Below are 137,849 nucleotides of genomic sequence, written 5' to 3'. Positions count from 1 at the left end.
CATTGATCTCCATATCTAAAAGTGATCTGAAAGGAAAAGCTTTATATTTTTAAAATCAAATCAACATCCTGATGACCTTAATGATGAGGATTTTTTTTGACAGAAATTCAGCATTTACCTTCGGTACAAAAGGCAAATTTCAGAAATGCACAATTAAAACCATTGGCTCTGTTGAACATATTAGCAGCATGCAGTCGTGGTGACCTGTTTCCAAATGTTTGTGCCAGCTGATGAATTCTTTTAGCAATTCCAGCAACAGTCACACCAGTCTGCATTCGGAGGCATGGCCTCCAGCTCTGTGTGGCTCTGCTCACTGTAGGGTGCTTGGAGCACACAAAAGCTTCCCTTCTGACAAAAAACTGAGCTGGTCTTAAAGGCGCACTTGACTCCTATTTTGTTCAGTCACTTCTGCAGAGAGCTCATTTCGCCAACTCCAGCAGGTTAAGACTTTCTAAAGGTCTCCAGTGTCTCAAGAACTTCTTTTGGGTTTGGCAGGGCTGAGGATCCAATCAAACAGTGCCAGAAGAGTTAATTTTTGTGCTGTCATCAGAAATCTTGCACACACACAAAAAGGCAAGGAAAACTAATTTTTAAGTAAATAGAAAACCTTTTTTAAAAAAAACAACAACCTTATTTGGAAAGGGAAGTTCCCCTGTGCAAGCACCAGTTGTTTCTGACTCTGGGGTGACAACGTTTTCATGGCAGACTTTTTACGGGGTGGTTTGCCATTGCCTTCCCGGGACATTACACTTTCCCCCCAGCAAGCTGGGGACTCATTTGACCGACCTCGGAAGGATGGAAGGCTGAGTCAACCTTGGGTGGGCTACCTGAACCAGCTTCTGCTGGGATAGAACTCAGGTTGTGAGCAGAGAGTTCAGATCACAGTACTGCTGTACTGCAGCTTTACCACTCTGCACCACGAGGCCGCTAACCTTATTTGACAATATGCTTAAAACCATTGTGGGAAAAAAGCAAAGGGGCAGGAAAGGGGCCCTGTAATTTCTTTGCAATCCCTCTCAGAGGCCCTTCCTGTTGGCTGCTCCACAGCAGGGGAGACTGGCGCCTGGCACTTTGGTCCCTGGCTCCAGTGACACACCTGGGACGTGTCTACTTTGCACTTTTGAAAAGCCTGGGGGGCCTGGGACAGCAGGGTGTCAGCCCTGTAGGGAGGTGGAAGGGAAGAAGGTGCTGACTGAAGCCCCCCTCCTGTGGCGTCGTAAGGACTCCTTAGCGCCTGAGAGTTTTCACAAGACATGTTTCCAAGCAGCCTGGAATATTTTCTAGAATGCTCTGAAAGCTGAGAGCCTCTGAGCTTGATCTTTCGCTCAAGCAACCCATCCACCCTTCCGGCTTGCGTGGAGTTAATGCAGGCAGCCCAGAGGGGACCTGCAGCTGTTCTTTTCTGTGCTCGAGGATGGCTTGCGGCTTTGAACTTCCTCTTGCCTCATCCTGGCAGGGCAGAGTTGCAAAAGCAGGTGCCTCCCTCCCCCCTAGAAGCCCCCTTCTGCTGCTGCTGCCTCTTTGGGGCAGGTGAGGGATGGCCTTGGAGTTGGGCTGCAGGTCATCACATCTGGCCTGCCCGATCTGGAGGGTCCCTCCTGCAGCCGGTTTCCTTCCTTCCTTCTTCCCCCACAGCCTCCTGGCCTCGGCCCAAAGTGGCCTCCGCTTTGAGAATAAGCCTCTCTGTGCTGCTGCCGGCAGAGCTAATTCCCGCGGATTATTCCCACTGAGTGCAAGTGATACCAGAAAAGGTTCTTAGAGGCACGCAGGGCCTTGGCGGGGGCCCAGGGAGCCAGGATCCCGGCCAAGTCCACCGGGCAGCAGCTGGGGGGGGGGAGGGAAGCAAGAGCCCAAGGGAGGATTTTCCCAGGCCAGCCGCTGGGCCCATTCAGCAGAAGCCTGCCTGCCTGGGGCTCTCACGTGCTCCACTCCAACCGCAGCAGAGGCATGCATGAGCTGGAGAGCACCTGCCGCTGCAGCTGGCGTGCAGGGAAAGAGAGAGGCTGCGGCTGTTCATCGCAGCGCTTGGAAGGTGTAATGGACTGAAGTCGGAGACGTTCCGATGGCAACATACTTTATTAGTGAGTACATCACAAAGACCACATGGCGAGGCCGGGTCCCGTTATATACATTTCCCGGAACCACCTTCTTCCTGGTCAGGTCCAATCCTGGCCAGTTAAACTCCCCGCCACTGGTTGTCATAGGCGGGCTGTGTTCATCCCTTCCAGGCACTGCCCCCAGGTGCCCTGTACTGTACTTTCCGGGCCAAATGCCTGACACAACAGAAGGGAGGGGGGCAGGGAGCTGAGCTGCAAGAGGGCCTTCTTCTGGCCACCCCACACCCCACAGCTGGGGCCCCTGGCCGGGGGCGGGGCTGCCCACACTCCCCCTGGCAGGAAGCAGAACTGCTCTGGGGACAGCAGCAATCTGGGAGCGGCAGAGCCACCTCCACAAGGGTCAGAAAACAGCTCAGATGCCGTGCGCTGGTGCTGCGGCCTGGGGGTGGCTGTTCAAGAGAGGTGGGGGCAGGATCGACCTTCCTTTGGATTGGCCAGTGTTTAAAATGCAGAATGGAGCCTTTCCAAACCTGAGACTGAATGCTAAATTTTGAGTCCCAGTTTGGCTGGGCAGACAGAAAGCTGCTTCTTTGATGCCTGCCAGTAAATTCAGCCTTCCTTTGAAATGCCTGTGAGTGTGTGTGTGTGTGTGTGTGTGCGCGCACGCGTGTGTGCTGGGGAGGTGAGGGGGGGCACTGTCTGTTTGCAGACAACAGATCAACTGCAGACTAGCCAGACCGCAGGGAGAACAAGCGGGGGGGGGGGGGGGGCTGCTGTGAGTGACAGGAGCTTTTGCTGGCTTCAAGGCCCAGCCACATCAGAGTCCCAAAGGCAGGGGGGAGGGGCAGCGCTTCAGTGCGTGAGCCCCCCCCCTCCCTCTCCCGGGCCTTTGCACAGCACTGTGGCTTCTTCTCCTGGCTGCTTCCAGCAGTGCTTTCCTGGGCCGCCTCTTCAGAGAGCAGCAGCTGCAGGTGAGGGGGAGGAAATCTTCGGGCCTCCATTGCAGAGTGAAGGAAATGGCAGTTGCACAAGAGTTCCCTTCTCGGATCTGGCCCAGGCCCAAGGAGGTCTCTGATCCAGGGGTCCCATGCAACACAAAAGGAAGTCTGGCCCAATGGTGCCTGCCCTGAGCCTATGGGAGGGCCAGGAGCGGGCAGGGCCTTGGAGTCTCCATGCCCCCTCCCCTCAGCCCATCCCTTTTCCCTCCTGGCATGAGTGGGGTGCCTCTTGATGTCACTTCTGTAGCCCCCCGGGGAATACCTGGAAGGGGATACAGGCCCCAAGGGGGGGGGGTCTCTCAGAGTCTCCAAGGGGCTCTTTCCCCGCCCCCCTCCCCCAGGCTGGGCTGTGGCTCTTCTGCCTCACCCAGGAGCTAAACATCTTTTGCTTGGGCAGGAAGGGGGGGGAAGGCCCATCGGTCTTGTTTGCAAGGATCAGTTCCTGTTTTATCTTCACACCAACCCTGCAAAGTAGGCCAGGCTGTGAGGCCTGGAGCTATGGCTTCTTCCCAAGCGCCAGGCTGCCCTTCTGGGGGACTGGGCAAAGGGGGCAGCATGGGGGGGGGGTCCACTGCCCCTCTCAGAAACCTCCTGATCAAAGGAGCTGCTGCTGCTGCGCTCTGGGGACTCCGAATCCAGGCAGGGAGGCGGGCGGGCGGTGTGGGGAGGCCAGGGAATCTGGCTGGAGCCGCCGCCAAGCCTGGAGCGCCAGAGGCAGGGAGGGAAGGGCCGGGGGGGGGGTCTCCCCCCTCTGTTTCCCTCCAAGCAGCGCCCCCCCCCGCAAGGCCAGCCCCTCCTGCCTCCCAGCTGCTTTGCCCGCCGCCAAGGCTGGTTTGGGAAGGGGGCTTCTTTCTTTCCCGGGAGGGAGGCTCCACAAGCGCCCCTTCCTTCCCCGGGGGGTGGGCAGAACCCTCTTGGGTGGCTCGGGCGGGCCAGGAGACGGGAGCCTTCAGAAGGGGAGCGCCACTCCGGCCTGGCCCAAGCGGGACACCCTCGGCTCCCCCCCCCCCGCATGCCCAGGCCCGGGGCTCTCCGTCCCCTGGGGGGGCTCTGCAGAGACGGCCTCTGCTGCCTCGGGGGGCAACGGTGCCCCTCCCGTGGGGATCCCGGAGGGTGTGGGGGAGGGAGGCACCCTCCGGTTCTCCGCTGGGGGGGGGCTCTCCCAGAATCACGTCTCCCACCCCCCACTGTCACCGGGTTCTCCTTGACACTGCCCGGAATCAGAGGGGGAAAGGGACTGGATCTGAACTCAGATCTTCGTCTCTCCTGCAGTCCAGCCCTGGAGTTCCTACCCGGCACAGCAGCCGCTCCTCCCTCCAGCTTCCAGAATTTCGGGGCGGGGGGTGGGGTGGCTGGCCTGGCTTGACCAGTGAGAGTGCCCGGCCTGGAGGTGGCATCCGACCGGGACCTGCCCGCTGAGCTGGGGGGGGGGGCAGGGCAGGAAGGCGCCCCCGTCCTTTGGGCTTCTCCTCCAGCGCCTGCGGGTCGCCTGCCGAGTCCGTGGCCAGCGGGGCTGCCTGCCGGGCGAGAAGGGCTCCCCTCCCCTCCCCTCCCCTCCCCTCCTCACCTTGCCCCGGCGGAGCGGCCGCGAGGCGCGCCTGCTGCTGCTGCTGCTGCTGCTGGCCGGGCGGAGGGTGCCGCTCTCGGGGGTGCCTGCTGCGCGCCGCTCTCCCGCCGGCCGGCCGGCCGCTTTAAGGCCGCCAGAGAGGGAGGGGAGGGGAGGGGTGGGGGGGGGCTGGCTGGCAGCCCTCCCGGGCCCGCGGCCGCCCCCTGCCGGACTGCCCCGACGGGACGCCCCAGCAGCCAGCAGCGCCGTTCCGGACAGGCCGTCGAAGGCACCTCCCCGCCGCTGCCTGTGGCGCTCCGCACCCCTGGGGGCCTCCAGACAGCCCCCTTCCTGGCAGCCAGCGCCCACTTCAGGCCCCGGCCTGACAGCACCTCTGCCTGGAGCCCTTGTTTGGCACCCCCCTCCGAGTGCAAGTGGCCCAGAAAAGGCCCCGGGGGCTCTCGGGGATGCCAGGCAGGCGACCCCAAGCGGGAGAAGCTGGCCAGTGGCGGCTTGAGCAGGGCTGCAAGGGGGCCACGGGAGAAGCAAGGAAAGATGCTCAGGGAGAGGGAGGGAGGGAGGGAGAGGTGGCTCCTGGGCCAGGAAGACTTGACTTGCACTTGGAGCCAATGGGCAGGCCGGGGTGGCCAGGTAGGTTCCCTGCAAAGGTGCCCCAAAGGCCAGCCTCAGCAGGAGCGTCCATGCCCTCCTCCTCCTGCCCTTGTGGTGGCAACACAGCTCCCCCCTTCCACAGTCCCATCTATTGCCCGCGAGAAAGCCTGCTGCAGAGTGCCCCCACCCCACCCCTCTCAGCTGCTGCTGCCCCTTCTGCCACCCCGCCCAGAGCCAGCTCCGGCCAGGGGTCCCTCTAAGCTGAGTTGGCGCTCAGATTGTTAGCCTCCAGCTCACACATTTTGCCTTAGCTCAGGAAGGCTGACCCCAGAGCACACTAATCTATGCCATAGCTCACAAGTTCAATGCCAGGAGCTCACAAAATAGAATTTTTACTCACAAAATTCTGCAGCTTCGAGGGAACACTTGCTGCAGCCTGGCGTGGGGGCCCTCCGCTGTGCCACGGGGCTTCATGCTGCAAAACCCACAAATCACCTGGTCATTGTGGTCTCCCGGCTGAAACCCAGGCAGCTGGCGGGCGCAGAGAAGCCTCAGGACATGCCCCTCCCATGGTCCTGTAACACCTGCCCTCAGCTGGCTGGAAGCCTCACAGCACCCCACACAAGGCACAGGCGGCCCACGAGAGCCTCTGGATTCCTCTGGCCTGTCTGGTCTCAGCTCCCTGAGACGGACCTCTGGTCATGTTTGGGGGTCACAAGGACATCGGAGGAGCCCTGCTGGACAAGACCACTGAAGGTCCATCTAGTCCAGCCTCCTGTCTCACACAGTGGGTGACCAGTTCCTCTGGAGGGCCAGCAACAGGGCAGAGAGGCCGAGGCCTTCCCCTGAGAAGAACATCAGAAGAGCCTTGCTGGATCAGACCAGTGAGGATTCATCTAATCCAGCCTCCTGCCTCACACAGGGGCCAACCAGTCCCTCTGGAGGGCCCACCACAGGGCAGAGGCCGAGGTCTTCCCCTGAGAAGAGCATCAGAAGAGCCCTGCTGGCTCAGACCAGGGAGGGTCCATCCAGTCCAGCCTCCTGTCTCAAGCAGTGGCCAGCCAGTTCCTCTGGAGGGCCAACAACAGGGCAGAGAGGCTGAGGCCTTCCCCTGAGAAGAGCATCAGAAGAGCCCTGCTGGGTCAGACCAAGGAGGGTCCATCTAGTCCAGCCTCCTGTCTCACACAGGGGCCAACCAGTTCCTCTGGAGGGCCAACAACAGGGCAGAGAGGCCGAGGCCTTCCCCTTAGAAGAACCTCAGAAGAGCCCTGCTGGGTCAGACCAGGGAGGGTCCATCTAGTCCAGCCTCCTGTCTCACGCAGGGGCCAACCAGTCCCTCTGGAGGGCCCACCACAGGGCAGAGGCCGAGGCCTTCCCCTGAGAAGAGCATCAGAAGAGCCCTGCTGGGTCAGAGCAGAGAGGGGCCATCTAGTCCAGCCTCCTCTCTCACACAGTGGCCAGCCAGTTCCTCTGGAGGGCCAACATCAGGGCAGAGAGGCTGAAGCCTTCTCCTGATAAGAGCATCAGAAGAGCCCTGCTGGATCAGACCAGTGAGGGTCCATCTAGTCCAGCCTCCTGTCTCACACAGTGGCCAGCCAGTTCCTCTGGAGGGTCAACAGCAGGGCAGAGAGGCCGAGGCCTTCCCCGGGGAAGAACATCAGAAGAGCCCTGCTGGGTCAGACCAGGGAGGGTCCATCGAGTCCAGCCTTCTGTCTCACGCAGGGGCCAACCAGTCCCTCTGGAGGGCCCACCACAGGGCAGAGGCCGAGGCCTTCCCCTGAGAAGAGCATCAGAAGAGCCCTGCTGGGTCAGAGCAGGGAGGGGCCATCTAGTCCAGCCTCCTCTCTCACATAGTGGCCATCCAGTTCCTCTGGAGGGCCAACAACAGGGCAGAGAGGCTGAGGCCTTCCCCTGAGAAGAACATCAGAAGAGCCCTGCTGGGTCAGACCAGGGAGGGTCCATCTAGTCCAGCCTCCTGTCTCACACAATGGCCAGCCAGTTCCTCTGGAGGGCCAACAACAGGGCAGAGAGGCTGAGGCCTTCCCCTGAGAAGAGCATCAGAAGAGCCCTGCTGGGTCAGACCAGGGAGGGTCCATCCAGTCCAGCCTCCTGTCTCACACAGTGGCCAGCCAGTTCCTCTGGAGGGCCAACAACAGGGCAGAGAGGCTGAGGCCTTCCCCTGAGAAGAGCATCAGAAGAGCCCTGCTAGGTCAGACTAGTGAGGGTTCATCTAGTCCAGCCTCCTGTCTCACACAGGGGCCAGCCAGTTCCTCTGGAGGGTCAACAGCAGGGCAGAGAGGCCAAGGCCTTCCCCTGAGAAGAACCTCAGAAGAGCCCTGCTGGGTCAGACCATTGAGGGTCCATCTAGTCCAGCCTCCTGTCTCACACAGTGGCCAGCCAGTCCCTCTGGAGGGCCAACAACAGGGCAGAGAGGCCGAGGTTTCCCTGCTGTTGCCTCCTCGCTCTGGGACTGAGAGGCTGAGTGCCTGTGAATGTGGAGTCACCAGGGTGAGTAGCTGTTGAGGGGCTTCTCCTCCATGAATCTGCCTAATCCCCTTTCCAAGCCAACTGTGCCTGTGGCCATCACTGCATCCTCACAGCAGAGTCCACATTTTAAGCACTCTCCATTCAAGGAAGTATTTCCTTTTGCTTGTCCATCCGTTTCATTGGATGCCCTCCAAGTCTAGTAGTTGGGGACAGGGAGAAAGAGTTCTCTTGGTCAACTGTCTCCACCCATGCTGGCTGGGGCTGATGGGAGTTGTAGGCAAAAAACATCTGGAGAGCTACCGTTGGCCACCCCTGATATAAACTATTATGTTCTGCTTAGTTATCTCTTTTCTTTTAAAGCTTGGGAAGTCCAGCTCTGTTCGGTCTTTTTTCATAGGAAAGGTGTTCCAGCTCTTTAACCGTTCCGGTCACCCCTTTTGCGCTTTCCCGGGCTCTGTGATGCCCTTTTTGTGATGCTGCAGGAGCCCAAAGACAGGGTTGCCAAGGCAGGCAGGCAGGCAGGTGTGTCCCACTGGGAGCTGCTCCGTGGCCCGTCCCTTTCCTGATGATCACCCCCAGAACGGAGCTTGCCTTTTTTGCCACCGCTGCCCACGGAGGAGTCCACGTCTTCGTGGGGGGGGGGGTTCTACTGCACCCCAAGGATCTCTTTCCCTCTCCCTCCTGGCCAGGTCAGAACTCTTTCCGGGTCCCAGTATTAGAACATAAGAACATAAGAGAAGCCATGTTGGATCAGGCTAACGGCCCATCCAGTCCAACACTCTGTATCACACAGTGGCAAAAAATTTTATATATACACACACACTGTGGCTAATAGCCACTGATGGACCTCTGCTCCATATTTTTATCTAAACCCCTCTTGAAGGTGGCTATACTTGTGGCTGCCCCCACCTCCTGTGGCAGTGAATTCCACGTGTTAATCACCCTTTGGGTGAAGAAGTACTTCCTTTTATCCATTTTAACCTGACTGCTCAGCAATTTCATCGAATGCCCATGAGTTCTTGTATTGTGAGAAAGGGAGAAAAGTACTTCTTTCTCTACTTTCTCCATCCCATGCATTATCTTGTAAACCTCTATCATGTCACCCCGCAGTCGACGTTTCTCCAAGCTGAAGAGCCCCAAGCGTTTCAACCTTTCTTCATAGGGAAAGTGCTCCAGCCCTTTAATGCTAGGGAGGTGCACTATAATGCCAGGGAGATAGTGCAACAGAGAATATTGGACGTTGTCCGACAAAATGACCTTAATGGCACAACCAAATGGCAGCTCTGACAGAACCAATCAACAGGGTGACCCCCGGGCCCTATCTCTACTGCTCTACAAATACTGAATATAGGAGAACGTTCGCTCTTATGAGGGGAGATACAAAAAGGTGCCATTCCAAGAATGATTCTGTCCCTGCTGCTGCAATGATGGCATCGAATCTTTAGCCTGTGTCATGTTTGACTGTGAGGCTTATAATGATCCCTGAGAGGTACTTCCATTTCCCACGGCCAGACCTTTTACCAGTAGCCACAAACTGCAACTCCTTAAGAATCTTCTTGGCGATAAAAACCCTGAGGTGACATACAAATTGGCAAAATGTGGCTGGCTGGCCACAAGAATAAGGAAAACTGTAATAATTCAGTCAGGAAATGGCTAAACACCTTTGCCAATCTGTTTGCTGTAACTGCCATGTTCTGGTATGTTTGTAGTTTTACAACAGTGTTTTATGCCTTTTTATGTATGATTTTATGGTCATTCAGTTTTAATTTTGTATGATTCTACTGCTTTAAATGCTGGCTGAGGCTGTGGATAAAGAAATCATCAGTATGAAGAGCACCTTCGTGTCCGTCTTGAACAGAGAGGGGTTCCCTCCCACCCCCCACAAGCAGAGGGAGTCGTGGGCATTTCAGTGCCTTCCCAGCCATGTGGGTTGCTGGTGGTTCCCTCATTTGGGGGGTGGGGAGGGGAGGGCGCAGGACGTTCTTCTCCCAGATGGAGAGCCAGCATTGCACACAGCTGTCGTCATGGGGGGTACGTCCAACACAGCTTGTCGTTTGCCACAGAAGAGTTGGGAATGAGCCCCCCCCCCAGCCTCCTCCTTCCCTTTGATGGCAAAAGGCTGCCCCCTGGTGTTCAGCATGGCTTCTAGCAAGGAGGACAGAAACTGTCATCCCCTTGATTGGGTATGCAGCCCCATCAAGACACAGCTGACTTACGGCAGCCCCAGCGAGAGAGTCTTCAAGGCAAGTGAGAAGCAGAGGAGGTTTCCCAGGGCCTTCCTCTGCAGAGTCTTCCTTGGTGGTCTCCCATCTATGCCCCAACTCATCCTGCTTAACTTCCAAGGCTCTACCAGATGTCTTCCCTCCACCCCCCCCCCAGGGCCTTTGATTTGGACCAATCAAATCGACACAAAACATTTAGCAGTCTCTCAAACTCATCAGGACTCTTCCTGAGGCTGATTTTACAAATCTTTAAAAAGTGAGAGGGGTAGGAAGCAGTTTCCCCAGTCTCAAGGTGAGGATTTGATCTTACAAGCATTCTGGAGATCTGCCTTTGGGGGTGGGCTCTGCGAAGAGGCTGCTTCTGGCACTGGCTGCTTTTTGGCCGCTCACTGGAAACGCAAAACCCAATAATAAGTAGTCCGACCAGACAACGCACGAGGGTCTCTCGCAGGCTGAGCACAAAAGGGAGCACCCACTGAGGAAGTCTGTATAGTGTACTAAGGACTGGATGAGTTTAGCCGAATACAGATAGAAGGACTGAGTGAATTCAACATATATGGTGAGATGAGAAACCAATTTCCTTGTTAAGAGTGGTGTGTGTGTGTGTTGTTCTGAGTGTTGCAATAACTTTTAATTAATAGAATCATAAAGTGGAAGTGACCTCCAGGGTAATATAGTCCAACCCAGCAACTTTCCTCCCAGTGTGCTCCTGAAGTTCCTTTGCAATGAAACAGCAAGTTATTACAACACTCAGAACAATCTCCCATGACTTAAGAGGGATATAGCAGTCATTAGGGTTTGTAGAATCTTTCGGGATCAAGTGCCGTGTTCTACTGGAGAAAGTTTTCCTTCCAGACGTTTCAAGGTCAGAGCGCCTCCTCCGGCTGCAACGCCACTGAGGATGTTCTCCGCAGCTGAGAACGAAACGTCTGGAGAAAGTTTTCCTTCCAGACGTTTCGTTCTCTTGTATTTTATCTTTTCTCAAATGCCTGAGTACTCTGTATACCATCACAAATGCTACTGAAACTGATATAAATACAGAGACCATGCATAAAGTTGCCAAATTTTGTTCCCATGCAATTAAATTGCATTTTATGGTTCTTACAAGTTAATGTCAAGGTAACAGATTGTAATTTTAACCAGTGTATTCTAGTTAATATTTCTTCTGGAGCTGTATAATTTTTAATTTTTAATTTTTAAATTTTTTTTATTATATGTACTATATTTATTAAGCTAGAGGATGTTTGACCACTACTGTATTATTTGTCATATCTCATTACTCATACTAATGTCCTATATTTTATTTTCACATTTATTTTTTAAATATCTTATGTTTTACTTATTTAGGTCCATCTTGATTTTTACAATTTTTATGTGGTTGTTGTTGGCCTGCATTGTGCTGTGTATTTGGTCATGTACCGTAATGAAGCAAACTGAACTGAACTAAGAGGGATATTGGTTTCTTATCTCACTGCATGTGCTAAATTCATTCAGTTGTTACATCTGTATTGTCACCAAGAAGGGCTATCTGTCCTCATTATTTTAGTGTATTTTTTATTTGGAATAGTAGATTAGAATAGTTATTGTAATGTAATGCAATGAATATTAGAGTGGAATCTTGGAGAATGCATTTCTCTGCTCTGGTAATAGAGGAGACCCCACTGCTCTACAAATCACCCCACATCAAAGGAAAAGGTGCTAGTCGTGGCCTCCATGCTGGAGAGGAGATGGATGGAGCATAACAAGGTCTCAGTTCATTACTCCTAGCACTCCACAATTTAAAAAGATATCTTTACACACCTATCTCCAATTCTGACATATGTATTTGCTTCACAGTCCCCCCCCCCCTAATTATATCAAAGCAGTGGTGACCTTATAAACTCAGCTTGTTAGTCCTGCTTGCCTCTGTTAAAATATCTTCATTATTCTGCATGCTAATCTGCTGCTCAACGCCTGCCGGATATGTGTGGACTGGCCACTTCCATGCCATTGGATCTGAAGAAGTGTGCGTGCGCAGGAAGACTCCTGCCTTGAATCAAACTTTGGTGGTCTTAAAGGACTCAGACTTTGTTCTGCTGCTTCAGCTCAACACAGCTGCCTGGTTTCCCCAGGGGGAAGGGCCACGAGCCTTGCAGGGGAGCTCCGATGAGTCTGCTTTCTGTTCTTTCTGCTCTTCTGCGGTGGTGGGATCCGGTGTGGCTGGCATTTCTTTGACTGCGATGTCTGCGCTGGCTGCTCTCTGGGATCCTGGAGTCTGGGCCTGCTTTTCATAACTGATGTCTGGAAGCGAAATGTTTCAATATGGAGCTGTGGTTGGCCTCCCGAGAAAGCTGTTCATTGAGCATTTTGGAGTGGGGAAATGGGACTCCCAGTCCCAGCAGGAAAGAGGAGGTCTCCCCTTCCCTGCCCTCCCCCCTTGTCCCACCAGTCTCCCTGGCTCCAGCTGGCTTCCTCCTGCTCCTCATCTCCCCCTCCCCCACTCACTCATTCAGGATGCCACTTTTGCTTTGGCCATTTGGGTTTGCCATGGCAACTAGAGTGTTGCCCAATTCTGTGTGTGTGTGTGTGGGGGTGCCATCTGTGCAGGTGCAGATGTTGCTGTTCACTGGTGGGGAGGGGATTTAGCAGTTTTTAAAGCTCACATTTCCCTGCAAACAGAAAGATTCTCCCAGGCTTACAGACCTCGATTTTAAAAGCTGTGTGTGGGGGGCCCCTTTCCCATCCACTGTGGGGCTTGCTGCTTCTCAGAAGCTTTCTGGGGTAAGAGCAAAAGTTGGAGGTTCTAAAGTGGCCAAGTTGAGGCGGCCAACCCTAAAACTTTGGAGTCAAGAAGGCACTGCAGCTTGCAGGCAAACAGGGGAGGTTTCCTTACACCTCCTTCTCCCCCATCCTGTCACTTTGCAGCCAGCAGCTCCATTCGTTCCCCTACCCCCCCCCCACCCATTGCACACGGCTTCCTTTCTGTAGCAGGAACTCTTTTGCATATTAGGTCACACACCCCTGATGTAGCCAATCCTCCAAGAGCTTACAGGGCTCTCAGTGCAGGGCCTACTGTAAGCTCTTGGAGGATTGGCTACATCAGGGGGTGTGCCCTAATATGCAAAGGAGTTCCTGCTACAAAAAAGCCCTTTGTGTCTGCTTCAACTACCCATCATCTCCTTTGCATAAAGAGGTGTCCAGATCTCTTGCTGTTCCACCGGTCAGCCAGCAGGGAGCAGTGTTTGCCAGCAAGTGCTCCACCTGCAGCCAAATAAAGGAAGGGGCTGGCCCAGGAGAGGCTGTTCTAGGGTTGCCAACCTTCAGGTGGGGCCTGGAGATTCCCCAGAATCCCAAGTGATCTCCACACGTCAGAGATCAGTTCTCCTGGAGAAATGGCTGCTTTGGAAGGTGGACTGCCTGACATTCTACCCCCTCGGAGGCCCCAACCTCCCTCTCCCCAGGACCCACCCCCAAATCTCGGGGGATTTCCCAATCTGGAGTTGGCAACCGCAGGCCATTCCCTCCCTTGCTACCCGCACCCCCACCCCAGTGTCTGCAGCCCAGTTTCCTCTGCTGTCACTGAAGCAAGCAGCACAAACTTCGAGGGACCCCCTCCCACTGGCAGCCCCCAAACGGTTGCATCACTACCCCCAAGGGATTGGGAGGGGGGAGGCCCCAAGTCAGCGGCACCTGCATGTCCCAAAGCCCAGCTCTGACAACACAAGACTGAGCACCTGGTTGGGGGAGGGCCAGAAGGTAGGTAGGCTGCTGCAGCGGTTTAATGATTGAACTCCAGGGAAAGAAAAGAGCAGGTGGCTGGAGCTTTGCTTAGCTGCCCGAGCAGCTGGCCCCCACACTCAAGAGGGGCTGGGCTCCAGTCCAGGGGTGAAAAGCCCCGCAGTGTGGCAGGAGGGCAAGGCTTGAGGCAGCTAGAACTGCTGCTCCCCCAGCTCGCTGCCTCCCCCCCCAGGAAACAGCTGCAGCATTTCCAGCCTGGAATGGAGAAAGCCCCAAGGCAGATCCACCTGGCACGGGGGCAGGGGGTGGGGAGGGCATGACACAAGAGCTCTGCTGGTTAAACATTAGCCTGCCCAGAACACAGCAGCTGCCTCACCCAGTTCAGAGAATCCACGCTCGCTGCGCTGGGGAGTTGCTGCAGCCCCCCCTTTGTGTTGGCCACTGGGCAAATAACATCCAGAAGGGTGACTGGCATTCTGCCCAGCAAAGCCCCTCCATCCACTGGACAGTCTGCCTGCCGCGGGGGGGGGGGAGGGAGGCACCAACGTCCTCTCCCGTGGGCAGCTGTCTCAGAAGCCGGGGGGGGCAGGATGAGGGCTGCTGAGGGTGGGGCCCAGATGGCATCACAGCTGCCCCTGCTCTTGGGAGAAGGAGACGGAAAGGGAGGCAGCTGCCTGACCCCCTCCGCTCTGAAACAAACCTGCAGCAAAATGGGCACCTTCATTTTCCTGGACAAAATTGGTGACTCCCTCTCATCCTGCCCCCTCTTGCCAGACTCTCAGCTGGGCACTCTCTGGATCCCAGCAGGCATGGAGTGGCTCAGGGCATCCCGGGGAGGGACGAGGAGGGCCTGGACTGTGTGTGTGTGTAGCAGTGCCCCTTGCTCAGCTGGCAAAGACCTGCCCTCCTCCTCCTCTCTGCAACTCCTTCCAGCGTGCCAGGCGGGGGGGGGGGGAGCAGGCAGGCACCCTTTGCCCAGGGCACAAGCTGAGGCGGTTGCAGCCAGGAGGCCGGAGCTGCCTTGGCCTCTTCCTTCAGCAGGAGCAAGACCTGGGTGGGGGCAGCCAGCGGGTCCCACAAAGCCCCCCCCCTCAGCCACTGGGCCTTGTTGCCCCAGCCCCCCCATGTTAGCCAATCAGCAGGAGCACCACGACCTCAGGATTTCACCTCCCCCCAGGCACAAGGAGGCCAGGCCGACAAACAGCCCCTCTTGAGGGAGGGCAGCCCCATCACCACGAGTGGCCCCCGGCTCCGTTGGCCAGCAGCCCCCTTCCCCTTGGCCCCTCCTCTGCTGGGTGCAGAGCTTGGGCCCCAGGGCCCCCCCAGAAGTGCCCACCTGGGCAGAGTCTGGACCTCTCTGCTGGGTCTTGCAGCTCTCTGGATGTGCTCTGAAGGGGCCAGATCAGCACCTTGGGCCACAGATCCACCACGAAGGGCAGGCAGCAGGGGGGTCCTTTGCCAGGGGAGGCCACCAAGTAGGAAGGGAGTCGCGGGGGTCCTCAAAGCCCCTCCTCTGCCCCCAACCAGGAGAGGAAAGGAAGTCTTGGGGTGGGGGAAGGAGGAGGCCTCTGGGGATGGAAGCCAAGGTGAGCTGCTGATGCAGGTGGGTGTGATGCTGGGGGCAAAAGACTCATTTGTTATGAGGGCTGGATCTGACATAAATGAGACCTGTTGTGCTGGGCCATGTAGGTGGGTAGCAGAGAGAAACTTTATAAAGGACACAGGCAAACACACTTAAATATATATATTTAAAAACTGAAAACATTAGCACTCAGTTTTAAAGGTGCTTTTTTTGTATTTCTCCCATGGGATCCAGGGAACTGGGCAAAGGAAGCTCTGGCTCTTTCTTTCCTTCCACAGAAGACTGGTGGGGGCAGGAGCCGCAGCCAGTAGAAGAGAGGCTTGGGTCAGTAGCTCTGCTGTGCGATTGAGAGAGCCTGGAAAAACAAGCTCTTCCTTCCCCCCTTCCTCCCCAAGGGAGGAGCCTTAGCCAATGGAGAAAACTGAGGTTTTGCTCTGTAGCTCCTGTGCAATTGAGCAAGCCTTGCAAAGCAAACTGGTATGCAGAAGGAAGCAAGAGAGAGGGAGAAGGAAGCAGATGACAGCCAGTTGCTCGGGAGCCTGATAGGAGCACTCTGGGGGCCTGATTCAGCCCCCGGGCCGCATGTTTGACACCCCTGCTCTCTCTCTCTCTCTCTCTCTTGGCTTGACTTCGCGAATGAAGATTTAAGAAAAGTGCAGTAGTCCACGTCTGCTGCAGGCTCGCTGGTGGCTGACAAGACCAATGCGGGACAGGCAGGTCCGTCCACAGTGGCTGCAGGGAAAAGTCTGATCTGGGGTTGGTGCTGTAGCAGTGTGATTCTTCCTCAATCTCCTTTTGTCCTCAAGACCAGCTATGCGTGCGTTCTCAAAGGAAGAGACAGCCTGGTGGATGGTGTGCCTCCATGCTTTGCGATCTGAGGCTAGGTCAGACCACTGGTGATGGTTGATGCGACAGGTGCCAAGGGATTTCTTCAAGGAGTCCTTGTACCTCTTCTTTGGTGCCCCTCTATTTCGATGGCCGGTGGAAAGTTCGCCATACAGGGCAATTTTGGGCAAAAAAAAAAAATTACCCCTGCTCTAGAGGAGCATGGAATGCCCCTTTTCAAAAGATAAAGGCCAGGACTGGGGGGCGGGGAGATGTGTGGGTCCTGAGAAAAGATTCCGTTAATGAAGCCAGAGATGAAAGTTCCGAGCAGTGTTTGCCCCGCCTGGTGCTGCCTTCTTCTCCTTGGCCTTCGTCTCCTGCCCCAACAACTCTGGCCTTTCATGCCTGCTGCCTCTTGGGACCTCTCCCCGGCCATTTCAGCCCTCCTTCCCTGCCCCTCTCATGGTCTGCAAGACCTCACCTCCACCCCCTCTTGCCCTCTGTCTTGACTGGCCTGCTCCTCCCCACCCCCCAGGAGAAGTGGGGCTTCCTGCTGGCTGTGGGGGGGGGGGCAGAGGCACAAAGGCTCTCTCTGTGCCCACCCTGTGTGTGTGTGTGTGTGTGCTCATGCCCTCCCCTCCACAGTCCCATCACCCCAGCACAGGCCGATGGGGCTTTCCCTGGACCAGCCACAGTGGGTGGGGGTCTTTTATTTGTTCACTGTATGGCAGAGTTACATCCAAGAAGGACAGAAGGCACCCATCCCCCTCAAGGGTGGGGAGGAGAGTGCAAGGAGCTCGCCCACATCCCCCTGGGGAGCACGACGCTCAGAAGGCCGGGCCTCCTGCTGGTTTTTGGCCCCATGGAAGCTGCCGAGGCTGCCTGCCTCCTCTCGCGGGCTTGGGGGCTGCTTTTCTGCACGCGCTCAGAGGCAGGGCTGGCTGGCTGGCGGGCGGGCGGGCGGGCCTGCGCGTGCTCCCCCAAGGCGGCGCCCCTGGGCACGTGGGCAGCGGCGGAGGGCCGGGCGAGGAGAGGAGAGGAGAGGAGAGGAGAGGCCGCCTCCCCGGCGCCGCATCGGCCGCTCGCGGCAGCAGCAGCAGCAAGAGGCGGGAGCGGAGCGGAGCAGAGCAGAGCAACAGGCCGGGCCCGGGCGGGCGAGCGAGCGGTGAGCCAGTCCCCGGCGGTGGGGAAGCTGGGAGAGAAGCGGAGGGAGCCCCGCTGCCGAGAAAGGTCCGCCCTTCCCTCTCCGGCCCGGCCCGACGGGGGGGTCTCGCTCCTCTCCTTCTGCAGGGACCCCCCCCCCCGGCCCGGCCCGGGCTTGCTGCCGCTGCCTCGACGCCCCTCCTGGCCCTTGGGGGGGGGGGGCAGCTCTCGCTGGCTGGAGCCTCTCGGCCGGGCGGGGGGGGGGCGTGCTCGACAGGTCGCGTCTGGCCCGGCTGCTGCCGCCGCGGTTGTGCCTCCCGAGGTGGGGGGGAGGGCGGGGGAGCTGTTCAGCCGCAGTTGCCCCTCCCCCCCTCCCCCCCCTCCCCCCCCCGCGCTGATTTCGACCTCTTGCCGCAGGTGGCCGCCCCCTCTTGTGTGGTCCCACTGGGGGGGTATCTGGGGGGGCGGGGCCAGGAACTTCTGGCCATCCCATTTAAAAGCCTTAAATAATGGACGGGGCACCTTTTGGGGGGGGGGGGAGTCATACCATTGGACCCCCTAGCCCAGTCTTTTTGGAGGAGAGGCACCAGATGCTATGCTGAAGATTTGGTGCCTCCACCTCCAAAAACAGACCCCCCCCCAGCCCCAGATACTCACAGATTGAGTCTCCATTATACCTTATGGGGACCAGTCTCCATAGTAGGGTATAATGGAGGGTACACATTCTAATAACCCTGAAGTGGGAGGGGGAGGGCCTCCAAACCAGGGGCAACCTGCAGTGGTGTGGCTGCGGAGCCAGGGGATTTGGGGAGATGAGGAGGGGGTGGGGTCCTTCTGGGGGCAAGCAGCTTTTGAGCTCCTCGTGGCTCCCCTGCACAAAGGACTGGGCTCAGCGCAGCCCAAGAATTCCCTGGGCCTTGAAGCTCTCTGGTCTACCTTCACCTGCTTTGCGGGAGACGGACTCTGCACACAGCTGCACTCGAGGGCGGCTGGACTTGTGGGGGGGCACCAGGGTTCCCTCTAAGCTGAGTGAGTGTGAGCAAGCTCACCGTTTTTTAGCCTCTGGCTCACACATTTTTGTCTTAGCTCAGGAAAGAGGACCCCAGAGCACACTAATTTATGCAGCAGCTCAAACTTTAGCGCCAGTGGCTCACAAAGTAGAACTTTTGCTTGCAAGACTCCGCAGCTCAGAGGGAGTATTGTTGGGGGGGGGGTCTTTGGAGTGTCCCCCCCTTATTTCTGGGAAACAGGCCAAGTTCCCAAGCATCCCCCTGGCTGGATCTGCAGGCATTCTCCCCCCCATTGGAAGCAGCAGGCCGAAGTTGTGTGTGGAGGGAGGGAGGAGGGGGAGTGTGGCAGGGTGGGGGGGGGTCTGGCTGAGCCTCACCAACTCAACATTCTGTTTTAACTGTTGTAATCATTGCATATCTATTTTATTACTGAATGTGTAATCTTATTAATTTAATTGTTTGTAGGATTTTATGTTGTGAGCCGCCCTGAGCCTGCTTCGGCGGGAGAGAAATCAAATCAGATAAACAAAGAAAGAAAGCTGTGGGTCTTCACGCTCGGTTGTGTTGAGGGTGGTCACCTCCAGGGAGGGAAGCAGGGGGGAGCCGAGTGGGACCACCGTGTGGGGCTGCAGACTCCAGGGCGAGAGTTCCTCCTGTCTGTCACAGAGAAGTTTTGGAGCCTCCGCCCACTCGAGGGGAGGGGGGGCTCACAACACCCACGGTGTATCAGTGACGCGGTTGTGACGTGAGCGGCACTCATGGTTCCTCTCTGGGCTTGCGCTCTTTGCTCTCTCGGAGGGAGTCTCCCGGTTCTGCCTCCTCTTCCCGATTAAAGTCTCTGCCCCTTCCCCCTCCCCCTCCCGGTGGGTGGTGCAAGTAGAGTTGATGGGGTCAGGCGGGAGGGGGGGTTGGGTTTGTTGCCCTGGTGGCCCCCGGGGGTCGCAGCGGACTCTGGACCCAGCAGACGGGGGCTTTTCAAGCAGAGGGCTTCTCAGGGGCTTCTGGCTGGCTTTCCACTGATGGGAGCAGGATGCTGCCCTCATGGACCCATTGGGGCCGGATCCTGTGGGGCTGCTCTGCCCTTTCCTAGAAAGCAGCAGCCGGCCATCCTTGTGAGGCAGAGGCTGCAGGAGGGGGCCTGTTTTGTTCTTTGGCAGCTGGCTGGAAAGAGAGGAGTGCAGGAGCTGGCGTGGGGGGGGGCTGCTTCTTGTGGTGTGTCTGGTCCCCATGAAAGGCTTCTCCTGGGGGGTCAACAGGGCTGCTTCTTTTTCCAAGAGGGCCTGTGGTGGGGGTGGGGGGGTGTGGTGGCCTGACCTCTGCATTCCTCAGCCTGACCTCATCCTTGCCGGCCAAAGCTGCTGCTGCTGCTGCTGCTGCTGGAGGGCCCCAAGGGCAAAGAGAGATGGGGCTGGGTGGAGCTGCTGAGGGAGCTGCCTGGGGCAGGGGCTGCCCTCTCCCCAGAATGGAATCAGGACTGCCGGCAAAAGCTGCCTCCATGTTGGGGGTCTGGCTGCCTTCTCCCAGCTGCGGGTGGCGCTGGGAGGGAGCGGAGTGCCTGGGTGCCATTCCTACGAAGCAGCCAAGCTGGCGGGCCCCGAATCTCTGGCCAGGGGGCACAGCCCTCCCCACAGCTGAGAATCAGCTTCAAGTTCCAGCTTCTGCGTAAGGTTCATTCTGGGAACTTCTGTTGGGAGCCAGAAAAGGGGCCTTCGCTTGCCAGCATGCCCCTGGCTGAGTCCAGGCAGAGGGAAGACTCTGCTCTCAGAGCCGGGTGCAGAGAACGGCCCAGACGGTTGCAGGCTCTGCCCAAAGGAGCCTGATTATGCCACACACACACACTGTGGCTAATAGCCACTGATGGACCTCTGCTCCATATTTTTATCTAAACCCCTCTTGAAAGTGGCTATGCTTGTGGCCGCCGCCACCTCCTGTGGCAGTGAATTCCACATGTTAATCACCCTTTGGGTGAAGAAGTACTTCCTTTTATCCGTTTTAACCTGACTGCTCAGCAATTTCATCGAATGCCCACGAGTTCTTGTATTGTGAGAAAGGGAGAAAAGTACTTCTTTCTCTACTTTCTCCATCCCATGCATTATCTTGTAAACCTCTATCATGTCACCCTGCAGTCGACGTTTCTCCAAGCTAAAGAGCCCCAAGTGTTTCAACCTTTCTTCATAGGGAAAGTGTTCCAGCCCTTTAATCATTCTAGTTGCCCTTCTCTGGACTTTCTCCAATGCTATAATATCCTTTTTGAGGTGCGGCGACCAGAACTGCACACAGTAGTCCAAATGAGACCGCACCATCGATTTATACAGGGGCATTATGATACTCGCTGATTTGTTTTCAATTCCCTTCCTAATAATTCCCAGCATGGCGTTGGCCGTTTTTATTGCAATCGCACACTGTCTTGCCATTTTCAGTGAGTTATCTACCACGACCCCAAGATCTCTCTCTTGGTCAGTCTCTGCCAGTTCACACCCCATCAACTTGTATTTGTAGCTGTGATTCTTGGCCCCAATGTGCATTACTTTGCACTTGGCCACATTGAACCGCATCTGCCACGTTGACGCCCACTCACCCAGCCTCAACAGATCCCTTTGGAGTTCCTCACAATCCTCTTTGGAGTTCCTCACAAAAAGTACTTCTTCACGCAGCACATAGGTGACCTGTGGCGCTCACTGCCTGGGGAGGCTCATGGGAGCAAACCCTTCAGCAGGTGCCCCCCTTGTGGAATGGCATGCCCAAGGAGGAGGTCAGGTGGGCGATGTCTGCTCAGTCCGTCATTGTCTCTATCTCTTGGGGGAGGGGAGTTGCATTCTGAGACGTCATCCCCAGAGGAGTAGAGGTCCCCCCTGGTGACAGTGTGCCTTGGGCTGGTCTGAGGGCATGCACCCCCTCCTTCCCCCCACTTGAGGTGCCCCGCTGGTGGCTGGCTTAGGCCCTCCTGCTGTGGAACTGGGCATCACCTGCTGCTCACCATGCCCTGCGGCTGTGAAGCCAGCACCATTTCTGTGCCCAAGAGAGGCCAGGGTGTGGGAGTGGGGAGAGGGCAGGAGGGAAGGTTGCTGCTGGAGCCCCTGCCACAGCCCGGCTCCTTGCCCTGCCCTGCCCCCCTGGCAGAAGTCGCTCTCCGATGGGCGTGGGCAGAAAGCCAGGGGGACACATCAGGGAGGGAGGCTGGGGGGGGCTCAAGCTGGGGGTTTTCTTTTGGGAAGTCTTGCTTGCCTGGCCTCAGGAGGTGGGGCAAGGGCGCAGTGTGTGTGTGGTGGGGGGAGGGCCCGACATTTCCTTCCCAAGGTCTCTGGTTGGGTTAAAGGCAATCCCAGTGCTGGGGAGCATCCCAGGGAGGCAGGCGGAGGAGTTGGGGGGCTGGCAGGGCTGTGGGTGCCCCCCCTCTCTCACTTTGTCTCCCCTCCTGGCTTTGGCCTTGCAGATGCCAACCTACACACGGGCCACGATGCTGGAAGACGAGGAGGAGCTGGTGGACTCGGCAGCCAGAGCAGAAGGAGGGGAGGGCTACTCCAACGGGCTCCAGGTAAGAAGAGGCTTCTGGGCCGGAGGGAGGAGCCTGCCCCCCCTCTACGCTGGAACCCTCCCCTGACCCCCAGGAGGGTGCCCTCCCTCCTCTGGACGAGTGGGAGGGAGCAGCTTCTGCCCAGGCCAGGCCAGGCCAGCCCTCCAGAGAAACCCGCCCAGCCCTGCAGCAACAGATCCCGGAAGGAAGGGAACCAAAGGCTGAGCAGCTGGGCTGAAGGTCAGAGCAGTTCCCTCCCCTCCCCTCCCCCCTGCCCTCTCTTGCAGCTGGCCAGCCGCTGGCCCTGGATTCTGGAGGGGGGGGGCTCTGTGGAGGCTTGGAGCAGATGTAGTCTGGGGGAGGGGGGAGAGAGAGAAGGCCCCTGCCCTATCAGATGACTTGGGGGGTCCTTGAAAGGGGGTAGCACTGCGCAGAATGGCCTTGGCTGTGCTCTGGGGACTCGCAAAGAAGTTTAAGAGAAAGGGAGGAGGTGGGGGTGGGGGGTGGACTGCTGCCTGGGAGGGAGAGCCCCATTGCTGGGCTCTGCTGGGAGCTCCAGGGTGCCACCTCAGAGCCAGCCAGAGCCCTTGGCCAGAGAAGTCTGGTGGCTACAGCTTGCTTTGCCTGGTGCCACAAGGCCACCAGCCTACTGCCTTCCAGGCCCTCCAAGGACTTCCACACCCACAGCTGGGCTGGGGGGCCCCAAGGGCCAGACCCCCCTCCTGTTGGGCGAAAGGCCCCTGCTCTTGGCTGGGTTTGGGGCACAAAGCCAGAAATGCTCTCTGGTTCTTCAGGGGCCTGGGAGTTGCTGGGCTGTCTTTGCTGCAGAATCTGGAGAGATCAGAGTCCCCTCCCTTTCTGTGCCCTGCCCTGCCCTGCCCCACTCACTCACTCACTCCCCAGTTCTGTCCTTTATCTTGAACTCTCCACCCTGGTTCCTTCCTGTTGTAAAGTTGGTTCAGGCATTGGTTTCACGCGGCATTCAAAGAGCAGGGCTTTGTCTGTGTCCCAAGCCCCTCTGAGGCTCCAGAGATGCTCTTCCAGGGTGGGGAGGAGATTGAGAGCACCATCATGGCCCAGCCAGGCCCTTCAGCCAAAGCGGCTTCTTCCTGCCAAGCATTTTCTGAGCCCCTTGCATTGTTATGCATTGCTAAGCGGTGAGCCTGTGCCAACCAGGAAGGAGGCTGGGTGGGTGGGGGAGGCAGGCAGGTGAGAGGCCTGTTCAGAAATCTTTTCTTCAGCTTGGGTCATTTCCTGGCTGGCCGGCCCCCAAGGTGCCAGAGTGTGGGGTGTGCCCAACTAACTCCTGGGTACACGGGCACTGCTGGGGGGAGGGGAGCCAGGGAGCACAGTTCTTTGAGTGGCTGTGGAGGGGTGGCTCCCTGGGTCTTGAGCAATGTTCCCGTTAAGCTGCAGTCTTGTGAGCTCCTGGCATTAAAGTTGTGAGCTCCTGCATAAATTATTGTGCGCTGAGGCCAGCCTTCCTGAGCAAAGACAAAATCTGTGAGCTGGAGGCTAAAAATCTGTGAGCTAGCTCACACTAACTCAGCTTAGAGGGGACCCTGGTCTTGAGGGTTTCTGCTCAGGAGCCCGCCTTGTGCGCGGCACCCAAAGGACCAGGGCTCGGGTGTGTGGGGGGGGGGGGGAGGGGTGAAAGCCTCCGAAATGAAGAAATGCCTTGCCAGGCTGACTAGCTGGATGTGGGGGCCGTTTCTTCCCATCCGCAGAGGGTCTCCTGACACACATGGATGGATCATGGGAATTTGGAAGAGGAAGAAAGTTAACTTTAAAAAAATAGAAATGTATGTGGTTTGTTGTGTTAACAAGCTTATCATTTATATCTGAGTTAACGTAACATGATACTATCTGGCCAAATGTCTCGGCTTCACAGCAGCCTTCGGATGCCGCTTGTAGATCTTCGTTATAAGGGAGGAGAAATATTTTCTGCTCCCCTCCCCCTTCCTCCCAGATGGCAAAAATGATCTTAAGAGTAAGACAGAGACTGACAAGACAGAACGTTGCCTTCCTGCTTTCCACCCCAGGAACTAGATTGATAAATATTAAACCGTAAACATAGAATACCAGTAACCATCTTCTTCTGTTAAATCCAAATGTTATTGACTCGTATGGCCAGCAGAACAATATTAATAATAAAACATGAGCCATCCACCCGGCCGTGGTGTTAACAACCATCTCTGACGCTTTGGGTGTGAGTCAGAAAGAGTCAGCAGGGGCTCCTGCTCTCCAGGCACCTTCAAGCAGAGCTGCTGGGGGCTGAGTGGGGGGAGGCTCCTGTTTGCGCCACTGAGCTCCCGTCAGGGGGGCCTCCTCCTCCTCCTCCTGGTCTGCAGCCAATAGCATCGGCTCTCCTGCTTCTGGGTCACTGGGTGGCTTCTGCTTCCCTTTGGCATTCTGTGACTGACCCTTCCCCCTGGAGAGTTTGGATGTTGCTAAATGTTCTGTGGCTTAGCCACATTTCTGTGATGATGATTCCTAACCAGGGGTGTGTGTGTGTGTGCTTGTGTCCCTCTCCCTGAGTTGTGTAAGCAGGGCAGGTGATCAGGTTTCCTTGGCTTGCCTCCTTGCTCAAGTATCCCTTCGAGTCTCCCTCTTAATCCTGAAGGCCAGCAAACCTCCTTTCCCATGCTGCTGCTCTTGTGGGGCGGGGGTCTCTGACGGGGGCCCACCCTGCCCTCCCTGGTCAAAGTGAGGGCAAGAGTGGGGGGGCTGTCTGCACCCTCCCACCCAGCTGAGAAGAGGGCTGTTTGGGCCAGATCTGCTGCTACAGCAGGTGGCTTTGGCAAGAGTGGGCCTTCCCAGGAGAAGGCCTGCTGGAGGGCTGAGGGGGGGCTTCCTCTTGCAGTAGCCCCAGATGATGGACAGCCATGGGAGGGAACCCAGCCGGTGGGCCCCTGGGTGGCTTCTCCAAGTGGCAGTGGCGGGCAGGCCGGGCTGACGGGGGGGGGGCTTCTCCCAGCTCCTGTGCAGAGCAGGACTGCGTTGCTTCCCCTGGAGCTGGAGGGGCTGGAGCGGGGCTACTCCTTCTTCGCTGAGAGGCAGGGGGCTCCTGCTCCATTTCCTCTGATTGTCTCTCCTGCCAGGGAATGGAGGGGGAGCCGTCCCGTCCCGTGGGCTGGCTGCTGCTCAGGAAACTTCGGCAGGCACAGGAAGCTGCAGCTGGCACACCCCCTCCTCCGCCCGGCCTGGACCACACTGCAGTCTCTGTTTTCCTTCTGGAAACAATTGTCTTTGTGGGGGGAGGGGGGAGTTCTGGATGCTGCTGCCCCCCCCCCCCCCGCTAGGAGTCTCTGCAGCCGTCTGGAGGGCGGAGGGAGGGAGGGAGGGAGCGTGTGCCTGCCCCGGCCCGTCTTGGGGCCGCCCTCGTTGGGTGGGTTGTGCTGCTGTTTCTGGCTTTGTGCTCTGCTCTGGGGCTCCAGGCCTTCAGCGTGCTGTTCTCCAATGGTGTCATCCTGTTTTATCATCACACGCTGTTCTTGGGGCGTTGTGTTTAATGGAGGAGCCTCAGCAGGAAAGGTGGGCGGCAGATCAAGAGAAGAAATGGGGCATGGCCAGAGTGGGCCTGGGCAAGGGGAAGCTGGTGCCAGCTGCAGCGCAGAACCCAGGAAATGGTCTCTCGCCTTGAGGCGGGGGGCGGGCAGTGCCATGCAGTGCAAGCTCCCCCATTCCTCAGGACCCACCAGGCAGGATGGAGCTCGGTCCTTGTTGCTCCCTCGGTAGAGCGAGGTCAGGGGCGATGGGAGGAGAGGAGTGGGGACCTGCAGGCAACCTGATCTGGGCAGGTGTCCAGAGCTCCAAGAGCCTTTCCTTCCTGCAGACGCTGCCCATGTTGGAGGAGAGGGGGTGTGTGGGAGTTCTCTGGTGTTGTCTTGGCTGCAGGGCCTCTTTGGCTCCCCCCCTTGCCCCTCCCTCCTTCCCCTGGCTCAAATTCCCTCTCTCCTTTCCTTGCCTCTCCTCTCCCTGCTCCCTCCTCCTTCTTTGCCGGCCTCCCTGGGGGGGAATTCCCCCTCCTGGGCCAGCTCCAGAAGGCAAGGGGGCCTCAGCAGCTGCCAGTGTGGAGCCCAAGGCCTCAGTTTCCCCCTCCCTCCCTCCCTTCCCAGGTGAATTTTCCCGGCTCAGGCAGCAGCAGCAGCAGGAAGAGCTGCTGGGTGGAGCGGACGCGTCTGGAGAGGTTCCTGCTGACCCTGGTGGGGGCTCTGGGGGTCAGCCTCCTGCTTTGCATCTCTGTCCTGCTGTTCCGGTACCGAACCCGTGAGTCCCCTGGCCGGCCCCTGGGTTGCTGCGGCCCACCCTGCCCTGCGCCCCTGCCTAACCCGAGCCCCCTCCCCGTTGCAGGACCCTGCCTGACCCAGTCCTGCATCTTGATGACCAGTGCCATCCTGAGCTCGCTGGACCAGACAGTGGACCCCTGTGAGGACTTCTTCCGCTACGCTTGTGGCGGCTGGATCAAGGCCAACCCCCTGCCCGACGGCCACTCCCGCTGGGGCACCTTCAATAAACTCTGGGAGCACAACCAGGCCGTCATGAAGCATCTCCTGGGTGAGCGTCCCCCCCCCCCCCCACCGTGGGCACCAGGAAGCCCCAGAAGGGAGGGGGGGGACAGGCAGGCTCCCCATGGGGGGCACAACAGGTACCTCCTGCACTCCTTGGGGCCTTGTCCTGGGAGGAAGGAGAGCTTGCCGGGATGCTGGGGTGCTCCTGGTTGGCTCCCCCCCCCCCGCTCTTCTGCACTTTCCTTCAGTTCCCCCCTGCAAAAGTTGGCTTGGCTGCCTGGCATCCTGACAATGCCCTTTGGGGCTGGTCAGAGCTCTCCCTGGCACAGCTTTTGGGGCTCCTCGGCTTGCCCCCGCTCACCTCCGTGGAAACGCAGGCCTTCCCCTTCCCTCTTCTTTGGCCAAGGGATGTTTCTGGCTCTTTGTGCCCCCCCCTCCCCGCTGGGCTCCTTGTGAAGTCTTCATGGGGGGCGGGGGAGGCAGGATTCACCTGCGCTTCGTTTCCAGTGGGTAGAATTGCTGAAGGCTGCCACCGACCAGTCGGATGTTTCCGGAAGGGCAGGTCATTTCCAACTCAGGCTGTTTGTCTTGTGAGTTCTGGGGGGGGGGGCTATCCCAAGCAAGATCTGAGGGGTGGGGTGGGGCATAGGGGGCACAGAAGAAGCCTGGCCCCAGGAGCCTGCCTGAGCTGCAGATCCAGCCCCCACCCCGCCCAGCAGAGACTGCGGCCCCTCTGGCTCCACTCCGGAAGCTGCCTGAGATTAGCTTGGCCTGTTGATCTGCCTGCTGGACCCTGAGAGGAGGCGGAGAGAGGGAAGCCGCTGCCTCTGGGTGGGATTCCTCATCTCTGAGGCTGCAGCTGGAGCCTTCTCCTCTCAGAATTCCTGTGACTTCCCGCTTAGCTGGGTGGATCTGGCTGCTGCTGCCTGGCTCTTCTGCGGGGCTGACGTAGTTTGTGCTTCTTTCCTCCCCAGAGGGCCTTCGCCTGGCCAGCACTTTGAGCTCCCTCCACCCCTGGCTGTAAACAATGGGATAATGGCCACTCCCCTCCCCCCAGGCCAAGGAAGTGGGGGGGGCGTCTAACTGAGCAGTGACCAGCCAGTTATACAAACATCAGAAGAGCCCTGCTGAATCAGACCAGTGAGGGTCCATCTAGTCCAGCCTCCTGTCTTCCACAGTGGCCAACCAGTTCCTCTGAAGGGCCAACAACAGGGCAGAGAGGCTGAGGCCTTCATTAGGACATCAGAAAAGCCCTGCTGGGTCAGACCAGGGAGGGTCCATCTAGTCCAGCCTCCTGTCTTCCACACAGTGGCCAACCAGTTCCTCTGGAGAGCCAGCAACAGGGCAGAGAGGCTGAGGCCTTCCCCTGAGAAGAACATCAGAAGAGCCCTGCTGGGTCAGACCAGGGAGGGCCCATCTAGTCCAGCCTCCTGTCTTCCACACAGTGGCCAACCAGTTCCTCTGGAGGGCCAGCAACAGGGCAGAGAGGCTGAGGCCTTCCCCTGAGAAGAAGACCAGGGAGGGCCCATCTAGTCCAGCATCCCGTCTCACACAGTTCCTCAGGAGGGCCAGCAACAGGGCAGAGAGGCCAAGGCCTTCCCTTGAGAAGAACCTCAGAAGAGCCCTGCTGGGTCAGACCAGAGAGAGCCCATCTAGTCCAGCCTCCTGTCTCACCCAGTGGCCAGCCAGTCCACCTGGAGGTCCAGCGACAGCAGAGAAGCCGAGGCCTTCCCCCGATGTCGCCTGTAGTGCCTCTGCATGTGCTGGTTGCCTCTGGGCATGAGAGAGTCCACCGTCCCTGTTCATCCTCTGCGTCTGCTGCAGACAGGTGCAGTGCCTCTGAACATGGAAGTTCCACTGGGCTGTGTGGCTCATGTCCCCCATGAACCTGGCCAGTGCTGCTTTTGTCACGCCCCCTCAGCGAGGGGCAGCCTCCCCTCCCCCATGACACTGAGCCACACGTTCGCCTCGCAGAATGGGCCAAGGGCTTCCGACTCTCCTTCCCCCGGCCCTTCAGCTTGACCTGTTCTTGCACTGCTCTGCTTCCCAGCTGGAGAGAGAGTGGGATTGGGCCCCTCTGTGGTTCTCCCCGTCTTCGGTCTGTGTGGGGAGGGAGGGGGTGGGAGGTGTTGGGGAGGCCACCTGATGGGCGCTCCTCTGCAGAGAACAGGACGGCCGGCCCCCTGAGCGAAGCGGAGCGCAAGGCCCAGCGTTACTACCAGGCCTGCATGAACGAGACCAAGATCGAGGAGCTGAAGGCCGAGCCCCTGGTGGACCTGATCCGGAAGGTATGCCTGCCTTGGGTCTAGAGGAAGGCAAGAGCTACTCTTGTGTTGAGGTGACGGGATGGGGAGTGTGTCCCCCGCTGGAGCTGTGAGGGGAAGAAGGACTTAAACACAGGTTCCGCCCCCCCCCCCCCGCCAGGAGAAGCGGGAGCAACTGAGGGTGACGGGGGAATGTTTTTGATGCACGGCCGGGGGGGGGGGCTGAGCTTATTGGTCTGTGCGGAAGAGGGGGGGCCTTGGTGTTCTTACTGGGGGCCTGTAGCTTTTTTGCTGTCTCTGCAGCTGGGCGGCTGGAATGTCACTGGCCCTTGGGAGGAGGAGAGCTTCAACCAGACCCTGCTGGCTTTGGCTGCCCACCTGCACATCTCCCCCTTCTTCTCCCTCTACATCAGCGCCGACTCCAAGAACTCCAGCAGCAACATCATCCAGGTGAGTGGTGGAGGGAGGGGCAGCCCCTCTTCAGCCAGTGTGGTGGCGAAGACTGGGGAGATCTGGGCTCAGGTCCCGCCGCCGGGTGATTTGGGGCCAGGGGATCTCTCTGCTGAGCCCGCTGCAAGGAAAGCACGACAGGTGCCCCCCCTTGCGGGCCAGAGGGCAGGAGGGCTGGGTGCACCGCTTGGGGGGCTGTGGCGTTTGTGTGCCTGGGCTGCGAGGGCTGGCGTGGGCCCTCCTGGGTGACTGTCTCTCTCCTCCCCAGGTTGACCAGTCAGGTCTGGGCCTGCCTTCCAGGGATAACTATCTCAACAAAACCCAGAACGAGAAGGTGGGGGCCATCCCCTGGGGGGGTGATTCCTGGGCCAGTGGGCATCACCTGGAGAGCAGAGGGAGGGTGAACCTGTCTGTGGGTCTCCCCCTCCTTTCCCCAGACACAACACTGGCCAGGGCGGGTGGTTCACAACTTCCCCTGCCAGCCCACCAAGTGGCGGGTGTGAGAATCTGCCCTTTTGTGCCAGGACTGGATGGCAAACGCCCCCGCGGAGTGCCGCAGTCTGCCCTTCCGTCTGAGGTTCTGTGCCACAAGCGGGTGTTAGTAACTGCCTCACAGCTGCTGCTTGTGGCCCAGATTGAAGCTGGGGGCCCAAAGCGGGCAGGGAGAGGCAGTACTCCAGCACTTGAAGCTTCTGCCTCCCCCTCCACCTCCCCTGCCCCAGTTCTATCCAATCGTTGTGTCCCCTTTCACGAGCAGTTGGGCAACAGGCCTCCTCCATGTCGCTTCCTTCCTTCCTTCCTTCCCTCTGCCCGCCCCCCCAATTCAGGTGCTTGCCGGGTACCTGAGCTTCATGGTGCAGCTGGGCATGCTGCTGGGGGGGCAGGATGAGGCCGCCGTTCGGCAGCAGATGCAGCAGGTCCTGGATTTTGAGACCGCCTTGGCCAACATCACCACCCCCCAGGAGAAGCGTCGGGATGAGGAGGCCATCTACCACAAGATGACGGCCGGAGACCTCAAGGTTGTGTCGGGGGGGGGGAGCACTTAGGGCCTTCTGGGTGGGGGGGAGGAGGGGGGCTGGTCCAGATCCTGGCCCCACCCCCACCCCCGTTCTTGAATCCCTCCCCCCGGGTGCCTTGCAGTGCTGGGGATCCTGGGAAAATGCAGTTGGCCCCCTGCTCCGTGCACGCCGCTGTCTGTCGATCAAATAAAACCCCCTGTGCTGCAGGGAAGAAAACAGAACCTGGGTACAAAATGGCCACCCCTGGGGAGTGGGGAGTTGCAGGCACCCCTGTGGGCACCACCTGTATGTTTGCGGGGGGGGGGGGGGTGTCAGGATCCTTCCACTTCGACACCCCCCCCCAGCCACTCTCCCCATGCGACCTGCCCGCTGCTGCCACCTGCAGGTGGTTCTGGGGAGAGCAGCTGACTCTGCCTTCCCCGCCCAGAGCCTGGCTCCTGCCGTGGACTGGATGCCGCTCCTCAACGCCGTCTTCTCCCCCGTGGAGATCAACGAGTCAGAGCCCGTGGTGGTCTATGCCAAGGAGTACCTCGAGCAGATCTCCCACCTCATCTTCACCACGGATAAGTGGTGAGCCCGTGTAGGAGTGGCGGGGGGGGGGGGCTCATCATGCTTTCCTCTGCCTTGGGTGCGGGGCTTGAATCGGAAGGTGTTGTGCTCGGCCTCCTTGTCCTGGCTGGGGGCGGCCTTTCTCCAGAGCTGAGCCTTCCAGGAGACAGTGAGAAGGCTGCCCCACCGCTTCTCTCCCAGCCTCCTGCATAACTACATGATTTGGAACCTGGTGAGGAAAACCTGCAGCTTTCTGGACCAGCGATTCCAAGACGCCGAGGAGAAGTTCATGGAGACCATGTATGGGACAAAGAAGGTGGGGAAGGAAGGAGGGCCACGAACTCTTCAGGGGCACAGCCCCTGCCTGGCGTGCTGATGGCGGCCCTGGGTTCCAGCCTTGGGGGGCCTCCCATCTGCCTGACTGTTGATGGACTAGCTTCCAGTCCCTTTAAAATCTGAAAAGCACAGATGTGCCAGCTGACCTCTCTCCCCCTGCCTCCCCTCTCCCCAAATTGAAGTGCCCCTGGCTTCAAGAAGGTTTTGCTTTGGGGTCATTTGGGATATCTGAGATGGCCCAGCTCAGAGAAATCTGCACATCTTGAGTGGGCAGTCCATGGCACCCCCCCACCCCCGCCTCATTGCCTCTCTCCCAAGTACATCTTAAGCTGCCATTTCACATCCTTGTGTGCGGGGAGCCCTGGGAGGTCGGTTTAGCAGAGGAACAACTAGCGGGGTGGGGGGTGGGGCTTGGACCTGACCCGACCCTCCTGCAGCGATGGGCACTGACAGGGGCTCTCTTTACCCCCGCAGACCTGCCTGCCTCGCTGGAAGTTCTGCATCAGCGACACAGATAACAACCTGGGCTTTGCTCTGGGGTCCATGTTTGTGAAAGCCACCTTTGCAGAGGACAGCAAGGCTATTGTAAGCATCTCCTCCTCCTCCTCCCAGCCCTACGGCTTTGCCATTGGGGGAGGGGGAAGCACACCCATCCACCAGCACCCGGAAATGTCTGCCGCATTTTCTTGTTGCCGCTGAAGAATTCTCAGGGATGGGAGACCCTGCACATTCCGCTCGCCAGCCCAGCCTGGCCCAATCCAGAGAGCATGTTTGGACCACTTCTCTGGGAAGCTGAGTCTCTCTGTGGCTTTACAACCCTGACCCCCAACTTCTCAGGAACCCACGGATGCAGGGGGCTGCTTCTGGGTGCCTAGCAGTTTGCCCCAGACAGGAGTCCCCGGGGCCTGCCATGCTAGAAGAGGAGTGCTCCGGGTCCCCTCCCCCCAGAGGTGCTCAGCCCTCATGGCCCAGGCAGCGCTCTTCCCCTGCAGAGGTGCCTGGCCAACCCCAGCTGCTGCTCCTCTTCTAGGCGGAAGAGATGATTGCGGAGATCAAGGCGGCCTTCGAGGAGAGTCTGGCGAGCCTTCACTGGATGGACGAGGAGACCAGGAGGGCGGCCAAGGAGAAGGCAGACGCCATCTACGACATGGTGGGCTACCCCAAGTTCATCCTGGACCCCAAAGAGCTGGACAAAGTATTTGCCGATGTGAGTTGGTGGCGCAGCGGTGGCATCTGGCGCTGAGAGGCAGCGTGTGCGTGGGGGAGGAGGGGACAGCTATTGTGGCCTCTCCTCCTCCCCATATTCTGACACGGTTGAGAGCCAGTTTGGTGTAGTGGTGAAGTGCGCAGACTCTTATCTGGGAGAACCAGGTTTGATTCCCCACTCCTCCACTTGCAGCTGCTGGAAGGGCCTTGGGGGAGCCATAGTGGTTAAGTGAGCGGACTCTTATCTGGGAGAACCAGGTTTGATTCCCCACTCCTCCCCTTGCAGCAGCTGGAATGGCCTTGGGTCAGCCATAGTGGTTAAGCGTGTGGATTCTTATCTGGGAGAACCAGGTTTGATTCCCCACTCCTCCCCTTGCAGCTGCTGGAATGGCCTTGGGGCAGCCATAGTGGTTAAGTGAGCGGACTCTTATCTGGGAGAACAGGGTTTGATTCCCCACTCCTCCCCTTGCAGCTGCTGGAATGGCCTTGGGGCAGCCATAGTGGTTAAGTGAGCGGACTCTTATCTGGGAGAACCAGGTTTGATTCCCCACTCCTCCACTTGCAGCTGCTGGAATGGCCTTGGGTCAGCCATAGTGGTTAAGCATGTGGATTCTTATCTGGGAGAACCAGGTTTGATTCCCCACTCCTCCACTTAGAGCTGCTGGAATGGCCTTGGGTCAGCCATAGTGGTTAAGTGAGTGGACTCTTATCTGGGAGAACCGGGTTTGATTCCCCACTCCTCCACTTGCAGCTGCTGGAATGGCCTTGGGTCAGCCATAGCTCTGGCAGAGGTTGTCCTTGAAAGGGCAGCTGCTGTGAGAGCCCTCTCAGCCCCACCCACCTCACAGGGTGTCTGTTGTGGGGGAAGATGATGTAGGAGATTGTAAGCCGCTCTGAGTCTCTGATTCAGAGAGAAGGGCGGGGTATAAATCTGCAATTCTTCTTCTTCTACGGTTTGCTTCTTGGCAGTACAATGCCGTGTCTGACCTCTACTTTGAAAACGTCATGCAGTTCTTCAACTTCTCTGCCCGGGTGACAGCGGACCAGCTCCGGAAGCCCCCCAATCGCAACCAGTAAGTGGCCAGAAGGAGCCTGCCCGGACTCTGCAGCCTGCTGCCTCTGGCGAGAGGCCGAAGCTCCAGCTTTTGGGGCAGCAGATTCCTCCAGTGGGTTGGGGCTGCTGGGAAAAAGCTTCCTTCGGGCTGAGCTGACTCCACCAGCCTTCGTTGGGCAATCCCAGCTCAGTGTGGAAGACAGGAGGGCGAGCTTTCTTTGCTCTATACAGACTGTTGCGGTTGGGTCAGATATTCTCTCCCCTCCCCTTGCCAGAGGGAAGGCCAAAACGCTGAGCTCTGCCAGCTGCCGGATCCTTGTGGGGGAGGGTTGCCCTTTCCCGAATGGGTGCTTGGGGGGTGGGGAGAGGGGACAGGCCCCTCTTGGGTGGGGGAGGGGACAGTAGCAGAGGTGCCCCCCCAGGAATTCTTGCTCTCTGCTCCCCCCCGGAGGGGGAATTCTGTTCAGGGCCCCCCAGGGCCAGGACGAAAACCCTTTTAGGGTGGGAGAGAAACAGCTGCGAAGGTTGGAGTGATGTCTTGAAGGGCTGGCCTGCAGGTGGAATGAGGGTCTCCAGAGCTTGCTGAGGAGCATCTGGGGCAGGCCGGATGCCTCAGAAACGGAGCATGGCAGGAATGGTGGATTTCGGAGGGGCAGGGGAATGGAAGGAAGTGAATTTGGCCTGAAGGGACACTGCCTTGTGAAGTGGGGTGGGGTCCATTGGGCCCCTCAGAAAGAGAAGAACCCGCCACTGTTGTTGTTTAATTTCTTTCTCTTTGGGGTAGTTAAAAATATTAAAATTAAGGTTTGTAACAAAGCATCCGGTTTGTGGGAACTTTGGCTGTTCCCGTTTTGAAGTTAGCCTCTTTTGAGTGGTGCTTGGATTCTTCCTCCCAGTACAGCCCTCCGGTTCTTCCCTCGGCGCCCTGCCTGCTGCTGCTGCCTTCCCTTCTGCATGGGGGGTGGGCTGGGGTGAAGGAGGGGATCCAGCAGGCTTGTGGGTGGCCAGTCCCGGGGAGGGGAGGGGAGGGGAGCAGGAGGCTGGCTTCTTTCCCCAGGCTCGTGCCTTCCTTGCAGGTGGAGCATGACGCCCCCCACGGTGAACGCCTACTACTCCCCTACCAAGAACGAGATTGTCTTCCCTGCAGGGATTCTGCAGGCTCCCTTCTACACCCGCAGCTCCCCCAAGTATGTGAGCCTCTCTGTTCCTCCCCTGGCACCAGGGCTGCTTGGTGAGCAGGGCAGAGGGAGCACTCTGTGGCTCTCATCTGGGCATCTCTCGGCGCCAGTGAGCGGCCAGAAGAGCCAAGGAAGATTCCCCCAACTCCTTGCCCAGATCAGGCTCCCAGACAACAGCATGCTGCCCCGTGGGAGGGTTTCCATGCGGCTGGTCCTCAGAGCTGCTGCCGTGGCCTTCCTTCCCGCCTGTGGAAGCCAGCTGTTCCTGGGATGGCTCCTGGACTGAGGAGGGGGCTCCCGCATGGCCCCCCCCCGGGCCTCAGGGTCAGTTTGTGCCCCCTTTTTGCAGGGCACTCAACTTTGGTGGCATTGGGGTTGTGGTGGGCCATGAGCTGACTCACGCCTTTGACGACCAAGGTGGGTGCACTCTTTGCTTCTCAACCCCGCCCCCTCCACACTCTTTTCTTTTCCCAAGGCGGGGGTGGGGGGAGCCACCACAATCCTTCTGCTTCCGGGGCTCAAGGCCTCTGGCCAGCCAGCTGCTGTGGAAGGAGTTCCTAGCAATGCTCAGCTGCCCAGAGCCTTGAGTTGCCCGTCTCTTCATGGGCTCTGGCAGCTCCCTGGGCCAGGCTGAGGGGGTTTTTTTTGGGGGGGGGGCTCTGCTTGTAACCCCAAGAATCCCGGGTGAGGCACCCGAGTGGAACTGCGTGGAGGCTGCCTTCCGGCCTTGGGGGAGGGGCTTCTGCCTGGCCTGCTTCCCTTCTCCCCCTCAGCAGCCCCTCCCAGCATTCCAGCTGCAAAAACAGCCCCAGGAGGTGGAGGTGGCAGGCGGGGGGGGGGTGGAGCTGACCTGGCTTGCCTGTTCCCCTTCTGGGTCCCTCCAGGCCGGGAGTATGACAAGGACGGCAACCTCCGCTCGTGGTGGAAGAACTCCTCGGTGGAGGCGTTCAAGCAGCAGACAGAGTGCATGGTGGCCCAGTACGGGAACTACACTGTCCACCATGAGGCCATCAACGGCAGGCACACCCTGGGGGAGAACATGGCCGACAACGGGGGGCTCAAGGCTGCCTATCGGGTGAGTGGGGGTGGGGGAGGGAGGTTGGGCATCTGCTAGGCGCCTCCCTGGCTCTTAGGAGATTGGGGTGGGTGGGATGCTAGCAAGGGGGAGGGGGACATGGAAAGTGAGTAGAGCAGCAGCCCCATGTCTTTTGGGGGGCTGAGGCTGCCACAAAGCCCTCCCCCTGGTTTCCATTGTGCATGTGGGGGGGGGGGGGGGAAGGAGACTGCCTTGTACGGACTCAGAACCACCAAGGTCCACCTTGTCTCCTCAGACTGGCAGCGGCTCTCCAGGGCCTCCCCCGCCCCCCAGCCTTTTAACTGTGGCCCTGGGGGACTGAACGGGGGGGGGGGGGGGCTTTGGCCTGCCAAGCAGCTGTTCTGACCTTCCCCACCAGACGCCTTGTCCCCTCTGCCCCTCCAGGCCTATCAAAACTGGGTGAGAAAAAATGGGGAGGAGGAGACTTTGCCAACCCTCAGCCTCACCAACCCCCAGCTGTTCTTTGTGGGCTTTGCCCAGGTAGGTGCATTCAGCCGCCTCCTCTTGTCTCGGGGAGGGGGGCGGAGTGGGGCTCTGTGGCAGCTCTGGCTGGGAGGGCTGCCCTGGTCCCAAGGGTGGGGGGGGAGTATTTGCAGCAGCTGCTTCCCCCTCCTCCAGGGCACTGGTGGTTGAAATGGGGGGGGGGGGCTTTGTGCTCCGCTGCTGAGCTGCAGTTCCTGTCCGGAGGGGGGCGGGAGACCAGTTCCCAAGCAGAGGAGTTCCAGGAAGCCCACCTTCTTAAAGACCCCAACCGTCAGCCTGAGAGGATTCATCTCACGCCTCCCTCCCCGCACCCCCTACAGGTCTGGTGTTCTGTGCGGACCCCCGAGAGCTCCCACGAAGGCCTCATCACAGATCCTCACAGCCCCTCCCGCTTCCGAGTCATTGGGACAGTCTCCAACTCGAGGGCCTTCTCTGAGCACTTCCGGTGTCCGGTGGGCTCCCCCATGAACCCCCAGCAGAAGTGCGAAGTCTGGTGATTCCGGAGCCCCCGGCAGAGGAGACTCAGCACCAGCTCAGGAAGCCAGGTGGGCCCGGCCCATCGTGGGCAGAGAGCGCTGCTTTCCGGCCCACCCCCCTCCTGGAGGGCCAGCCGCCTGCACTGCACTGAGTGACACGCCCGCTTTCTTCGCCGCCACCCGACACAGCCTTAGCACTTCGCTAGCCTTGGGACAAAAGGGAGAATTGCTTTTTAAAGAGGTGGCGAATCTAACTGCTCCCGTTTAAAACGAGGCGGAAATGTGTGGATGGATAAAGACACACCAAAAACCTGTTGTAAGGTGTACTTTTTGGAAACTGCTTTTTTAAATCTTGTGGAACACTGGAAAACTTCAGGGAAAAATCTATTGAAGTGGTTTATATATATACATAATATATATATATAGTTTAAAAAATCTGTGTGTTTTGTTTTGGCTCCTGTGGGAGGAGGTTGCATGTCTCTGGCTGGGCTTTCGTCTTCTCCGTCTCGGTCTCTCAGCCCAGTCCCTTGTCCAGAGCATGGAGGGGTGCCGAACTGCTTCTCCAGTGGCACGTTTCTTGAACACAGAGCCTGTGTGTGTGTGGGGGGGGGAGCCTCTTAGCCCTTTCTCCTGGTGCGTGTGCCTGCTCCCCCCAAACCTATCAACAGCCAAGCTGCTCTGGCCCTGAGGATGCCAACCTCCAGGTGGGACCTGGGGATCCACTGGGATTGCAGCTTATCTACAAACTACAGAGCTCAGTTCCCCTGGAGAAAATGGAAACTCTGAAGGGCGGGCTCTGGGGCACTGTGCCCCCCTGAGGTTCCTGCCCTCCCCAGGCTGCACCCCCAAATCTCCAGGAGTTTCACCAACCTGGAGTGAACATAAGCTGCCTTAAGAACATAAGAGAAGCCATGTTAGATCAGGCCAATGGCCTATCCAGTCCAACACTCTGTGTCACACAGTGGCAATTTTTTTATATATATATATATATACACACACACTGTGGCTAATAGCCACTGATGAACCTCTGCTCCATATTTTTATCTAAACCCCTCTTGAAGGTGGCCATGCTTGTGGCCGCCACCTCTTCCTGTGGCAGTGAATTCCACATGTTAATCACACTTTGGGTGAAGAAGGACTTCCTTTTATCCGTTTTAACCTGTCTGCTCAGCAATTTCATCGAATGCCCACGAGTTCTTGTATTGTGAGAAAGGGAGAAAAGTACTTCTCTACTTTCTCCATCCCATGCATTATCTTGTAAACCTCTATCATGTCACCCCGCAGTCGACGTTTCTCCAAACTAAAGAGTCCCAAGCGTTTCAACCTTTCTTCATAGGGAAAGTGTTCCAGCCCTTTAATCATTCTAGTTGCCCTTTTCTGGACTTTCTCCAATGCTATAATATCCTTTTTGAGGTGCAGCGACCAGAACTGCACACAGTACTCCAAATGAGACCGCATCATCGATTTATACAGGGGCATTATGATACTGGCTGATTTGTTTTCAATTCCCTTCCTAATAATTCCCAGCATGGCGTTGGCCTTTTTTATTGCAAACGCACACTGTCTTGACATTTTCAGAGAGTTATCTACCACAACCCCAAGATCTCTCTTTTGGTCAGTCTCTGCCAGTTCACACCCCATCAACTTGTATTTGTAGCTGTGATTCTTGGCCCCAATGTGCATTACTTTGCACTTGGCCACACTGAACCGCATCTGCCACGTTGACGCCCACTCACCCAGCCTCAACAGATCCCTTTGGAGTTCCTCACAATCCTCTCTGGTTCTCACCACCCTGAACAATTTAGTGTCATCCGCAAACTTGGCCACTTCACTGCTCACTCCCAACTCTAAATCATTTATGAACAAGTTAAAGAGCATGGGACCCAGTATTGAGCCCTGCGGCACCCCACTGCTTACCGTCCTCCACTGCGAAGACTGCCCATTTACACTCACTCTCTGCTTCCTATTACTCAGCCAGTTTTTGATCCACAAGAGGACCTGTCCTTTTACTCCATGACTCTCAAGCTTTCTAAGGAGCCTTTGATGAGGAACTTTATCAAAAGCTTTCTGAAAGTCAAGGTAAACAACATCTATCGGGTCTCCTTTGTCCACATTTCAATGAAAGATTACAGATTTTTGTTAGACGATCCACAAGTTCAACTTTGAGTTCTTTCAGAACTCTCAGATGTATGCCATCCGGACCCGGTGACTTATTAGTTTTTAGTTCGTCCATCAGTTGTAGGACCTCCTCTCTTGTCACCTCAATCTGACTCAGGTCTTTCAATACCCCTTCCAAAATTAGTGGTTCTGGGGTGGGCAAAAAGTTATCATCTTCCACAGTGAAGACAGAGGCAAAAAATGCATTCAGCTTCTCAGCCATTTTTCTATCCTTCAGTAATCCTTTTACTCCATGGTCATCCAAGGGCCTCACTGTCTCCCTGGCTGGTTTCCTACTTCTAATATATTTGAAGAAATTTTTATTGTTGTTCTTTATGTTTTTTTGCAATATGCTCCTCATAGTCCCTTTTTGCTTGCCTGATCACAGTCTTGCATTTGATTTGCCACAGCCTGTGTTCCCTTTTACTAATCTCACTTGGACTGGTTTTCCACCAGTTAGAGTCCTTCTTACCTTTTACAGCTTCCATCACTTTGTTTGTTAACCATGCAGGCCTTTTCTTATGCCTGTTTGTGCCTTTCCTAACTTGTGGTATGTATTTTATCTGAGCTTCTAGGATTATAGTTTTAAATAGTCTCCAAGCTTCCCCAAGGGTTTTGACTGTATTTATCTTTCCTTTCAGTTTCCTCCTCACATGCCTCCTCATCTCAGTGAATTTACCCCTTTTAAAGTTAAACGTGGTTGTGGCGGTCTTTTTGGACAACTCCCTATTTATACAAATGGTGAAATCAATAACATTATGGTCACTGCTCCCAAGTGGTGCAATCACTTTTACATCTCTCACCAAGTCTTGGGCATTACTTAGGACCAAATCCAGGATCGCCCCACCCCTGGTAGGTTCTGAGACCATCTGCTCCATAGTACAGTCATTGAGAGCATCAAGAAACTCAATCTCTTTCTCTCGACTAGAACACATATTGACCCAATCAAGCTGCCGGTAGTTAAAATCACCTATTACGACAGTTTTTACGTTTAGCTGCTATCTTTAAGCCTTCCATCATATTATAATCGTCCTCTCTTTTGATTTGGTGGGCAATAACAAACTCCCATAGTTAAATTTCCTTTTGGGCCCTCTATTTCAACCCAAAGCATTTCTAAAAGGGAATCTAATTCTCTGACCTCAGTCTTACTGGACCGTATATCCTCTCTGACATACAGAGCCACCCCACCTCCAACCCTTCACTCCCTATCCTTCCGATATAACTTATATCCAGGAATCACCGTGTTCCACTGATTCTCCCCATTCCACCAAGTTTCTGAAATTCCCACAACGTCTGTGTTTTCTCCCAACACTAAACATTCCAATTCACCAATTTTACTTCGAACACTTCTAGCATTTGCATACAAACATCTATAATTTCCCAGGCAAGCTAGGCCCGCCACCTTCCTCCTGCCACCTCGAGACTCTGGCAGACCGTCCATACTGTTTGTCACCATCACAGTGGACAACTCTGATCCGTTACCTGGTAGAAAAATAGCAGCCAACCCTTCATTTCTCTTTTTTTTTTTTTAAGTTATAAATTGTCTTTATTAAGCAATTTCAACATACAGAATGTGAAGGCATCCTTACATGTATTCATAACATAATTAAAACAACATTAGGCAAAATTAAACAAAAAATCATATTAAACCAAACTATATCTAAATAAACAAAAATCCAATATCTTCCCTATTTTTCCACGGTTGGTGGAAATGTAAATTCATTACCACATTCTGGCAACAAATCAAAGAGCAAATTTACTCAATCACTCAAATAGACCTGCCACTAGAACCTGATACATTTTTACTCCATAACTGGTCAGTTCCAGAAGTGAGTTCTAGTACTGCAGAGTTAGTTCATATTTTAATAGCAACAGCGAGACTTACTATTGCTACTTGGTGGACGGGCAAAATTATCCCGACAGTGGACATGTGGCACCAGAGAGTACGGGAAATTTTTATTTTAATAAAATTAGCTTACAATTCATATGATATAAAATATGAACAGTATGAAAAACACGTGGTATCAGTGTGGTTCCCTCTGGTTTCTTATTTCTATGAAAAAAACATCCTTCCTAGTAAAGAGTATTACAAACAACTAATTTATCTGTAAAAGCTTAATTTATGGTACATTAGGGAAGAGACGAGTCCTCCCGAACCAGAGACATTTCATCTCCTGTCGGCTTTCCCCCAAGATTTAGTTTAAAAATTGTTCTGCCACCTTTTTGATTTTAAGCGCCAGCAGCCTGGTTCCATCTGGGGACAAGTGGAGACCGTCTCTTTTGTACAGCTCCCGCTTGTTCCAGAAAGCATCCCAGTGCCTAACAAACTTAACAAACCTTCTACTGAATCAGACCCTTGGTCCATCAAAGTCAGTATTGTCTACTCAGACTGGCAGCGACTCTCCAGGGTTTCAAGCTGAGGTGTTTCACAGCTACTTGCCTGGATCCCTTTTGAGTTGGAGATGCCGGGGATTGAACCTGGGACCTTCTGCTTACCAAGCAGATGCTCTACCACTGAGCCACCATCCCTCCCCAACCCTGTCTCCCCCGCAGCCTGAGGTGGGGTTTGGGAGGGGGGCAGCTGTGGCCTCGGAGGCCCCCCCCTCCTCGCCGGAGGTCCTGCTGGGTCCCCCCGCCTCCTGCGGCTGCCCCCCCTTGTGGGCTTGACCCAGGTGGTGTTTATTCTTCTCTGCAGGCCTTTGTGGCCCGAGGGCCAGTCCCGCCAACAGGACTCCTTGCTGAAGCAGAAGAGGTCAGCCTGGCCAGTGGGTGGGGCTGGTGCCTGGGAGGAGTCTGTTCTGGACCCAGACTGCCACTCTCCGGGGGCTGCCCGCCTGCTCCGTGTTGAGGTTTGCAGGGGATGAGGGCTCTTGTGCTCTGTGGCAGAAGGTCTCTGACCCCCCACTGTGGCTGCTGCTCATCCCCCTTTGCCGCCTGGGAGCTGGCACCCTGGCTTACCTCTGGGCTTCTAGCTCTCCTGGGCTCTGTTTTGGGCAGCTGCCCACAGGAAAGTCCATGTTGTTGTGCAGAACTTCAGCCTGCCTGGGCTCCCCACCTGAGAGTTCTCCATGGGAGAGCCTGGCTGCCCACACTCCGCTCCAGCGCTTGCAAAGTGGCTTCCGGAAGGCCATGGAGGCTGCCAGCTCTTTCTGGCTCTGGAGCAGAGGGTCTGCTATGCTGCACCCGTGGTTGGCTGTGGAGGCAGAGCCCCGGGCCTTCCCCTGCTCAGAATGCCTCAAGCTCTATTCTTCCCAGATTTGGGGGGGGAGGGGGGCAACCAGGCCACGCGTGAGAATCTCCTGTATCCGAAGCAGCTGCTCCCTGCATCTGGTGGTGGAGGCTGCTTTCTGCTAGGGAAGGTTTGGAATGGGATGTGGAACAGCACGCAGGAGCAGTTTCCCCACTTGCACAGTGTGATGGATGCTTTGCTGGGTGTGTGTGTGTGTAAGTGGGCTGTGTTTTAGGAGATCATAGAATCGGAAGGGACCTCCATGGTCATCTAGTCCGACCCCCTGCACAGTGCAAGAAATTCATAAATACTTCCCCCTAAGTTCACAGGATCTGCATTGCTGTCAGATGGCCTCTGTTTAAAAACTTCCAAGGAAGGAGAGCCCACCACCTCCTGAGGAGGAAGAAATCCTGCAGATTTATACCCTGCCCTTCTTTTTAAATCAGAGTGGCTTACAATCTCTTTTATCTCCTTCCCCCACAACAGACACCCTGCGAGGTGGGTGGGGCTGAGAGAGCTCTCCCAGAAGCTGCCCTTTCAAGGACAACTCCTACAAGAGCTATGGCTAACCCAAGGCCATTCCAGCAGGTGCAAGTGGAGGAGTGGGGAATCAAACCCCGTTCTCCCAGCTTCCTCTCTCGGAGGAAACCTGTTCCACTGAGGAACTGCTGTCAGGAATGTTGAGCTGGAAACTTTTCTGATTTAATTTCAACCCACTGGTTCTGGTCCTACCTTCTGTGGCAACAGAAAACAATTCTGCACCATCCTTTAGATGACAGCCCTTCAACTACTTTATGGTGATCCTATCACCTCTCAGCTGCCTCCTCTCCAGGCTAAACATGCCCAGCTCTTTCAACCTTTCCTCATAGGACTTGGTCTCCAGACCCCTCACCAGCCTCATCGCCCTCCTCTGGACCCGTTCCAGCTTGTCTAGATCCTTAAAATGTGGTGCCCAAAACTGAACACAAGACTCCAGGTGAGGTCTTACCACAGCAGTGCAAAGCGATACCATCACTTCACCTGATCTGGACACTTTACTTCTGTTGATACAGCCCAAAATTGCATGTCCTTTTAGCCACCGCATCACACTGTTGAATCATGTTCAGCGTATGGTCCACTAAGACCCCTAGATCCTTTTTGCACATACTACTGATAAGACGTCTTCCCCATCCTATAACCATGCATTGGATTTTTCTTACCTAAATGCAGAACTTTACCTTTATCCCTGTTAAAATTTATTTTACTGGTTTGTCCAGTTCTCTAGCCTGTCAAGATCATATATGAACATATGAAGCTGCCTTATACTGAAGACCCCTCTCAGTCTATCATAGTCAGTATTGCCTACTCAGACTGGCAGCGGCTCTCCAGGGTCTCCAGCTGAGGTTTTTCACGCCTACTTGCCTGGACCCTTTTGAGTTGGAGATGCCGGGGATTGAACCTGGGACCTTCTGCTTACCAAGCAGATGCTCTACCACTGAGCCACTGTCCCTCCCTAGATGTCATCCTGTATCTTTTTCTGTCTTCTACTGTATTTGCAGCTCCTCCCAGTTTAGTATAATCTGCAAATATAATAAGCATTCCCTCTGTTCCTTCATCCATTTATAAATATGTTGAACAGAACAGGGCTCAGGAGAGATTGTTGAGACACTCCAAGAGGATGAGGAACCATTCACAAGCACTCTTGGGTGCGATCTGTCAGCCAGTTACAGATCCACCTAACAGTAACAGGGTCCAAACCACATTTTACCAACTTGTCAGCAAGAATAGTATGTGGAACCTTCTAAAAAGCCTTACTGAAAGCAAGATAAACTATGTCTACAGCATTCCCCTGATTCAGGAAGGTAGTAACTTCCTTAAAAAGGAGATCAGGTTAGTCTGACTTGTTCTTTAGAAACCCATGCTCCCTCCTTCCCTTGGTGGGGTTCTGTGAAGTCAGAGGAGCGAAGGGAACTGTGAGTGAGGCCTGGGCATGGAAGGAAAGTGTGTCTCCTGCTCCGTGCCACTTAGTGTGGCTTTGCACATTGACTTCCTCACAGGAGTCCCCTCAGCTCCAGGCGATGATGGGTCAGGGAGGGTTGCCTCCTCCTTCTCGGGTGTTGTGCTGCTGCCCTGAAGGTGCCTGGGAATGTCAAGGCTGAAGCCCATCATGGCCTGCCTGTCGGGCTGCTTTCCTGGCCTGTTCCTCCTGCCTGGAGCCAAAGGGGGCAGCTGGGCCCACTCTGTGCTTGGGAACCAAAATGGAGTGGACTTCAAGGTGCGCTGCTGTCCCAGGGGGCGGAGGGCGCATGTCCTCTTGCCTGCCCTGGAAGAGAAGAGTGGTGTGCAGCGGCTATGATCTCTCAGCCATGCTGAGAAGCAGGTCCTTAAATGGGGGCGGGGGTGCCTCTTAAAGGAGAGGTTGCCCAACACTGCAGGCTGGGAGGTGGATGGGACCTTCCAAGGAAGGGAGAGCAACCTCCTTTCTCTGGCACCTGCTGGGCAGCTGGAGGCACCGAGAAGTCTGCCGAAGGGGAAGGTCTGGAAAGCACTGCTGCTCTTGGAGGAGCCACGGGATTCGAATTCTGCCCTTCCTCAGCTAAGCCTAAGGCCTCCTCCAGCCACCCCCTTTGCAGTGCCAGTGGCAAGGAGGGGGCCGCCCGGGGTGGGGCTCAGCGCATCTGCCCCTCTCAGGCCCCCCGGAGGCCTCCTTGCCGCGGGCCCCCTGGGGTGTGTGGCCCCCCTCCCTCCCGGTGCATGCGTGCAGGAATCCGCCCCCCCCCCCTGCACAGCAGCCGGGAGCCCCCGAGGAAGGAGGCGCGCTTCTTGCCGCGGGGGAGGAGGGGCAGGCTCTCTGCCCATGCCCAGAGGCAGCCAGCCGTTCTTCTCTCGCCTCCCTCCGGGAGTTGCCGAAGAGCCACGAGCGGGCGAGCCGAGCGGCGAAGGCCCCTCCCCGAAGCTGCTCGGGGGCTTCCGAGGCTCTCCGAGCGGAGGCGAGAGGGGCGGGGCGGGGGAGGAGAGGCTCGAGGGGGGAGAGCGCGGCGGTGGCGCGTCACCGCCTCGTGCGCGTGCGTGCGTGCGTGCCTGTGTGCGCGGGGGGGGGGAGGGGGAGGTGAGCTTGCGAGCGCTTCCGGAGCGTTCCGAGCGGCTCCGAAGAGCCGAGTGGCCGAACGCCCGAGCGTCCGTCGTCCTGCCGGACTGCTAGAGGCGGCCGCCAGCGCCATGTTGGATGCTCCGCTCCGTCCGTGAGGAGAATCCGCCGGCATCGCCCGCCCCGCAGCCGCCACCCGCCCGGGAGCCGTCCCGCCCGGCTGAGGGGCGCCGAGAGCCGCCGGCGGCGGCGGCCTCATGAGCAGCGGCGCGGCCTGAGCGGGCCCCGGCAGCGGCGCAGGAGGGCGGGCAGCTGAGCGAGGCAGGCCGGCCGCGTTGTCACGGAGACCGGCCGGGGGTGCTGGCCCGCCGGGCTGCCCCCGCCGCCGCGCCGCTCCCCGCCGCCCGCGGCCGCCCCGCCGGCCTGGTGGTGGCTCCGCTTGGCCATGAGCCTCCCGCAGAAGGCGGCGGCCCTCAAGCCCGGCGCGGCGGCAGCGGGGGCGGCGGCAGCAGCGGCTCCCCACCCCGGGGCGGCGGCGGGGGCAGGGCCCGGCGGAGGGGCGGCCGGAGGAGGAGCCGCGGCGGCGCCCGGAGGAGGAGGAGCACCAGCACCAGCAGCGCCGCAGCAGCCCCAGGCCGGCCCCGCGCCCGCCCCGCAGCCCCCCGCAGCAGCCGCCGCCGCCGCCACGGCCCCCCAGCCGCCGCCCGCCCCGCCGCACCCGGGCCTGCGGGCCCTCCCGCCCCAGCAGTATCCTTCGCGAGGCGAGAGCGGGCAGATGTCACCGGCCGCTGCGGGTCATGTCAGCCCCACCCCCTGCCCTTCCTGCGGGCTCACCTGAGCTGGGGAAGGTGCCCGGCACTCCTGGCCCGGGGTTGCATCCAAGCAGATGGGGCAGAGGCCCTTCAGCGGCTCTTAGCCGCAGCCTGTTGTTGGAACTCTCGTTCCGGGGCAGGGATGCTCTGTCTTCTTGGGGCAGGGGGCAGGCTTCAGTGGGAGGGCTTCTAGCCCCACTGGTGGACCTCCTGATGGCCCCTGGGTGTGACACAGAGTGTTGGACTGGGTGGGCCGTTGGCCTGGTCCAATATGGCTTCTCTTATGTTTCTTATTAGCATGTAGTGTACTGGCCATCCCTTGGTGTTTCTGACTAAATTGTAATGTATGGTGATTTCTTTAAAAGGGCCATGTGGAATCCTTGAGCGGGGCTTGCCTGAGTGAAGTCCAGTCATATTGGTTTTCTTTGTTTAGTGGGGCTGCCTGCTTCTTGCATAGTGGAAGTCTGCGATGCTTTGGACCTGCCCAGTTCCATCATGATGGATCTTCTGAATGGACTTCAGCTTTGTGACTGCAACAAAATGCCTTTATACTCTCATAGTTAAATGTCTTCTGTTTGCCTGTCTGTGAAACTTTCTGCTTGCTTATTAAGGACTAGTAGCATCTCTTTAATTTCCTAGATCAGTGTGGACTTCCTTGACTGGAAGGGAAAGAAAGTTGAGCTCTTCATAGTGGTTCTCAGAAACCTCTGACCTGTTGAAGCATAGCATGTTCAAAGAACCAGATAACTTGAAAGAGGGAGTAGTATAATCTCATGGTGGGGGAGAAGCCAGGCCTTCTTATTTTGACTGTTAAGTGATTCTGCACTTTAATTCTCAGCTTGATAGACCTGCCGGACATCTCTTAAATCTAGTGTGATAGTTTTGTTCCTTTAAAATCTAGCTGTGTGTCTAGCTGCGCTGTGGAAGGCCGTGAGAAGAAGACGTGAAATGCAGTGGTCAGAATTCAGCTGCCTAATTTTCTTTATGCTGTCAGAATCAAGCCATTTCTTTGTCACAGATGAACTTTGCAAAGGCTTAGAAAGTATGAAAGGTGAAGTTTCCTTGCTGTAAGGTATGTGGTTGTCTTCCCTTGCAGGATAGAAATAACTTGCAGTGGTGCAGTTAGCCAGTCTTGGTGAGCATGCCTGGGGGATGGGCAGAGGCTGCAGAGTAAGGCATTCAGGTATTTAGCGCTAACTTATTTGGGATGTTCTTGGAGCAATAGATAACGGTCTGCTGCTGAGCCCGTGTTTTACTTTGCCCAGGTTCTGAGGCTTCAGCATACGTTGACTCAGGAGTCTGGACTGTTTGCAGACTGTGTGTGCTGGAAAAAATGCCATTCATAGAATCCTAGAGTTGGAAGGGACCTCGAGGGTCATCTAGTCCAACCACCTGCACAATGCAGGGAACTCACAAACCCCTCCCCCTCCATTCATGCCATTGATATCCTGCTGTACCTCCAGGGGCTCAGAGTGATTCTCACATTGTATTTAACCCCTCCCCCACCCTCCTGGCAGGTCAATGTGGGAGATGGTGGCTTCCCTGTCTGAATCGAGGGTTGGTGCTGCAATGCCTTCATGGCCCCTGGAAACCTGATCCTTGCACCTGGGGACTGGAAGGAATGTTTCCAGTGGGCCTGGACTGCTGTGAGCATCCAAATAATCTGGGCCTGTCCTGAATCTCATCTGCTTCCTAATGCTGGAAGGAACAATTAAACTTAAAGAGGCCTGGTGATTAAATACTTGTTGTTCCTGAGATGAGGGTTCAAACTGCCCCTGCCTCTGTGAGCTGAGAGTCGGGACTTGCATGCCAAATGCTGGCTCTGGATTGTGTCTCTTAAGTTGTTGTGAGATCCATGGCTAGGCAGCTTTGGGTCTGGGCTGTTTGCCCCATCCTGCCCAGTGCGGTGGAGGTGAGTTGCTGGTTAAAGGTGCTGCATGTAGCCCATGAGAGTGTTGGCTCACTCACAGGACACAGGTTCCTTACTTTGCTGCTTGTGTTTGTTTCTAATGGGCTGGCCTCCTCAGGGTTCTTTCTGTTGACCATGCAACTGGAGTAGGAAGAGTGGCCTGCCTCAGTCCTTCATTCACATCAGCACACCACATATTAGAAAGGGCAAAGTACTGAGCATTATGGGATGTGTTTGCTCATAATGTCAGCCAAGCTGAGTTTCTCAGGGCTTTCTCCGTTCTGTGATATTTTGGATCCAGTTGAAGTCTACACAGGAATAGCTGGTGGCCTTCAAGGGGTCACTAGGCTGTGATAGAAGCGGCCACCATGAATTGCACCGACCCAAGCTTGAGCTTCGAAAAAGGCACTGGACAAGCCTGGCCTTCAGAGGGGTGTGTCGGCATTTGTGTCCTGTCCTTCCAAGTTCCTTCCTGGCTCCTGGAGGTGGGGCATCCTTCCAAGAGTGGCTTTCCAGAAGTGGGGGAAAGCAGCATCTATTGCTGTCTGTGAGAGTGTAGGAAGGAAGCAGCTCAAATACTGCTGGTAGCACCTGTGTAGCAAATCCATAGAGCACGGCAGAACAATATCAGTTGCCAGCCATCAGTTGTTGACAAGATTCCACGTTATGGAATCACTCTGAAATTTTCTCCAAACAATTAATGGGGATCTCATGACATTTCAGTATGTATGTAACCCTTGGAGGCAATTTTATTATCTAAACTTAGGTGTAGAACTGCTGGCAAAGGGTTAAATCCTTGCTGCAAGATCATTCGGGCAAAATCATTGGGTCACCATTTTCAGAGATGGAAACAACATCATCTGAGTTGGGGATGTGAGATGACTTTTAGTGGAATCAGAACTAACCGTGAGCTGTATCTTTGAGGTCCTCTGGCATGACAGGCAGACACTCAACATCCGACCCACAAGGCATCTTCTGCATTGCTCGGGGATTGGGTGGGAAGGTCTCCACCATGCATCAACCCAGGTATTTGCAGGGCGGTGGGGTTCACTTGCATATTCAGTTATCCCAAGTGTTCACATCCTTTCCTTCTCACCCGAGGCAGAGTGTGTGGCCAGGTCAGATGCTTTTTGTGTGGAGTCTTGGGCATCAGAGTGCCAGCTGTCTTTTTCTTTCTTGTGGTGAGTAGTTTGGAAAGGGCCTGCTGCTTGCTTGGCATTGTGTGGAGGTGGCAGGGGGAAGCCTCCTGCCAAGCTGGTGAAGTGAAACTTCTGGTTTTGTTGACTTGTGTTTTTCCACTGACATCTCTCTTGGCTTGTGGGCTCCCCAGGAGCCTCTCAGCCTCATGAGGGATCTTGGTTGTGGAGAACTAGAGCAATGAAGCTTGTGTGGAGATTCTAGCAGCTAGCCCTAATTTCCGTGGCTTGCTTATTGTTTTGGCTGGAAACATTTGGTGTGGTTGGTGGGGAGGCTTGGAACAGTTTGTGCCCTCCTTCCCTGGCCAGACAGTGGCACGTTGGGTGCTCAGCCTCTTTCTTGCCTGGTTCCCTGGCCTGGCCTTGGAGAATTTTGTTCTTTTGCATTTGACAGTTGGCAGTACTGCTAGGCCCTTAATGCTGGCACCAGCTGTCAAGAGCTTGGGTCTTATCAGTGGAAGCCCAGATCACAAATGATGCCAGACTTCTGTTTTTCCAGGTGTGCCAGCTCAGGCAACTGGCCCTCTACCTGTCCTGCCCTAGCCACAGTAATCCACGCAACGACCACCTCCAGATTGGACTACTGTAACTCTCACTACATGGGCCTCCCCTTGAGATTGACCTGTAAAGTCCACCTGGCATAGAATGCAGCAGCGTGGCCCCTTATGGGGATCCTGCGACCAGCACACATTTGACCTGTGCTGGTTACCGGTTGAGCACCAGATCTCTGGTTACCTTAAAGGTGCTTACCTTTAAGGGCCTTAGCAGTCTGGGACCCACACATATCTTTGGGATCGCCTCTCCTGGTATATCCCAGAAGGGCATTACACTCTGCTGATACGGACTTACTTGTGGTCCCTGGCCAGAGAGAGATCTGGCTGTCCCCAACCAGGGCCTGGTGCCCTGGCCTCAGCCTGGTGGAACTCTCTGCTGAATAACATCTCTGCCCCCCCCCCCCCCGTGGGACTTGATGCAGCTCTGCAGGGCATGTAAAACAAAGATGTGTCACTAGGCATTCGGTTGAGGACAGTGACAGCATTCATCTGGCTTGCAATCACACACACCCCCCTCACAAGATTGTAACATAACTGAAAATTTAGATCGCCATCTGAGCAAATTTGACTGATATTTTATTGTAATTCTAATATTTTAACCCATATAATGTGTTGGTTATTGTTGTACAGTGCCCCAAGCCCTGTTTACAGGGAATGGGTGGTGTAAAAATCAAATGTAATAAATAAATAAAACCACATTGTACCCATTTGATGACATAGACTGTTGAGAATAATACAGATCCCACCCCAACTCCTGTTGCCTGACTCAGTGAATGGAAAGGAAGATGGCTGGCAGCTCTCCACGTCTACCTTTGTTGCCTTCTTAAGTGGCGCTAGTTCACTTTATGGTGGTGCTTTTGCCATTTTGAAGGAGTTGGTTTTACACCCCGCCCTTCACTACCTGAAGGAGTCTCAGGGCCGCTTAGAAGCACCTTCTTCCTCTCTCCACAACAGACATCTTGTGAGGTGGGGGCTGAGAGAGTTTTGAAAGAACTGTGACTAACACAGGGTCACCCACCTGGCTTCATGTGGAAGAGGAGTGGAGAGTCAAACCCAGCTCTGCAGATTAGAGACTGCTGTTCTTAACCACTGCACCAAGCTGGTTCTTTTGGAAGAGTCCAGGTTTTGTGTTGCAGGAAGGAAAACAGATAACCTGAAGTTTAGTGTCACATTGCAGCTTGAATAACCTGATCCTGTTCAAGTGGGACCAGAACATCAGTAGTACTGTTGTTAGTCATTTTCTTACTTTCTTGCCAAGGTGTGTTTGATTTCAGAAGGGAAAGTAGAACAGTGCCAAGATGGTGAAGGAGGAGGCCCTCTGTTGCTGAGTGAATTTATTAAGTAACAAATTTATTTCTCACTATTTGCAGTGCACAAGGTGCATCACAAACACAGCCTAAGGAGTATCCAGGCATGCTGTGCAGAGCTTTTCCACCCTCCATTGTGTTCCATTTGAGCGTTGGGTTGGCAGAATGGCTGCATCAGTGAGGCCATCCAAAAGAACTATTTTCTATGTCTCCTGCAATGGAGCTATGCATAAGTTTGGTAAGACATCTTTATAGAATTAACATTTGCATAGCAACAGTTCAGGGTTTTTCCTATTGAGCAGTGGCAGAGGCTGATCCCTAGTGAGGGATCCAGGCAAGTAGGTGTGAAAAACCTCAGCTTGAGAACCTGGAGAGCCGCTGCCAGTCTGAGTAGACAATACTGACTTTGATGGACCAAGAGTCTGATTCAGTATAAGGCAGCTTCATAGGTTCATATGAGAAGCTTGGCATGGGGTCTAAAATAAAAAAAAAAAAGTATTACTGCCTTCGTTCACTTCTTGCCCTCCTTCTTCAGCTCTGAACTTTCTGTGATGGTATTTGGACTAATTTTTAAATGCCAGGTCTTGCCCATTGTCACTCTTCAGGTTTCTTCTTCAGTATTCACCAAGCTCAACTTTGCTACTGTTCAAGATTTTCAGACCCTCCTGGTCTTTGGTAGAGATAGAGATTGCATTGGCTGTTCAACCATTCTCTAGTGATGGGTGTGCAGCTTTCCCAGGTGATCACTCCCTTTGTGCTGTGCTGAAGAGCTGTGTTGGGTTTGCATCTGCACAATGTACAAAATAGCCATGAAACACAGCTTGTCACTTGATCAAGCTGTATATTATAAGTTAAAAAATGAAATGCAAACTTAGTGCTAGCTGATGGGAGATTTGTGTGCTAGGGAGGGAGAAAATAATGTAGAATTACTTTGGCGAACTGGTTCCAAAAGTAGAGCAAATTCAGAGGTGGATCCCACTTATGAGGCACTGCTTCGTATACTGGAAATGTTGCTCCTTTTGCCTTCTGCTAGTGGGAGAATGCTGTGAAATGTAAAAAGATGACACATCTCTACAGACAGCTGTGCCAGTCCATTTAAAAGTGGTCTTCCGTTTGTTTTGTGCTGGCGTTGCACATTGGTACCAGCTTCACAGCCATGGGCTGGTGAATTCGGGGGTTTGACTTGCTCTGCTTAAAGGCTTCCCAGGTAGTTTCTGCAGGTGTGGCAGAAGCAAATCCCAGTTTCAATTTCAGGTGCAGCATGAAGATTCTTCAGCAAGCTCTTGCGTTGGGCGGCCATTTTTCCTCCCAGTGAAATATTCATGTAACATTACTGGCCCATCCTGTAGAGCAGTTTACTGCCCTTGTTGAACCCACCACAAAAGAAAGATTGTATAAATTCTTGGTATTGTTCTCTCCTATATTTATTTCTAAAGCTGTGAAACCCTGTTAGGTGAACCGAGTGGAGGTAAAACTAAATTGGTTTGTCATCATGAGCAACTTAATTTTCAGAGTGAGAGAAAGCTTACAATAGATCTCTTACCTCTTTTTTTTGTGAGTGTGTGTGGGGGGGCAGAATCCAAGGCATCCATCCATAGTGGAATAGCAAAGAAAACCCCTAAACCTGTCCTGAGCATTTCCCAGCAGTGATTATCAGAGTCCTGAGCAGTGTTCCCTTTACACTGAGTTAGAGTGAGCTAGCTCATAGTTTTTTTAGCCTTCAACTCACACATTTTTGTCTTAGCTCAGGAAAGATGGCCTCAAACTAACTCATTTATTCAGTAGCTCACAACTTTTATGCCAGCAGCTCATAAAGTAGAATTTTTGCTCACAAGAATCCACAGCTTAGAGGGATCATTCCTGAGATGTCCTCAGACTAGAAAGTGTTTGCCTTCTTTATGAATATGTGTAGTGTTGGGTTTGGCCAAGTCTTGGAAATTATGAGTTCTGCAAGATAGCAGCTGCCCATCAAGGAAGCCCATTTTGTGTCTTCTCAGTTGGTGGAGTGTTGTGATTGTCCTGGCCACATGCTGTTTCATTCTTCCTGGTCTGTTGTGCAGGTTCCCACTCTTCCTAATTTGGAGAATAATATGTAGTGCTGGCAATGGAGAAGAAGGATTTAAATGGGAGCTGGTGTCTTCTAGTACCAACCAGTGTTCCCTCTAAACTCACGGATTTTTAGCCTCCAGCTCACATACTTTTGTCTTAGCTCAGGAAGGATGACCCCAGAACACACTAATTTATGCAGCAGCTCACAACTTTAATGCCAGCAGCTCGCAAGACTCTGCAGCTTAGAGGGAACATTGGTGCCAACCAGTGTTCCCTCTAAGCTGCAGAGTCTTGTGAGCAAAAATTCTACTTGGTAAGCTACTGGCATTAAAGTTGTGAGCTACTGCATAAATTATTGTGCTCTGGGGTCAATTTTCCTGAGCTAAGAAAAATGTGTGAACTGAAGGCTAAAAATTTGTGAGTCAGCTCACGCTCACTCAGCTTAGAGGGAACATTGGTGCGAACCCGGGGCTAGATGCAGAATGGCTCAGGAGACAGGTTTGCGCACGCACCCTTCCTGTGTTTAGGGGGCTTTAGAAGGAAAAGAGAAACATTCTGAATCCAGCTTGCAGTTCTCTACAAAGGCTTGGTCAAGAGGAGGCCAAGCATAATCCGTGGGGCAGTTGTCTTGGCTGAGCCACAGGAGAACCATTGCTGAAGCCTGCAAGGCTTATGATTGGCTCTCATGTCCTGCAGCTCCTTTTTGTGAGAAGGTGGTAGCCTCTGGACCCCAGCAGCTGAGCATCCAGTCAGAGTGCAGCAGTGCCTGCTTTTCCAAACAGTGCATTACTGGATTGACCAATGTTGGGAGTACGTTCCATGGAACATGACAGAATAGACCCAGATAACACAGGTCAAGCCAAGCAGCTGTTTACTGGAGCCCTGAGCAGTGGCTGTAGCTTAAAGTGGGCAGAAGGTGTGTGGTGTGTAGCATCTCTTTTCAGGCCGCAGAACAGTTTATTCCTTTAAAGCCTTAACATTTATGGAACCAAGGGGGTGGTGGCCTGAAAAGGTTTAGAACCACTCCTTTAAGGCATGGTAAAGCTCCTGACAGCACCGTTGTCCCTGTGGAAAGATAATGAAGGAGACGAAGAGGAAAAGGTTTCCATGTCTTTTGATTTCCTTCCACACATGGATGTTCAGGCCAGGGGCTTTCAACTGAGCCAGGTCATTGGGCCCGGTGGGTCAGTCTTGTCTTCTGGGTCTGGAGTGCGTATCCATGGATGTAGGTAGAAGTCTGTTGCCTCACCTTCTGGAGATGCTGGGGATAGAACCTGGGGCCTTCTGCCAGTTGAGCAGATGCTCTGCCCCTGAGCCACAGGCTCTCCCCTCCACCATATTTCATGCTGGGTGGTGTTGAATAAAGCCTCCTGTCAGATTCTGCCCCTGTTAGAAAAGAGCAAGTTGGACACTTTGACACTTCTTTTCTACCCATTTCTGTTAGCTGGAAAGAGCAGGGTGGTGGTGCTCTTCCTGGAAAGAGCAGTTAAGTGGTGACTCTTCCTTATTTTATTTAATTGCTTTTCTCACCAAGGCTCAAAGAAGGTTAGAAAATATTAAAAGTGCTATAGGAGCAGTGTAAGATATGTTGCTTGAAGCCTTATGGTCAGCATAAATCCATTATTATACTGGAGTTCCCTTCCTAACTGTCCTTAACAGTACAGGGCTTGCCTGATGGCGTTTGGCAGAGAATGTCCAGTAATAATTGTAGAAGAGGGGGAGACTCCTGGGGCAAAGCATCTGGGGGGGGGGGGGAGGAAGTTCAGCAGCAAGGGGTGCATTTCCTGTCAGGTGGCTGAGTGTGGGATGAGTGCCCTTTGTGGCTGAGTGTGGGATGGATGATGGGATGTCCAGTTCCTGGTGTTGGAGTTTCTCCCTGGAGCAAGAGCAGTGTGTGTCCTTTCAGGCTGTGTCTGCGAACAGACAATGCCTGTGTTTCTGCCCTGCTCATGCAAGAGTCGCTTTCTGGCTTGCAGCTTGGCAGCTGAGGAGATGTCCCCTGAAGAGCTTGTGCTGCTGGTCTCCCTCCCTCCCACCCTCATTCTCTTTCTGCTCTGTGCTGAGCCATTCAAAAGGCTGGCATTGACCAGAGAGACAAAGAGCTCTTTCAGGCCTGGAGCTTTTGTTAATATTCCCCGCTGTGTTCCTCTTTCCTGCTCTCTACTCTGATGGTTAATCTTCAAGTTCAGCAGCTCCAGTGGCATTTTGAGAATGAAAGTCACTTCCTGGTTTTAAAAAGCAAACAGTTGTGGGACATATTCTATTCGTGTTTGGGTGGTTCCCTCCATATGCAAAATATTGTCATGATGGATAAAAAAGCCTTCTGTGCTGGCTTAGCTCTTAGTAACCTTTTGGGAAACGCTTTATCTTCCCAGTTAAGTTAGGTATACTGTAAGTGTTGAAAACCTGTATCTTCACAGTGCTTTAAAGGTTGCTTCCCCACCCCCCAAGCCCTGTGACACAGAATGGTAAACTGCAGTATTGCAGTCCAAGCTCTGCTCATGACCTGAGTTGGATCACGGTGGAAGCTGAGTTCAGGTAGCCAGCTCAAGGTTAATTCAGCCTTCTATCTTTCCGAGGTCGGTAAAATGAGTACCCAGCTTGCTGGGAGTAAAGTGTAGATGACTGGGGAAGGCACCCCATTAAAAAGTCTGCTGTGAAAACGTCATGATGCAACATCACCCCAGAGTCGGAAACGACCGGTGCTTGCACTGGAGACTACCTTTACCTACCCCCCCCCGCCCAACTACTGGTGAGAGGAATCAAGGGGTGTCATCGCTCTAACTACTGGATCAGCCAGGCATCTCCTTGATCTTTGAGTGGCATGACCAGACTTAGATTGATGTATCTGTTTCTCATGGGTATGGTTAGTCTTGAGTTCCTTTGGTGCTTATTGTGGCTCTGTAACTACCATTGAGATAATACCTCTTTTGTTGTTTGTGTTGTTACAAGACTGGTTCCACAAAGAAGTCACCTGCTCGCCCAAGGACCTAATAATGAATAAACAGAAGCAGAATGCTGGTGGGCCTTTTGGCGTTCTGAAGGGGAAGGGCTCACATTTTGGGATTCTAAGAAGGGAGATTTCTTGAGGCCTGTCCTGAGTTGCATAGGTGGGATGAGAATCTTGCCACAGCCACAGAAAGTGACTTTTCCTAGGCATCTCTGATATGGCAAGCCCTCTTACACATGTCCTTGTAATTCACATCTGATGTTTTGTGTGAGAACGGCTGCTGAAAGCAGGGCTTCCCATAGCACACTAAGCATGTGGCATTTACTTGTAAAGTGCCATGTTGGAACTTGGATCTCCCATGCGTTAAGGGTAGGAGAATTGCTGTTTGGAAGAGTAACTGAAGGTTATGGCCATTGTCTTGTGCATCCATCGGTGGGGACAACTTTAAGAACATTGGGAGAGCTCTGCTGAATCCGACCTGCGATCTATCCAGCAACCTGTCTGACACCAAAGCCTGCCACTTGCCCTGGAGGGCCAGTGAACGGGGAGAGAGCCCAAGGTCTTCTCCCAGTGCTGCCTCCTGTTACTGGTATCCAGAGGTTGATTACTTCTGGATGTGGAGGCTTCCTTTAGTCACCGTGGCTAGTAGATTTTAATGGACCCCCTCATCCATCAATCGGTCTGTCCCGCGTTTAAAGCCATCCATTCTTTCTTCACTGAAAGTGCAGGTGAGCATATTGGTACAAATTCTGTTCTGCTATACTTGTTCTTCTATCCCTTTGCCTGCTAGTATGTTGGATTGAAAGCTGTAGTAGAGGGAGTCCAGTGTTCTGGTTCAGAATGACACATTGAAAATGGTGGAAGGAAATGGCCTTTTCTGTTAGTGCCTCTGGCCAAAACACGGAGCGGAATGGTCCATGGTTCTTCTCTTCTGCTGTGACTGACATGTTCATGGGGGCTGGGAAACACTCAACGGAGTCTCCCCCACAGCTCTGTGTTTTGCCAGTGAGATCCCCACAGGTGAATTCGAGCACCTGGGCAGGGAATGCACTGGAAGCTTCCTAGGGCAGGTCCCACCGTTGTGACTGGCTGTCTGCAAGTAATGCAGCTTCATTGTTAAAAGGACAGAAAGGGCTTTGCTGGTAGTGTTTAATGTCAAGGCTTGCCCCTCTTGGATGCAGGATTGCTGTGAACGAAAGCTTCAGTATTCATCAGGAACTCTTCGTGGACTTGTCTGGGGAAATTGGGGGTGCTCAGTATGATAAAGACAAATTTGTTCACATTCCAGCCTTTTCTTAGCTGTAGACCTCTGGACTTCCTAAAATAAAATTATTTCATAGAAATGTGGAATCACAAAGTTGGAAGGGGCCACGAAGGCCATCCAGTCCAACCCCCTGCTCAGTGCAGGATCAGCCTAGAGCCTCTCTTAAGTGTTTGTCCAGCCGCTGCTTCAAGACTGCTAGTGAGGGGGAGCTCACCACCTCCCTTGGTATTAGATTCCACTGCTGAACAACTCTGACTGTAAAATCTTAATAGGGATTTAGGGTGAACATATGAAGCTGCCTTATACTGAATCCGACCTTGGTCCATCAAAGTCAATATTGTCTACTCAGACTGGCAGCGGCTCTCCAGGGTCTCAAGCTGAGGTTTTTCACACCTATTTGCCTGGACCCTTTTTTGGAGATGCCGGGGATTGAACGTGGGACCTTCTGCTTACCAAGCAGATGCTCTACCACTGAGCCACTGTCCCTCCCCTATGATTAACACGTGGAATTCCCTGCCACAGGAGGTGGCGGCTACAAGCATAGCTTCAAGAGGGGATTGGATAAGCATATGGAGCAGAAGTCCATCAGTGGCTATTAGCCACAGCGTATTGTTGGAACTCTCTGTCTGGGGCAGTGATGCTCTGTATTCTTGGTGCTTGGGGGGCACAGTGGGAGGGCTTCTAGCCCCACTGGTGGACCTCCTGATGGCACTTGGGATTTTTGGCTACTGTGTGACTCAGAATGTTGGACTAGATGGGCCACTGGCCTGATCCAACAGGGCTTCTCTTATGTTTTATCCCCCTCCCCAATATCCAGCCAGTACCTTCCCATGAATGCAAGTCCTCTCCTCTGCTGCCAACAGGAACAGCTCCCTGCCCTCCTCTAAATGAGGGCCCTTCAAATACTTAGAGAGCAACCCTGTCCCCCCTCAACCTCTCTTCTCCAGACTGAACATTTCCAAGTCCCCCTCAGCCTTTCCTCCTGGGGCTTCTTGGTCTCCAGACCCCTGGTCATCTTCATTGCTCTCCTCTGCACCTGTCCGCATTGTGAAGTGAGGCTTCCAGAACTGCACACAATAGTTTATAATAATTTATCAGATAGCGTTTGATTGTGAGCCATAGGGCTTCACTCTTCCTTCTAATCTTGCACAGTGTGAGATACTTGGTGATTAAATAGTGTTGGAATGTATAAAAATGACCTACCCCCATTTGAATAGTGAAGATCATGCTGGACTGTAGATCTTGGACCCCAGCCTAAAGCACAGTCAGTCCTGCTGGAGGGCACAGGTTGTGCTGGATTGTAGTCTGGCCACAGTTGCCACATCTCAAAGGGAAGGCCTCTGTCAGGGAGAGAAAGTGGAATTAAACTTGCTCCTCAGTTGAAGAAAAATGATCTTAAAACAACAAAAAAAGGATATTCCCATCATGTTGTAGCTGAAGTACGTTTCAGAACTGTTTTGATTTTAAAACTACCATGAAAGTTTTTCCTGTATCCAGTCCTTTCCTCCCTTACTGGCAGCCAGCAATGCAGCATGTGGCTGAAACCCTGAAGTACAGCATAGCACAATCACTTTCCGGTAATCCTTTGTGCCATAATTTAAGCAGCCAAGCTTGACTGCACCTGGAGTAACATTTGACACTTCAGTGTTGCACTTGAATAAGGGATTTCTGGAAAAGTGAGCAGCTGAGCCAAAAAGCTTTGTTCCAGAATGGGGTTGCAAGCATTGAACAGAGGACATCAGTAGTCTGTAATGTAGGGCTATTAACTCCCTCTGGGAGTGGGGTCCCTGGTAGGATCTCTCCGGTGCCATCCTGTCGCATGTGAGTGCGTGTGCCACAATCCATAGAATTGTGGGGAGCTTTTTTGGGCTGCAGGTGTTTTCACAGGTTTTGGTGCTTTGTTTTGCTGCATGGATTTGTATGTGAATCACCTTCCACAGCGTTTTCTGTTCCTATCACTCCCATGGTCTTTTTAACCTCATCCCCAGTTTCTTGGGATGTATCTATATATTCTCAGTTTGCATACCTCCAAAGGGACCCTCTTGGGAACAAGCTGGCAGATCCAGAGAGCTGCTCATATCAGGCAGAGTGTTGTGCAGGAAGGTGGAATCCATGGAAGCTGTGTGTCTTTGAAAGATTATGCAAGTGCTGTGGGAAAGTAGGTGCTGCATGGAGGCTTGTGGAGAGTGTCAGAGTTCCTTCTTTCCTTGGCAATTTGTGGAGGGTGTTTTGAATGTTGCAAAACTGCCATGCTGAAAACAAGCCTTAGTTTTTATCTCTTCCATCTGGAATAGCTGTGGCCAATGTTTGGAGCTTAGAAATTGCTGAGAGATGTTTGCTAGACAGGTCCACACGCCATAGGCATGTACACAAATACTCAGAGGAAAAGATGTATCAGGGACAGAGAAAAGTTTCCTATTTTGTTTAGTGCTAGCTAGTTTCTTGGCTTTGTGAGTTGCGGGAGGGGGGTGTTTGCTCATGCTCAATCAGTGTCATGTGTCTGTATTTCGAAACACAGAGAATGCATGTGTTGCTCTCTGCCTGGTTTCTGATGTGTCACTTGTCATATGCTGAACTTCTTCGGTTTAAAACATGTAGCTGTCAGTTGGCTCCAGTTTCTGTTTCTTGATGTTCAAAAAGAATCTGGTTGGTCAAAAAGGAACTCTTGCAAAGGTCTGGAAGCTTTTGGTATCAGCTGGACATTTTGTGGGACTGTTTTGAGAGGACATGAGCCACCTTTTGTTGGTGGTGCGGTTCTGTTTCTGAGAGTTGGATTTGCTTCTGCTTGCCTTCTAAATCATCCCGAAGGCCATGTGTGTGAGGTGAGTTTGCCCATGGGAAAGATGTCATGGACTCCTGTGTTTTTCTTTTGCTTCTCTTCTGTTGTGTGGAATGGCATGGGGGAGGTTAATGACTCTGTGTTCTCTGGCAGCCACCAACATCTGGATTGGGGCAGAAAAACTGGGTGTTCTGGTGGCGTTTTTGAGAGCACTGGGAGTTGTTTCAGCCTGTGAAAAAAAACCCACTTGGCTCTCCTCCCTCTCGGCTGCTTTGCCCTGAGTCTTTGGTGTTTGCCCTCTGAGTAGGGACAGAAATCTGGGTCCCAGCAGAATTTGAAAAAAACTTCAAGGAGGTGTCCCCCAAGTGGTGATACTTCAGACTTGCTCGGTTGTTCAAGGCTGGAGAGGGATGGGGTATGCTGCACTAATCAGTTAGGGAGTGGAAGTGCTGGTGGGGGTTCTCAGGACCCCAGCCAATGAAGGATGTTTTGAAAAGAAGTTAAAGGAATGCAGGTAATTTATGCCTTTTGGAGTGGGGTTGGGGGTTGGGTGGGATGTTGGGTTAGTCCAGTTGCACATGAAAGACTTCAAGGAGTTTGTTGTTGCCACATCTTCTTCCCCATTCTTTGGGTCTTGAATTTTTGGGAGATTTTAAGGTCATCTATTCTGGGTCATTCCTGTGCTTTCTTTCAGAGGTGACTGTGGGATAGTCTGTCCTTTTAAGGGGCATAACACTCATCCTCTTGCAAAAGGACAAGAATTAAGGAACTGCCTCATGTGGGAAGGGCCTGCTCTCTTTCAGCAGAATTGGGCAATGCAGGCTAAACATCGGCCACAAAAGCATTTGTCTAGTGCTGACTGTGCTTTTCTGGTGGTTGCAAATTGGTGGGCAGTTCATATTGAAAGCAAAATGCTGTCTTATTTCTGCTTGTTCCAGCTCTCAGCAGGAATGTCTCACTTACTGTAGCAAAGTTCACTGTCTCCACCCCCCTCCCCCGGTTTCTGGCTGCAATTACCTAGCCAGAAAACCCATTCCAGGTAGCCTGCATTTCTCGTTGGCAGTGGAAGTTGGCCGTAGGGGTGCTGGCTGCAGCCTGTGGGGATCTTTTGGTGGCACTAGCCTGGCCCAGCACAGAAGCAGCATTCTTCTCAAAGACGTTTCCCCTTGGTTGTGCAGAGCGTGCTTGCCCTCAGCCTCTTGTTTGTCCTTAACTTGCCGCTTCGTAGAATACCCCGAGGACCCGTGCAGCAGCCTCTGGAGGACCGGATCTTTGCTCCATCAGTCTCAGCTGTATACAGCACTGTAAGTACAGCTTCTGTGAAGCAGAGAGTTTTCCCTTGTGCTGTGATCTACTGGATTAATTCTGTCTGAGCTCCACAAGCCTTGCATGTAGAGATGCCGCAGCACTGAAGTTTCACCTGCCCACCAAATGTGTTGTGTTTCTGAACCACTTTTCAGTGCAAGGCTTCTCAAGTTGGCTTACATGTTTAAAGAAACAATCACAATGATTAAAGCTTGAGGGAGGGAGGGAGGCCTCACCTGGAGCTGTGCCCAGGTGTAATGGAGGCTGCTGGTAGGTGAAAGAAGGGTGGGTGCTCAGCTGCTGCTGGGGCCTTGTGGCTGAACGGCTTCCTTCCTTCTGGCCTCAACAAGGACCGGGGAAGCTTAATCAGACTCATTAGCAAATGAGTCTTTTCCTCCCTCAAACTGAAAGTCGGGAGATATGACATTTCTCTTTATGCATACATAAACACAATATATAGAAAGAAAGCGATTTGGTACAGATCAAACTTTTTAACTTCAAAAAATTGAAGTAGGATTTAGACTTGAACTTTCTCAGCTGGTGATGCTTGCTTAGAATGGTGCCTTTGGAGAGTGAGTCCAGATGAGTTTGTCCAGTTTTCAATATGGCTTTAGCAGAAACCTGGCTGCATCTACTGAAGTGAACTGTCAAAAAGCACCAGTCATCTTCTTATGATGGGTGTGGGGGGCAGCCTCACAAATGCCTCCCCACCCACCTTGTGAGGGTGGTTACTTGCTGTGTTCTCCAGCTGGCCAGTGGGAAGGTTATGATGGTTCTCAAGTGCCATCTCTATAAGTGGAGTTTCACTGAAGTACTTTGTAAAAAGCTCCTGAAATGATTACTTGCATGTCATTTTGTTTCTCTGTGTTGGAAGGGGCTGCCTTTTGCCATCCATCATGGATCATTCATGGATGCCTGGGATTTTACATCCTGGAGTGTGCCCCTTCTGAAGAGATTCCCCCAGCAAAGGCCTGCCCCCCACGCTGTGTGCTCAAACTTGATATCTGGGTCAGGAGGCCGGTCTCTTCTGCTGTGTGGCTGCTGTCTGAAGACCTGGCTGGGCATCCAGCAGACCTGTTGGATGAAGAGGAGGAGAGATTGGATTTATACCTGGCCCTTCACTGTCCTAAGGAGTCTCAGAGTGGCTTACAATCTCCTTTCCCTCCACCTCCCCACAGCAGACACCCTGTGAGGTGTGTGGGGCTGAGAGAGCTCTGACAGAAATTGCTCTTTCCAAAGCAGCTCTGAGAGAGTTAAAGACTGACCTAAGGTCACTCCCGCTGTTGTACGTAGAGGAATCAAACCCTGTTCTCCCAGATAAGACTCCGCACACTTAACCACTACACCAAACTGGCTCTCAGGAGCAGTCCAGACCACCTCCAACAAAGATGTATTTTGTGTATTTTAATTTTTTCCCCAGTGATATTCATTGGTTTAAATCAAAGTAATTTAAGACACCGAGAAAAAGGACTGATTTTAGTCATTGATGTGACTCGATTCATTCCCTGAACAAGCATGCTTCTGAGCTGGTTGGTGGAACAGTTCTAGAATATTGGTCTGCAGCGGAGTTGGGCAGAATCCAGAACCTTTGGTCACCCCACAGCTTACTGGCACAGCAGAGCTCCATTTTTGCTTGGTGTTTGTAGATTGCAAGGAAGCTGAGACTGCACTCCTTTGCCCATTGGTTGGGAAATCAGGCCCAGTCTCTGTGTAGGATCCAGTTGCAAGTATCCAGAGCCTTCCAGAAGCCTGGGCAAAGCAGTGTTTTTCCATCAGCTGGGAAGATGTTCCTTGGTGTTTGGTCGGTAGTCATAAACATTTGTAATTTGAGAACAGAACACCCTCAAGAGCTCCAGTAGGTGGAGGGTGTAATACAGGAGGAAAAGGTCATGGGGGTGGAGCTCCATGGGTGATTCCGCTGAGCTACAGGAAGAAGGCACCTCTGGGTCAGAGCCATTGAGAAAGAGCGCCCTCTGCTTGTGCAGGAGGGCAGGCACGGATGGACAGGCGAGCAGGGAAGGCAGCATTCCAGGGAGGAGGAGCCAGTCAAGGACATGAAAGGCCAGCAGCAGTTCTGGCCAGAGGCAGAGCTGAACAGTGAGTTCTGGGGAACCTGAAGGCTAGACTGGTGTTATTTCGTCCTGGTAAACAATATTGTGCTGCTTTTGCTTCCAAATTGTTTCTAGTGGGTGAAAAGATTTGCATGCAGCTGCAGGACTTTAGTGGGATCCAGCTGAGAGATTTGGCAAAACAAAAGAGATTGACTTCCTTGACATCCAGGCACATGGCCATCTCTTGAATGTGGCCCATTGTGCTTTAAGCCGGTACAAAGAAGAGGCAGGACCCAAACGGAGGCGACTGTGGACCTAAAATGGCATCCTTTCGAAGCAAGGTTGAGTCTGTATGCCGGTTGGCTGTGCCTCAAACTATTTGTAATTTGGAATTAAAGATGGGCATGAGTTAGGCACATGTTATGGAAGATCATTCTTCCATCGGGATCAAGCAGGATTTCCTTTGTTGATTGGCATTGTTTGAAGTGGGACCATGGAAATGTAAGCCTAGATGTGAATTTGGTCATCAGGAAATGGGTTTGAAGGATGAGAGAGAATCTATCCTTGCTCCCTCTCCCAGAGGGGAGTCAGCCTCTTCCCAAAGGGGTTTTTGAAGCCTGTGGGGGACCTGTGGTTTCCTGTCCCAGAACACATATTTTGCAGTCTGCCCAGCATGTGGCTTCTGACCCTGTGAAGAAAATGACCAGGACAGTTATAGGAGCTTTGGTGATGCAATCTGAAGAGTGAGTCTCTTTCTAGGATCGTTGCCACTAGCTGCCCATGTTCTGGAAATCCTGACTAGTGGTGCTTCTGTTTCCTCTCCCCCTGCCCCTTCTAGCTGCTGGTCCTTGCTCCTGAGGTGACCAGTGGGGCAGGGGAAGAGGTGTGGCCTCTTCTTTGCCCTTATGCAGCTGGGGCTGACCCACTGGTGACTGGACACAGTTCCCTTTTGCTCCCCCCTCGGCTCTGCTGCTGGTCTCCAGCTAAGGGTTCCTGAAATACATTTCATGTGGAAGCTGCCTTTGGAGGGGAATTGGTGCCAGTCTTTGATGGAGTCCACTGGGCCAGGCTGCGTGTGATGCCTTTGCTCTGGCCTGCAGGAGCATTTGCAAGAGAACAGAGGACCTGACTGCAGCAGAGGCAGCCGCTTAGGCCGTGGCCCTGCATGGCCAGGGTCGCACCAACAGGCTTGCAGACCTCCTTTCTCTGGCCCTGTTTTTATGGGTTCCTGTGGCATTTAGATTGGGTGGATTACAACTAGGATACACAGGTCCTTGTGTGATTCACCTAGATTTGCAGAAACACCATTTGGCAGGGAACTTTATTACCTTTTATGGCTATCCAGACCAAATGGCCAACCCACACTGTTTTATGTGACCATGTGATCAGTTTGCCCTCTTAATCAACCAACTGCATGTATTCCAGCCACAATACCTGATCCCCTTGTCTGATGAAGTGTGCTTAGAGGGCACACAAAAGCTTACGTTCTCAATAAAACTTGGTTGGTCTTAAAAAGGTGCAACTTGACTCCTGCTTTGTTCAACTGCTTTAGACCAAGACAGCTTCCCACCTGGATCTGTGGCATTTAGAGTTAGGCTGTCTTGTGAGGCTTTAGAGGCAGTTTCTCCTAGGAGATGAGGCTGCAGAGAGAGAGAGAGAGAGAGGTCCAAAGCAGGAGGGTGCTTGATGTTCAGGTCTGGCCTGTGTCCTGGAAGAACAGGCAGCTGGGCTTGCAGTCTGGACTTCACTCCTGGGGAGGGGGTTGGACAGAGTCATGTAAGAAATACTGTTTTTATTTGTTGGACTTAGATCTATTTAATGGCACATTTACTTGAGCAGCATCTGTGAAATTTGCAAATACTTTTTTTACCCCCCTCCCCCCAAAAACATTAGTGTCATCTTGAGGGCTTGCTTGTAGTCTGTTAAATGGGAAAACATGTGGCCTGTTTACAGTGGGTGTTGCAGAAACAAAAGCTTAAAGAAGACCACTTGCTTAGGCATGGGGAATTGTGCCCCCCCCCCCCCCCCCAGTGCTCCTGGCTCCAGTGCTAGATATGCAGACAGTGCCTCTAGAGAACCAGTTTGGTGTAGTGGTGAAGTGAGCGGACTCTTATCTGGGAGAACCGGGTTTGATTCCCCACTCCTCCACTTGCACCTGCTGGAATGGCCTTGGGTCAGCCATAGCTCTGGCAGAGGTTGTCCTTGAAAGGGCAGCTGCTGTGAGAGCCTTCTCAGCCCCACCCACCTCACAGGGTGTCTGTTGTAGGGGGAGAAGATATAGGAGATTGTAAGCCGCTCTTGATTCAGGGAGAAGGGTGGGGTATAAATCTGCAGTTCTTCTTCTTTGGCTGATTGGCCTGCTGCACTCCTTTGATGAAGCCACAGGCTATTATTTGGGGGGGGGGGGGCGGGGTGGTTGTCTTTATAATTTGCTGTCTTTGTGATTGTCCTCCAACCACTGAAGTGGAGCTGGCTGCAGGGAGCATGTGCGGATGGTCCGTTTCCATTTGTGTTGGCTCCCTGGTTGTCTTTCCAGTCCCAATTTAAAGTACTGGGTTTGACCTGTGGAGTATAACAACTAGATAGATCCAAGGGGGCAGCCGTCTTGGTCTGAAGCAGTGTGGCAAAGTTAGAGTCCAGCAGCACCTTGAAGACCAACAAAGTTTTATTCAGACTGTGAGCTCACGGCCAGTATAACAAGCAGTTATTTAAAAGGTTATATTTTAAATGGAATCTGCAATGTATTAAATGCTAAAACCATACCACTGTCAAAGCCTGCTGTACTATGTGAAAGTACGTGCCGTGTAAGAAAATATTTTGTTTCTGAGGCAAAAAGTTGTATAAATGTGGAATAATAGGTGATGCATTTATTATTTTGACAAATGTTCATGACACTAGCAACCAGAAACACGGAACTTTCCTTGTATGTCACGGAGAAACAATGTAATGCCTTGCCTGGCTTTGAAAAAGTTTGGGCGCTTAATTCTGCCCCAGACTGTGTCCTCTGTGGCTTTGAGTCCCTCAGTGTATGCGGAGACTCAAATGAAAGCCCATTATTTTCACCCTTGATCCCATTCACAGTCTCGGGGTTGCATGACCAGGGCCTGCCATTTGGATCCTGTGCTTAGGTAGTCATTTAGTTGTGTGTCTTTGTTAGAAAGATATAAGTTTCTAAAAGAGGAAATATGATTTGGCCTTTTTTCCTTGTGATTTAAATGGTCTTGATTTTAAGCCCACCCTTTTTGCCTTTACCTGAATCACCAGGGTCCATTGAGAAGCACCTTGGCCCACCTGCCTATCCCTCCCCGGTGTGGAGAGCTGGTGTCCCAAGTCCTGCTGTTTATTGCCAGCAGTCAGATGGTGGCTTTGATCCCACCCACCCCAGCATCCATCCTGTGCATGAGGTGGACTGAGAGAATGGCAGCGATCCAGGTCTTGCAGGGATTGCCCTGACTGAGGGGAGGGCTGTCCCTTGTCCTGTTGAGCGTAGGAGAAGTGAAATCGCATGCATTGATGTACCCCAGGTCTGCGTTGCATTGTGAGGTTCCAGCGATGGTTGCCTTTTCCTCCTCTTGAGTATGCCAGCTTGTTTTTTCTCACTAAATGTGTGGCCAAAGCATGTAAGCGCCCTTCCTTAGAGGCAGCATCACTAATTTTTGGTTTTTACTAACAGTTTATCTCCTCACAGGTTACACAGCTTGCAAGACAGCCGGGGCCCCCTGCCCCCTCCCCGTACTCTGCACATGAACTAAGCAAGGGCCACCCAGCCCTTGCTGCAACACCACCCGGACACGCAGCCTCTCCCGGGCTCACCCAGGTAAGAGATGTGTGTGGGTCGCCCCTTCCTCAGGCCCTGGTTTCCCTTCTGAGAGCTGAGGGGAGACTGAGGGGTGGAAGGAGGCCCAGCTGGTGCAGTGCAAACTCTGTCTGTCTGTGTGCTGCTGTCTCTTGTCCTGCTGCTGCCTCTCTTGGAAGGAGAAGTGGCTGGGGGGTGGGGTGGGCCCTTGTGCAGGGGTGTCTGAGTGTCCTCCGAAACACTTTCTGGCTGGCAGCAGTGATTTAAATGCCCTGCCTGTTGCCAAACCACTTCCTTTTCCTGCAGTGGCAACATATTAAATGCCTATTAAATGTCAAGAGGGGGGTACAGAGATAGCAGTATGAATGGATGAGAAAGTGCATGTTATTGAGAACTGTACTGTTCTTACAAGCTTACGATCTACAGTTACTCCACACAGTATTTCCAGGAAGAAAGCAATGGACTTTTGAAGATGTCAGGGTTGTGAAAGAGGGAGGGTTATGGAAAAGGTGAGGAGACTCGCTGGCCAGGGGTGCACTGCTGAAGACTTGGGGGCAGGAAGCTTGCTCAGCACTGAGCCCTTTTCCTTGGAAATGGAGCATTGGGGCCTGGGGCACCCCTGTAATAAGACAGGTGGAGAGGCATCAGTCCCTTCTTTGTGGAGAAGTGCCATTTCTGTAGTTCCTTGCTTGAGCAGCAGTTCTGGGATGGGTTGTCACAGGACTGGACATCACAGTGGAACATATCTGGACCGCTTCGATTTCCAAAGGAGCTCCGGGCATGGGGGCTAAAGGAGGGCTGGGTGCCAGAGAGAGTCTTGCCCATCTGCTGCCTCTGGCCACTGGAAGGGGTTGTGCTGCACCCTTTCGATGGGCTTGGCTTGTGCTGAATGTTCCCCTAGTCCAGCTGAGGTCTTGCTGCCAGATATGTTAACACATGAGGACTGTGTGGTGCTTTGTGCGGGGGAAGGCACTTTCCCAGGGAAGCAGGTGTGTGCTGTGGAGAGCAGAGGAACCAGAAGAGGTGCCATGCTAGCTCCTGTGGCAGTCCACCAAGGAGGCAGAGGAACAGCTCCCTCCCCTTCCTCCGGGGCCCAGAGTGAAGGGCCTTCAGACTCTGGTCCCCCATTTGGAACCTTTTCCCAAGGCAGTCTTGTGCCCATGAGCCAGAGGGCCATTCCTTGGTTATCCTGAGGGTGTGTGTGGTTGATCCGGGCAATTTTGGACATTTGCCTGCAACAAAATGAGGGGAAGGGATGGCTGCTCAGCAATCATGGGGGCAATTATATCTTCGCCCCGTTGGGTTTGTTAGGGTTCTCAGTGACAACGTGATAGGTATTGCTTTCTTCCAGTGCAGTCCACGTTTGACAGAGGGCAGCAGATCTATAAAATCTGATCAGGTCACGCCTGTTCAATTTTGGGATGTTGTTCTGAGTGTAGGGAAGTTTCTCAGCCTCCTGCCTCTTGAGAAGCCCCCTCCCCCATTCTTTCCTCTGGAGTAGCTGGCTGCATTAAATGTTCTGCTGAAAGGCTGCCTGCACATATCCTTCTAGCTGCCTCCTCTGTTTCCCATGGTGCTTCGGAGCTGGAATGTCTGGGTGGGGAGGAGGATTATCCAAAGGAGGAGCCTTTTGACTTCTCAGGTGGGCACTGAGAAGCAGATGGCCGCTGGAGTTCAGGAGTGCAGATCCGAGATGAACTGAATGCTGCAGTCCTTTCCTTTGGCACTAGCGGGTTTCCAGATGCCACTTCAAGAGCCATGGGATATAGTGGTAGAGAAACTCCATCTGATGATCAGAGAGGGCTTTTCTCCTCGCTTGAAGGTCTGTCAGCAGGCCTCACCCGCCCTAATGGAGAGGGGGATGTCCCTGGGCTGTTGTTGATGTGTTCCTTTCCTTTGTCAGTTCAAAGGGAGCTAAGGGACCTGAGTGACTTGCAGCCTTGGGAGGGCCCCCCCATTAGCCTGGAGCGTGCCGTTTTGACGTACCAGCACCTGTCCCTGCCTCCTTTCTCCCCTCTCTGTCGCTCTTTCTTTTCTCTCTTACTCTGTCGCTCTCTTTCACTCTCACTCCAGCAGCCAGGAGGGAGGAGGGACAGAAGCTTTCCACCCCACCCAAGAGCCAGCAGTCTTTTTGAAGATCCAAGGGAACTGGTGCAAAGGATTCTGGGATGTGGGATGGTGAGTCACAAGAGGACGAAGGTTAAGTGATGCCCCGCTGGAAAGCCCTGGCTCTCTTTTCTGAAGGGGGGAGATCATGTATGGGGGGGTGTCACAACTTAGAGGGGAGCCCCCACCCCCACTCATTGTAGAAGATTCAGTGCACTCTTGCTTGGGTTTGTAGAGCTGAAAGCCTGTGATGTACAAAGAGCAGGTGGGCCCTTTGTCTTTTTGGTGGGACTTCTGCATGGGAGGAGTTCTGTGCTGTCGCTTTGCAGCTCTTGCCCAGGTGTTCAGAGCAGGTGCAGAGGCATGAAGCATGCCTTTGGGTCTGGTCTTCTGAATGGCTGCTGTCAGAGGGGAGCCTTGCCCAGAAGCTTCAAGGCATGAGCTGCCTGTCTTGCCTCTCCAGACCTCTCTCTGAACTGGGCATCCCATTGCTCCCCGCTCCCCAGGCTAGCATAAGGGGATTAATGCATTCAGATGCTTGGGGTGTGACTTGAGATTTGAGTCCCTGGATCCTGGAAGCGGTCTTGGTCCCCAGTTCCAGCTCACTGTGGCCCTGGCTAGGTGTTTTCCTCCCTTTAGAATCAGCTTTGAATAAAAGGTTTAGTTCTTAGAGCAGGCCTGTGGGGGGTGGTGTTTAGTGGTTCCGTTTGACAATGAAGGGTTTTATTTACTTCATTTGTGCCTCTGTTTCCTCCCTAATGGGGACCCAAAGCAGGTGATAACATTTCCCACTCCACTGTGTTTTCATGGAACCAGCAGGCTTCCATGGCAGAGTGGGGATTGGAACGGGGGCCTCCGAGAGCCTGATGGCCACGCTGGCTGTCTCTTCTGGGTGAACTGCCACCCACAGCAGTCTCTACTGACAAGGCCGGTGTCAGTCAAGCTCCATGTTTTGCATCTTTGCCCTGCATAAATGTTGTGTGATGTTGTGTGCTTGTTTGCTTTTCCCAAGCTTGCGCAGTTAATACTGATTTGAAGGTAGGCTTTGAAGAATCAGGCTGATGGGTGTCTGTCTCCAGTGCACAAAATCATTTGTTTCTCAGCGTGGTACAGCAGTGCAGCGTCCAAATGACTGGAGGAGAAAACTGTCCTCTTGAATTGGTGATGTGGCTCTCAAGAGCATCTGCCATGCTGTGTGAATGTTCCAGGCAGCAGGGCTGCTTCTGTTGGTCTCTGGGTCTGGCTTCTGAGGCTGTGGGAGCAGGTTGCAGGCTGCATCCCGGAGATTGCTTCCTCTGCCTCTTGCGTCCTTAGAGGGCAGAACTTTGATGGGAGCTTTCTTCGCTTTCTGTATGTCAGACACCTTAAAACTCAGCATTTGTTGGTGCCAGGCTGAATTCTGCTTGGAGGATTGAAGGTTGTATTTTTTGAGCTATAAAGGAAGGTTTTTGAGAAGCAGCCACTGAAAGAACGCTTGCTCTGTTTGGCGTGGCAGAATTTGACACAGGCAGCAGAACCTGAAGGCCACTGCAGTGTTTTTTGTGTGATGGAGTGATCTGGGTAGTCGTTTTTTCAGGCCTTCTGGAATGGGTGCAGGGAGAGCAGCGCTGCTGGCAGTGGTGGATTTCCTTAGGCAAGTGCTCTTGCTTGCGGTTGTAGTGGGAATGAAGCAAGGATACAGCAGTGGTCTGTGATGTTACCTTGAGAAGAAGCCCCAGCTTGGCCTACTCTGCCTTAAGCTGAATGTGCTGCCTGGCAAGGTGACCACAGCTGAGCTGGTTTTTTTGGGGGGGGGGCGGGATGCCATTTGCTGGGTCAGTTGGGTGAGGATTGTATGTCCTTCCCAGTCTTGAGCAAAGCATGACCCATGTGAGGGAGGGGCTACGGGATGCTTATGGGAAGGCCTGCTTGGAGTCTTGGGCTTTTTGGCTGCAGCAAAAGGGGGGGTGGATTTCCTGGAGAACTCACACGGCCCTGGCAGAGATTCCCACTGTGCTGTTCAGAGCTGGAAGGGAAAGCGCAGAGCGTGACTCAGCATTTTCAGGCTCCGTGTGACCTGGCAGAGCCTGTCCTTTGCCTGTTGCTTCTCAGCCTAGGATGGGGAGAGAGAGATCATGTTGTGCAGCAGGCCTGGTTTGGTGCCAGTGAGTTTGGAAACGGAGCTAAAAATAATCCTTCCCTGGTTTCTCCTTTTGACGGAGTCGGGAGGATGGGGGGGGGGGTGAAACAGAGGTGGTTTCTGGGCCTCTTGGCTTGCTCTCGTGCGCCTTCACCCCATGTGCAAGGCATGCGGGTCATCCCTGCAGGCGTGTGACTTGTACAAGGTCTCATCTGCAGGAGAAAGGATCTCCCTTAGCAGTGCCACGGCTCTCTCCTCTCCCACCCCCAGGCACATCCTGCTTTACTCCAGTTGGGAGTGCCACAGGGAGAAAACAGGCCCCTGAAATTATGCTGGATGGAGGTCACCTCTGGGAGCTGGAGAGAGGGTGGGTGGGAGGGAGGGAGGGAAGAGATGGCAGCTTCTTGAGTCATCTCCGCTGCCTGCCTGAGAACTGAGCCTCATAAATGGTAGGTGTGTTTTCCTTGCATGGAGCCTAGTGCTTAGAATGTGGGCCCAGCCAGTGTCATGGTGGGCTCAGTAGTTTCCCTCTGCAGGATGAAGTAGATAGGTGTGGGCAGGGGGCCTCGGTGGACCTTCCCATCAAGCAGCAGTTCTGTGCCACTGTGAAGAGCCTGCCAAATGCTTCCCTGCTTCTGCAAGAGCCGAGTGCTGCCTGTTGCAGAGAGAAATTGCCTCCCCAGAAGGGAGGATGTTGAAGAGCCTGTTTGGAATCTTTCCTGCAGTCACTGTTCCTTTAGCTTGTTAGTTTACAGGCTCGGTGTCTGTTCCTGGCATCAGCTCTGTTAGAATGGAGACCTTTTCACAGATGGGAAGATAAGGTGGCTGCAGGCAGGGATGGGGTTTGAAGGGGATGAGGCGGTATTTAGAGGAGCCATGGTGGCTGAAGGGAGCCTCCGCCTGTAGAGGCAGTCGGAAAGAAGGGGAAGGCCTTGGCTGCTGCGCCCTGTCTGTTGGCCCTCCAGGGAAACTGGTTGGCCACTGTATGAATCGGGAGGCTGAGCTAAATGAGCCACTGGCCTGACCCCACAGAGCTTTTCTGTTGTCCACCTTCTGAACTTCATGGCGGAGTGGGCATTACCACATAGGTCTTACCGATCCCAGGCTGACCGTCAGACCGGTGTGACATGCTTTCCCATCCCATCATTTTGTGAGAGCTCAGGACCAGCTGAGCATCAGTGAGTTTTGTAAGCCCAGTGAGTTTTGTAAGCCCAGACACATTTTTTAAAAAGCAGAATATATCCAAGAAGCTAATGACAATTCTTGTGTGTATTCATTTCCCCATTTTTTTCATGCAGCAGTCAGTAGGAAAGACAATGTCAACAATCTGCTTGGATGGAAGAGAATTAGGTGGTGGCTTATGGAGAGATCCGGGGTATGTGTGTGCGCACGCTCATGCAGAGTCCTGGCTCTGTGGAGGAAGCCCCTCCTCTGTGGAGGAAGCCCCCGTAGAGCCCTAGCTTACACATGGTGTGTGCCACATGGTGTGTGCCAGTAATTGGCAAATAGCTGCTCAGGCCTCTTTGCTACTGCACCTGCCCTTTATGGTGCCAGAGGAATAAGGTCACACAGGCACCTATATTGCTTGAGGACTTTTCTGCTGATTGTGTGGGCAACGTGAGAGAGTTATTGCAGGAGGCTTCCAAGAAGCTTTCTGTTTATCTGCCCTGCTGCCTGTGCAGGGATGGATCAGTCCCCAGGAGGCCTTGTCTGTGCCGACTTGGCAAGTTCTCGAGGTATCCAAGGGCCCAGGGAACGAAGCTGTTTGCTCTGTCAAGGCACAAGGAGGAGAGAGCATTTAGCAAGGTAGCCTAATTGGCAGGGACGCCTGGATTGTTTTAAAACCACATATCAGTTTGGCCAACTGGGTGGTTGTCCTGTGCCCTGAGAGGTACCCATGCCTTGCCCTCAGTTGCTGGACACTCTTGGGTTAGGGTCAAATAGACACTGCGAGCTGTGAAGGATCCTGGCTGTCTCTGAGGCTGGACAGCAGTGCTGGGCAAATGGTTTTCCTCCTCTTTGGCTTGTCTTTGAGCCTCGGCTGGCCCTTGAGACTGGCAAATTCAGACTTCAGAATTGAAGAGGGAGATGAGAGAGTCACTTTCTCTCTCTCTCTCTCTCTCCTTGCGAGTCAGACACCATCTGATAAAATCTACAGCTGTCCCTATTTCTAATAAATGTTTTGGGGATGTTTCGAATGTGTATTTCCCACTGAAGCAGTTTGGCTGGCTCAGGTTTGAACTTGGCTCTTGGGCCCATGAGCTGATACTGACCAAGATGCAAGGGGAGGGGCTCTGAGAGGTCGAGTTCTGGGTCCTCTGCTGTTGCTTGCTACCCATTCACCATGTTTCTCTTTTCTGTGGCAGGCCCCTTACCCTTCTGGACAGAATGCAGCACCGACCACATTGGTCTATCAGCAGGCCCCTCAGACGATGAGCACACAGCCTCAGACACGCTCTCCGGTAAGGAAGCCTTTCTATGCTCATCTGACCATTCTGGTACTCTTTTTACTCTTTGTAAATTAGCTTACTTGGGAAGAAGGTGGCCGAAGGACTGCCTTCTGTGTCCTTGATGTAGTGGTTCTGCCATAGGGGTTCCCTGCTCCATCCCTGAGGCTTCCTCCCCATGGTCCGTTTCAGAGAAATATTTGATAAAGATGGGGATACAGAGCTTTTCTAGCTGTCCTCCAGAAGCTCACCCTCTCAGTCTCAGGACCTGCTCTCCCCACTGCTTGCCATGCAACCCACGAAAGACAAGCACTTCCTTGGTGGCAAGGGCGCTGTCATTGCCTCGTGGACTCTCCTGGAGAGGCTTGCAAAATGGGCCTGCTCCAAGCGCCCTGTCTCATCTGCTGTCGCTGCAGGCCGTGCATCGTCCGGCTCTCGGAAGCAGCGTGCCCTTCCCTTGGCTGTCCTGCTCATCCTTGCCGCCTAGCGGGATAAGTGTGTGTGAGTAAGCCTGGCTCTGAGGAGCCTGTTCTGGAGGCAGCCTTTGTAAGAGGCGTGTGACACGTGAACATTGTGGCTTGATATTCTGGAGTGTCTTCCTTGGGGGGCAAGGCTTGTGTTCTGCAGCCCGCTGTCGTTGACTCTTTCTGTGCCCGTCTGCCTTGAGCTGCCTTTGAAAAGGTCCCCCAGCCCCTCTGAGTCCAAGCCCTTTGATAGCCTGTGAGTGGGTAGTGATGGAAGAATCCCCCCCCCCATTGCTGCCCGATTGAGTGTGCGTGGCTAGAGCAAGAGGAGCCCTCGCTTTGAGCCGCCTCTCTAAACCAGTTTTCTCGACAGCCCAGCCCTTGCACAGAGCCCTGGAAGCGGAGGAAGGTTTTGCAACAGAGTCCGGTTTACCGGTCCTTGGCGGAAAGAGGCTGGATAAAATACTGCATTGTAAGCAATGTGACAAACTGTACTCCTCCTTGCAGGCAGCTGTGCCCACGGCACTCATTCAGTTCTGTTCCCTTTTTGGTTTTCGGTTCCTACCGCATTGTTGACTGATCTACAGAAAAGCACTGAGCTCTGCTTTCTGCAAGGAAGCCGGCGCAGGTCTGCATCAGGCCCTTCAGGGTAGAGGCAGGGCAGCCAAAATACGTGACAAAATTGGAGGTGATTGGCATGCTTCCCAGCCTGGATTTGGGGTTCTTGTTGAATTGGGAATGAACAGAAGAGTCTCAAAATTGCAGGGGGTGTGCCCAGCGACTGGAGGAAATTGTCTCCTAGGTGCCAGCCATTTTTCTGTGGTCATGAACAATTCTTTCTCAGATACCCTCCTGCGTGCAATCTCTACCATCCATTGCGTTTCGTGACTTTGCCACCCCATTACTAAAAACTGTTCATATAACATTTCACCACCACCACCCCAATCCAGACCAAAGGCAAACTTGGCCAGCCTGGAGCTGCTTCTGCGTTTTGTTCTGGGTTTGGGTTTGTTTGTTTTGACTTTTCCTTCCCTTTGTGTGCTGATGGGAAGCTTGCGGGGCGGTGAGGGAGGGAGAGGTGCAGCCCAAGGGGTGGGGAGGGACCTGAAGCCACGCCTGCTTCCCTCCCATCTGTTTCTGCCATCAGGGGTCACCAGCACAGCCCCACCAGCCAATCCCAGGCGAGGATGGACTTTGGGGTTTTGCCTATTAGTTCTTTTGTGTCGCACATTTGGCCCTTTCTTTAGTTCTGAATCCTGGTTCCAAATTCTAGCAGCCTAGGTAGTGAAGCAGAATGGTTGAACTGGGGGGAAAGAAGAGCCAGTGGCTATTTGGATTGCTAACAGCAAGTGTGCCAGCCTGCGCCAGCTTGGGTGCAGGGCCAGGGGCTGGAGGGTGGGTTTGGGGTCTCGGGCTCTTTGCGTCTGGAAGATAAAAGAAACCTGGTTTTGATTGGAGCCAGCCTGGGACTACAGTTTGTTCTGTTGCTTACAGTTCTTTTATAGGGAGAGAAATGGTGTCGGTGGAAATTAGGCAGCCAATAGCCAGTGGTTACAGATGCAAACTATACTTGATTCAGGTGTGTTGACTTGTTGGTCTGAAGCAGCAGAGCAAAATTTGAGTCCATTGGCATTTTTAGGACCAACAAATAAAACTGAACTCAAATGTTGTTCTACAAAATATACTAGATAATTTTTGCTAAGGTAACATACTTGCTATTCAGACCTATGTCTTTCCCTGACTTTGAGTAAGATGCCAGCCACTGAGCTGCTGGCCATGAGTCTTCCTGGGGCACAGTGAGGGGGCTGCCCTCTTGGAGTTGGGTGGACAGACACCATCTGCCCTGTAATGTAGTTCTGTGATGGTCCGATGGGGCTTTCCGGGTGATTGAGCTTAAGGTTTGATGTACACGAGAGTTATTTGTGCCCTTCAGTCAGAGGCAAGAGAAGATGCCACATTCAGCCTGTGCCAGCGTGGCCAGCATTCTGCGGCACTAGAAGAACCACTAGAACAGCCATTGAGAAAGTGGATCTGAAGCATTTGGTTCAGCTCCACTTCAGGAAACAGGCAACGTTATATCTGGGAGGCTTTGGTGGAAAAGGATCAAGGCCTGCTTGATGAGTGGAGTGGGGCTGCCGTGGTTGTGTAGGTCTCTTTGCTCATGAGTGAGGCTGCCTGTCCTGCCTTCTGATGTTTGGGGAGACTGCATCTCTGCAAGAGCACCCTGCTCCCAGAGATTGGGAGGTGGCTGAGGCTCCTGTGTTTTCTGTGTGTTTTTCAGTTCCCTGCATTGGGTTTTTGTTCATAGCAGGCTATTTCTGCCTAGTGACAGGGTGGTGGCACTTTTCTCCTGAGTTGTGCAGTGAAGACAGAGAGGGAGGTGGTCTGGCCCAGAGGCCTCAGCAGCCTGCCCCCCCACCCCACCCCCACCCCCTTGCAGCTGCTGTCAGCATACCCTAGGAGGAGGCCCTTTGGAGCAGTGCAGTGTCAGCCTATGGGATCTCAGTATCTGTCTGTCGCTGTCCTGCAGCAAAGCTTTGAATGTGTAGCTTCATTTTCTCCTTGTGGGTTTATTTTGCATACAGTGTGACGTTTTTGCCTTTTGTTGTGGTGTTTCTGACTCTCTGTGCCTTTCCTTTTGTGTTTTGTTTCTCCCGCTTCTCCTCAGTTTGCAGCGGGGCCTCGACCTGCCCATCACCAGGTACAGTACCCTCCTCACCCCTCCATTACCCTCCCCCCCATCTGCTGCTAATTGTTTGGGGAAAGGGGGAGGTTGTCTTCTGGCCTCAACTAATCTCTAGGAATCCACTTCTGCTTCATACTCTGCTCTCAGAAGGTGCCTAACCCCCCTCCCACTCTAGTGAGTCTTCTTCTCCTGACCTCTCCTAATCCTGTTGCATTTATTAACAACCCCTTTAATTGGTCTCCTAGCACTGAGCTTGCTGATGGTTGGTGAGCTTGGGCCTTTGTGGGCAGGGTGGCATGCTCGCCGAGTAGTTAGCTCAGTTAGCACAAGGAACAGGGTCCTAAAAGCTTTGCCTGCAGCTCTCTGGGCCACACTGCGCTCCAAGGACTGCTGTTTCTCCTCCTCCCTTGAAGGGACACAAGCCTGGCAGAGTAGGACTATATTGAATGGAACAAGAAGAAAACCGGGCAAGTGGCATTGGGCTTTCTGATCTCTTATAGCTGGCCTCTGGGGGGAACCAAGAAGAGTTGGTCATTGTCAGGTTCTCTGCACATCCACCCTCCAGCAGGTTGGGACTCAGAACATGCCAGAGGTGGAGTAAATGTGGTTCAGGGGCAGGTCCCAATGCCACACCTGTCCCAGGGCAGCTGAGATTAAACCATGCTGCCAGTGGGGGGTGGGCGGTTCATCCACACCTGAACTCCCCAAAGGGAGTAAAGAATCCTTACATTCCTGCCCTCCCCCACACTACCATTGCATGAGGTGGTGGTGGTGGTCTAAATCACTTGAAGCAGTAAGGGTGAGGTGGGGCGGGGCAGGGCAGCGCATGGGCTGCTACTTCTGTGGGTTTTACGAGACGCGTTAGTGGCAGGCGCTGGCACGGTGGGGGGAAGAGGACATCAGCTCCTCTGAGGACTTGAGGCGAGGCATGAAGGAGGAGTGGGGAGCTGCCTGCTCCACTGAGAATGGCAATGGCTGGAGAGTTGGGTGTGAATGGGTTTGAGAACTACGTATTATGACATTGGGAGGGAGGGGGTCAAGGAAAACCCAGCTGCCTGCCAGTTAGTCATTCCAATGTCGTGGGTGCTTAAGCTATGCCCACCAGTGCAGCCCCAGTGGCACCTGGAGCTTTCTCGGTCATTTGAAACACAGAAGCACAGACTTCTCTGGCTCTTAAGTGCAGGTTGCCTTGTGTTTGTGCCCCCTCCGTCATCCTTTGGCTCTGAGGGACTCCAGAGTGGTTTCCTGCCCTTGCTGTATCAGAGGCAGCTTGGGGTCAGTGTGACTCATGTGCTTGAGCTGGAAGCAGCTGGTGGCCCAGTCAAGGCGGGGGAGGCGAAGGCTTCTCTTCTGTGTCCCAGAGCTCTTGTGTACCCTTTCCAGCTCATGGCTCATGGCCTGGGATCTCCTGCAGGTGTGCATGCAGGCAGTGAGCAACTGAGCCCACTTGATCCCATCATTGATTAGGCAGAGTGTTAGCGCACAGATGTGTGACACTGAACTTTTAGGCAAGGGCTGTAAACTGTCCCTTGTGGAAGAACAGTGGACATTTTCAAGGGGAGGGAGGGGGAGGGGCTCAGTGGCAGAGCATCTGCTCAGCATGCAGAAGGTCCCAGGTTCAGTTCGTAGCAGTATCTCTAGCTGAAGGGATCAGGTGGTCCTGAGGTCCTGGAGTCAGAGTGGGACTCTGCCAATCAGAGACAAGACTGACCATGGTGGACCAAGGGTCCAGTTCAGTAGAAGACGTCTTCATGTAAGAGATGGGAGGATGCAAAATGCTTCACTTGCAGAAGAAGAAGAAGATTTCCCAGAGGTGGCAGCTATTCAGTGTTGCGGAATCAAGGCTGGGTTGAGTCCCTGAGAGACAGAAAGGAAAGGCCTGAGCTTTGTTGTGTGTGTCATGTGCTCGTCACAGAGGTGATGGAAAGTTATATTAGCTTCTGTGGATGGAAAAAGGTATTTGATGCGTGAATTCACTCTTGCTCCTTCTTGCTCTGGCCAGCCACCTACTTTATCAGGGTTGATGAGAGCGTCAAAGGACAGCCTTTATAAAATTACTGTGCGCAATGTTTAAGTATTGAATTTTGGATTGATATATGCTTTATACTAAATTCGTGATTGACTTCTGCATATGTTTTAATCTTCAATAAATAGTTTCCACTTTGGAGCAGTTTTCTCTCTCTCTTTCTGAAACCCTTGGGTCATTCCCAGTCAGAGGAGGAAGGCCTGGCTTCTCCAGCAGAGGGCTGAAGAGCAACCTCTGAAATCTGGGGTGGATCCTCCTCCTGAGGGTGGGGGTGGTTTGGGGTGACTTCAGCAGTCCCGCCTAGTTGTCTTGGGGGAGCAGGTAGCTAACTACTCTCTCTTCCCTCTGGTTACTCTGGTTTGGTTTAGTTTTTCTCCCCTCCCCTTTCAAATCCTGGCTTCCTTACCAAGAAACTGTCAGTTCCATTCACTGAGGGCAGTGGATGTCTCCTCATGGGCAACATTGCAGTCACACTGAACTCTCAGCCAGGTTTTATACCTGCCTATAGAGAGCCTGTCATTATCCGGTTCAGCAGCACCTGGCTCTGCGAGGGAACCATTTTGCTTTGCTTCCCAAGCAGATGCTCTACCACTGAGCCACCGTCCCTCCCCAAAGAAGAAAGGGGTCCAGCAGGAACTGAGATGTTCCCTAACCCTCTCATAAGTCAGCACCCCCTACTGGCTGAGTGAGCCAGCCTGGCTAGAGGGAGGGTGGTGAATGATCGTCTGCCAGCACAGATAATGGAGTGGCAGAGAGTTCCACAGGCAGTGCTGACTTTGCCGCTGTGATCCCTGCTGAAGGGGATGGCGTCAAGACTGCACTGCTGTGGGCTCTTGGGACTATCTCCTGCAGTGGCAAGAGCACCCCTTGCCCATTCTGTCTCTAGAGTAGAGGATGGGCAGAAGTTGTGCATGAGCCTTAGGAAGTGGTGGCATGTTCATTCCAGAATCATGGACATTTTCTTGCAAGGGCCAGGGAATGCATGGAAAATGGCTCCTGGGAAAGTGCAGAGTATTTTCCTGGTTCAGCTGGTGTCACCCACCCATTTTCTGTCTTTTCCAGGGGTCAGAACTTTGACCCTTACTAGCCACTGCTGGCTGCTGGTCACCAGAAGGCTTTAGTGGGAAGGTTTTATTGAAAGTCATCTTCTTGGGCTGTGACTCTAATATCCTTCAGCCACAGCATGAGACAGGATGCTGGATTAGCTGCACCACTTGGCCCAGCCTGGCGAGGCATCTCTTGCCATTGGTCCCTCTCCTTAGTTAGGGAGACACTGTCCTAAAGGACTTGCAGCCAGTATAGCTCCTACAGAACTGGGGTGCAGCATGCCTCGTATCCTGCACAGACCTGGGGTGTCAGTTTTGCATCTTCAGGTGAGGCTTCTGAGTCATCTTCAGAAAGAGCCTGCCTGGTGTACTTTGCCATGATGGGATTGTGGTTTGCTCTGGCCAGCTTATGCTGCTGCAGGCTCATTTGTGGAAGGTCCATTTCTCCTCTGGTTCCGCTTAAAAGGAGGAGAACTACTGTAGACAGAGGATACCAGTTTCATGTTTGTCCATCATCTTCCAGACCTCTTGGAGGACGGGAGACATGCCACAAGACTGGAGGAGGGCAGATGTTATCCCAATTTTCAAAAAGGGAGGAGGGACGACCCAAAAAAGTACAGGCCAGTCAGTCTGATGTTATCCCAATTTTTAAAAAAGGGAGGAAGGGGTGACCCAGGAAACTACAGGTCAGTCAGTCTGACCTCTGTTCCAGGCAAGGTACTGGGACAGATTTAAAGGGATCAGCCTGCAAGCATCTAAAAGACAACTTGGCCATCCGAGGAGGTGAGCATGGATTTGTCTTCAACAGGTCCTGCCAAACCAACTTGATTTTCTTCTTTGATCAAGTGATGAGCTTACTGGATCAAGGGAATGCTGCTGATGTTGTTTACCTGGATCTCTGTGAAACTTTTGATAGAATTCCTCATGATGTTCTGATGAGTAAACTGGTGAACTGTGAACTGGACTCTAGGATAGTTAGGTGGATAGGGAACTTGTTGGAGAACCACTTTCAAAGAGCAGTTGTCAATGGCATTTCTTCTGAATGGAGGGCAGTGTTCAGCAGGGTGCCACAAGGCTCAGCTCTGGGCCTGGTACTTTTCAGTATTTTTACAAACGATCTGGACAAGAATGTGGAGGGGACTACTCGTTAAATTTACAGGTGACACCAAAGTGGGAAGAGCGGTGAACACACCAGAAGATAAGAGATAGAATTCAACAAAATCTGAGTGAACTGGAAAAGTGGGCAGATGTGAGCAAGATGCAATTTAACAAGGATAAATGCTGAGTTCTACATCTGGATAACAAAACTGAGGAGCGCATGTACTGGATGGGGGAATAGACTTCTGAGTAGTAATGTGTGTGTGATCAAGATCTTGGGGTACGGGTAGACCATAAGTTAAATAAGAGCAGCCAGTGTAATGCAGCAACAAAACAGGCTAATGCAATCTCGGAGTGTATCAGCAGAGGCATAATATCCAAATTGCAAGATGTGCTAGTTCTGCTGTACACTGGTGCATTGGTCAGGCTGTGCCTGGAGTCTCGTGTGCCGTTCTGGAGGCCTCCCTTCAAGAAGGAGGTGGACAGAACGGAGCAGGTGCAGAGGAGAGGGACAAGGGTGATCAGGGGCCTGGAGACCAAGAAGCCCCAGGAGGAAAGGCTGAGAGGGACTTGGGAAGGTTCAGCCTGGAGAAGAGGAGGTGGAAGGGGGACATGATTGCTCACTGTGAAGGGCTGTCCCTTAGAGGAGGGCAGGGAACTGCTCCTGTTGGCAGCAGAGGAGAGGACTCGCAATAATGGGTCTAAATTAAGGGTGGGGAGATATCGACTGGATATTAGGAAAAAATGTTTGCAGTAAGAGTTGTTCTATGTAGGGAGGTGGTGAGCTCCCCTTCCCTGGCAGTCTTCAAGCAGTGGCTGGACAGACCCTTGTCAGGGAGGCTCTAGGCTGATCCTGCACTGAGCAGGGGGTTGGACTAGATGGCCTTCGTGGCCCCTTCCCACTCTGTGATTCTCTGCTGATATTAAAAAGCACATGGGGCACCTCTGCCAAACCCACTGAAGCAGCTGTCAGCCAGGTAGGTCCAGAACCATTGGAGCAGTGTGCCTTCCCTGCTCATCTTGGCTGCTTGATAAAGGAGGATGCCACAGCTGAGGGTACTGAAGGCACCTGTGATGTCCAAGAGGGTCAACAAGGTCAGCTCCCCCCCCCCCGCCTTGGCATCTTGTTAGGGCTTCTGGGGAGTTTCAGTTCCAGAATCAGGCCAGAATCCAGTCAGAAATGGGTCCCAGGAAGTTTGAAGCTGACTGACCACCATCTTCAAGAAGGGGCTATTGGTGACGGCCTCCATCAAGCTCCTTTGCACTTGAAACAGAAGAGAGACCGACGGTTACCCAGAAGGAAAACCAGGTGACAAGATCACAGCTAGACCTGGATCAGCAAAAGGTATTAAGAAAACCCCAGACAGAGAAGTTAACCATCAACATGTATTCTAAAAAACATGGATTTAATTCCACGAGAGGAAATAAGATCTCATATGCCATTACTAGGTGAAAAAAGCCTTCAAAAAGAACAGGAGTGTCTTCTGGCTTCCTTCCCTCAGTGGTGCCTGACCAACCAAGCTGTGTTCAAAATGCAGCTAGGCATTTGTTCTCTCCATTGACAGGCAAGTTGAGGCATCTTGGCAAAGCTCTCCCTAAACACACACCACCTGCCTCCCTGAGCTCCAGCTGTGGAAAATGTTGCCAAAGTGCTCTGACTCTTTCTCACTGGCAGGAGGGCTTACTGTACAAGCAAGGGGCTGAGATGTTGTGCAGAGAAAGTACTTGTGGACTGAGGCACACTCCTGGAGCCAGGATGGAAATGGAAGTTGCAAAGGAGAATTCAGGTTCACCCCTCAGGAACGGGCAGTGTGAAGTAGGGAGGGGAAAGGAGGGCTGTGGTTTGGAAACAAGATGGGGCAGTCAAGATAACAAGGAGCCCGGGCCCTCCAGGCTGAGATGGGCATTTGTCCTTGCATCTACTGGGAGGGGGAGCACAGTGCAAGAAGCTTGAGTGTACCACGAGGCACAAACCGGAGTGTCACCAGCAAAGGAGGACACGGGGCTCCCCTCCTGGCCGTGCAGAATACCTTCTGATAGGTCTTTCCATTTGGGTGAACCCTTTATCAGTGAACTCAGGAGTGGAGGGAGACGATTGCATCTCTGCATGGGGAAGTCCCCCCAAGATGGACCTGGGCAAAATACCAGTGGAGACCCCTGTGAGCAGGGAGGATAGTGGTCCTGGGTTGGCTCAGGTGCATATCCAGGCCTTGGGTCAGGTTGTGAAAACATCTGGAAAGCTGGTGAGGATGGATCTGTTGGCAAGTGCAGAAAATTTCAGTGGGACAGTTTCATATGGGCAGTGCCACCTTGTGACAGGGTGGACCATTCCCAGCAGAGTATTCAGTGGCACATAGTCATGGTTTGTAAGCTGATATTCCTAGTGAGGCCGGCCTGCAGTTGGATATGCCAAGGGGTGATGTGGGGACTGGGGGCTGTCAGAGGGTTTGATTATGAATCCAGCACTTGTTGTAGGGTTGCTAGGTGCTTAACAGAACTACTTCAAGGAGCCACCCTCTTGTGCAGTGATTCTGAACTCGAGGGGGCAGCCATTGACTTATGATTTATCTCAAGGTGCTTATTTTGAAAGCCCCATTCTCTGGAAAGCTGCTTACATCAGTCTGCCTGTCTAAGAATATGGGGCCTTTCTCAGTGACCCCGGGCCTGCTAGGAGAGGCAAGTGACCCAGATTGGGTGTTGAGGCCCTCCCCTTGTCTTGGTTGCACGTGGAGGCTGAGCGGCACAGTTCATCTTGTGCAACCCCCCCCCTCCCCCAAGAAGCGCCATGCAACACCCGTGGTTCTTCCCAAGGTGGTTGAGGCGGAATGTGTGTGAGTGGGCCAAGGCCAGCCAGCCAGCTTCGTTGCGTCTCCCGAGAGCTTAGTCTGAGACCTGAACTACTGCATCACAGTGCTGCTTTGTGGCATGCAAAGCCCTGGTGTTGCCAGGCGAGCTACTTTTTGCCCTGCCCTGCTTGCCCCCTCCCTGTGTGTTTTGCCACTTATGTCTTGAGAGAGCTCTCCAGTGGAAGCAGTTTTCTGCATTTTTAGCAGTCTGTTTGTTGTGTGTTGCAGCCGAGTATTTCAGGTATTCCCACGCTTCTCTTTTGAAGGCACCGTGTTTGAGCCTTGCTTGGGCCCCTGAAGCCATACATTCATGCAGCACCCTGTAGTCCATTGCAAGTCTACTGTAAGAATTCAGTTGGCCAGGCAGAAGCCAGGGTGAATTTCAACTGTGAGTGTCAGCAGGCTGGCTGTGACAGTTTGTGGCCTTTCTTCTGTGGGCTGCGTGATTTGATTGGGAATTGGCTGCAACCTTTCTGAGTTGCAGAGGTGTGACTGAATTGTCGTGGAGAAGAGCAGTCCATGGCATGCCGTGTTCCTCATTGCACTGCCCTCCAATTCGTGGCCTGCCTGATCACCTTGTGGGTTGTAAAAATGGGGACTTGGGTGAGTGGGGAGTTGCTTCAAGCATTTTGTACGCTCCCTTTCCCGCCACGTGGTATGGGAGTCACTCCTTTCCTGCCCAGTTGCAGCTCTTGCTGCCAGCCAGGCAGTTTGTCACAATGGTGGAAGAAGCCTTGATTCGGGTGGCCGGGAGAGGCAGGGCCAGATCCTGTCCTTTCATGACGCTGGAGGCAGAACTGCCACTGGTCCCCAGGGCTCTCCCATCCTTTTGCTATATATTGGAACTCCTAAATTGTGAAGGAATTCTGTCATTCTGTTACCCCAGCTGCAATACTCTTGTGTTGTTTTGCATCTTCCATTCCTCCTTGCAGTAGCTCTGTGAGGCATGTTATGTTCCCAGGGAGAGGAGATATGGAAGGCTTGCCCACAGTGTGTTTCCAGCTGTGACTGGCTTGACATATAGTCCATGGCCACTGCACAGGGCCCCCCCCCACTCCTTGTGGGTCCCTTGGCCATGAAGGCCGGATGCCAGGAAGGGAGCAGGGCCTGGGAAGCCACCTGGATGTCCAGATTAGGAGCAGCCTGCTGGCCAGTCTGATACCATTCCCCCCCCCCAACCCCGCGCATGACCAACACAGCCACTGCTGTCTGGAAGCAGGGCAGAGAGATCCCCTGGCATTGTTGGTCCAGGCTGCCTTCTCCTCTCCTGCAGCCCCAGAGTGGGTTCCTCCTCTTGAGAGCCCCCTAGCTCAGTCCTCCACCCTCCACAGTGCCTCTCTCCCCTTCCTGCTTGAGTCCCTGACATGTGAGGAGACGGGAGGAGGCTGCTCTGGACTTGATGTGCTTGGGGGGAAGGAGGAGAATTTCAGGAAGGGGTGGAAGAGGGGGTGGAACAAGGCTGTTCATGAAGCCGGTTCCAAGGCCCTCCTTGTGGCTGTTGGCTCCGTTTTTAAAAGCAGGAGAGGGACTTTGGAAAGCACTGGATGGTGGCAGTTTAGGCCAGGCGGTGTGCCAGGCAGCTGCCTCAGCAGGGTGTCAGGGTGCATGTGGCCTCCCACCCCCTCCCTCCCTCCCTCCTCTTGTTGACCTGTCAGCTCTTCCATTGGCTTTCTTTCTATTTCCTGCTGCTTTCTTGCTTCGTTCTTGAAGGGAGGATTCAGACCCATCCAGGTAACTTTCACTACTGGTTCTGCATGGCCTGTCTCTTGATCACAGTCATGGATTATGGGCTGCATTAACTCACGACGCACTCCTTTGCGCCCTGGAGGTTCAGGCGGGGGAGGCCATCAGAAAGCATTGGAGGGGATTCAGCGATGGTTCCAGTCCTGGTAGTGGAAAGGGGTTGCCACGTTTTTAAAAACTATCATAAACTGGGAACCAACAGGGTTCCACTAGGTTGTGCGTGGCCAAGGAAGGGGAGGTCTAGGGATGCCCCACCTAGACGTAACTTCTCCCTTCTTGCTGCTCCCCTCCCCAAATGTAAGGAGCAGCTCTGGCTTTTCTGTCATGGTGCATGTGGGTGGTTCAGCTGTGCTCTGAGAGGCCAGGTGCTGGGGCAGAGGAGCAGGCACGTGGGCCCCAGGGGGTGACAGCATTTTGCCTTCTTCCTAAGGAGGCAGCATTTCTGGAAATTACAAAGCTGTGCGGGAAATGAGGACATTTCACATCCCATCTAGACTTATTTTACTGTGTTAACGACACAAAGTGCATCTTTTGTAACTTGGCATATACATTCATACCTTTTGGCATAAGAGCCTGGTTTTCTGCAAGCAAAACTCCAAATGTGCCCAGTACTTGCGAAGGAGCTGCAAACTGGGTCAACTGATGCTACTTTAACACATGTATTCCAGTTTTTGCTATCTAAGGAGTAGGAAAAAATACAAGTGGCAATTAGAAAACAAATTTCCTAATAAATAGAATATAGCATATTGCGACAGAAACAGGCTCGCAGTCACAGGGACAAGGTTCTCTCATAGATTGTCTTACATACTTTCACGCTATGTGGTTGGATTGAGTAAAACCATATATTGGAAAAGCGTGTCACTCATCCCAAAATTGTTTTTTAAATACTCCCCAAAGTGCTTCAGGAAGGACTGGGTTGGGGGACCTTTTTGTGTGTCTCTCCCCCACCCGGCCCTCACCCTTTTAAAGGGAATCAGCATTATCTACTGCTGAAGATTCTATTAAATGCAAGTGTTTCAAAATACTGCACCTTTTGATCGAGTAGGCTCTTAGCTTAAAAACCATTTCATTCATTCCAGAGGTGATAATACTTCAGTGGCTACTGAGCGTGGCAACTAAAGAGAGCCTCCACTTCCAGAGGCAGCACAGCTCTGAGAACCAGTGCAAGGAGGCAGGCCTTGGCCTCTCTGTGCTGTTGTGTTGGACTGGATGCTGGACTAGATGGACTCCTTCAGTGGTCTGATCCAGCAGGGCTCTTAAATTTTTAGCTTCTGTTCACAGGAGCTTGTTTCAATGCTTCCCAAAATCTCCCATTTTTTGCATCAGACAAATTGAAAGGAAAAGTCCTTGAGTGGGGGAGGGAATAAGGAAAAAGAATTTGGATTTTTCCAGACCTTCATGTTCTTGTTCCCCTACCCCATCCCCAGTTTTTCCAGCGACCTCAAATACAGCCTCCTAGAGCTGCCATTCAGAACAGCAACCCTTCCCTCCGTCCTGGGGCACAAACGCCAACAGCTGTCTATCAAACCAATCAGCACATCATGATGGTGAACCACCTGCCGATGCCCTATCCCATGCCTCAGGGCCCCCAGTACTGCATCCCACAGGTAAGGCCGCAGGACCTTGGTGCAGAGAAGCCCTGGGACTGTACCTGTTAGGGGTGCTGCATGTCTTGAAAGCACTGGAGGCTTGGCGGGGGCGGGGTGCTGATAGGAAATACATTCCTCTGTGTGGGGCAGTGGGTTGGAAGGGCAGACATTTTTGGGAAAAACCTGGAAGTCTGTGCAGTATCTCTACGATTAGGTGATTTAAGCCTTACCGCTAAATGAAAGTGATGCATTTTATGTATAATTTGGCTTAAAGGAGTGTGTTGTTGTTTTTTCCCAGTCAAAAGACTCAAAGTTGGTTAATTCTTAGTCTCCAAAACAAGTTTGAAATGCAATTTCATTTGGGTTTATTAAGCAGTAAAATATTAGATACTTTATTAATAGTTTGGATTTTATATAATGATAGAAATATGCCCTGTAATGTAACAGTGTGCCCTGCTGGAGCACCACCTGTTGTTGTTCTAGTTGTCCGTAAAATAGTTTTAAAAGTAATTGATATAAACAGGCACTGATGAATCTTAATAAAAACACAGTAAGCCAGAGGATCAGTAGATCAGAGTCCACAAAGAGGTCAGTCTAACCAGTCTAGCTGGTACACAGCGTCCTGGAGACCAGCCCTGCAGGGGCCAGGATGGGAAAAGTGCTGGTCTGCCTGCAGAGTGGGACTTCCAGAAGACCTCAGAACAGAATGTCCACAGAGGACCCCGTTAGGGGAAGCCGCCTTGTCGTCGGTAGCCGATATTTTAAAATATAGATGCTTTTGTTTGATTATGTAGAGCAAATTTTAAGTCAGGCATCTTTAAGTCCAACAAAAGTGTGTGTGTGTATATATATATAGAGGCAGATACCTCTACATAGGTGAACAGCAAATTAGCATACAACTTAATGAAGATTGGATCTGGTCTGACCTTCTGGGGCAACAGAAAACAGTTCTGCGCCATTGTCTATATGACAGCCCTTCGAGTACTTGAAGATGGTGATCATATCACCTCTCTATCATCTCCTCTCCAGGCTAAACATCCCCAGCTCCTTCAACCTTTCCTCATAGGACTTGGTCTCCAGACCCCTCACCTTCTTCATTGCCCTCCTCTGGACATGTTCCAGCTTGTCATCTGTCCCCGAGGACTTAGTTTCGTTTAAAGAAACGAGGTGTTCATGTACTCTCCCTCTGCTGATCCTAGGCTGCAGCTCCCTTCCCTCATCATATGTTCTGTTTTTGCCGCAAGAGAAGACTGAGGAAAAGTAGGAACTGATTTGTTCTAAAACTTATTGTTATTTAGTCTTTGTATATGTCAGAACATCTTCATTAAGTTGTATGCTAATTTGCTGCTCACCTGTATAGAGGCATCTGCCTTACATATATGAAATGTTAACCTTAATTTCTTTGTGCTTGCAAGCAAAAGCTCGTATCTTGAATAAACGTCTGTTGGTGCTAAAGGTGCCTGACTGGACTCAAAATTTGTTGTGCTGCTTCAGAGCAATACAGCTGCCCACCTGGATTTGTCTTATTAGAATCATCATAACAGATCTACCCAGAGGTGGAGTGGGAAGTTCTTAGCCCCCTCTGGCAGTTGAAGCAAATGTTAAGTGCTTGCAAGTTGGGGGAACTGGAAAAAAGTGTAAGAGCTGAAAAGCAAGCACAGGGGTGGTCCCTGACCCGGCCACCATCTCCATGCCCTTTGTGCAAGCAGGAGGAGCCAGAAGAACCAGCCTGGCAAAGTGGCTGAGTGGGAGGGAGGGGCTGGTACGATTTCACAGTCTTAAGTCCCACTGTTACCTGGCAGTGATAATACAAAAGTATGTAAAAAGCACATTGAGAAAATAAAGGGTAGCCAGAACAGCACGGAAAAACATTTGCTGATTTCCAGAGCAAAGCCACTAGCAATGCTGTTGCATGCCAGCCCATGAAACTGGAACCTTTCGAGTCCCCTTCTGAGTGTTCAGTCCTTGGGTGAAAATGGTCAGCTGGGGACAGTCTCAGGCAGAGGTAGCCCTGGTTCTTGGAAAGATGCTTTGGGCCCTGGGCTTTGTACCTCTTTCTGCCTTCACCCTGATTGCCAGCAGCCCCCAAGCATCATCTGGGCAACTTGTGGGCTAGTGGCTCAGCTCTTGGCCGTGTAGGTCCATGCCAGATTAATTGCATAGGCCCATGCCAGTCTATTTGCTTTGCATTCCAAAGGTCCCAGGCTCAGTCCCTGCGGCATCTCCAACTCAAAGGGTCCAGTAGCAGGTCATGGACAAGGCTTGTGCCCGAGACCCTGGAGAGCCTCTGCTGGGTCAGAGAGATGAGACTCACCTTAAGAGACCAGGTGTCTGACTGGACAGGATGTTTTCTTCTGAAGAGAGCAGCACAGCTCCCTTGCCAGTCTGAACGCAGTCTGAGCCTTCTGTGTCAGGCTCGAGAGGGGTCTTTCTGGCCTGCCATTGCTGAGTTGCAATCCCCTCTCAATTCCTCGTGCTGCTTCTTCCACAGTATCGTCACAGCGGCCCTCCATACGTGGGGCCTCCGCAACAGTACCCTGTTCAGCCACCAGGGCCGGGCCCGTTTTATCCAGGACCGGGGCCTGGAGAGTTTCCCAACGCCTACGGTAAGGAGAGAGTGGGGGAGAGACCCCTGCCTTGTAACCTGTGGTGATGAAAATGGCCTGGTTGCCTTCCAGAGCCCAGCTAGATTTCTTTAGAAAATCAGCCTCATGAGCCCGGGAAGTCCGGCTGCCTGGGCAAGTAATAAAAACTGAAGTGACGGGCATCCTTCTTCAGCTCTCCTGGGCTGGGCTTTGCTTGTCACAGGGAGGAGTGCTAGCCATGGGAATGTTGATCAGAGTTCCCAGTCCTACAGGTGCGGCCCATGCCCTCTCAGGCAGCAGCCATAAGGAAACGGAAGACTTGCTTACACAAAGAAAAGTTTAATATGGAGCCCTGTGCTGTCTGCGTTCTGTGGGTCTTCCACTCTTGTGCAGAATCAGGGCATGTGAGCAGCCCTGCCTAGTGATGTACAGAAATGAGGGAGTTACACCATCCCCTCTGACTGCTGCAGAGCAAAGCTCTTTTGCGTTTCTACTAGTGGCCAGACTCAGAATCGCAGGACTGGAAAGCCAAGGTTTGCTGGTATGGGGAGGCCCAGCCAGCCAAAGTGAGGGTGATCCTGAGTGGTCCAAGCATATGTGCAAACAGCTCATGTGAGTGCAGGTGGCCTCTGGCTTGGCTAGCAGGGGGCTGAAGGGGCACTGTGGCGAGAGGATTCCTTGGCACACCTCTCTCTGGCATGTGCCACCTTGTTGCTGTGATGGACATCCAAAAACAATGCCTTGGGCAGTGGGCAGATTCTTCCTTCTTGGCCTTGTGCCCTTCTGGACAGGCTCTCTGCAGAGCTGGGGAGGGCTCCCTTCAGTCAGGTGCAGGCTGTGGCTTTCTGGCCCTGCCTGACTCCACTTCAGTTGCTGGGCGGTGTCCCCACGCTGGGAGCTTGTGAGTAGGCATTCTGCATAGGAACAGCCAGGTGAGTGGCAGGTGGGCTGAGTGTGCCTTTGCTTTGCAGGAGCACCTTTCTATCCGAGTCAGCCGGTGTATCAGTCAGCACCCATCCTAGTGCCTACACAGCAACAGCAGCCGCTCCCACCCACCAAGCGGGAGAAGAAAACGGTAAGAGAGCCTAGTGGGGAGGTCATGGGAAACCAGTGAAGGGGCACTTCTCATGGCTGCTCTGCTGTGGATAATAATCCTCTCTAGGTGGCGTGTGCTAGCCCTACGGTGGCTGCAAGCGTGCAGAAAGCTAGGCCCCTGGATGGCAGGCTTGTTTCTGCAGCCTCAGGTTGGGCCAAACAGAGTTTTAGTGCAGGTTCGGGAAAATCAAGGTCATCTGAATTTCAGGTGCTTTGTTTCGTTTTCTGCAGATTCGCATTCGGGACCCAAACCAAGGGGGCAAAGACATAACAGAAGAAATTATGTCTGGCGGAGGTAGCAGGAACCCCACACCTCCAAGTGTTCGGCCCACATCGACACCCACTCCTCCCCAGGTAACAGTACAGGGTATCACCTTTTGCCCTGAAGAGGATGGGGTGGGGGGAAGGAGCCAAGTGGCTAGTCTCTGCCCCTTCCAGTCTTGTTTCTGTGCAGCTGGTACACATCCCTTTTTGCAGAGATCTTCAGCAGTGCCTTGACACACTGTGCTGTTGATTTACTGGGTGGAGGGGGGCCCTTCTGTGCTCTCTCCACTCGCTGGTAGGGAGCTGGTGCCCGGGCATTTCTATAAGGAGGACATCATGTGTTCAGCCTCAGATCTGCACTCTCTCTCTCTCATTTCTTCAGACTGGGGGGAGACTGATGTGCAGGTGTGGTTTCCCCTGAATGACTTACTGGCGGCTTCAGTTTGGAGTGCAGCAGCATTAAAGGCTTGAGGGTGGGGGCACTTCTGGTTGCTGCATATGAATGAGCTCTACTGTGCTTTCCTTTTTCACTCCTTGTGGTAACTGTCTTCCTCCTCCTGCCCGTTCCTGCTTTTCTCTCTCCCACCCTGCCTTGTATTCTTGGATAGTCTCTCTCTCTTCTCTGCTTTTCTTTTTCTTGCTCTGACCTGTTTGCTTATGTTCCATGTTGCTAGTCTTTGTGTTTGCACTCTCACCATCACCCTTTTTTCTACTTCCAATCCCCACAGCAACTGTCCAGCCAGGCCCCAGAGCACAGCCTTGCAGCCTATGGGACTACGGAGACCTCTCCTCTGGCCTGCATCACCCCCGTCTCTGCAGCTGTTGACCTGAAGCAAGGTGGGTGCCTGGACTTTGGTGTCCACCTCCCTCTTCCTGCTTATCAGAAAGTGAGTGTCGCCTTGACCCCCAAGAGTGAGCTGGGACCCTCAAGCCCCCCCCCTCTATCTTCTGGCATTGGTGTGGCCACAAGCTGGAACTTTATGCAGGCTGTGCTTTGTCACTCTGCAGAAGGGGTTGTGTGAGTGTCAGTTGTCACCTTTCTTTTTCTTCCCTGCTTTGGGCCCCAGGAGCTGCAAGTGACTAATTCTTAGCAGACTGATGCACTTCTTCATGGCTGCATCCTGCACTGTGTGGGAGCAGCTCTGAGGGCCTGTGTTTCTAGTTCTGTCAAACAACGTGCAATGATTGATGGAGTCACCAGGTTCTCTAACAGGGATGGCAGGCACCCAGTGGCCAGTGGGCTGCCATGCTAGATAGGCGCAAAGACCCAGGGGCCTTTGTTGGTGCTGGGTTTTGCTCTGCCCAGCCTTCTTGGAGTGCAGAGACCTGGGGAATCCTTTACATGACCATTCAAATGGCCCAGGGAAATCTCTGGATTGGGGAAGCTATCTCTGTGCTCAGAGGCTGGGAGGGTCCCGAGCTCGAAGGGCTACAACAGGGCCCTGTTTCTAGCCTCATGGGAATAATAATGATGATGATGATCTATTGCCTTCAGCTATAGTCTGCCTTTCTTGCTGAGATTTGAGGTGGGTTACACAGTTTAAAACTATGCAGTAAGAACAACCTACAGTGACTAAAACTGGGCTACAGTTTAGATAATAATGTACTAAAAATTATAATACTTACAAATAATGTAACAACTAGAGATGTAAGGATTCTGTCAGTTTTGAAAAAAAACCTTTACAGTTCTTTGGGGTAAAAAAGGAAATTCCAGGAAAAAGTGAATATGTGCAGTACTTACTTTCCTATCAGATCTAAACTTCTTTTACTGAATTAACAACATAAAATGCATGATTCATCACTTAGTATTTAAAGTTGTACTATTTGGTATATTTATTGCATTTAAAGGTATAATTATTTTTCCTTTAAGAAAAAATGCAACTATACACATAAATATTGTGGAAAAATTATTTGTGTTTAAACAAAACAAAACTCTCAAAAATGTATATGTATATACAGTATACATAAGAATTGTCATTATCAGGTGCTGTAGATCAGAGTTTTCAAACTACATATTTCAAGTAAAACCTTGTCTTGCATTTCAATCATTCCAAGAGGGGAGAAAAAGCATAGGAGGTTTTTTTTTTCTTTTTAGTACTCCACTCCCAAAAGATTTCCAATATTTCCATCAGGAAAAAGTGAAAAATAGGCTTCAGAGGTTTCTCGTCTCTTACCACCACCACCCCCCGCCTTCTCGTCTCAACAAAGCTGAATTACACACTTGGCAAGCAGTACAATAAACTGTCATATGCACAAGGAACAAAGCAATGAAAGCTGACCAAGTGTCACAGATGTTAAACTGCCATTGCCTGTTGCAAGAATGCCCCTGAAGGATTCCATTTTGAGAGCAAGGGGGCTTCTCGGGCCTCCACAAGCAGGCTGTTCCACCAGGTGGGAGCCCTGGCTAGGAATGCTCAGATGTGGACAAGTGCTGCCTTTCTCCATTAGTGAGGCAGCACTTCAGAAGCTATTTTCCCTGTGAAAAATGCAGTCTTGGGCAAAGGCAGCAGAGCCACACTGCTGGGGACAGAGGCAGCTGAAGCCTTCTTGAAGCAAGCAAGCAAGCAGCGTCATTGTGGCCATTGCAGTCCATAAGTGCCCCCTGGCCTGGCTTGCCCTACTTGGTCAGCTCTCCATTGCCTTCTCCTTGCCCAGAGGAAAAGGGAGGTGCCTTGCTGGAGGCTGGGGGGTCATATCTGTTGTGCCTCCCCACGAGGGGCCAGCCATCATGCAGAGTGTAGGAGAATGCTGGCAGGAGGTGAGGGAGAAGGCTTGGTCCCCTGGAGACCTGGGTGGGAAGAATGCCCTGTGGTTGGTGGGCAAGAGGGCTCTGCCTCAACTACGCTTGGGATGCCAGGCATCCCTATCCAGCAGGGGCGCGTTTAGATCCCACCCGTGAAATCCAAATGCATTCTTTTTCTCTGCTAGTACAGAGCGTGAGGGAATGGTCTCCTGTCTTTTTTTACTTTGACTTGTCCTTGTGACAGCCAGGAGATGGCATCTGTTTTGTTCATTTTTGAATCTGTCTTGCAAATAACCTGACCCAAAGTCTCACTCCCCACATCCCTGAAAGACCAGGAACTGGCATTGGTAAAGCTTGTTGCAAGAAGAGGATTTTTGTTTTCTCCATATAAGTAGAGATTTACAAGCCTGTCTTTAAAATCCTGCCGCCAAACAATAACTTTCTACCCAACCATTGAGAGGGGCAAGCGCACGGTAGGGAAACTGGAACCATTTCATTATTCCATACTGGATGGCAAGAAAATGTGGATGCATCTAGGGCTTTTTTTGGTAGAAAAAGCCTAGCATGAACTCTCATTTGCATATTAGGCCACACACCCTTGACATTACCATTGTTTTGCACACAGCTTTTTTGTAGAGAAAGTCCAGCAGGAACTCACTTGCATATTAGGCTACACCTGCTGACATCACCATTGTATCACATGGTTTTTTGGTAGAAGAACCCCATCAAAACTCATTTGCATATTAGGCCACACCCCCTGACACCAAGCCAACCTGAACTGCTCAAAAAAAGCCCTGGATGCCTGACCTGGGCCAGAAGTTTGGTCTCTGCCAAAGGGCTCTTGATGCCTTAGAGGCTGGGGCTTCTTTTCAGAAGGGGGGGGGGTGGGTGGGCCTGCCACTGTCCCTGAGATTTCTGTTAGAACGAGCCAGAGTGTGCCCAGGAGAGAGGCCAGAAGTCAGTCTGATTTGATGAGCCAATGTTCCTTTTAACTCTCCGTTTTTCCTTTTCCCCAGAAGAGAAGCCTAAAGCAGACCCAGTATTAAAATCTCCTTCCCCTGCCCTCAGACCAGAAGCTAGTGGAGAGAGAAAGGACCCAGCGGGCCTGGCAGCAGACAGCCCTACCTCCACAGAGACCTCCTCCCCAGAGCTCCCTCTGACTGCTTTGCAATCCCCAGTCACAGTTCTTGCCGCTGTTGCTGCTGCACCTAGTAAAGCTCCGTTTGCAACAGACTTTGGGGACCGGTGTGAACTCGCTTCCCCCAAACTGGAAGCCCCCCTTCTTCCCAGTGCAGTGCCCTGCGTGGAAACGCCCACTGGTCCTCCAGCTGATGAAAGCAGCACGGATGTCTGCAGGGAGCCCCGGCGAGTGGTCCGGAGCGAGAGCCAAGTGACTGCCAGTCCTAATCGAATGGACGAACTCAATGGAGTCAGCGACCAGGTGCCGGTGACTGATGGCATTGTAGAGCAAGAGCCCCAGGAGGAAGTGCCCTTGGTGGTGGAGCTTGGAAGCCCAGAGGTGGAAGATGGGCCGCCCTCTTCAGCTTCCGTGGTTCTTTCTGCCATTCCATCTCCACCTCCCAGCCCTCCCCTCTCTTTTGCTGCTGCTACTACCACTACCAGTCCTCCTCCTCCTCCTTCTCCTCCTCCTCTCCCACTACCTGGTGCTCTCCCTGCTCTTCAGGGGGGTTTAGAAGGAGAGGAGATCACAAGAACTATCCTCAGTGAAGATGTGCCAGAAACTCTGGGGAGAGAGGAGCTCGAGGCAGAGAGCCGTCCAGAGGAGAATGCCGAGTCTCACGAGGGCCCGAATGCGAGGAAGGGCCACGGACCAGGTGAGCGGTCTTCGTCTCAGGCAGCAGCAGCAGGGTGGGTTAGTGGCAGCCAGACCTGCCTGGAAATTTAGGGAGGGAGGGGGGTGTTGATAGTTGTTCTACTGTCGCCATTTTCTTAGTGGCTAAATAGAAGAAGGGAAGACTGGCCTAAATTATGCTGTGCACTTGAGTCCGTAGATGGTCTTTCAGGAGCAGTGCTTGTACGAAGGGCCTGGGAGTCCTGCAGCTCTGCTTTCTTCTCTCATGTGGTCAAGGAGAGTCTTCAGTGAATGAGACTTTGCCCCACCTGTGCCCACATATGTACCCAGGCGAAACCAGTGGCTTGAGTGGGGCTAGACTTAGTCTGTGCCACATTAGCGAGGCAAATATCTTTGTACCTCTTAGTGTGGACGATGTTTGCGTTCTAGGCATGCCTGGGGGTTGCAGCTGAGGTCGGTGCTGCTGCTGTGTGTTTCTTTGTACCCTGAACTGTCGCGTGTTGCTTCTGAGATGGCTGCATTGCACTTGCAAGCAGGGAGGAGCCAGAAGGAGGTGGTGGGATTCTGTTGTAGAATGGGCCACATCATAGACTGAAGGTGGGGATGGTCACATTTTAATGTTCTCACTTGTGAAATAACAACAACGACAACCCTGCAAGTAAATTAGCCCCTCTGGAAGCAAGGCTGCTGTGCTGTGCTAGTTTGCAGAAGCAGTCTGGTGAGACCATCCCTCCCCTCCAGTCGGCAGCAGCACAGGCTGTCTTGTTGCAGGCTCTCGTTGCCTCCTTCTGCTGCGCGTGCATAACAGGGTGTAGCCCCCTTGCTGGGCTCTTCTCAGGCAGGCAGCAAAGGTAGGAGCCTGTCGTCCTCGCTTTCCAGGTGGCTGGTGGGCTGCAGTTTGCACTGGCCCACTCAGAGCTTTGTAGAAGAGAACAGGAGAGCCTGCAGGGAGGGCCTGCCTGCGTTGGAGGAGGAGGCGGCAGCCCATGTGGAGGAAGCAAGTGGCCCTGAGCGCTGACCCAGGCACTTGTTCTGTGCTGCATGGAGGCAGTTCAGGGGCTGGCCTGTGTGGACTGCTGCGGCTCCGCTGAGCCTTGTGCGACTTCTCCCAGCAGCATCTCTGGATCATAGAATCATAAAGTTGGAAGGACCTCTAGGGTCATCTAGTCCAACCCCCTGCATAATGCAGGAAACTCACAAACCCCTCCCCCTAAATTCACAGGATCGTCATTGGTGTCAGATGGCCATCCAGCCTCTGTTTAAAAACCTCCAAGGAAGGAGAGCCCAGCGCCTCCTGTTAGAACATAAGAGAAGCCATGTTAGATCAGGCCAATGGCCCATCCAGTCCAACACTCTGTGTCACACAGTGGCAAAAATTTTATATGTATACACACACACACACTGTGGCTAATAGCCACTGATGGACCTCTGCTTGATATTTTTATCTAAACCCCTCTTGAAGGTGACTATGCTTGTGGCCGCCACCACCTCCTGTGGCAGTGAATTCCACATGTTAATCACCCTTTGGGTGAAGAAGGACTTCCTTTTATCCGTTTTAACCTGTCTGCTCAGCAATTTCATTGAATGCCCACGCGTTCTTGTATTGTGAGAAAGGGAGAAAAGTACTCCTTTCTCTACTTTCTCCATCCCATGCATTATCTTATAAACCTCTATCATGTCACCCCACAGTCAACGTTTCTCCAAGCTAAAGAGCCCCAAGCGTTTCACCCTTTCTTCATAGAGAAAGTGTTCCAGCCCTTTAATCATTCTAGTTGCCCTTTTCTGGACTTTCTCCAATGCTATAATATCCTTTTTGAGGTGCGGCGACCAGAACTGCACACAGTACTCCAAATGAGACCGCACCATCGATTTATACAGGGGCATTATGATACTGGCTGATTTTTCAATTCCCTTCCTAATAATTCCCAGCATGGCATTGGCCTTTTTTATTGCAAACGCACACTGTCTTGACATTTTCAGTGAGTTACCTACCACAACCCCAAGATCTCTCTCTTGGTCAGTCTCTGCTAGTTCACACCCCATCAACTTGTATTTGTAGCTGGGATTCTTGGCCCCAATGTGCATTACTTTGCACTTGGCCACATTGAACCGCATCTGCCACGTTGACGCCCACTCACCCAGCCTCAACAGATCCCTTTGGAGTTCCTCAGAATCCTCTCTGGTTCTCACCACCCTGAACAATTTAGTGTCATCCGCAAACTTGGCCACTTCACTGCTCACTCCCAACTCTAAATCATTTATGAACAAGTTAAAGAGCATGGGACCCAGCACCGAGCCCTGCGGCACCCCACTGCTTACCGTCCTCCACTGCGAAGACTGCCCATTTATACTCACTCTATGCTTCCTATTACTCAGCCAGTTTTTGATCCACAAGAGGACCTGTCCTTTTACTCCATGACTCTCAAGCTTTCTAAGGAGCCTTTGATGAGGAACTTTATCAAAAGCATTTATTTATTTATTTATTCTGTAACTTATATCCCGCCCTTCCCACAAGTGGCTCAGGGCGGCTTACAACAAATAATAAAACAATAAAATCGGAACAAATTAATACATTTAAATTCAAACATTTAAAACCTAAAAACCTTAAAATTTTACATTAAACTGTGCAGTATAATCACAAAAATCTAAGATCTAGAAAGCTACATTTGTCTAGTCAGGCGTAGGCTAACCGGAAGAGGGTCGTTGTACAGGCCCTGCGGAACTGAGTAAGATCCCGCAGGGCCCTCACCTCTTCCGGTAGCTGGTTCCACCACATAGGGGCCGTTGTGGAAAAGGCCCTGTCCCTAGTTATTTTGAGGCGCACTTCCTTGGGCCCGGGGATGGTGAGAAGATTTTGAGTCCCAGACCTCAGTACTCTCTGGGGAACGTGTGGGGAGAGACGGTCCCTCAGGTAGGCAGGTCCCAGGCCATATAGGGCTTTAAAGGTAATGACCAGCACCTTGTACCGGACTCGGTATATTATTGGAAGCCAGTGCAGAGCCCGAAGACCTGGCCGAATGTGCCCCCATCTTGGGAGGCCCAATAACAGCCGGGCCGCGGCATTCTGCACCAGCTGCAGTTTCCGGGTCCGGCACAGGGGCAGCCCCATGTAGAGGGCATTGCAGTAATCCAACCTCGAGGCGACCGTAGCATGGATCACTGTTGCTAGGTCGTCGGGATCCAGGAAGGGGGCCAACTGCCTTGCCTGTCTAAGATGAAAAAACGCGGACTTGGCAGTGGTCGCTATCTGGGCCTCCATATTTAGGGACGGCTCCAGCAGCACCCCCAGGCTTTTGACCCTGTCCGCCGGCCTCAGCGGGACACCGCCAAAAGCTGGCAGGGGGATTTCCCCCCCTGGCCCCCGACGGCCCAAACAAAGGACCTCTGTCTTCGCAGGATTCAATGTCAGTCCACTCAGTCTGAGCCACTCAGCCACGGCCTGTAATGCCCGATCTAAGTTATCTGGAGCGCAGACCGGTCGGCCGTCCATAAGCAGATAGAGCTGGGTGTCATCAGCATACTGGTGGCACCCCAGCCCATACCTTCGGGCAATCTGGGCAAGAGGTCGCATATAGATGTTAAATAACATCGGGGAGAGAACCGCTCCCTGGGGCACCCCACAGTCGAGTGAGCGCCTCCGGGATAGTTCCCCCCCAATCGCGACCCTTTGTCCCCGACCTTCAAGGAAAGAGGAAAGCCACTGCAAGGCCAACCCCTGAATCCCTGCGTCGGCGAGGCGGCAAGTCAGCAACCGATGGTCGACCGTATCGAACGCCGCCGATAGGTCCAACAGCATCAGCACTGCCGAGCCACCCCGATCCAGATGCCGTTGAAGGTCATCTACTAGGGCAACCAACACCGTCTCCGTCCCATGACCTGGGCGGAAGCCGGACTGAAGTGGGTCAAGGATGGAAGCGTCCTCCAGGAAAGTCTGTAACTGCCTCGCCACTGCCTTCTCAATGAGTTTGCCCAAAAAGGGCAGGTTTGAGACCGGCCTATAGTGTGCCAATTGGGCCGGGTCTAAAGATGGTTTTTTTAGGAGGGGACGGACCACCGCCTCTTTGAGTGGCGCTGGAAAAAGCCCTTCCATTAGGGATCTGTTTATGATATCCCGTATAGGACTTTCTGGAAGTCAAGGTAAACAACATCTATTGGGTCTCCTTTGTCCACATGTTTGTTCACCCCCTCAAAGAAATGTAACAGGTTAGTGAGGCAAGATCTTCCCTTACAGAACCCATGCTGAGTCTTCCTCAATAACCCGTGTTCATCAATGTGCCTACTCATTCTGTCCTTGATAATGGTTTCTATCAATTTTCCCGATATTGAAGTCAGACTGACTGGCCCGTAATTTCCCGGATCTCCTCTGGAACCCTTTTTAAAGATGGGGGTGACATTTGCCACCTTCCAGTCCTCAGAAACGGAGGCAGATTTCAATGAAAGATTACAGATTTTTGTTAGAAGATCCACAAGTTCAGCTTTGAGGTCTTTCAGAACTCTCGGATGTATGCCATCTGGACCCGGTGACTTATTAGTTTTTACTTCGTCCATCAGTTGTAGGACCTCCTCTTTTGCCACCTCAATCTGACTCGGGTCTTTCAACACCCCTTCCAAAATTAGTGGTTCTGGGGCGGGCAAAAAGTTTTCATCTTCCACAGTGAACACGGAGGCAAAAAATGCATTCACCTTCTCAGCCATTTCCCTATCCTCCTTCAGTAATCCTTTTACCCCATGGTCATCCAAGGGCCCCACTGCCTCCCTGGTTGGTTTCCTACTTCTAATATATTTGAAGAAATTTTTATTGTTGGTCTTTATGTTTTTTGCAATATGCTCCTCATAGTCCCTTTTTGCCTGCCTGATCACAGTCTTGCATTTGATTTGCCACAGCCTGTGTTCCTTTTTACTAATCTCACTTGGACTGGTTTTCCACCGGTTAAAGGAGTCCTTACCTTTTACAGCTTCCATTACTTTGTTTGTTAACCATGCAGGCCTTTTCTTATGCCTGTTTGTGCCTTTCCTAACTTGTGGTACGTATTTTATCTGAGCTTCTAGGATTATAGTTTTAAATAGTGTCCAAGCTTACCCAAGGGTTTTGACCGTATTTACCTTTCCTTTCAGTTTCCTCCTCACATGCCTCCTCATCTCAGTGTATTTACCCTTTTAAAGTTAAACGTGGTTGTGGCGGTCTTTTTGGGCAACTCCCTATTTATACAAACAGTGAAATCAATAACATTATGGTCACTGCTCCCAAGTGGCGCAATCACTTTTACATCTCTCACAGAGTCTTGGGCATTACTTAGGACCAAATCCAGGATTGCCCCACCCCTGGTAGGTTCTGAGACCATCTGCTCCATAGCACAGTCATTGAGAGCATCAAGAAACTCAATCTCTTTCTCTCGACTTGAACACATATTGACCCAATCAATCTGCGGGTAGTTAAAATCACCTATTACAACACAGTTTTTACGTTTAGCCACTATCTTTAAGCCTTCCATCATATTATAATCATCCTCTCTCTTTTGATTTGGTGGGCGATAACAAACTCACATAGTTAAATTTCCTTTCGGGCCCTCTATTTCAACCCAAAACATTTCTAAAAGGGAATCTAATTCTCTGACCTCAGTCTTACTGGACCATATATCCTCTCTGACATACAGAGCCATCCCACCTCCAACCCTTCCCTCCCTATCCTTCCGATATAACTTATATCCAGGAATCACCGTGTCCCACCAAGTTTCTGAAACTCCCACAAAGTCTGTGTTTTCTCCCAACACTAAACATTCCAATTCACCAATTTTACTTCGAACACTTCTAGCATTTGCATACAAACATCTATAATTTCCCAGGCAAGCTAGGCCCGCCACCTTCCTCCTGCCGCCTCGAGGCTTTGGCAGACAGTCCATACTGTTTGTCACCATCACAATGGACAACTCTGATCCGTTACCTGGTAGAAAAATAGCAGCCAACCCTTCATCTCTTTGAGATGAGTCCTCCCGAACCAGAGACATTTCATCTCCTGTCGGCTTTCCCCCAAGATTTAGTTTAAAAACTGCTCTGCCACCTTTTTGATTTTAAGCGCCAGTAGCCTGGTTCCATCCGGGGACAAGTGGAGACCGTCTCTTTTGTACAGCTCCCGCTTGTTCCAGAAAGCATCCCAGTGCCTAACAAACTTAAACCCTTCCTCCTTACACCATCATCTCATCCACACATTGAGACTTCCACTGAGAAACTGTTCTAACAGTCAGGAAGTTCTTCCTAATGTTGAGCCGGAAACTCTTTTGATTTAATTTCAACCCATTGGTTCTGGTCCTACCTTCCGAGGCCACAGAAAACAATTCCACCCCATCCTCTCTAGGACAGCCCTTCAAGTACTTGAAGATGGTGATCCTATCACCTCTCGGCCACCTCCTCTCCAGCCTAACATCCCCAGCTCCTTCAACCTTTCCTCATAGGACTTGGTCTCCAGACCCCTCACCATCTTCGTCACCCTCCTCTGGACCCGTTCCAGCTTGTCTCTATCCTTCTTAAAATGTGGTGCCCAAAACTGAACACAAACTCCAGGTGAGGTCTTACCAGAGCAGAGTAAAGGGCCTTTGCTGTGGCTGGCAGCAAGGCAGGAATTGAGGGCTGCCTCCCTATCTTGACTTTCCTCTCAGCCCTGCTGACGTGCAGTGCTTGGTTTGGGGAGTCCCAAGAGCTGCGTCCCACTCTGCCACCTGTTGTGCCTTGCTAAATCTAAAGAAGAGCAAAGACTGTTGGACAACTACAGCTGGATTGAGGCCTCTCAGACCCCTTCCGCCTCCCAGAAGAGCCGTTTGCTGTTTTTTTTCATGGGAACTACTTAGAAGGGGGTGGGGGTTGGTTCCCCAGTTAGCTGCCTAGCCAGGTACTGCTAATGGACTGCCTTAGTCAAAGTACTGCATGCAGCCAAGAGGGTTTGCTGGGTGAGTAAGGGGCAAGATCGCTGTCACTTGCAAGGGGGTTCCACTGCAGCAGAAAATATGGGGGGCTTGCATGATAGACTCTGTTGCCAGCCAGAGAGCCCAGGGTACGGATGCCCTTGATATATCCTGCCTCCAAAGCGTTTAGGATTTCCAGAGTCAGATGTAGCCCAGCAGAATGGGAGTGGTAATTGGAGCATGGCCCAGTTTGGCCAACTAGAGTAATCCTCTGGACGGGGGAGAGCCCTGGGAGGGACACTTCCAGCCATTCACCTTGGAGCACTGCTAGGATGACAAAGGTTAGGACCTGGAAACCTGGTGGGGAGGGGAGGGGGCTGCCTGCAGGGTCATTTTGAAGACAAGTCCCAACTATTGGGGCTTAATTTGGGTCTTGAAAGAGCTCACTGATCTGGAAGTTGTTCCATAGTCCCTCTCCCCCCCTCCCTTTCTGGAGAAGTCCAATCAGCATTTCTATGTAGATGTGCCCCAAGGGGAAGAGCTGCAAACTGCAAAATCTTCTGCAATTTTGGAAGCCACCCTTAAAACAATAAAGCAGCATTTTAGGGAAATAGCAACACATGCATGCAATACTTGTGTATCGGTGGATTTGATTTAACTCAAACTGATTTACGTCATGATTCAAATCACTAGTCAGTAGGACTAGATTTAAATAATGGTTTTCTACATAAAGACTCATTCTTGCCGGTATATTATTAACAACTGGATGAAGGTTTCATTTTCTCCAGGGAGAGAATAATATGATAAACCTCAGGCTTATACAAGCAAAGATCCCAAGACTTGTGGAGAATTCTGCTCAAAATGTTTCATTTGTGCATATCTATTCCACTGCAAATAATCTTCTATTCATTGAACTTCTTGAAACTTAGAGGTAAGGGGTTGATTCTTTGTACACAAGAGATTTACAGAGGAACAATGAGATTGAAACCTTTTTCTCAACTCTGTATGTTTGTTTTATAACATTTTTGCTGTGAAAAAGAGGCATGTTATCTCTGCAGACACAAATTCACTATTTTGAGCACTTCAAAACCAAGCATCTGAGATAATATCTTCTAGAGAGAAAAACTGCCCAAAATAATCTTACAGAAACCTTTGGGAGAGCATGACATCATGCATGGATTAATGGAATTCATTTGCCAAAAATTTAAATATTGCATGGATATACAGTTTTAATTAAGAACTAATCCATATTTCATGATGTATAATAACCTTTGGACTGTAATGTATCTTAAATAGAAAACTATCTTTAGATGAAGTTTTAATAAAATGCTTTTTGTGGAAAAATCTAATTTAATTCAAAAATCCTATTTAATTTTTATTAAATGATTTTTATCCACCATGGTATCAAACTACTTGTACTGATTTAACAACATAAAATGCATCGTTGATAATTTAGCATATAAAATCGTACTATTTCTATTACTAATGGAATTCACAATCATATTTACCTTCATTTTCTATAAGAAAGAGTTGCAAGTGCATCTGGTACTTGAGAAAGAGTTGCACACTGGTGCCCTGCTCTGCTGTAGCACATGGATATTAATATCTGGCATTTGGGGAAGTAGGAAGAACAGAAGCTGGAGGTAGAAAAACAATTCTGTAATATTCAGACAGAAATACTCATGGTCACAGTAGGTAGGACTACCAGCATATTTGGATATTAAGTTAACCTTTATAGCTCTGAGAACAACTGAACTCTTTAATGTATTGTCATTAAATGTATCATAGTGTATTAATTGTTGCCAAAGTTATTTGCATTTGAACAAAGTCTTGAAAATGTTGTATGCATCTACAGGACACAGAGAACTGCTGCTGTGTCTAATGCTAAATGGCCCTCAGGTGGATTGATAGACCCAGAAACCCCTCAAGAATGAAGTTAGGGGCTAAATTTTCCCCCCAAAGAGAGCCCATGTGATGGAGCAGTTAATGTTTTTACTGTGGAAACGTTGGGGGGAAACCCTCAGATTTTTCATGCTTTGCATTTTGAATGAGAAAAACCTTGTCTTACAAAGAGAATATATTTCATATTTTTTGTTTCAATGTTGCCCCAAAGTTTACAGATTTTCTGTGGGGAAAACTAAGGAAGTCCTCATATATTTGAAACCAGTGAAATGCTTTTTTAAGACAAACATTTTCTCACTTTAAAAGAGAATATACCACAGGAGGGTTTTTTGTGTGTGGCCTCCAAATTTAAAGAAAGCCCTCCCTTCCGGCAGCAGTTTGCAGGCCATGATGCTGATGGTCCATGCACCATCCCCTCCTGCATTTTTCACAGAGGGACATCTGTTGGAGTTCCTAGGCCATCACTGCTGTGTCAGGATGCGGGAGGTGTCCCCTTGAGGGGTTTGCTGGTCTGCCTGTGTTGCCTCTCACTGTCCTGGAGCTGTCCCTCACAAAGTCTCCATTGCTTTTGGTTTAAGCAGGCGACCCGTCTGAATTCCCCACCAGCCCTGAGTCTCCATGAAGGCCATGAATTCTCTTGAACCTTGACAGGGCTGTATGTCATAGTCTTGTGCCATTGCATCATGGCATGGCAACAGGACTCTTCTCCTCCATTGGCTGCATCCAGAGCCTCTCTGCTGCCAGTAAGCCCTTCCTTCCCTCCCTGCTGGTTGGTGGGTCGGTTTTGCGGTGTGTCTTTTCTGGTGGAAGAATTGGCCTGATTGTTCTTAGTCTCAGCAGTGAGTTGAGTTGGTGGAGAGGTGTAAAGAGGTACTGGTTTGCACTTCAGTGCTCATCCTTTCCAGTAATTCTGAAATGAAATGTAAAAGCTTCTCGGAGTAGATTTGTTTTGATGGGTACATTTGGATCCTTGTTCCCTTTGGGAGCTGTGCAAGAGGGAAAGAGACTTTTATGTGTGAGTCAGCTCTGTCAGAGGGCTTATGGCTACAGCCGTGAAGTGGATGCAGGTGTGTTATTTGATGACCTACCATGGAAGTGAGGGGTGTGTGTGTGTGTGGGGGGGGTGTCCTGAACTATTTCTGCCTCAGTATTTTAATTTAAAAGAGGCAAGTCATAGGGGTTAAATGAGCCTGTTATATTGGGACAGACCTTTGCTGCTTGGAGCTTGTAAGACAAGCTGCTAAATGGCTTTTACACAGGTTGGCACCTCCAATTTGTCTTGCTTGGGTCTCATGGGCACGCTAACAGCTACTCACAGTGTCTTCCCTCTATGGCCTGGAGTGTTTTCTGAGCAAAATTAGAAATTTGTTGCTGTAGGCAAATGCTACAGAAATTCAGTGCTATCTCTTCCTCCTGAAAGGGTTTAACAAGTACTTTGGATTTCTGATTCACTACAGCCCAGCCGTTATGGATATTAATTAGTGTAGCTATATAGTAGCTTTCTGATTGGATCTGCTTCTCATATTTTGTCCTGCACTTTTGTAAATTAGTTTTTATTCTAGTCCTCCTCCGGCTAGTTGGGAGTGGCCCTCACCCACTGTGGATGAATCCATTACCCTTTTGATGGGCTGATGTTATTTTTTTTTTAAACTGGCTTCTTTGTAACATCCACTCCCACCCCCTGCTTGCATTTTACAGCTTGCAGTCTGAGTGTGCCCTGATTGGGAGGGCCCAGGCTAGTCCAGTCTCATCAGATCCCTGGAAGCCCTGCAAGGTTGGCCCGGGTTGGTACCTGGAAGGGCGACCACCAAGGGAGTCCAGGGCTGCTGTGCTGAGGCGGGCAGTGGCAAGCCACCTCTGGATGGCCCTTGCCTTGAAAGCCCCCACAAGTCAGCTGAGACTTGAAGCACTTTCTAGCACCACCAGTATAACAGTGTCTGCCTAATAGAGGAGCACTGTGCATCCACCAAACTGAGCTCTGCCTCATGAAAGGTTGTTATGCTGGAATAAATGATGTTAGTCTCCAGAGTACCTTTGGGCTCCTGTCTTTCAAAGGTAAGCAAAGGAGGATTTGTTCAGGATAGGCACTCTTGGTATTTGGTGCCCTCTGGGGTAGAGATTTAGAATTGTGTTATGAACAGGTGCTTTGACTGGGGTGGGATGGTGGGGTTGTGTGCAGTTGCGGAATTGTGCTGCTCCCTTTTAGGTCTGCTCTTATCCTTAGGTCTTGTGTGGTATAGGTTGTACCGGCCTCCAGAAGATGTGGAAAGATATTTTAGACTATTCAGAGGTGGTGTAAAATGTTGGTATTAATTTTTCCAGCTTTGGCTTCTGCATCTCTTCTGCACAACTTTTATGGAACATTGGCATATGTGAAAGAGAGAGGCTCGCTTTCATATTGTAACCACACTCATAAGAGTTGGAAGGTACCTCCAGGTTGATCTAGTCCAATCCACTGCATGATACAGGAAATTCACAAATACCTCTCCCCCAACACCCCTCCAGTGACACCAGCTGACAAAAAAAGATGGGGGGACACCACCCCTCCAGGATCTCTGGCAAAACCAGCCTGGAGAAAAATAGCTGCCTGGCCCCAAGCTCGAGTCCTCTCATCCCCTGGGCCTGAGAAATTTCCTTCAAGCTTTGTGGAGGCTGGGGATGTAGCCCTTGTCCCAGTGGTCCAGAAGCAATATTGATGGGAAGGTCCTGGAACCAATTTCTGAGCAACAGAGGCTCAGAATGTCTCCTGATGATCATGCTTCTGCGGGTTACCTTTTCCCATAAGTCCTCCTCCTGTGTTGGGTGCTCCTCCATTTGCTGAGGTGCCGTTTCTTCCTCCTTCTCTTCCTGATTCTCTCTCAAGAGAACTTCATGGATTCTGCCCATGAAATCTTCACCTTCCTTTATAAGCTAGAGTGTGGACAAGCATGCCTCAAGTCCAGGCATCTCCTCCTCCTGTAGGACTACCAACTTAGAAGAAAATATTGGATTTATTCTAGTGTCCTTTCCCCACTGATGGACCTGATGGCGCCTGGTTTTTTTGGCCACCGTGTGACACAGTGTTGGACTGGATGGGCCACTGGCCTGATCCAACATTTCTCTTATGTTCTTATGTACCCCGCCCTACTCTCTGAATCTCAGAGTCTCAGAGCAGTTTACAATCTCCTTTACCTCCTCTCCCCACAACAGACACCCTGTGAAGTAGGTGGGGCTGAGAGAGCTCTCCCAGAAGCTGCCCTTTCAAGGACAGCTCTGTGAGAGTTATGACTGAGCCAAGGCTATTCCAGCAGCTGCAAGTGGAGGAGTGGGGAATCAAACCCGGTTCTCCCAGATAAGACTCCGCACACTTAACCACTACACCAAACTGGCTCTTGCTGCAAGTATAATTGCTTTTCCCTTCAGGTAAGAATATGAACATGCAACAGACTGCGTGTCACTGCCTCTGCTCCTTCACCAGCCATGCTGCTGCAATCCATTCCAAATTTGAAACCCAGTCCAAATTAGTTCTGTTTATCTTGTACCTCCCTGATAACTTCCCTGTCATGCTGCCTCCCAAGACTGCTTGTGAAGAACTACTCACCTTCCTACAGGGCCTCCAGACGGCGAGCACCAGGGCAACAACAGCTCTTAGAGCTCTCACCCATCAGCTTGCATCAAAGGCTTGTGCCTCTGGTGAGGTGGAGCCTTACACAGTAGACGTGTCACTCAGCAGAGGGCAGGGCCAGCAGACAATCAAGTTATACCCAGGCGACACAGACAAATAGGAGCCACACTTATTCAAACAGGCACCACTCTCCAACAAGTATATACACCAAAACACTCTCAAAGACTGCTCTCCCGCAGATAATAAATCACCTCAGCAATTAAAGAAAGGCAAATAAAGAAACACTCCCTTCTCCAGCAGCCCAGGGAAATGCTGCTCACCGCTTTGGGGACAGTCAACATTTTTTCTCCAGGCCAGTTTTGTCAGGGATCCAGGAGATTTTTAATATTATTATTTTATCATCTTCTGGCCATGGAGCAGATGTCACTGGGGTGTGTGTAGGGAGAGGTATTTGTGAATGTCCTCCATTGTGCATGGGGGTTGGGCTAGATCAGTGGCCCCAACCTTTTTGGCATCAGGGACCAGTTTCGTGAAAGATAATTTTTCCACGGACTGGGGAGGGAGGCAATGGTTTCAGGATGATACAGTTGTGCACTTTATTTCTATTATTACACTGAAATATATAATGAAATGATTATACAACTTATGGTCCGGTTGCTAACAGGCCACGGACTAGTACTGGTCCATGGCCCAGGGGTTGGAGACCCTAGAGGGCCCTTCTTCCATCTCTGATTCTCTGATTATCCTGCTGCTTCTCCGAGCCCAGATGAGTTAGGTCATTGAAAAATTGTATTTGGCAGTTGAGAGCCCACTGAACCTGTCACAGGACTTGAAATGACTAACTCCCCACCCCACTCCTGCGCAGTATCCTTCACTTTCAGACAGATAGCCGGGCTCTGCCTACACCTTACAGCTTTGTGAAAAGGGCAAAGGGCCTGCCTTCCTGCTAGTGTTGCAGTCTGGAACTCTTTCTGAATAGAAATCTCCTCTATAGGTTGTGGCCCTCTTTGTCTTGTCTTCAAGCTGGAACATTTTGCCTTTTGACACTGGACTTGGAGCTTCAGAAGGGAAGCCCAGGGTTGTCCTGTTCCAAGCAGAGTTTTGATGTGGCAAGTTACATGCTTAACTGTTTGTCTTCTAGCCCAACCAGCTGTAGCTGCACCAAAGACGTGGAAGAAACCAAAAGATCGGAGCCAAGCCGCTGAGGAGGAGGAGGAGGTGGAGGCTGAGGCCGAGGCTGAGATGAGGGTGAGATATGATCTTGAAGGGCTGTCCTATAGAGGATGGTGTGGAATTGTTTTCTGTGGCGCGGAAGGTAGGACCAGAACCAATGGGTTGAAATTAAATCAAGAGTTTCCGGCTCAACATTAGGAAGAACTTCCTGACCGTTAGAGCGATTCCTCAGTGGAACAGGCTTCCTCAGGAGTTGGTGGGCTCTCCTTCATTGGAGGTTTTTAAACAGAGGCCAGATGACCATCTGACAGCAATGAAGATCCTGTAAATTTAGGGGGAGGTGTTTGTGAGTCTCCTGCATTGTGCAGGGGGTTGGACTAGATGACCCTAGAGGTCCCTTCCAACTCTTATGATTCTAGGGTCAGGGGCAATCCGGTCCATAAAGCCAAAACTGTCCACTTCCAGAGGGACTTCCTTAGTCAGAGGTGCCCCAGGACTCCTCCCCCACTCCGTGTCTTGTTTCTCCTCAGCGTGGACATTTGCTGAGGGGGCTGCATGCACCCAGGACTGGGGGGAGCGGGGGGCTTTGGAGGTCTCTCACCCAAGTGTGTGGAATAGGAATGGGCTTGTCCTGTGATTCTTTGGGCTTTTGTAGGGACCATGTGCAGCAGATGCTGTCACTGTCCAGTAGACCTCATGAAGTATTTTCTGTCATGCCTTTTCCATACCTCAGAGTTCCACCTTTCTGAAGTTGAGTTGAGTGATTACTTTGGGACAGAGGAAGGGTTAATTGTGGGCTTGCTTTCTGCTCCAGACCCAAGTGGAAGAGGAGTGCAGGGGGGACCGAAGGCTGGAGGAATCTGAACAAGAGACAATGAGTCAGGAGGGAGACTCCCCCCCCTTTGACCTTCAGACAGCAAAGGCCTTGGAAGAGAATGGCGAGCAGGAAGGCGGGGAACCCATCCGCAATGGGGCTGACAATGCTTTGGAGGGAGAAGGAGGCGACAGGCAGGCAAGCTGCCTTGAGAGTACAAGCGAAGCCCCAGCTTGCCAGTATAAGCCAGGTGAGTTTCCACCCAGCTCCTCCTGCCCTGGTTTCAGAGAGCAAAGTTAGTGTCCCTTTTTTGTGAAAAAAAGGATTGGGGGGGGGGGGGGCGGGCTGTTTGAGGTAGATTCACCAAATGTTCAGCATAGCTTCTGGTGCCTCTACCCTCCCACCAGGTATCAGTAAGATTGAACCAGGGGCTCCAATTTTATGGGCCCCCAAAGAAGGTGGCTCCATCCTCACCAGTGGGGGGAAACCAGCAAAAAAGCAGGGACTGATGTCAAGTCAGAGAGTCTCTGCAGTAGAACCTGAAGGAGGGCATTTCTGGAGTACCAGTGCCAGCTCAACAAATCCAAGCAAGGGTTTTTTCCCAAGCCTAGCATAGCCAGTGCATGTACAGAGTACCGAGTAGTACCAGTGCAATGTACTAGTAGTGCCCAGCAAACCCAGTGGAGAAGGGGGGCACCTTCTTTGGGCACTCTGTGCATTGCCGGATTCTGCTGGGCACTCTGGAACTCCCCCCCCCACACTTTCTTGGATTTGTTTGGCTGACATTGCTCCAGTGGCACTGGTTCTGCTGGGCGCTCTGTGCTGTGCTTGCACCCCCCCCCCCCCCCGCGCTTGCTTGGATGTGTTGAACTTGCTTTGCCATGGTGGCAAAGGTTCTTTTGGACTCTGCACATGCACGGTTCTGGGCTTGGAACTCCCCCCCCACACACACACACGCACTTCAGTTTCTACTGAAGAGACACTCTGGTTTGACATCAGTCCTTCTATATTTTAATTTTTTTGCTGTTTTTCCCCATCAATATTGGAAGTAATAGAGGATGGGGCACCATCTTGGGAGGCCCATAGAATTGGACCCCCTTGGCCAGTCTTTTTGAAACCTGGGAGGTGTTTTGAGGAGAGGCACCAGAAGCTATGCTGAAATTTTTGTACCTCTACCTAAAAAAGGCCCCCACCCAGTCTCTTGGATACCCCCAGATGGATTCCCTATTTACTATAATGGTTTAATCATATAATGTAATATAACATACGATAATGCAATTTCCGAAACAAACCCAAATCGAAATGCCATACCAGTATGTGAATTCAGGTTGGAGGCAGATCTAGAATTTTTTAATTTCCAATATATATATATGTATCTTTAAAAATCACAATGTGTGTGTGTTGTGTGTGCGCACTCCCCAAGATTTGATCTTTCTGTTGTGGAAACTTTTATCCTACTCTTACTTTTAAAAAAAGCTCATAGTGGAGCGCTCTCCCACACACCCACTTGGATCATGAGAGAGAGACTGAAACTAATCCAGGATCACTAGAGGACCATTGTGGCTGAGTGGAAATGTGGATCCAGCCTTATACCCAGCAGACTAGAGTGGTTCCCCCCAGTGGCAGGCAGGGTGGGTGGCACAGGCCAAGGGGAAGGCTTCCGTGTGTTCGGGGAGGATGCAGGCATTGCAAGGAGGGTTCCCACCTAAGGCCTTCTCTGTGTCACTACAGAGCAGTGGAAGCCCCTGGACACAGAAGGGAAGAAGCAGTATGACCGAGAATTCCTCCTGGATTTTCAGTTCATGCCTGCCTGCATCCAGAAGCCAGAGGGGCTGCCACCCATCAGCGACGTGGTTCTTGACAAGGTGAGGGGCCCTGGAGGGAGGTGGGAGGTGGTTGTTAGGAGGGGAGAGGAGGGGGAGTGAAGAGCAGAGCCTGCCTGGCATGGCCTGGTGAAGAGGGCTGTGGAGACCAGATTGGGGGTGGGGTGGATCTTTGGGACTCAAGAGTTCACTCCCAAGAATTCACAAGAGGTGCTTTGGGAGCCCTCTCTCCCCCGCTTTTCAGGTATCGAGGAGCAGGTCTGCTCTTGGCCTGTTTTGTCTTCCAGTGTTTCTGAAATCCAAGGTGTGGCTCAGTGAGGCAGGGCTCCCTGCTGATGGAGCTGCAGCTGTAGTGAGCTTTGCAAGCTGCTCCAGTGGGAACTTGAGGGTCAGTTCTGCACAGTGCTCTGAAGGGGCTGCGCATGGTGACCTGTTTGCTTTCCTCCCCATTCCAGATCAATCAGCCAAAGCTGTCTCTTCGGACTTTGGATCCTCGCATCTTGGCCCGGGGTCCAGATTTCACACCAGCGTTTGCTGATTTTGGAAGACAGATCCCTGGTGGACGGGCAACAGCAGTAAGTGTGAGTCTTTGGTGGTGTCTTTTCTGCCAGGAGCCCCCTTCCCCACTGCTGTCACTGTTCCTCTGCTGCAGTGAAGAGTTCCAAAAGCAGGAGGCAGGGAGAGGGACTCTTTGTTCGCTTTCCTCCCTCCCTCCTGTCCCTTTATCATCAGTTGCTGGTTTCTGTCTCTTCTTCCCTGGTTGGCTGTTCCTTGCCTTGCCTTCCTGTAATTTCCCCATCTCCTGTTCTGCCTTGGCTGTGATTGGCTGAAGAGTAGTGTCCTCCCCTCCTGAGGGAACTGGCAGAGGTATGCAGGTGTGGGAGGCCTGACTGGAGCCTGCCCAGAGCATTGGAGGCTTTGAAGAGGAGGTTGCTTGGAGTAAAAAGCCCGGGTTCTGTGGGATTTCTGTCTGTTGCAAGACCCGCCATTGGCCCTGCCTGAGCCTGGGGGCGTGCCCTCAAAGGCATCCAAAGCCAACCCCCCTCCCTGCTTTTGTCTCTCTCCAGGCCTGCAAAGTGCAGCCCCCAGCTGGACTCCAGCCTCTTGCTCGGTGTGGCACCCCAGCCTGCCCTTTGCTGGTCTCCTCTCACCCACCACTGCGGAACCTGCCGATAGGGGTAAGCCACCCTCTCCCCCCTCCCCCTCTTTCTGCCCAGGTTTCTCCTCCCCTGTCCGTCCGTCCGTCCTTCCTCCCTTCCTCCCGAGAAAGAGAGGAGCCCGAGGCACATGCCTGTGATGGCCCCAGCCGCTCGCCTTGCCTTGTACCTTCTCTTGGCAGTCTCTTCAGTGGTGGGTGGGACATCCCCAGCAGAGGGCGAGCTGGAACTGTGTGGCCTGAGCTGGATCCGCCCGGGGCTGCCCTTTGTAGTCCTGTGGAGAGAGAGGGGGAGATCAGGTAAGTCTTGCTTGGCCCCTTCGCTCTCGCTCCAACGCGCATTCAGTGCCGAGTGTACGTTTTCTCCTTGTGTTGCTGAATGGCAGCTTCTTCCATTGTGTTTTGTGAAAGTAACAGCATTTCACTAACCTTGGTTTCCTGAAAACAATTACCTGGGCCCTGAGGCAAAACACCGGCAGTGTCTGAGTAGCCGAGTGTGATGCAGCAGGAGCCAACAGAAGGGAACTAGGAGGAAGCTGTGGGTAGAAGGAGAGCCACCAACTCTGTGCCTCGGGTTTCCCCCCAGGAGGGAGGGGGCTTGCTGTGCCTCCTGGTCTGCTCTGCAGGCCCCCTGCTAGCTGGAGAGAGCTTAGAAGGGGGCTGGTTGCTGGCTGCTTCCTCTCCAGCTAGATGTGGTCCCTGTGCTGTTGAGTCGGCTCCTTCTGCCAGTGCAGCAGCAAGGGAAGTTGGGTTGCTAAAGAAGTTGGAGAAAGAGAGGTCATTTGGCAGCATCTCATGGTGATGTTGTGGCAGTAAAGTTCTGTCATGATGCTTGGCCATCGGGGGGCAGCCTCTGGAGTGGAAGAATGAGTGGATGAGGGCTTCCTCCCCTCCCTCAGTCCTGGCTGGTGAGCACCTTTTGTTTCCTGGAAACCAGCGGGAAACAAGTGACTGATGAAGGAGCAGGATTTCTGCTGCTGGTGTCCCAGGGTCCAGTTTAGCATCACTGCTGTCCCCATGGCATGACTGCGTTGGCCCCTCCCAGGGCACACCGTTGTGCCTCTTCTCTTTGGAGGAAAAGGGTTCCACCAGAGCTGGCTGTGCACAGTTCAGTTGCTGCTGAGAGGGTCTGGCATCCTTCTGCCATCGTCGTCAGGGCAGCCAAAGAAAGAGCCTGCAGTCACTTAGAGGCTGAAGGAAGTGTTGTGGGAGTCACGTGAGCAAAAATTCTACTTTGTGAGCTGCTGCATCAATGAATGTGCTCTGGGGCCATCCTTCCTGAGCTGAGACAAAAAGGTGTGAGCTGGAGGCTAAAAATTGAGCTAGCTCACACTCAGCTTAGAGGGAGCACTGGTTGTAGGTCACTCTTTGCAGACCCCATGTGAGTGAGTGTTCATGTGAGCTTGTGAGGCTTGGTGCCGGTGGGTAGACTGGTTTGGCATCAGGATCCACTCCCATGGTGCATGCTTGCTTTACTCTTCAAGCGTCTTGCCAAATCCTTCAGATGAATTTGGACACTGTCCATGGTGAGGCAGGATGTGGTCTCTGTAAGGAGGAGGGTGTTCTCTCCGGATCCACTGTGCAAGTTGTCTGTGCTGGCTAAGAGCCTTGAAGTGCCTGCTCAGTGGACGAAGTGCTCAGCGGTGCCTGGCATGAGGGGGTGTGATGATGGCGCAGCGTCCCTCCCAAGGAAGAGCTGCATGCTGCTGTTTGCAGTGGCAGCAGCCATTCTGGGGGACATCGGAAGGACTCCCCTGTTTTTTGCACATGGAAGGGAAAGAGGGAGATGGAGGACTGGGGGGGGGGGCTTCACCTCTTTCTCGAACATGAGGATGCCTTTGGGTAGGATGGCAGCATGGTGCTTTTAACTTGCTTGAGCATTTTAGCTGGATTGTGTGAGGAAAACCATCATGCCATTGCTCGTGGTTCAGTTATCCTCCCGCTCTTTTACCAAAAAGGATAGAGGCCATCAGCAGTATTTTAAAAACAAGCCCTTCATGCCAACGCGTGGCCTCTCCTAGATTTCAGGAGTGCAGCCAGAGACCCTCGCCCTTCCTGCACACACCCCCATCAGACCCCGCTTGCAAAGTTCCTGGCAGGCTGCGTGAAGCATGTGGTGTTGTCATGTGTCAGTGTTTTAAGGGAATGTAATATTGGGGGGGGCGATTTTTGTCTTAGCTGTTGAATGTTGGGCCACGGAGATCTCAGCCAGGTCAGAGGCGAGAGCCCCGAAAGATCATCACTGTTTGTGTCAAAGAGGATGTCCACCTGAAGAAAGCCGAGAATGCCTGGAAGCCGAGCCTGAAGCGAGAGACGCAGGTGGAAGACCCTGAGAGCATCAAGACGCAGGTGAGGCAAGGCTGGGGAGGGCTCTGGGGATGCTGGGATACCAGACAACCTACTACCTCTTCTTGAGTATTTCTGCTTTTGCTTTTGAAAGAAGAAAACAGAGATGTCGTGTGCAGAGGGTCCTTCGCAGGTGTTTTGCTGTGTCTGACTGTCTCTTCCTCTGTCTTTGCCTGAAATGGCAGCCCCTGTGGGTGGAGCCATTTGGATGGTTTCTTTGGGGGAGGGTGGGATTCACCCTGGGCTGCTGGCCTGCACAACCAACACGCACATAGGTGGAGGGTACTGTAAGCTGCGTTGTGGCAGTTTTTCCACATTTCTCTCCAAGTCTCACCACATATTTGGGGCTTTTCTCTTGCACTTGCTTTTCCCTTTGCTTCAGGAGCTGTTCCGCAAAGTTCGAAGTATCTTAAACAAGCTGACCCCCCAGATGTTCAATCAGCTAATGAAGCAAGTGACCGATCTGACTGTGGACACTGAGGAAAGGCTGAAAGGCGTCATTGACCTGGTGTTTGAGAAGGCCATTGATGAGCCCAGCTTCTCGGTGGCCTATGCAAACATGTGTCGATGTCTTGTCACGGTAAGGGAGGGGAGGGGAGGATTCCTTGACTCATGGAGAAGGGCAGGGAGTAGTTAAGTGAAGCTCAGCAGGTGTGGATGTGGCAGAGGAGGATCTAAATTGGAAAGAGGGGCCACGGCTCAGTGGCAGAGCCTCTGCTTGGCTTGCGGAAGGTCCCAGATTCAGTCCCCAGCAGCCTCCAGTTAAAAGGAGCAGGCAGCAAGTGATGTGAAAGACCTTCCCCGAGACCCTGGAGAGCTGCTGCCACTGACCTTGATGGAACCCAAAGGGAGTGGGGGGGGGGTCTGATTCAGGCAGGGGCTTTGTTTTGCTATGGAGATTGGTACGTGCGTGCAATTGTTAATAATTTGTTAACCCACTTATACAACCCACTTTTTGATGATAGACCCACAAAGTGTTTTTTGTTTAAAGTTGTGAAAACTTTCCACCCCTCCCATTCCAATGGTGTTCCCCCTCCCCTCCCCCCCCCCATTGCTGAGGACATGCTGTGTCCCTTTTGCTAACTGGCAGTACATTTAGGTGCAGGCATATATTCAGGCAAGGTGTATGTTTTGCAAACCTTCCAAGCAAGATGGAGGGCACAGGCAAGAAGAGAATGAACAAACAGAAGGTGGAATCCTCATGAGTGGCATATCACTGGGCGCTAAAAGTCTTCCCCAAATGAAATAAATTGTGTGTGTTTTAATGCTAAGACAGAGAAATGGTGGCAAGTCCCTTTTCTCTTCTTCTTCAGTAACTGAAGAGAGGCCTCAGATCTTGTTGCCTGCTGAGAGATTGATTTTTGTTGATTGCCTCCAAAGCACGTCATGCTTACAGGCAATTGATGGTGTTTTTCATGGTGAAAGCAGGCTGAGCGAGTAGCTTTCTTTCTTTCTTTCTTTCTTTCTTTCTTTCTTTCTTTCTTTCTTTCTTTCTTTCTTTCTTTCTTTCTTTCTTTCTTTCTTTCTTTCTTTCTTTCTTTCTTTCTTTCTTTCTTTCTTTCTTCTTCCCATTTATATCCCGCCCTCTCCGCAAGCGGACTCAGGGCGGCTGTCTTTGAACCCAGTGCTGGCCTTCTAGCCATTGAATCTAGTGGTTGGTTTCCTGGGAGGTGCAGAGCAGTGAGGGTCCCCAGCAAATCCTCATGGCAGGATCTGTGCTGTGGAACGGGAGGGGAGGGGAGGGCTGGCTGTGTGGGCCTCTGGTTTGGGGTCGTGGTTAGGAGCAGTGGAGAAGTGGGCTTGATTCTCCCCCCTCCTCCACAGGCAGCCAGCTGGGTGACTGTGGGTCAGTCACAGTTCTCTCTGATCTAACTCCGCCTCACCTACCTCAAAAGGTGTCTGTTGTGGGGAGAAGAAGGGAAGGAGATTGGAAGCTGCTCTGAGATTCCGAGGGAAGGGCAGGGTGTAAATTCAGCTTTCTTCCTCCCTCTGAAAGAACTGAGGGCAGCAAGTAGGTAAATTTAAAGTGAGGCAGGAATGAGAGAGAGAGCTGCACTCTGGAAATGGTGTTCTCTGGTGATGAGGGCAAGGACTGGTGTGTCATGTTGCACTTCCCTTTTTTTTTCTGGGACTTGTGTTGGGCATAGCTGAAAGTGCCGATGGCAGAAAAGCCTGGAAACACTGTGAACTTCCGCAAGTTGCTGCTGAATCGCTGCCAAAAGGAATTTGAAAAGGACAAAGCTGATGATGATGTCTTTGAGAAGAAGCAGAAAGAACTGGAAGCTGCTAACACAGTAAATCTTCCACAGCGTTCTTTCCATAGCAAGTCTGTGTGTGTGTGAGCTCGGCTGGTGGGAACTGGATGTGCCACATGTTGCTGAATTTGAAGAGGGTGGTTTGTGTTTGGCTGATTTTAGAAAGAAGAGAGTGGGTTAGTGGGGCAGAGGAGTTCTGCCGGTCTTCCCTGGGCTGGCTGTGTTGGCCCCTCTTCCACATTCCGCTAGCATGGACTTTAATCTTGATTCCCTGCTCTTCCTTCATATCCCCTTGGGTCAGTCACAAGTTCTTGAAAGAGCTCTCTCAGCTCCACCCATCTCACAGGCCTCTAAGCTGAGTTGGTGTGAGCTAGCTCACTCATTTTTTGGTCTTAGCTCAGGAAAAATGGCCCCAGAGGAGACTAATTTATGCAGTAATTCACAACGTTGATGCCAGTAGCTCACAAAGTAGAATTTTTGCTCACAAGACTCCCCAGCCTAGAGGGAGTCTTGGCCTCAGGGTGTTTGTTGCGGGGAGAGGAAGGGAAGGAGACTGTAAGTCACTCTGAATCCATTCTCCTCCGGCTCCCTCTCTTCCCCTTTCCTGTCCTGCAGCCAGAGGAGAGGACACGGCTGCATGATGAGCTGGAGGAGGCCAAGGACAAGGCGCGCCGGCGCTCCATTGGCAACATCAAGTTCATCGGGGAGCTCTTCAAACTGAAGATGTTGACGGAGGCCATCATGCACGACTGCGTGGTGAAGCTGCTGAAGAACCACGACGAGGAGTCCTTGGAGTGCCTCTGCCGCCTCTTGACCACCATTGGCAAAGACTTGGACTTTGAGAAAGCCAAGGTGGGAGGGGCCTGCAGTTGGGACGGGGGGGGGGGCTTTGCCCCATTAAGCAGGCAGGCTGTCTTCACATCCGGGGGGAGTGGACAGGTTTCACTCCCTACTCCCTCTGCTGGCCCCCAACAAACTTGGCCAGGGTTTTTCTAGACCTGGATAGAGGGTGGCGCTTCCATGGCCAGGTTGCTCGCTCTTCCAGAGGCTTGGTTTTCCCCTAGAGGCTCTTCCTCCTCTTTGCTCTTCACTAAGGAAGTTAAATTGTTCCTCAACAGTCATGGTTTCCCACTCCTTTTTTGGCACCAGGGGCAGAGCACCCACTCTGCTGTCTGCCTGAGATTGTGAGGGCATCTCTTTGTCTTCCAGCCTCGAATGGATCAGTATTTCAACCAAATGGAAAAGATAGTGAAAGAGAGGAAAACTTCATCTAGGATCCGGTTCATGCTTCAAGACGTCATAGACCTCAGGCAGGTACGTATTTCATGGAGGGATGTGACCAGAAAGGGTCTGAAAAGCAGGCTGGTAGATCTGAGCTCTTGCCAAAGGACAGGCATGGTTTTGTCAGTGGCTCACACCTGGCATTTGATCACAAGCAATGCATCATGGAGTAGTTCTTCCCTCAGCGTCTTGACTCACATCCTGTGTCTTCACGGTGCTGCCAGCATCAGCCATGAGTGGGCTTGCCTGCATGAGGAATGTCTCATTAGCCTCCACCTCCTCAGGGCTTGTTTCCTCTTCCGTAGTGTAACTGGGTATCGCGGAGGGCAGATCAAGGCCCCAAGACAATAGAGCAGATTCATAAAGAAGCAAAAATTGAGGAGCAAGAGGAGCAACGGAAGGTCCAGCAGTTGATGACCAAAGATAAGAGAAGGCCTGGTAAGTCCCAGCACTGCTGCACCTTGCCCTTTCCTGCTGCGAGGTTCTTGAGTGGAGCATCCACAAGTGCACTCTGCACCTCATGCCTTGGCAGTGCCAGTGATGCTCTGCTGGAGAAGGGTCTCATCGGTGGTGGTGACGCACCTTTGGATGTTTGGAACCAAACAGGCTGAAGCCATCGTGGGTAGAGGGATGCATAGCACTTCACCTGAAATCACCTTTGAAAACTTGTTAGCAGAGGCTCTCAAACTGGGAGGGGAGCTATTTCTGAGCTTCCGTCATTGGCAGTTATGAGAGATGGTTTGTGTCTTTGTTTCTCTGCAGGTGTCCAGAGGGTGGAGGAGGGTGGCTGGAACACTGTGCAAGGGGCAAAAAATAGCCGTGTTCTGGACCCCACAAAGTTCCTTAAAATCACCAAGGTGTGTATTCAGGAGGAGGCCTGCCAAAAACCGCATGGCTGATCTTGCCTCTGTGTTCTTTGCTCCTCCTACCCTGGAAGCTATTTTCATTGTATGCTTGATTGCTTGGTACGGCCCTTGGGGGGACCTGATGGACTGGAGAAGTCCTTGCAGAGTGGGCAGCTCCCTTCGGCTTCCCACCAAAGAGACACTGGCCTCCCCCCCCCCCTCTGCAGCCAAAGCAAACTCTCCCGTGTTGTGTTCTCCTGTGTCTTGCAGCCCACAATAGATGAGAAGATCCAGCTTGTGCCTAAAGCCCAGTTGGGCAGCTGGGGAAAAGGCAGCAGCGGTGGAGCAAAGGTCAGCGAGATCGGTAAGCATGGAACCCCCTTTCCTCTCTGCTCCATGGCTCAGCGCTCAGACTCCACAAGGGAAGCCCTGAGTTCCCACGCTGGTCAATAGTCAAGTCACAATTGTGCTCCCAAAGTGACTGGACCAGCCAGGTTCATTGGCCAAATTCCAGGACCTGCATAATTGATGCCATTGGATTCAGGCTTCGTATGCATGTTTGTTCTACTGTTGTACTTTGTTCTTCTCTGGCCTGAACCCCCAAAACTTTATTCAGCCAATCCTATTGTATCTTGAGCTTCTGTCAGGCATTCCTTGCCTGCTTCTGAGGCTGTGCTCTCAGTCATAAGGACTGGACAGTGGCTTTGTGCCTTTGCTTTCTAAATGAAAACTCAGATTCATATGCTTAACTTGTCTCTCATAACATAAACCAGTCTCAGTTTGCTGTTATTAGCTGTAATGCCTCCATAACCCTTCTGTACTTCATCGGGCAGGTCTTTAATCTTTCCCCAGTTAGCCGAAGTGTCTGAGTGCTCTGCTCTTTCTTCCCCACTAACTGCAACTTTTAAATGGGGTTAAGAATCTTAATTGCTGGCATTGAAAGAAATAAACAACTGAGAGCTAAAGCCCCTCTGTTTGGGCATCATGTCATTCAGGTGCTCTATGAGCATGACAACTGGCCAAGTTTGTGCCTGCCATGACCTGCAAATCAATCGTGAGGTGGCTGGGTTCTGCTTTCTCTACACTGGTCTGGGATTATGAAACCCATGTGGCCCTGGCTGTAGCATTCCGTACTTTCGATGCCCTCCCCCTGCAAATTGGGGCTCCCTCCCTCCCAAATACTGCCAGGCTCCAAATAAACGCACGTCCCAGAGTCCAGGCGAGAAGGGGTGGAAGTGCTGCGCTCCAGAGCAGCAGCAGCAGCAGCAGCAGACGGCTCCAAATTCCATGAGATGGCTGTCACTCTCCCCAACATCCTCTTGCAGATTCCTTACGACCAAGTGCCCCTAGTTTGAACCGGTTCTCTGCACTGCAGCCTCCCGTGTCATCCGTGTCAGCTTCAGTCACCTCATCAGAGTTGGACTCTCGCAGGGCCTTAACTAGGTAAGCGGGGGCAGCCGGCTGCAGCTTCTCTGGCTTTTAAAGAAGGCTGTTGGTGCTGCCTCCAGAGAGATGAACTGGGGTGGGGGGAGATCATCCACTCATGCATGCCTTCCTCCCGTATAAGAAGAAGGCTTGACTAGGGACCATGCATGGCACTTCCCCCACTTGGGTTAAAAGAGGCCTCTCTGAGTGATGCTCTTCTGGTGAGCGCTGGATTTCTGTGCTCACTATTACTTCTCAGTAGACGTTGGTTTGTACAACTGTGCTGGCGGTTGTAAGATGTTTGCCTGCGAAATGTCTTTCTTCCTGCAGTCGCGGGAGCTCAGGCAGGGAGAAGAATGACAAGCTGCTGCCCTCTACTGTTGCCCGGCCCAGCGCCTTCTTGCGGGGCAGCAGCAGCAAAGAGCTCCTCCTGGACAGCCAGGCTCAAGAGGAACAGCGGAGGGAGATGCTGGAGACGGTGAAGCAGTTAACTGGTGGCCTGGAGAGTGACCGCAACAGCACAGAGACAGACAGGAACAAAGCCAAGGAAGTGGGTGAGTTTCCCCACAGAGTGGGCCGGCCGAGGACCTTCTGGCCCAGTTGGGAGCTCCAGCGAGTGAGCATGCTGCAAGGCTGGGCAGCAGCTGCCCCTTGCTGCCCTCTGCCCTCGTCTGCTCGTCTTCGATTTAGCTTTGGAACTGCTGCAGTGTCAGTCTTGGGGGAGGAGCCCTACAGAGGCAGGGACTACGGCTGCTCATTTCAGCCATCGGGCAGGATTCCTACTGGACTCATATTTCTGACGATTTTTTGGAAAGCAGAGAAGAATGTCTGAATGCGCTAAATGGCTGGCCTTCTTTCCGTTTATTCTGGGGAGGCCCCGTGTTTTTGCTGGGATCCCCCAGGGACTGTTCTTGGCCCTCTTCTGTTCTGTCACCACACTCCTCCCCCCATTAACATGATGAGGCCTCCTTTTGTTTCCTTCAGATATGTCTTGAAAACCTACTTCCCCCATGAAGTTTTGAGCCCAACGCATCTCTTTTGAAAGTATTCTAAACCCATGTGACCAGGGGGAGCCTCAAGTGCTTCCAGTGTCTATCAGTTAATCCTGCTGCTGCTGCTGCGGCCACGTGTTGGAGTTTAAAGAGAGCGTTTTGGAGCAGGGGCTGTGATGGGGCTAGAAGGATTCAGCTGATGGGAAATGATCCTGTTGTCAGGGAGACAGCTTTCTGCCTCCCACCTGTGCTGATTTTCTCTTTAACTGTCTCAAAAGCCAAGCCTGAAATCCCCACCTACCCTGCCCAAGACAACAAGCCTTCGCTGTCAGACGAGGAAGTGGAGAGAAAGTGCCGATCGATCATCGATGAATTCTTGCACATTAATGACTACAAGGCAAGTGGAACGGCTGGCGTTGGTGAGCTCCCCTAGTGCAGTCCTTGGGCAGGGAGGGGGTCCCTTTGCCCTCGGGGGGCTTTGTGGCCTGAGACGACCATCTGTCTGGAGGAGGAGGAGGAGGAGAAGGTGAGATGCACGGACCAGTGAGAAGCCCATGTTAACCCCTTGTGTTGCCTATGCAGGAAGCAATGCAGTGTGTGGAGGAGCTGAATGTGCCAGGCGTGCTGCCGGTCTTTGTGCAAGTAGGAGTGGAGTCCACCTTGGAGCGGAGTCAGATCACCAGAGATCACATGGGCCAGCTACTGTATCAGCTGGTGCAGTCAGAAAAGCTGAGCAAGGAGGAATTCTTCAAGGGGTTAGTATTCTGGTGGGGGAAGCAGGTCCACCCCAGGGTGTCCCCCTTCTCTTTACACATGGAAGCGAATGGTGTGTGGCTTTCTCCTGTAGGTTTGCAGACACCTTGGAGATGGCGGACGACATGGCTATCGATATCCCGCACATCTGGTTGTACTTGGCGGAACTAGTGACCCCCATGTTGAAAGAAGGAGGGATCTCTATGAGAGAACTTCTGACGTAAGCAGAACTTCTTCACCCAGAGGGTGATTAACACTTGGAATTCACTGCAACAGGAGGTGGTGGTGGCTATAGGCATAGCCAGCTTCAAGAGCGGATGGGATAAACATAAGGAGCAGTGGTCCATTAGTGGCTATTAGCCACAGGGTATAGATGGTACTCTCTGTCTGGGGCAGTGATGCTCTGTATTCTGGGTGCTTGGGAGGGGGGGCCACAGTGGAAGGGCTTCTAGTGATGGATCTCCTGATGGAGCCTAGGTTTTGTTGGCCGCTGTGTGACACAGTGTTGGACTGGATGGGCCATTGGCCTGATCCAGCATGGCTTCTCTTATGTCCTCCTCCGCTGGGGGTGGGGGCAAGGCCTGTCCCTTCACGCAATGGATGTGTCAGAAGAGCTGCCTGTGCGGGGGGGGGGGTGGGGTGGTTCAGGCTGCCTCGCCATTGTTAAGCAAAGCAGGAAGGGCTGCTTGGGGGGCAGGTGGTGGCAGCCAGCAGGAGAGGCTTTGCAGCTCCTGAGTCAAGCTGTCCAGGACATGCATCCAGAAGTCCTTTGTGGGGCTTCTCCACAGTCTTGGTAAAGCCAGTGCTTGTTGCTGTTCCATTGCAGAGAATTTAGCAAGCCGTTGCTTCCAGTGGGAAGAGCTGGAATCTTACTTTCCGAAATACTGCACCTTCTATGCAAACAAATGGTGAGTGTGCCAGGTGGGACCTGGGAAGGAGGCGGGACTGAGGCAAAGCCAAGGCTTCCTTGGGTCCAACTTGTAAGCAGAACGTCGGTTTTTCAGAAATGGTTTTGAAGTCTGCCTGGGCTGCTCATCTCAGCAGTCCCACAGCCCCTCCACCTCTTGCAAGCCCTCTCCTCTCAGATGGGCCTGGCGTTGTAGCCTGAGCAGTCTTTCCCCCTCTTGGCTTGGCTAACACAGCCAAGTGTCCCACATGGCCCAGCAGGTGCCAGAGCCTCCTTGTGGGGGGGGGCAGTGGCACAGTTGCTACCGTGAATGGAGCTGACTCCCCCTCCCCACCCCCCACCCTGGGTCACCTCAGGAGCAGCTTGATGGGTTCCTGCATCTCCCCCCCCCCCCCCCGGCCAGCCGATGAGGATGCTTGTTTTGTGTTCTAGAGCCATAAGAAAGTGGCAGCCTTGTGGAGGGAGGCTGACCTCAGCTGGAGAGACTTCTTACCCGAAGGTGAAGATGTCCATGCCTTCCTCTCGGAGCAGGTGCGTTCGGATCTGGTCTCTGAGCTGCGCCAGCATGCTCACTGGGCAAAGCATTCTGGGTATAAGAAAGTAACAGATTCCATGAATGGGGGCTTTGACTTGACTTATGGAAAGGCCTCTCTCTCTCTCCATCTTCTCTCTCACCCTTGGCTTCCAAGGCTGGTAACAGCAACAAGAGAATGAGATATTTTAATACAGCATTATAAGTGGTAAAAGGCCAGCTGAAAAACACCCTGCAGCAGCAGCAGCCGCCACCACCCAGGAGTATGCAGTAAAAAGCAAACTGAAGGATTGGGGTTGGGGCACAACTGTGCAAAGTTTCTTACAGCAGTGTAAATGACTTGGCCAGTTTCAGCCTGGCATCTAGGACTTGGCAGGATCAATGGCAGGGAGCCCCCACAGACCAGTGATGACCAGTGGGAGGAAACACAATGAAAAGAAGCTCTTGGGTGAAAGATCCCCGTGGGCCTTTAGAGGACCCTGGGCCCAGGGACATTTGGGCCTCACGTGAGGATAAGTGGTGAACAGGTGTTTCTTCATGTCTTGCTGAGGGGAGAGGTTGAGTGAGTCCAGCAAGGGAGAAATAGAAAACCATCTTGTTTTTGCCATTCTTCCTCCTCTCCCCTGCAGAAGTTGGACTTCACAGAAACTGACAGTTCCAGTTCCTCAGAAGCACTTTCCAAGAAAGAACTCTCTGCTGAAGAGCTGAACAGACAGCTGGAGAAACTCATTATGGAGGAGAAGGCGAACGACGAGCAGATCTTTGATTGGGTGGAGGTACAAGCTCCCTTTGCTGACTCTTATGGGAAGTGGCATGACCCAGCTCACCTCTGGCTCTGACCCCTTCTGCCAGTCTCTGACTCTGAATTAGCCTCTGTGAGTGGCCCCCGTCACCAGTTCTGTTTTCCAGGCTGGTGTCTTGCTGATGCAGTGATCCATGTGGCCTGCAGAGGGGCTGTCTCTAAGCCAGAAGTGCATCCTTGCATTCACTGCTCCACAGAGTCCTCTGATATCCTGGCATCTTTCTCAAGGCCCTGCTTGGATGACTGTGCTTGAACAGGAATGCTGTGGATGCAAGTGAGGGGGGAGGGGTCACTCTCCTGCTCCCTGAAGCTGCTGTGGAGCCAGCTTTCCCAGCCTCCCTGAGCAGCAGGCGCTCTCCTGTGGCCAGCCCGCTGTCCATGAATGAGGCTGTTAACGGACTTCTCACTCTTCATTTTAGGCAAATCTAGATGAGAACCAGATGAGTTCACCTACATTCCTTAGAGCTTTAATGACAGCAGTTTGTAAAGCAGCTATTATAGGTGAGTAGTACAGTGCTCACCCATAAAATTAATCTGCTTCAAAGATGAATTAAATCACTTTCTGTAACTCCCTGTGTGTGAAGACTGACACAGAGGGCCAGACTGGGCATTTGGGGAATCCCAGTCTGATGCAACTCTGGAAGCCCCACAAATGGAGGGAGGAGGGGTTTCAGCTGTCCGGTCACTTCTCTTGGGCCACAGTCCTAATCCAGATGGGCCACAGAGTGCTTGAAAGCTTTGTTTCCTGCAGATAACATTTGGTAGCCACGCGGTCAGAGTTGGGTTCCCCAAACCACCCCCTCTAGCGTCGCCCTGAGGCACAGGCCTGGTTCCTGCCCCAGAGGACTCTGGAGCTGGGGCTGCTCCTCCTCTCCTTCCTCCACAGGAAGTGAAGTCAAAGGAGAAGGAAAAAGGGACCGCTGGGCTCTTCACTCTATACAGCAGTTGCTGTTTTTCATCCAGACTTATTTGTTGGGAAGCATTAAGTGGTAATTTCCCCACAGCAGTTCTTGGTATTTGCTTTGCGGAAGGGGGAAATGCCTTGTAATTTCGCCTTCTGTTTGCAGTGGAATGTGTTTTTCTTGCTTCTTGTTTTCTGGTTCATTCAGCATACATAGACATCTTCTTGTGGCTGGCCAAGTATTTTGCTGGTGGAAAATGTGCTGTTGTCCATTTCAGCAGCTCAGTAAGGCTGAGAACTGATTCATGCATTTTTGGTATCAAAAATGTGCATCCGGATTGTTCTGATTCCTCATATTTGTCCCTGAAGTCAGGGTGGGGCGGCAGCCCCTTTCTCAGATCATCTTGTTTCTGTTGCATGGGCGGCCCAAACTCCTCATCTAAGAGGGTTTCATTCTTCTGCCGTTGCCCTGTTGGCCTGACCTGACCTGCCTCCTCGCAGCCTCAGGCTGATGCTTGGCTCTTCTTCTTTGTCTTTTCCAGCGGATAGTTCTAGCTTGCGAGTGGACACTGCTGTTGTCAAGCAGAGAGTGCCGATCTTACTGAAGTACCTAGACTCAGACACAGAGAAGGAACTACAAGCACTTTACGCACTACAAGCATCAATAGTAAAACTTGATCAGCCTCCTAGTAAGTGGGCCCCATGTTTGACTCTTGGCCTCTTGAATCAGCTTTGCTTGGCCTCTGGAATCAGCTTTGTGTAGTGTGGGCAGAAAACATCAGTCTTGAAGCAAGAAAATATTGGGTGAAACTATATACTTGGCTAGGCGCTCAAGACTCTTAAGATTCTTTGGTGTGAACTTATATCGCCTTTCTCCTGTATTCTTTATTATAATATCATTTTTATTGGAAATGTCAGCTTAAATAGATACTAACAAGAAGACTTACAACCATTAAAACATATTATTTAGATGCTGATTTAATGTAAAGAGATAATAACGTGACAATATCTGAATTTTAAGAAAGTATACTACATGCAGAAATTATAATAATATTGTTATCTGTAACTATAATTTTCTATTTCCCCATACCCATTCCCCTTAACTTTTTAGAAAACCAGTGAAACTTTCAAAAAATAGAAAACAGTCTTGCTGTTACGTGAGCATCTCTGGCTGTAGGGCTGACAGTACATTGACTTAAGTAGGTTCCAGTGGCACTTGTGTTGCATAATTCTGCTTCTGCTTGTCATAGAGAGAAAAAGAACTGCTGGAAATTTTCTTAAGCCCACCTGGCTTTGTAGACCCACCAGGTAGTGTCCTCACATTCTAAAAGGAAAAAGAATGTTGGTTCTCAGGATATCAGGAAAAGAATGCTGGTTCTCAGGATTCTGTGTCCAGAACTGGCAAAGTCTCCATCAGTAAAGGAAGACATCCCTGAGTGGGTTTTTCTATATGCAGGTTCTAAGGGCAGGGATGGAGAAATCCTGAGAGCACTGGTTCTGTTTGGCGAGGAGAACCCTCCCCCCTTTCCGTCTTTGGCTGAAAGTGTAATGTAGACCCTGTTCCTTTTGTGCTTTAATGTTAAGTAGAGATCATGGAAGTGCATGAAAAAGTAAATGATTTTTTAAAAACTCTCAGAAGAGTCATCCTTCCTCTTCCTGGTTCCAGTTTATTAAAGGAAGGGAAAGCTCTGGGCCATTCCTGCCACAAGCCACCGAATTGCCTGCAAAGGAGGATGTGGCCTTCCTGTCAGAGGCCTGCACTTCAGCTTCACAGAGTCAGCCTGTCCTGCTTGGAAGCCCTCGTTTCTGCCTCATTCAGACAACACCCGGGAGAGTAGATGATCTCTTAAGCCACAGTATTTGGCCAAGTTCTAGACAGCACACTTCTCTCTTTCTCTGATGTTGGGAGTCTGGCTTGTCACCTGTCCAGAAAGTCCAGATCACTGATAAATAAATACAGGACAGGGATGCCAGCATTGTTTAAACAAACCATTCAACTCTGCAGCTCCAGGAAGCTCTCTGAGATGACTTTTGAGGCAGCAGTTGGCTATCCTTCATGGAAGGCGCCAAAAATTTAGGCTGAATAACTTCACAAGGCGGGTTTCCTTTCAGCACATCTGCAGTTCTGCAAGCCACATTTTGAACTGAGCACATGAGCCATTGTGCCTGGTGGCTGAGTACTGCTTTGTGTGTAGACAGTCCCAGGTTTGTTCTCTAGCTTTTCCACTTTAAGAATCTCAGGCACTGTGGGTCAGAAAAGAATCACTGCAGATTGGAGAAGACACTCCTGAGCTAGATGGACCACTAGGCAGGCTCCTGTGTTCATGTGATGCTCTGTCAATAAATGCTGTTCAGAGGATGTTCTTCTCTTCCTACAGATTTGTTACGGATGTTTTTTGATTGCCTGTACGATGAGGAAGTGATATCAGAGGACGCCTTCTACAAATGGGAAAGCAGCAAAGACCCAGCAGAGCAGAATGGGAAAGGTGTAGCGCTTAAATCGGTCACAGCATTCTTCACATGGCTACGAGAAGCTGAAGAGGAGTCGGAGGATAATTAAAACTGAATACAAAACAAAAACAAAACAAAAAAACAAAAACAAAAACAATTTAAGTATTTTTTTAAAAAAAAGTTTCATGTCTTCGCCAATCACAGTGCAGCAAGGCCAATTCTCGCGCAGACCCCCCCCCCCCTTCTCCCACATATGCACGAGTGGGAGAGGAAAAAACCAGATCTAAATGCAACAGGCGATCATGGAGGATGAAAAAGTACTTGAAAATTCAAGTCCACTTCAAACCTGAGGGCAGGAGCACTAAACCAAAATACATCTATTATTTATAGAAAATATTTTCTGTTTTAATCTTTTTCCTTTTTAAACAAGGACTCATACTTTAAAAGAAACAAATCTGTTTAGGGAAAAAGTGAGAACTTTTAATTTATTATTTTAAGGACTGCAAATGTCAGTGTAATTTTTAAATTTGCAGTTTCTGTAACAAATTGTAAAATAGAGAAAAAAGCAGAGAAATAAATTTCCCTCCCCTTCAGATTCACCTGGGTTTTGTTTCAGAGCCCGGTAGCGGTGGGGGCCGAAGTGAGCTGGAGGAGGGGAATGGGCTGTGCAAAGTGGCCATCGGATCTTTCTGCCTGCCTCTCCGCTTGCTGCCACAACAATGCGTGACCTTGGAACTGAAGGAGCGTGTTTGAGAAACCAGCTGTGGACCAGACTGCTTGGAATACCTGGCTCAATGCAAACAAGTGCTACCCTGGAGAAAGAGGAATTAGTAGCAATCCTTTCAGAATCTCTAGCGCAACTTTAAGGCTTGTAAATACATAGAACAAATATTTAAAAAAGAAAGAAATTGACTCCATACTATTTCTTTTCACTTTCAAAATATAAAGAACAAAATAAAGACAAACCTTGCAAGTTTAAAAGGAAAGAAAAGTGGCTTCTCTTTTAACAGCAACGGGATGTGCTGCCCCCCTCCCTTCCAACGCGGACTTGCCTCCGTATGAGAAGGGGGGGAGGTCTCTTCCAGATAGGACCAGTTCCCATAGGAGCAGTGAGTAGAGGGAAAGGGGGTGGGGTGGGGGTTGCTGTATGCTACAGATTGGGTTTTGTGTCCATCTTTTGTGTCTCGCCAGAGAAACTGGAGGGTGTATTTCACAGTGCTCTCCACCTGTCTCTGCTGTGCTGAAGGGGTGAATCTGTCCCATTCCTCATTCCCCTTGTTCTGGGCCTTGGTTTTCCCTTCTAGGTGGAAGGAGATTGGTCATGCTGGGACTGATGGTTTGTGGGTGGGAGTTCCTGCATGGGAGGAGTGGGCTGCTGGGTGTATGTCCCAAGATACCTCCTCGATCAAGCTCTTCCCTCCGAAGACGGCTGTACAGAAGGACCTCCATGCAGACCCTCATCCCACCTCTGCAGCTGCCGAAGGGAGCACATCCTGCTTTGGAAAATGTCTCAGCTGTTAACAAAAACAGGAAGGAATGTGGCATTTGTGTTTGACATTTAAGGATTTATGAAATAGTGTTTTGATCACCAGGAACTGGAAATGGTGTCAAAATGCAGCTGAGCAGGGAGACAAGGGCACTTCGCTTGAAACCTGCTGGGCAATAAGGTGTTTTTGCTTCTGTAACAACCAAAAGTTGAGCACCATCTCCATTTTGTAGATGACAGGTCTCCTCCCATGGTCTCCCGTGGGGAAAGTGGGCAGCCTAGATCCGAGTTGGGGGTCTGCCACAGAAGCAAGAAGTGGGGGTTTCCAAGAACACAGAGGGAAAACACACTTCTCTTCTCAGCGAACAAGTTGGATTGTCACTCAGCACAAGCAGCTTTCCAAATCCTTTCCCACCTGCCAGACTTGGTTGAAGAAGGGCTCTGTGGAGGCCTGTCTTTCCTGCACCATTATGTTTGCAGTTGATTCCTGCCCTGGTTTTGTGTGGGCAAAGCAGGCCACCCTCTCCAAATGGTCACTGGGGAGGCTGCCGCACAAACCCCAGCTAAAACTGTACGAGGAGGAGGAGATTGGAATTATGCCCCCCCTGCTCATAGTGGTTTACAATCTTCCCTTCCCCTCCCCACAACAGACACCCTGTGAGGGAGGTGGGGCCAAGAGAGCTCTTTCCAGAATTGCTCTGGAGAGAACAGCTCTGAGAGAACTTGTGGGTGACTCAAGAAGGTCACCCAGCTGTGGCTGCATGAGGAGGAGGAAGAGGGGGGAATCAAACCTTGTTCTCTCAGATTAGAGTCCCCTGCTCTTAACCAGTACACCGAACTGGCTCTCGTGAGTGCCTAGTCAGAATAGCAGAAGCAAAAAAAAGGTTATTTGACATTGCCTCTATGAATTTCTTATTTTTTCACACCTAAGATTCCCTGCCCTTTGATTGCAGTTTTATTTTACCTGTGTATGAAGGTTGGTTCCTCTTTCTAAAACAACAGTCCAGTGTTCTGTTTTCACTTGAGAAGAGGACATCCTGTTACACTTGGGATGTTACGAAGCTGTATCCACTCCAGGAGGGAAAGTTTTTCACAAATTCAGCAGAAAGAACATACCACTTGTTGAAGAGTCCCATTGGACACATCAGCTGGAACGATGGAGTTGATCTGCCTAACAGATGCGGACACCAAAGCCCAAGTTTCTGCCTTGCAGATATCAGCATAAGAGGCTTTGGTGCTGACAGTCATGTTGTGGATGCTTTTCTCTTCTGTTGCCTCTGGTGCTTTAAGGCCTTGAGAAGAAGAGGCGCCATGTACAGCAATACGCCGTGCATCTTTCTCCCTTAACAGATGTGCGCCACAAACAGAGGACCCAATTTTCTGATCAGTTTGAGTTGCCTAATATAGAAATGCAAGGCCCTACAGAGATCAAGGGAATGCCAACCTTTTCTCTTAGATTGGCTTGGGATGAAAAGAAAGTAAGCAGTTCCATAGTCTGAAACACTGAAGCAAGAAGATAGAACTGGGTCAATACCAATGTTTCCCTCTAAGCTGCAGTCTTGTGAGCAAAAATTCTACTTTGTGAGCTACTGGCATTAAAGCTGTGAGTTACTGGAACTAAAGTTGTGAGCTCTGCATAAATTATTGTGCTCTGGGGTCATCCTTCCTGAGCTAAGACAAAAATGTGTGAGCTGGAGGCTAAAAACCTGTGAGCTAGCTCACACTTAGCTTAAAGGGAACACTGGTCATTACAACTTTATGGAATAAACAGAGATACTGGACTCCAGACCAAACCTGCCATGGATGCAAATTGTTGGGGGATTTCTATTGTACCCCCAACAATATAAAACACCAAACAAAACCTGCAGTTACCAAAACAATCTGCAGTTATCAGATGGCTAATACATACTCATGAGTTTTAAGACCTCGTAGATAAACTTTCTTAGACTCCATGTGTAAAAAAAACACAGTTATCTGTTTATTAGACTCCAAGTTTCTCCTTTGCTCAGAAGGCTTCAGATACAGTTAGAAAGCCAAAACAAGAGATTACATTAGTACACTTGCTCCTTTAGACTTAAGAAGACTCCTTTAGGCTTAAAAAACATGGATAGAAAGGCAGAACAGAAAACAGTTTACATAGTTAGAGCATAAAGCATAAAATGCAATGAAGTAGAGAGCATATTGAAAAATCTAAGTCCCAACAGGACTTAGCCCTATTAGTCTACATTTTCCCATTTAAAATCTAAGTCCCAAATCTGATTCTATCAGCTATGCTCTGTGTTCAATGTTTGAGGCCTCAAACAGAAATTAACAAGGATGCTTCTAAGATTTCCTTGTACTCACCCAGTCTCCAATGAAACCAAGGCTGCTTTTCAACTACGAGAGAAAACAGGCAAAAGACAGCGCAAGCAACTACAGAGATTGCTGCCATGAAGAAAAGAAACTCCAGCATGAGATATCTGAGGGATGTGTCTCTTCCAGCTTCAGGTGGAGGATGTGTCAAGGTTCATAGTACCACATTCACTCTTCACTGTGGGAGATGGTGCATGTGTTAGAATCTTCCTTCTGGAAATTTTGTAATTGCTGGAGGTGTGGAAAGTGAGAATCCCTCATTTCAAGATTACAGCTGCTACCTGCCTTCTCAGGCCCTGATTATAACCCTTCTTACAGAAACAGCAGACCATGACATAGTTGTGTCCAGTGTGGATGGATTCCCTTTTTGTAACGTGATGCTGTAACTAGTGTGATACAGCCTTGACGTGGATTACTTTGTAGAGAGCAACAGTCACAGTAACCATCTACCAAAATGAAGAACCACAGCCTGGAATCCCTCTGAGCTCAGAGATTCCTCCTCCTAATCTGGGCTGCTCTGACTCAACCGGTCCACTTGGATATTAAAGAACCACTGCTGCTGGGGCGGAAACATCTCTCTCTGTCCAGATAATGACAACCACTGAAGCCTCTCTTTGCAGCATCCTGCCTTTGGTGCCCATCTTCCTGCTCCTATGTGCTCTTGCTGTGGTGGTGATGCAGATGTCAGCATTCCGAAAGTGAGCAAGGTGAGGCAGGTGGCCTTGAGTTGCAGAAACCTTGGGTCCCCTTCACGTGTCACAGAGAGCAGCAGCAGCAGCATCTCAGCTACTGGAACTGTAACAGCAGCCACCGAAGGACTATCAAATGTGCATCTGCTTAGGAAACAATGTTGATGGTTGCAGTCAGTTTGCCCTTTATGTGAACTGTGCACAAGATGCAGCTTCAGTTTCCAGGGAGAAGTCAGAGTTGTCAGCTGAGTTGATTGTTGCCCCACCTGATAGATCGTGTGAGTTGGCATCTTTGGGAGTGTGGAAGCAGTGCTGCAATAGACATTGGATGTTGTTCTGCATTCTACTTTTGCTGTGGATGGAGACCAAAGAAGGGGGGCAGGGCACTCCCCCTGGCAGGGAGGTGCGCCGTTATTGACGCCACCAGATTAGTGAACACCTCGAGCTTCAATACCTTAAGGGGAAGTATTGGATGTCAAAAGGAAACCAGAGGAAGCATCTCTGAGAAAGACAGATGGGGGACACATCTGCAGATGACAAGAAAACCTCCCTCAGAAGACAGCTCCACTATCATCTTCAATATTTCTGTTTTGAAAATCTGGTCGTTCGTGAATGCGGAGAAACTTGAAATCCAGAACAATTCACCTTTTTCTCAAAAACACTGAAGAAGCGGAAGCGGAAGCCCAAGAATTGCTAATTCAGTGATGTTGATTTTAAGGCCGCATCTTCTAGCATGCTTTCCTTATGGTTTTGTGACAGTGGGACTCTATCTTGGGGAACTCTGTGGAATACCTTCTTTCTGTAGTTCTGAGGTTGATCTTAGTCAAGCTTGTTGAAAATTCTGACACATCCCATCCTCCCCTGACAGTTTCTGGCATTTTTGCTGGGGTGGTGCTTTCTGGATATGTTAGTTCCAGAACTTAGATTTGCAGTTTGGGTCTTTGATCACCAGGAGCTTGTGGTGCTTCTTGACTTAAGAGGGTTTCCTGAACTTGCCCCGAAAATGAGAATAAAATGGAAGGAGTTTGTCCTGGCTGCCATGACAGGAATACATAGGATTTTCGCTGTTTATCTGGACGTTTGTTGATGAGAGGTAACATTTTTCCTTTTGTTCTAATCAGAATGTTGTGAAGAATTTCACCCGCTGTGCACTGTCGGGAGCAGAGCATGTGGCAACTGCTGAGTCTCCTGACCAGCCCTTCAGCCAGAGTGTGCCACCACTGGACAACTGCATGGCCCTGGCTGCGAATTCCGTAGTGCTTGCAGCACAAAGGCCGCTGCTCTGTGGAGGTGTCCTGTTAGCCTTCTGTTTGTGTGGATCCTCCTTCAGGGGTTTCCTGAGCCTCATGACGGAGACCTTCACCTCCAGTAGCTGCTGAGGCTCTGATGGAGGGCGAGAACTTCATGGGATCTTCTGCTTCCTGTTTGGTTACATCTTTGAGGCTTCTCAACTTTGTGGAGGGTGTGTCCTGAAGCCAGGGTAGTTGCTGGGGCATCCACCACTCTCACCTGAGGCATATCTGATATTTTGGAAGGGAACAAGTATAATCTCAAATGGCCAATGTGCAGTAGTTGGCTAGTGAAGAGGGGTAGGTGGGGAGAAAGGAAATATTGATCCCAGTTTTTTGGTTGGGGAGGGAACCTCTTTGTCTTCCTCTACCTTAGATACTGACAGTTGGGGGATTTTTAGGGATGGAGGGGTCAGTATTTTTGCCCAGAATCACCTGGGAATAGGCTAATGGAGTGTTAGCTGCACTGAAAATGACCACTCTGAAGAGAACCTAGAATGTACTCGTGCTGCTTTGCAGTTCCTGCATGGTTTCACATACTGTGAGATTACAGAATTGTGGCCACTGGCTCACAAATCTGCCTATTCTTGTAGGCAGGTTGTAACAGGGCACTTCTTTCTTAGCTGAAGGCAAACCCAGCCTTACTTTGAACTCATAATTCAGTATGTTGCGTGGAACGGCTTTTTGAGAAGGGCCTGGAAAATAACCTTACTGTTCAATTGTGCAGGTTGGGTCCTCTGTGCCAGAGTTCCATTTCACTGGTACTCTGTGCCTGGAGTTTTCCATCAGTGGAGGGAAGGTATCCTTTAACCTTGGGTTACACCTTGGATTTGCTGCACAAGGCAGGCTACATGCAAGTCAATGTGCAAGAGTTGCGCCTACATTGGGCTGGTCTTTGCCCCGCCTGCTTTGCAGTAACATGAGCTTCCATGGTGCCTTTTTCTCTGTTGGGCCTCTTTAGGCCCATGCAACTTAAAATACTGCTAAAAGGGTTCAGCAGCCAATCTGCTGCTCATGCCCAGCTCTTCAGCCAGATGCTGAAGCAGGATGGGGAAGGATGCCTCACTGACCACGGCTGTTCCCCTGGCAGGTCAGTCAGCTGTTCTTCCCCCAGACCAAGGTGTCAACTACAGAGTCCATTTCCATTACTGGTGTGTGGGGAAGTGGAGAGCACGAGGGGCCTTTCCTGATCCGGAAAGTTGGAACATCAACTGGTGCTGTGGGGTGTTGGGGAGGGCCTCTAGAGCTCCCCCCTCCCTCGTCCTTCTGGAGTGTTTGGGCAATCCCATTCAGCTCTGAAGTTCCAGAGTACAGAGGATTGTTCAGTGCAGCCTGCTTCCACACCTTCCCTCCTTGGGCTCCATTGAACCTTTCTGAGTGATCTTGAGCTAGTCACACACACAGCCTGTCCTACCTCAGAGGGCTGTTAGGCTAAACCAGAGAAAACTGCTTTGGGGCAGCCATTTTCTCAGTAGCATCTATATGTGGTGCACCAGTGATGAGACTGGACTAGCCTGGGCTGCCCAGGTCAAGGTGAGTGGCGTCTTAGTAGAGATGAAATGGGGAAAGAGCCAAACCAAGGCCAGAAATCATCTGAGGTTGAAACAGTTTGGTTGGGAATCTAGTTTGTCACCTGTGTATTTATTACGTATTCTTGGGGGTTTTGTTTACAATTGTATGGCTGTCTCACTTGTTCCTATTGTGCAGCAAGGTGGTGTTTTCCTCCTGCAGTGTAGAAGATAAAAGAATGCTGTGCACAAGGGTCAGAGACAGGGCATCTGCTCCCGGCTTTTCTAGAAGCATCTCTGCCCAGTGGAGTAGGCAGGTTGGCTCAGGCAGACTTCAGAGCTGAATATAAGCTAGTCCAACCCCACCTGCTCAGTACAGGAACAAGCTCTCGTAGGCCAGGTGGCCACTACACCTTTCATACAAAGCTTGTGTGTAATCTTTTAGGCCTTGGAGGTAAAAGTAGTGTACCCAAACACACACACCCCTTGCAAAAGGAGCATGCAGCATCAGATGACCCAACAACCGTGGCCTAATAAAAAAATTGTCCAAAGCAGGAGTCAACAAAGTTTTATTCAGAATGTCAGCTTTTGTGTACTAGAAGCACACTTCATCAGACAACAGGATGGAACGGCAAGCAGTCCTAAATACAGAGAAAGTGGGCAGTGAATTAATATGCACAATCACCAGACCCCAACTTGCGATTCTTTTAACCTGCTAAAAAACCTTTCCATGATTTTGCATACTAACTCACTGCCCATTTCTCTACATTTAGGACCGCTTGCCATTCCACACTACTGTCTGATGAAGTGTGCTTAGAGGGCACACGAAAGCTTACGTTCTCAATAAAACTTGGCTGGTCTTAAAAAGGTGCGACTTGACTCCTGCCTTGTTCTACTGCTGCAGCCCAACAGAGCTGCCCACCTGGGTCAAAAAGAATTGTCCTTCCTCTTTCCCCAAGACTTCCGGTCACAGGACCAAAAAGCAAACGACGCTGCACTAAAGCTGCAGCCGGGGGATGTTTGCAACGAGAGGGCTTTTCCGGCTTCCTCCTTGCGAGGGCTGCTCCAGCGGCCGCTTCTGTCCCGTTCTCTGCCGCGCTCGGGCCGGCTGCTTGACGCAGTTCCAGTCCGGCTCTTCGCGGCGAGGGGGGCTCCTGCCCCGCCACGGCCTACCGAGCATGCGCGGGAGGCATGGCGGGCCTGTCGCCGCCTTGTGAGGCCATCTGCCCGCGCTTCCCCCGATGACGACAACACCAATCGCCTCAGGATTTTTTCCCGCCAAGGGAACACTGCCTCGCGCACGCGCCTCCCCGGCAGGCACGCGCAAACACGCTCCCGCGCTTGTTTTGTTGCTGCCTTTGCGAGAAAGCAGCCTATAAACGGCAGCCCCGAGGACGCATGCGCCGGGGCGCAGTGCTCATTGGCTGCTGCTGCGGAACGAGGGAGGCGGGACCTCCGCCTGGCGGTCGGAAGGCGCTCGCGGCCTGCCATTGGCCCGGCGCCGCGGCAGTTCCGCCCCCTTCTTCCGCGGAGTCCGTCCGGTTCCGCCGCCGCCGCCGCCATTGTTGGAGGCTCCGCTGCTTTGTGTTTCGCGCGCCGAGTGGGCCTCGAGTCGGTGAGTGACAGGCGGGCGGAGGGCTTGGGGGCGGGGCCGCGGGGGCGGGGCCTGCGCTGGGCGGGAGAGGCCGGTCTGGGGGTATCCGGCGCCCCTCCCTCCGAGCCCTGGCGGGACCCAGCAGAAGCCTCCTGGAAGTTGCCACAAGGCAGAGGGTGAGCAGCAAGCCAGTCTGTGGCGGGAGAGCCGGGGTTGACGCCCTCCTCCTCCACTTGCAGCAGCTCTCTTAGGAGTTGTCCTCGAAAGGGCAGCTTCTGGGAGAGCTCTCTCAGCCCCACCCACCGAGCAGGGTGTCTGTTGCGGGGCGAAGATAGAGGAGATTGTGAGCCGCTCTGAGGCTCTGATTCAGGGAGAAGGGCAGGGTATAAATCTGCAATTCTTCTTCTCACAGATTCAAGGACCAAACAGGAATTGCAGGCTTAGTTTATATGGTCACCATTTGTTTGCGTTTGATTCCAGGCAAAACGCAGTGAAGGCAGTCAATATGTCCACATTGGAGATTGACAGCGGGACGTACCTTTCATTGTGGAATGCTGAGAGTGGTTAACTGAGGCCCTGGCGGCATTGCATTCCATCCATCTTTCAAGCAGGGAGACCACCGTCCTGGCAGTACCTTCTTCTT

General features: G+C 52.2%; 2 protein-coding genes across 2 annotated transcripts; both read left to right on the top strand.

Moving 5' to 3' along the window:
- The first annotated feature begins 21,617 nt into the window (after positions 1-21,617).
- ECE1 (endothelin converting enzyme 1) lies at positions 21,618-36,770 on the top strand. Its single transcript, XM_060259196.1, has 17 exons — positions 21,618-21,734; positions 25,832-25,982; positions 26,067-26,270; positions 28,388-28,512; positions 28,792-28,938; positions 29,207-29,272; positions 29,766-29,957; positions 30,385-30,527; positions 30,708-30,822; positions 31,317-31,427; positions 31,873-32,049; positions 33,018-33,121; positions 34,179-34,289; positions 34,630-34,697; positions 35,165-35,355; positions 35,761-35,856; positions 36,180-36,770. Exons 1-17 carry the CDS (start codon positions 21,633-21,635, stop codon positions 36,354-36,356), a joined length of 2,280 nt encoding a protein of 759 aa, XP_060115179.1. The 5' UTR covers positions 21,618-21,632; the 3' UTR covers positions 36,357-36,770.
- Positions 36,771-60,836: 24,066 nt separating this feature from the next.
- On the top strand, positions 60,837-129,279 carry EIF4G3 (eukaryotic translation initiation factor 4 gamma 3). Its single transcript, XM_060259647.1, has 37 exons — positions 60,837-60,912; positions 66,653-66,781; positions 68,834-68,938; positions 73,352-73,447; positions 74,270-74,368; positions 76,565-76,597; positions 85,309-85,329; positions 86,769-86,948; positions 89,422-89,536; positions 90,487-90,590; positions 90,842-90,964; positions 91,603-91,711; positions 94,634-95,452; positions 108,974-109,080; positions 109,820-110,069; positions 111,551-111,684; positions 112,098-112,217; positions 112,710-112,820; positions 114,977-115,147; positions 115,527-115,724; positions 117,292-117,438; positions 118,015-118,251; positions 118,609-118,713; positions 118,986-119,118; positions 119,443-119,537; positions 119,796-119,889; positions 120,851-120,968; positions 121,281-121,504; positions 122,221-122,343; positions 122,529-122,697; positions 122,790-122,915; positions 123,522-123,603; positions 124,035-124,133; positions 124,764-124,910; positions 125,356-125,437; positions 126,380-126,526; positions 128,216-129,279. The coding sequence occupies exons 3-37, from the start codon at positions 68,936-68,938 to the stop codon at positions 128,395-128,397; spliced, it is 5,103 nt and encodes a 1,700-aa protein (XP_060115630.1). The 5' UTR covers positions 60,837-60,912; positions 66,653-66,781; positions 68,834-68,935; the 3' UTR covers positions 128,398-129,279.
- The last annotated feature ends 8,570 nt before the right edge of the window (positions 129,280-137,849 follow it).

This window comes from Heteronotia binoei, chromosome 18 (genome assembly GCF_032191835.1).
Source record: "Heteronotia binoei isolate CCM8104 ecotype False Entrance Well chromosome 18, APGP_CSIRO_Hbin_v1, whole genome shotgun sequence".
Classification (NCBI taxonomy): domain Eukaryota; kingdom Metazoa; phylum Chordata; class Lepidosauria; order Squamata; family Gekkonidae; genus Heteronotia; species Heteronotia binoei.
This window is presented reverse-complemented; position numbering and strand designations above follow the sequence as displayed.

Excerpts from the sequence above, each read along its gene's own strand:
- EIF4G3 (XM_060259647.1), top strand. Across the intron at positions 119,890-120,850 it reads AGCAAAGGTCAGCGAGATCG|ATTCCTTACGACCAAGTGCC; the intron begins GTAAGCATGGAA and ends ATCCTCTTGCAG. Across the intron at positions 124,134-124,763 it reads ATGCCTTCCTCTCGGAGCAG|AAGTTGGACTTCACAGAAAC; the intron begins GTGCGTTCGGAT and ends TCTCCCCTGCAG.
- ECE1 (XM_060259196.1), top strand. The coding sequence starts at position 21,633 with ATGCCAACCTACACACGGGCCACGATGCTGGAAGACGAGGAGGAGCTG. Across the intron at positions 35,356-35,760 it reads GGCTCAAGGCTGCCTATCGG|GCCTATCAAAACTGGGTGAG; the intron begins GTGAGTGGGGGT and ends CTGCCCCTCCAG. Across the intron at positions 35,857-36,179 it reads TCTTTGTGGGCTTTGCCCAG|GTCTGGTGTTCTGTGCGGAC; the intron begins GTAGGTGCATTC and ends CACCCCCTACAG.